The sequence below is a fragment of the Mastacembelus armatus genome, chromosome 17 (genome assembly GCF_900324485.2).
Source record: "Mastacembelus armatus chromosome 17, fMasArm1.2, whole genome shotgun sequence".
NCBI lineage: Eukaryota > Metazoa > Chordata > Actinopteri > Synbranchiformes > Mastacembelidae > Mastacembelus > Mastacembelus armatus.
This window is the reverse complement of record NC_046649.1, coordinates 834,086-976,749: the sequence shown is the minus strand read 5'-3', so window position 1 is coordinate 976,749 and position 142,664 is coordinate 834,086. Positions and strand designations below refer to the sequence as shown.

Sequence of the window (142,664 nt, the reverse complement as noted above, 5' to 3'; positions counted from 1 at the left end):
CTAGCTCTCCGCTCTCGCGGCAGAAGCAAGTGCTGCAAGCTAGCGCTGGCAATACGGGATGAGATTAAAGGAAATATAACGTTTCTTAATCGCCTAATGAAAATTCACAATACGCCAGTCAATGTGCTCCGATGTTCACGTCAAGTATCTGTGAACACACACACACACACACACACACACACACACACACACACACACACACACACACACACACACACACACACACACACACACGTCTCACGAACCAGACAGCTGCTACGGAGCTTTGTTTTGAGCTGTTACTATGGTGACCTAAGCCCAGAGTGGGAGGGGGACTGACGCAGCTGTTAGCACACGCTGAGTGAAGGAAAAGCTAACAAAACTTCACCTCACAAAACGGAGGACTACAGAAAAACTATAAGACCTATCGAAATAATTCTTTCACTAACAGAACCAGGAGGCTTCAACGAAGAGACTGATCCGCTTTTGTGAAGATATTCCAAAAAATGAAGGATTCGTAGCGAGTTAGAAACAGCCTTCATTTGTGTTTTCCCCCAAAACTCTAGACATGATTTACAATGGGAGTGAATGAGAGATTGAGCCGTCACTCTCTGTCTGTTTGGCCACGTTGCGGAAAAACCGTAGGTCCTATGAAAATAAGAAAAGCATTGCCTGAAAGAAGACAAAAATCTCTACTACTTTTGAGAAAATGGTGTATGAAGAGTCAAAATTGTGGCCGTGACGGCGAGTTAGAGAGAAAAATTTTCAATAAACTTAACAGCTTCTCCCGCTCTAGCGGTGACGTCACGCGCTCTAGCTCTCTCCCATACACACCAATGTAAAATTCAGAAAATTCCTAAAAAAACCATAAAACTTAAACTGCCATTAAAGAAAAACCATAACAGATATCAAAAAGCTGAATACAAGACTAATAGATTAATGCCTTCTGACCCGTTTAAAAGTCGAATGGTGTTTCTAGCTGAAAGTATGCTGAAGTAGTTAAAGCTGAAAGAGGACAAAGTTTTAGAGGATTCTATGGGACAAAAAAATTGAAAAAAGCTGAATATTTCAAAAAATATGAAAGATATCAAAAAGTTGAATACAAGCACACATGTCCTTAAAAAGCTGAACATTTTGATACCTGAACGGTCTTTCTAGCACAAAGTATGCGGAAGAAGTTAATCGCCGAAAAACGTACGGAAGAAGTCAGAATAATAACTAGACGATGCAATTTCTGAAGAAATTGCGTTGGGATTGCCGATCGCCGCGAAAAGCTCGAGGCAGACCGCGTCGCCGAAGCACGTTTTGAATCGACCGATTGCGATAATCGAGAAATACGGACTGTAGTGAGGGTGATTTTATTTTGAGAAAATGCTATAAAAAAGGCTTTTATTTTGAAAGGACATAGAGCTGCAGGAGACTCATGGGAACTCACAAAAGAATCTGGACTTTATTTTGAATATTCCTCATATTTTACAAAAATGTGATATCTTCCTATAAATAACTGTAGACGTTTATTGTGAAAGTCTCACCATGTCAGAAACCATGGCTGACAAAGAAAATGGCCTCACCTGGTGCCCGAAGCTGTATGCCAATAACCAACGTCCGTTTTAATATTGAGTTGCTGTTTCAGGGCTGTTTTATTGAGAAAATGCTATTTCGGGGCTTTTATTTTGAAAGGGCAAAATGCTGCAGGACACTCTTGGGACCTTATACAAGAATCTGGACTTTATTTTGAATATTCCTTACAATTTACAAAAATGTAATATCTTCCTATAAATAACTGTAGACTTTTATTGTGAAAGTCTCACCATGTCAAAAACCATGGCTGACAAAGAAAATGGCCTCACTTGGTACCTGAAGCTGTATGCCAATAACCAACGTCCGTTTTAATATTGAGTTGCTGTTTCAGGGCTTTTTTATTGAAAAAATGCTATTTCGGGGCTTTTATTTTGAAAGGACAAAGTGCTGCAGGAGACTCTTGGGACCTTGTACAAGAATCTGGACTTAATTTTGAATATTCCTTACTATTTACAAAAATGTAATAAATTACTATAAATAACTGTAGACTTTTATTGTGAAAGTCTCACCATGTCAGAAACCATTGCTGACATGGAAAATGGCCTCACTTGGTACCTGAAGCTGTATGCCAATAGGTAACGTCCATTTTAATATTGAGTTGCTGTTTCAGGGCTATTCTGTTGAGAAAATGCTATTTCGGGACTTTTATTTTGAAAGGACAAGGTGCTGCAGGAGACTCTTGGGACCTTGTACAAGAACCTAAACTTTATTTTGAATATTCCTTACAATTTACAAAAATGTAATATCTACATATTAATGTCTAAACTTGTATTGTAGACTTGAGCTGTTGCTATGGTGACCTAAACGCAGAGTGGGGGTGGCGGTGGGTACTGGGTGGTCACCAAGTGTAAAAGCAGTGGACATTTGGCAGCCTGTCATTCTTAATTACCAAACATAGACAGCTGATATGCTGCTATTGCCTTGTATGCTGTTGCTATGGTGACCTATGCCCAGAGTGGGGGTGAGGGTGGGGGGGGGTGGTACTCAGTGGTCATCAAGTGTAACAGCAGTGGACATTTGGCAGCCTGTCATTCTTAATTACCAAACATAGACAGCTGCTATGCTGCTATTGCGCAATGAGCTGCTTTGTGTTGAGTAGTTGCTATGGTGATCAAAGGCCAGAGTGAGAGGGGGAGTGACAGCACTTTACACACGCTGAGTGGAGAAACTGAGAAAACTTCACCTTACAAACTGGGGGATTACAGAAAAACTATAAGTGCTATCAATATAATTATTTCACTAACAGTGCCAGGAGGCTTCAACAAAGAGACTGATCCACTTTTTGTGAAGATATTCCAAAAACTGAAGGATTGGTGGCGAGTTAGAAACAGCCTTCATTTGTGTTTCTCTCCAAAAATTGTAGAGATCTTTAGAATGGGAGTGAATAAGAGATTGAGCAGTCACTCTCTGTCTGTTAGGCCACCTTGTGGAAAAACCGTAGGTCCTATGAAAATGAGAAAAGCCTTGCCTGAAAGAAGACAAAAATCTCTACTACTTTTGAGAAAATGGTGTATGAAGAGTCAAAATTGTGGCCATGACGGCGAGTTAGAGAGAAAAATTTTCCCTAAACTTAACAGCTTCTCCCACTCTAGCGATGACATCACGCACTCTAGCTCTCTCCCATACACACCAATGTAAAATTCAGAAATTTCCTAAAAAAACCATAAAACTTAAACTGCGATTAAAGAAAAACCGTAATAGATATCAAAAAGCTGTATACAAGACTTATAGATCAATGCCTTCTGACCCGTTTAAAGGTCGAATGGTGTTTCTAGCTGAAAGTATGCTGACACAGTTAAAGCTGAAAGAGGACAAAGTTGAAAGGGGATTTTAACGTACTCTCCATTCATTCCTATGAGAAAAAATTCCGACAAAACCTGGAATATTTCGGAAATTATGAAAGATATCGCTGAGAAAAGTAGAAGCACCCATCTCCTCATCGAGCTGAACGCGACGGTGTTTGAATGACGTTTCTACGTCGAACGGTGTAGGACTAGATAGCGACCGAAAAACGGCGGAATAAAAATAAAAAAAATAATAATAAAGAGAAAAAACGAAGAACATATCTTGGGATTGCTGCTTTGCACAGCAATCCCAACAATAATAAAGAGAAAAAACGAAGAACATATCTTGGGATTGCTGCTTTGCACAGCAATCCCAACAATAAAGACACAGGATAACAATAGTGTGAATGCTGAATCAGCATTCACACTAATAAAAAAAAGAATAATAAAGAGAAAAAAAACGAAGAACATATCTTGGGATTGCTGCTTTGCACAGCAATCCCAACAATAAACTGTTTTTCCAGGCTAGAAAAAATTCCTCTAAATTTGTGGAACGCCACTTCCTTTCCAGCCTTCGTGATGCCTGCTTTAAGGTACAAATATGTAAATTATACCATGGGGCTAATCTCCTCTGATTCACTAACTTGAGTATCAAGCGTTTCACGCAATGAGGCTACAGCACTGTCAACAATATGATCAATTTGATAGGGAGTGGGATTGAGGCTGTTGCCCTCCACTGTGTTGGCACATGGCAAAGATGTAAATACAGATGGAATAATTTTCTTAAATTTATTAACAGCATTGTCAGATAAGCATCTGCTGTAGTGGAATTTTTTCCAAATGCTGCATGATCCATCATCTGAAATTCAAAAGTTATTAAAGAATGATCATTTTGAGTGAAACCAATTGAATCTAATATTGAATTAAATGCAGTTCTGAGAATATTATTTTCAACATCTAAATAAATATTAAAATCTCCCACTATAATGACTTTATCTGAACTAAGCACTAAATCAGACAGGAAGTCTGGAAATTCAGTTAAAAACTCTGAGTAAGGGACAGGTGGATGGTACACAATGACAAGTAGAACTGTTTTTTGTGTTTTCCAGTTTGGATGTGAGAGACTAAGAGTGAGGCTCTCAAATGACTTATAACTGTTCTGAGGATGAAAGTTTAATAATAAGTTTGAGTGGAAGATTGCAGCTACTCCTCCACCTCGACCTGTGCTTCAAGGAACATGACAATTTTTATGACTGAGGGGGGTTGATTCATTTAGACTGACATATTCATCCTGCTGTAGCCAGGTTTCAGTAAGACAGAGTAAGTCAATTTGGTGATCAGTTATCAAATCATTTACTAACAGAGATTTAGATGAAAGAGACCTAATATTTAATAATCCTCATCTGAGTGTTCTGTTTTTCTGTTTGATAAGAGGAGTGGTCTTAATTTTTATTTGATTTGTATGAATAACTCCTCTTCTGTTAACTTCTGACTTATTTGATTTATGTGTTTGAGGGGCAGACACAATCTCTATGTGGTTTGAGGGGGGTGGCGGCTCTAAGGAAACTGCAGAGAGGCATTTTAGACTGAGTCTCTGCATCCCGGTCCCCACCCTGGATTGTCAGGCTTTAGGTTGGCTAATAAACTCGGCCAAATTTCTAGAGATGAGAGCTGCACCATTCAAAGTGGGATGGATGCTGTCTCTCGCTACCAGACCGGGTTTTCCCCAGAAAGTGGCCCAATTGTCTATGAAGCCCACATAGTTTGCTGGACACCACCTAGACAGCCAGCGACGGAACGACGACATGCGGCTAAACATGTCATCGCTGGTCAGATTGGGGAGGGGTCCAGAGAAAATTATGGAGTCCGACCTTAATCTGGCGAAGTTACATACCAACTCAACATTAATTTTAGTGACCTCCGATTGGCGTGATCGGGTGTCATTGTTGGCAACGTGAATAACAATTTTTCCATATTTACGATCAGCCTTACCCAGCAGCTTCAGATTTGAGTCGATGTCGCCCACTCTGGCCCCAGGAATGCATTTGACTATGGTCGCTGGTGTCTCTAGCTTCACATTTCTGACTATGGAATCGCCAATTATCAGAGTCGGTTTCTCAGCAGGTGTGTCGCTGAGCAGGGAAAATCTATTAGAAACGTGAACAGGCAGGTGATGAGCCGTGAGCTTCTGCTTAGAAGTATGTTTCCGTTGGACCATCACTCAGGATAATTCTCCGGGCTGCTCCGGAGCTGCAGACCCTGAGCCTGAGCTCGGTGGCGCCACACCTGCTAATGGGGCTAGGCTAGCTGGCTTTTGTTCAAAGCCACGCTTTTGTTCAAAGCCAAATCATTGATCCAGCTTGATTCTGTAGCCCCTCTGAAAAAGAAGTTAGTGATTCAGAGAAGACTAGCCCCATGGTATAATTTACATGTTCGTACCTTAAAGCAGGCATCACGAAGGCTGGAAAGGAAGTGGCGTTCCACAAACTTAGAGGAAATTTTTCTAGCCTGGAAAAACAGTCTACTAACATATAAAAAAGCTCTCCGTAAAGCCAGAACTGCATACTATTCATCACTAATCGAGGAAAATAAGAACAATCCCAGGTTTCTTTTCAGCACTGTAGCCAGGCTGACAAAAAGTCACAGCTCCGTTGAGCCCAGTGTTCCCTTAGCTCTCAGTAGTGATGAATTTATGAGTTTCTTTACAAATAAAATCACAACTATTAGAGATAAAATTCAGCAGATGCTTCCTATACCTGCAATAAATGAATCTTTTACTACAGTAGCTCTTGAATCATCTGTAGGACCTCAGTTATGTTTAGACTGCTTCTCTCCTATAGATCTCTCTGAATTTACATCAGTAGTTGCTTCATCGAAATCATCAACGTGTCTCTTGGACCCCATCCCGACTAGACTGCTTAAAGGCACCCTGCCATTAATGAACTCATCTTTATTGGACTTGGTAAATTTATCTCTAGTATCAGGCTACGTACCACAGGCCTTTAAGACTGCAGTAATCAAACCTTTACTCAAAAAGCCTAGTCTTGATCCAGGTGTCTTGGCTAATTATAGACCAATATCCAACCTGCCATTTATTTCTAAAATCCTAGAAAAAGCTGTTGCTAAGCAGCTATCAGACCACTTACACAGGAATGAACTATTTGAAGATTTTCAATCAGGATTTAGAGCACATCATAGTACAGAAACAGCACTGTTGAAAGTTACCAACGATCTTCTCTTAGCCTCAGATAATGGACTTGTTTCGATACTTGTCCTCCTAGACCTTAGTGCAGCATTCGACACCATTGACCACAACATCTTATTACAGAGACTGGAGCATGTGATTGGTATCAGAGGAACAGCGTTAAAGTGGTTCCAATCCTATTTATCGGACAGATTCCAGTTTGTTCATGTCCATGATGAACCTTCCACACGAACAAAAGTTAGTTATGGAGTTCCACAAGGTTCTGTGCTAGGACCGATTCTGTTCACCCTGTACATGCTTCCTTTAGGATATATCATTAGGAAGCACTCTATTAATTACCACTGCTATGCGGATGACACTCAGTTATATCAATCTATTAAACCTGTTAACACAAACCAGTTAACCAGACTTCAAGCCTGTCTAACTGACATAAAGGCTTGGATGACCAGTAACTTTTTACTTTTAAACTCGGAGAAAACAGAAGTCATTATATTTGGGCCTAAAAATCTCAGAAATAACTTTTCTAAAATTATAGCTACTCTAGATGGCATAGCCCTGGCCTCCAGCACTACTGTAAAAAACCTTGGAGTTATTTTTGACCAGGACATGTCCTTTAACTCACACATAAAACAAATTTCTAGAACTGCATTCTTTCACCTGCGCAACATTTCCAAAATTAGGAACACCCTGTCTCAAAATGATGCAGAAAAACTAGTCCATGCGTTTGTTTCCTCAAGGCTAGATTACTGTAACTCATTACTATCTGGATGTCCTAATATCTTAATAAAAAGCCTCCAATTAATCCAGAATGCCGCAGCCAGAGTCCTGACAGGAACTAGCAAGAGAGATCATATTTCTCCTATATTGGCTTCTCTTCATTGGCTCCCTGTAAAATATAGAATAGAATTTAAAATCCTTCTTCTCACATACAAATCCCTTCATAATCAAGCTCCTTCATACCTTAAAGACCTCATAGTACCATATTATCCCAATAGACCACTTCGCTCTCAGAGTGCAGGCCTACTTGTGGTTCCCAGAGTTCTCAAAAGCAGAATGGGAGGCAGAGCCTTTAGCTATCAAGCTCCTCTCCTGTGGAACCAGCTCTCAGCCTGGGTTCAGGAGGCAGACACTCTCTGTACTTTTAAGGCTAGACTTAAAACCTTCCTCTTTGACAAAGCATATAGTTAGGGCTGGCTTCAGGCAACCCTGAACCATCCCTTAGTTAGTTATGCTGCTATAGGCCTAGACTGCCCGAGGACCATTGGTGCACTGAGCTCCCCTACCCTACCCGCCCCCCCCCTCCCCCTTCTCTCCGACCTCATGTATATTCCACCATTGAATGTTACTAACCTTGTGCTCTCTCTCTCTCCCCTAGTTTGTGCTCTCTCCCTCCCTCTCTCTCTCTCTCTCTCTCTCTCTGTACCTTCTGCAGGTGTCCCTGGTCCTGGAGCTGTTTATCGCTGATGTGCAGTTACTGGCCCCACCAACTTGCAGTGTCTATTTGTTGTTTATTGTTGCTGTTCTTTTCTCTCTGCTCTATCCACTCACCCCAACCGGTCGAGGCAGATGGCCGCCCAAACTGAGCCCGGTTCTGCTGGAGGTTTTTTTCTTCCGTTAAAGGGAGTTTTTTCCTCTCCACTGTCGCCAAGTGCTTGCTCATAAGGGAATTGTTGGGTTTTTAGTTTTAGTTTTTGTAAAGTGCCTTGAGATGATTTGTATTGTGATTTGGCGCTATACAAATAAAATTGAATTGAATTGAATCCTCGCCTCCAAAGCTAGCAGAACCTTGCAGTTATTACAGGTAGGCTAACGAGCGCTGAGGCTGGGAATAGCAATAAATTCTGGTAAAAATAGAAAGGTACTTGACTAGTACCGGAATGTATCATTCTATGGGAAACGGAATTGTGGAGCAATACAACAGACTCACTGAAACATGATACGAGCATGACACAACAGGATTTGCAAGTTTCTTCCTCATGTTTGGAAGAATCCCACGCCTGCCTGTTGACATTACGTGTCGGCATGCCCTACCAAATACTGCTGTTGTGGACCATCACCAGTTTGTATCTCGTTTGAGAAATGGCTGGTCAGAGGCAGCCCACATTGCCCGTCAGAACATCACAGCACGTCAAGCCAGGAATTACAATCGCAAAGTAAAAGAGCCTTTTACTTTTGTGGTTACCCACTGGTTGTGGGTGACAGAATGTTGCTTGCAAATCGTGAAGAGAGAGGAAGGAGGAAAATCGCTGATAAATGGGAGTCCACAGTTTATGAGGTGACCTCTGTGAAACGTGGGATTAATGTGTACTGCATCAGAGATCCTGCCACCATGAAACAAAAAGTTGTTCGCAGAAACCTACTTCTTCCTGTGAGTTTTCTTCCAGTTGGAGATGTTGACCAAGTATCCGTCAGTTCTTCTGTGAATGGAAGTGAGCACTGTGAACCGGCTGTGCCTTTTGATATGGACAGTAACACAAAAACCTTTAACTGGCTCCTGCACATGGATAATGATGCTGAGGTCTTCGACCGGGTCTCCACATCCAATCAGTCCGTTTGGATGACCCTGACTTACATCCAGATGCACCCACACTGCCTCTATCTGAGAGTGGTATTTTCCCTAACAGTGCAGGTGTTAGACAGTTACCAACAGAGGACCGTGTCATCCTCACACAACCAGCCCCATTCAACACTAGGTCAGGTAGGACAGTTAACACGCTGCAAGGTTGATTTGTGAAATGAATGAACAGGGTGTTGATGACTCAGTTTCCATAGTTGATTCTTTGTTTACTTTTGTGAGAACTATGTTCTCTGGTTAGATTGCACCATGTTAGGAGACTTTTGCAAATGCTGTTTATTGTTTTTTCCTGTGATCTTTGGTGTAGAGCCATGTTTACAGTATGAGAGGTGTATATGGCATCTTTCACGTCTGAGTTGGTATAGGGCTTGGCTAACCTTTTACTGACATGCCTCTAAATGGGGAGTTTATAACTGACTATAAATAGCCTATGCTCTGACACTTTGAGATAAGTGACGTGTGATTTCTTTTTGTTTATGCCATAAAACTTCTGGGGCTGAGATTTTGCAGGATTTAGGGGGGTGTATGTAACATAGTTAAAAATGGTTAAATCCTGCTAAATGGGATAACCGCGCCATCTGTTGGTAAAAAGAGGCTACTGTTGAGTTCGCATTTAACTTACCCAGGTCCGTTTGATGAGGAAGTACACAAAGACGTCTGGAGTGGTTCAGCTGATCATAGGTTTTATTTAAAACTATACAGAGCGCTCTGGAGATCAACCCTCATGGGACACACGGAGAGATCTGAGCTATAGGGGGAAACTATAGAATAGATATAGCTGATGGCCACCACCCCAAATACCAGTACTTTTCCAGAAAAGGAATTTGGACTATTACCATATATGGAGTTGTCATTCCCTTTACCTTCCCTCATGGTAAAGACATAGTGAAGAGCGGTGACCCTGTCACGTGTCTAAAACATACAGGAGTACACTTTACACACTATGCTGCATACTAGTCACACAAAGTGTGTCTGCATTCCCACAATTCCCCCTTTTGGGCTCTCCTAAGAGCCCACCCCCACTATGTAAATGTCAAAATTTGATATCCCCCTTTTGATCTCCCCTAGGAGATCACACATCAATAGGCCTCAGTATGGCAACACCACTATTGAGATCATCAGGATCAGTAGCCAATAAAGGCATGAGGACCTTCAGGTCCTGCTTCTCTAATGCGGATGAAATTACCCGAAGCGCCAGGGATCTCATACAGGGAATGCAGCAACACCCACATGTGACCAGTATGCCTACAAATACAAAAATCGAAACTCATAGTGAACCAAACACAAAACAACAATCATTACAGTCAGGATCGTAAAGACCCCCAATACCTTCCCAAATCCAAACATCTCCTTTTATTTCCCCACTCGTTGACTAAATTATCTGGCAATAACTAAACATACACTATAAACTAAATAGATCTACAGCTGAAACCACCGCTCAAAATCACAACCAACAATCCCTCGACGCTGCCTCCCTCGGCGCTCTTATTCGTCGGCTGGAGGCTTGGCACGGCCCTTGTCGGAGAGGGGCGCTCTTTCTTACCCCCTTCCTTTTCGGACGGCTTCTTCTTTCTTCGGACTGAGGGTGGACTACCTCAATACCTGACTCACTCCCCGGGGATTATTCTGCCCCTTTCTGAGGAGGGTCCTTCTCTGCCTCAGCCGAGACAGAGGTATGTTGTTACAGGTCCTCCTGGACCTTAGTCAAGGATCTGGATGGCGGTTGACCTAGTACACACTGCGACCAGTGGTACCAGGTATCGCCTTTCCCTGCAGCCTCACTGCGTGAGATGTTCTCTCCGTGACCTTATAAGGTCCTGTCCAATGTGGTTCGGACCACGTCCTTTTGATGACCATCAGAAGCACCCAGTCGGCTTCTGGGACCGTCTGTTGTCCGGAGACCCCCTTGTTCGCCACCTGTTGAGGAAAAGCTGAAACGAGATCTTGCAAAAGGTTAAAATATGCTTTGGCTGACAGACCCTCATTCTCTACTGTGGTTATTGGGCTAATGGTATAGGACCCTGGAAAAGGTCTCCCTGTTTGGAGTTCGACAGGTGTAAACCCAGTGGATTGGTTAACAGAAGAGCAGATGGACATAAGTGCCAATGGCAATGCATCAATCCAATTCAATTTGGTCTGTGCACAGATTTTTGCCAATTTGATTTTTACAATTCGATTCATCCTTTCCACCTTTCCTTAAGACTGTGGATGATACACCGTTCCAAACCCATGTTTCAACCCCATCATGGCCTCCACTTTCTACAAATCCTAATTCTTAAAATGCGTCCCATTATCTGACCTAATTTTCTCTGGGAAGCCATGGTTGGGGATATAATAATTTATCAGGCATTTGATTACCGTATTACTGTCTTCCCTCTTGGTGGGCCACGCTTCTGGCCACCCTGAATACACCTCCACACACATCAGTACGTACCTGTACCCTCGAACGGTGGTTCCCATATCTGTGAAATCAATAACAATCTCTCATCCAGGCCTGGTGATAAGTGGATACCTACCGATCTCTGGTTTCACTGTTGGTCTGGTGTTGTACTTGGTGCAGATGTCACATTCCCTGACCAACTCTCTGGCCATATCTTTGGGATATGGATGCCACCATTGCTCTAAGTTCTTCCACATTTGGGCTGCCTTTTTTTTTTTCTGGTACAGGACGCCATTGGCCACGGCATCTGTGAAAGACACATCCAAAAAGAATGGGAGTGAATAGTCCGGAATGGCCAACTCAGCTGCTGTAGCCAGTTCTTGTTTAAGGCGGATGAAGTTTTGCTCTGCCTCCGTCGTCCAAACAAGGTGGGCGGAGAGGTTCCTCAGACCTTGGTCTTTCACCATCCATCGGAGGGGGCTCGTGAGGTTCGTGAAATCCGGGACGTAGGAGCAGCTGTACCCTGTAAGGCCAAGGAAGGAGAGCATGTCCTTTACCAGCAGGGGCTTGGGGTGGTGCAGTATGGTGGATCTGTGGGCAGGGGACAATCCTGCCCCCTTTTGAGAGATCTAACGCCCCAGAAAGGAGACTTGTCTTCTACAGGTTTGGAGTTTCTGTTTACTAACCTTGAAACCCCTCTCTGCCAGAAGCATCAAGACTATCTTAGTGGCCTGTATACAGGCAGTCGCAGATGGTGCCGGCAGTACATAAAAGTCTGTATAGTGGGAGCGTATGAGACCTGCGATATTGAGGTGGGCTTCCAGTCTGAGTGAGCCAATGCCCTCTTAACGATACCTCCCAATTCTTTGGCCTCACGACTCGGGTGTAGTGCGAGAGACACATGGGGTGTAGAATCCTCCTCCATTTGATACCACGGTTGTTGTTCCGGAAGCAGCTTCACCGCTGCCGCCACACCTTCTGGTGCCACATAAATATTTTCCGTATTGATGCTCCAAGAATCTCCTACGACCTGATCGAACTCTCCCCTGTACCAATCGGTTTGGAGCCTGTCATAGAAGAGGGTGACACGGAGAAAGTCCGGGGGAGGGACGTAGGGGTCAAGGAGCGAGATCCAGGGGCACCACCTTTGATATGCTGACCAGATGCCTCCCTGGTCTGGTGGTTCAGGGCAAAGTTTAGCCCAGTAAATATCTGCTCCCTCTTCCTCTGAGGGTCTAAGTAGGAACTGTGCACATTCCCCGGTAGAATACCGGGTACAAGGCAAGCATGTGCCATCTGGTAGTCACACTCAGTCCTTCAAGGGAGCAGAGAATAGTCGCCCCCAGTTTGATCAGTAAGTCCCTGCCCAGGAGGTTGACAGGAGTGCCCGGAGAGTAGATGTAAGTGTGGCGGACGCACTGGTGGCCCAATTGTGTGAGTAGTGGCAGTGTCACCGGCAGAGTCTGTTTCTTCCCCGAGAAGCCCATAACTGTGGTAGTCTGGGTCGACAGCGTAGATTCTGAGGTGGTGTTCAAAGTGGAGCATTTTGCCCCAGTGTCGACCAAAAACGACAACTTCATGTAATTGACCATCACGGGCAGCAGCGGATCCGCCGTAGTTTTACTGCTGTCCGGGCCTCTCGATGGGGTGTATCATTCTTGGTAGGGATCATCCCAGGTCACGGGAGATCCCCAGTCCATCACTGGCATGTTGTAGGATGGAGGGCCACCTCGTCCACGATACGAACCGGCAACCTGTCCCCCCCGGGCTCTTCCTCGGGCGAAGTAACCTCTGTGAGGACAGTGTTTTACCCAATGTTCTGTGTCCCCACATAGGAAGCATACATTTCGAGGTGGGCCCCCACGCCCCCCGCATCCTCTCCATCCATTTCCCCCCTCGGAGCTCCCCTGTACCCCCTTCTGTTCACCGGTAAACGGCGATTCGGCTCCCAGGGCGGTATGGGAAACAGGTCCGGGGATTCTGGAGCATCCATTCCCCATTGCCACATCAATTTCTTTGGTTCCTCGTTGTTCTCCTTCTTTTTTCTGAATTAACCCTTTCCCGGGCCTCTGACAGCTGTATTTTTTTAAAAGCTGAGTTTGGAGGCCCTTATTCTGCTCGTCTTCCTTTTGCAGTTGTTGCTGAACACGAGTCAGATGGTGCACCAGATGTCTCTCCCACACTACAGAGTCAGCCCCCTGTAAATCAGAATTGTCACACATAGCAGTTTTTACCTTCTCCGGTACTCCCTCCAACACCGCCTGTCTATACCACTCCCTCTGGGGCCCTGGTTTGCCAGGATGACACCCAGTATGACGCACCCACAGTTCCTTAGTCTGATCCAAGAAGATCCTTGGATTTTCTTTCGAATTCCATGCCAGTTTGGGCACGGCGGATGAAGTGGGTAATGGATATTTTTCTCTAATCACCCTGCTCAGGTCACCAGCCCATTGCGCAAACGGCTTCTCATCCTGCTGGCGCAAAGTCCCTGCTGCCCTCTCAAGGTCTCGTGCATCTATACTGGTCAGGCACCTCTGAATAACCGCCCTAAAGTCTCCCAATGCCAATCTCTGCTCTGCGATCAGCTTGTCCAATTTGCCAAGCCACAAACCTCCTCCCTCTGCCACTGGGGGAAGTTGATCCACCAACACCTGCACATCCCCGAGCCCATACGGCCGATACTTCACACTTCCTTCCGAAGCCAACAAGGGTGGTTTTAAAGAATGATGCTGATTTACCTCCCCGTCCTCCAGTCGGTCCTTTTCATCCTCGCTGCTCTCAATGGATTGGGTGGACTGATTGGGGAAAGGTGGGGGACCCTTGGGGGGTCCCCATGATCTGAGCTTTTGGCAATTAGTTCTCACTAGGACCTGGATCCTCTAGTTTACCAGTCACCTTTCCAGCTGAGCCGTTCATTTCTTCTTCCTCAGCCTCCTTCATCTCTGGACCTCATGTTCCTTCCGCCCAGAGGACTATCTGTCCTGTCTTTGGGTGTCTTTGTGGGGTGAACTTCAGCAAAACTTCCCGGTCTAATATCTGTGGGTCTGTCCACCTATCAGTACTTACCTTCGTCTCAGGAGGTGTTTGAATATGAACGTTCCTGGGGCCTCCCTCTCTATGTGGTCTGTCTGCAAAAGGAACAGGTTCTGCCGCGTGATCCGGGGAGCTTCATCCACTTCCAGAGGGAGTTAACTTCAAAGTTTCCCAATCGATGTACTCTTTATAGCCTGATTTCTGTGTGTGGACCTGTGGACTAGGCTGAGGCAGATCAGGGCAGCTCGATCCTGTGGGTTTCTTCCTTTTTCCTTAATCAAACCATTAACTTCTTCCTATATTGTTCTTCCATTTCTTCTTTTGTATTCTGCTGCCCCTGCTTCAGCCGACCTGCCGCCAGGGTTGATGGCACCTGAGTTTCCAGTTTCACCCATTTTTCAGGCGGGCCCCATTCCTCATCACTTACCTGTTGGTCCAGGTGTCTTTCCATTGTTATATTCAAGTCTGCCTTCCAAATTAATGCATGGTCTATCTTTATTTTGTATATTGTTGCTATTATTATTCTTTATTATTCTTCTTATATTTATTTATTATCATTTATTCTTGTATTATATATTTATTTTATTTTTATTTATTTGTTTATTATTATTGTTATTATTATTATTTATTTATTTTATTCTATCTTATTTTATTTATTTATTTATTTTATTTTATTTATTAATTTATCCCCTCCTCACCAGAGGGGGCTCTATCTATAGTTATTATCATCCCTAGTTGTTTCAGGAGAGGGAGCCAAATAAATTATAATACAATTCCCTCTTCCTCCAGTAGAGGGAACCAAATATAGGCGGAGCCTTACTTACCTTACCTTCTCTCACTTCCGCGTTTCTCTCTGTCTTCACAAACCCCGCGCCCCTACACTTCCTGTCTCTCTCTATCTCTGGCGCTTTCCACACACACACACTTACTGTCCTCACTCCCCACTCCTTAATTCACACTGACATAGATTCACTCAAACTTCCTCGAGATCCACACAAATGCACAATATTTAAAACCTAAAATTCTACACAACCTATCTAACACAGCGTCCTTTGTTTATGAGTCAATCCGACATGACTTATTATTTCGGGGTTCCCCAGTTCCCCGGGTCTTGCAACCCAGCTCTGCCAGTCCCCCGTCGGGAACTGGTGGGTCCGCCACAACCGGGAATAAAAGCTTAAAGCCCACCGATCCAACACGGTTTTTCTATTATTACCTATCCAACAAGGTTTATTTCTATTACCGATCCAACACGGTTTTATTTCTTTTTTTCGTCAATCGATCCAACACGAAATGACGACCTACCACTCCAAACCGTCCAAATTTATAACTATCCCGATTCACACATTGACAATTGTAATTTTAGAATATGCCAATTATGCAGAATTCATGAAAAGGTTTCTGCTAACCTGTCTGTGGCGCCAAGTATATTGTCAATGCGTTCCTCAGGCAGTCAGTCCAATTTTCCTCATCCCCGTACGGGCCACCAAATTGTTGAGTTCGCATTTAACTTACCCAGGTCCGTTTGATGAGGAAGTACACAAAGACGTCTGGAGTGGTTCAGCTGATCATAGGTTTTATTTAAAACTATACAGAGCGCTCTGGAGATCAACCCTCATGGGACACACGGAGAGATCTGAGCTATAGGGGGAAACTATAGATTAGATATAGCTGATGGCCACCGCCCCAAATACCAGTACTTTTCCAGAAAAGGAATTTGGACTATTACCATATATGGAGTTGTCATTCCCTTTACCTTCCCTCATGGTAAAGACATAGTGAAGAGCGGTGACCCTGTCACGTGTCTAAAACATACAGGAGTACACTTTACACACTATGCTGCATACTAGTCACACAAAGTGTGTCTGCATTCCCACACTACTCATAGCTGACGTCATAGAAGGTGGGGATCATGGGAATTCTCCAGAAAGTGGAGAATCTCCCGATGAGGTAAACGTACATAATCACGTCTTTGTGTATATAATATTAATTTACACAACGTCCTTAAAAGTTTAACCAAGTGTGTGGACACAGATTTGAATTTTGTTTACAATAACCTTGTTACGGTTTTGACAAGTTCTTGGTTGTTTTTTTTGCTAAATATGAAGGCTATGCATTAGCTTGTAGCTAATCGCAATGTTGCGATCTCTCCCCAGAATGTGCATGTGCTGTAACCCAGAGATGACGCATACATATGGTTTTCTTTGTCGATCATTCAGGTATGTTCAGCCGGTTATCCCATGTAGATAATTAGTGAGATAAAAATGTTCTTTATTTGTTCACTGTGAATTTTGCCAGCTAATGTATGTTAGCTAAAATTTAAAAAGGTTATCATCCAGTACAGAAAATATATATTTACAAGGAATTTTATTTAATTTAGGAATAATTGTCCTTTTTATTTTATTTCCTTGTTTACCACTATACGATCATCCTGAATATGATAAAATGCACTTAAATATACTGTTTGTGAACGAGGTAATGTACTCCAGAAAGTGGAGAATTTCCCGACGGGAATGTGCATGTGCTGTAGCCCAGAGATGACGCATACATATGGTTTTCTTTTTCGATCATACAGATCATCCAGACAGTGAAACGGCTGATACCATCACCCAGTCCAGTGTGGTAATTGAGAAAGAAGGCATCAAGTTAACACAGGTCACACTGCCAACTTCTGGACTCAAATCTGACATTAATATCTGTCATAATATCGATTCCATGTGTAATGTAAATCTTAATGAAACCTTAACCTAATGTAAACTAATACAATACAAAATTCTGCAAAGAACTTAACAGCACAAACAACAAAATCCTCCACAGAGCCCTAACTATTGCCAAGAAAGCTATCCACATGAACTGGAAATCAAAATAAATCCATAAATATCTGTCACAACTTGTTACTTGAATACATAACTCACACACACTCAATATGCTGAAATAGAAACCAGATCCTTACACTCATTACAGTTATTCTCTCCTCTCCTCTCTGATCTCACATTTGTATGCCACCATTGATTTTCACTAGCTTTGTGCCCATAGTTTGTGCTCTCTCTGTCCTGTCTCTCCCTCTATGCCTTCTGCAGGTTTTCCTGGTCATGAACCTGCAGAAGCTTCAAACCCTTTGTTCTTTTCTCTTTCTGCTATCCACTCACCTTAACTGATCGAGCCAGGTGGCCGTCCATGCTGCTCAACATTTCTTCCATCAGAGGGAGTTTTCTTCTCACACATAAAATGAATTGAGTGTAAATAGGTTTAAATTGTGCTAAATAAAACAATTTTTCACATTTCAGAATGCAAGACGAAGTATTTCTTGTATGTTGTATGCATAATTTGTTGATTATTGTGCTTTTGCAGGTTACGGCACATAATGATCATGACATAAATTAGGTGGGCAAGTACTTTAATAGCAGCAAAAACTGCATGTCATGTTTTTCAGTATTCATTTGTTTTTCACTTAATGCTGTGGCACCTGGAGTGTCACTACAAGGTGATGAATAAAGTGTAATAGAATCTACTCTAATCTTGAGGACATGGCAGTACTGTCGTCATCAACTTTTTCTACAGGCAAGATCACATTGAAAGTGCATCTCATCCTACTTTTTGCAGCCCAAGTTATATATACTACTGATACAGATATTTTGAAGCCTTTTAGTAGGGCGTTATGAAATTCTAAAACCAAGGCGGGAACCCATACAGGCACAGTTATCGTTACACGCTAAAGAGCAGAACAGAACATAGCAACCTTCTGATATTACTTGAACTAAAGTTGTAAAACATACTGATGCAACTGCATTTGGGTAATTAAAAACGCTATTACAAGGTAGCAGAATTGAGTTCAGTAAATCATACTCTGCAAATGAGATTATTGCATATCATCTGTCAAAGTTGACCTTTTGGCTTTAGTGGCAGTATGGAACTTGAGGCATATTGATGATATGATTGATTTCATTTTCATTTATAATATATTAAAAAAATCAATTTAACATACATCTAACTTTCTGACGTATTTTCAGTGCGAACTCAAAATGCATTATGGCTATGCATAATTCTAATTACACCTTCTTCATTCCTTATGTTCAAAAACTTTTCTGACTTCCTGATGTTTTTAAATATTCTAATCTTTCCACTACAGGCATTATTCACTCTATATTTTAAAACCTTTTGATGTTTTAGTCCACTTCCATCCTGCATGAACTTACTCCACCACTCCACTCTATGCAATTATGACAAACTTCAAGTCATGGAAAGAGTCAATAATTAATTTTATTACAGATTCACCAATAATGGAGATATAATAATCTCTTTACATTAAAACATAAGATCAGAAGAGCATGACAGATCACTTCAACAGAATCTCATAGTTAAAAAAAATCAATAAATAAACCAAATACATGTTTTCAACTTAAAGATAGTTTTATATACTAATATTGTGTCTGCATGCATCATAAAACACCTTCAACCATTCAACCATTTTCTCTACAAAAACATAAGGTATTGGTCGCAGGTATGATAGGACTTATAAAGAATGAATTTATGAGGCTACTAGACCACACTGACACAAAACAATGACCCAGGAAGCACTTTATAGATACCTGACACACACACACACACACACACACACACACACACACAGAGTACCATTTCTGGGAGACCCCGATTTGATTTTAGACAGCATTTTTTCCCATTGCTTCCTGAGAAAAATAAAGCAAACAGAAACAACTCAAGCACATCACGTTGGAGTTCCAGTGATTTTCAGCAGCGTTATGTCCAAAGTTGTTCTCTGTGAATGTCCAGCACTTTCAATGCCTGGAAGTTAATTTAGTTAAATCTGTATGTCCTCCAAAGCATCAAGTTTTTAATTGTAATTCTAATTGAATCATAAATCCTGTACAAATAATACATAAATTAATTATTCAATTCAGCACAGTGGGCAAGATGATTCTGGTTCAAACCCCTCGTTTGACATGGGGAATTTCTGTGAGGAGTTTGTGTGGTCTCCCCATGCCAACATGAATCTTCTCTAAATAATGGATGAATAAATGAATAAACAGGATTTTATTTCAGTATTGGCAGCCCTGGTACTTCAAATTTGTCACTTTTGACAGCAGAGAGTCCCTTTTTCAGGCACCCATTTTGTAGCTTTAACTAGAGAGCCAGCGGTTCTCTAACTAATGTAGGCCACATGTCTCAAAAAGAATTGCAATACTCAGGCTTACTGAACCTAAAATAAAGCACTCAGGATTCACTGCAAATCTTTACTGTTTACCCAATTCACATCATGTCATGTTTTTTCTGCTCTACTGTTCCTCTCAAACAGACCGAGAGTAGCTTACACATACACACACACATACACACACACACTACTAAAAAAGAAAACTATTCAGCATTTGTATGGCCCTTTCCTCTTGATAAGAATAGTTCATATTGTATATGGCTCACTGTCATTGTCACTGTCAAAATTTAAAAGACAGAGGAGATTCTGGACTAAATTACACTACCTCTTCTCACACAAACAAAACATAACTTTTTACAAAAGAAAAAAATAACTGAAATATTTTAGTAGTTCAGTAAACTGGATTATACACAAAATGAAGTCAGTCTAAAAAAAAATCATCATGGGCACAAAAATCTTCATTGCTGAAATCACGTCCAGCTGTGTAATATGAAACACAGATGGATTTGCAATGTGTTGTTATGGCACTTTTATTACTCTGATCAGTAAACAGAGGGCAGCTTCGCAGCAGCACTAACCAAGTGATTATTCATCTCTATAACTAAGTTCAGTTTGTTAGTCTGTTGACTAGGTGAAGTCTCCACACAGAAAGTGATGATTCCAAACTTAATAATAATGATCTTAGTGTGCTTTTTATTTACTTGATTTTTTTTCCTTTTTTCACATTAAAGCATTATTTCACAAGATTAATATTGCACTTGCATAATATTTGGGAACTCATTAGATATCATGTCCCAAGCTTCAAATATACTTGAGCTCTCTTCGTTCCTTTCTACTGGAAAAAAAACATTGTCTCAAAGGTTTATCACACAAACTCTCCAAACCACCCTAATGATGTCACCATGACATTAGGACTTTTTTCTTAAACTTCAGAAACAGCTTTAGAAGTAGCTGAGTGGCATTCAAAAAGATAGGTTAATGTAACAGATGGTTATTTATATATTTTTTTGATTTATACTAACAAGCCTAAATTTACTATGGTAATAAAACATTTATTTTGTCGCTTTAACTAAATAAAACAATAAAAACATTTTTTTAAATAAAAATGCATATAAGTTGGAGTACCACATCAAATACAGCTCTAAGATTGACACTCATTGCAAGAATATCAATACAACATACCATTATGTGTGGCATTTGCTAAGAAAACAATTTTAATTATTTAAAAAAATTAATACAATATTCAAAGTATTTAAAACGAATATATGGCTTTCAGACCCCTTTCAATGTTTTCAATTTTGTTATGTTGCAGTCTGACACAATTGTTTAAATCAAATATTCCTCATTAAGTTACACACAGTACCACATAGGTGAACTGAATTTTAATGTTTGCAAATCTATGAAAAAGGAAAAGCTCAACTAGTTACAGATTAAGTATTCAAACCCTTTGCAGCAACAAATGAAAATTTGTTTGACAGGCCTCCATAATAGTCACATGGATGGACCACAACCTCTTCCAAGAGCTAGTAGCACAACCAAACAAGCAACTGTAGGAGAAGGACCTTAGTAATAGGCAAGATCAAGAACCCAATAGTCACTTTGACTGAGGTCAGAGATACTGTGTGGAGTAGTGACAAATAGTGGATAGATGGAACCACTTTGAGTTGGAGGTCCCCAACCAACTTGACCAAGCTTGAGAGGATTTGCAAAGAATGGCAGATATCCCCCATTCCAGGTATGCAAAGCCTGTTGCATCATACACAAGTCGAGGCTGTAATTGCTGCTGACGGTGCTTAGTGTAGTTAGTACTTGTGTAAGTACTGAGTAATGAATCTTTTGTTCTTTTTATAAATTTAATAAAATTCTGTTTTCATTTCATTATGTGGTACTGAGTGTGTATTATTAATTGCATATCAGGCTGCAACATAAAATTGAAAAAGTGAAGGGGGTCTGACTACTTTCTGAATGCACTGTAGAGCTGTGCTATATGTGATTGAATAGGACTTTTCTGTAAATTGTGGAGATGAAAGGAAACTGCTGCTTTAAATGTGGATGGATGGATGGATGGATTTGTTCCTGTCATTGTGATCAATGTCCAGGACACTTATATATATTGGCAGTTTTGGTGATGTTTTTATTTCTTAACTCGCCAGAGTCACACAAACACTTTGATACATGAAAGCTACACCCTCACCCACTATGATGATCAACTACTACTTAATTCCAATTACAAACATCTTTATCTTCTTTTATATTCTACATAGAGTTCATTCTTGCTGAAAAGAATTCACAGAAAATAAAAGGACTAGACAAGTAGAAGAATAGACAGTTCCCCATGACTTCTATTTTTTAGTGTATAGTCTAAATATGTACAAAAACAGTAACAATAAACCAATAGCACATTTTCTATTGAATGGAGCTCAAACGGAAAGGAATTATGAGCTGCCAATGTACTTTTTCACTATTTTCACAATGTAAGCTTGTGAAATGTAATGTCACCTTGTCGAAGTTTCTCACAAGGTCCTCCCTACAGTAGTGTAGTTGTCTAACATTTGGAGATGCATTTATACTCAAATTGGCTCCTGAAGTTAAACCATTAGAGTAATATACTGCAAAAAGGTGATATTAGATAGAATCCTCTAAACCCACTAATGACCCTCAATTATATTTAATAAGATGCAAAGATGCAGTGTAGATTTAAATGCATTCGCTCACTAAAGCAATAGATTCAGTAGGATAATCTGTATTGCTAAAATGAAAATCAAAAATGTCATTTTGTTCATGGTGCTTCAGGTCTCTGTAACCTTTTATTTGGCATCCACTGAATTACTACAAATGTCAAGACTTATAGCCTATTGCATCCAAAATTCTTTCCACAAAACCATTATTTGTCTTCAGTACTTTGTATTAAAAAATCAGAAATACCAATTAGTGGTTTAATTGGACAACTGGGGTACAGACTCCATGAAATTATTGCTACACTGCATATTTGACTGTTACATTTCTCCTTATCGAGTACATGGTTTCCTGTTACATGGCAACGCTCCTGGATAAATATCAATCTCCGCTAAATATTGCTTAAGTAGAAATGTACCCTGTAAAGTCTCCCCTAAGTGAAACGAAGGTATGTGAAGACCAAACCCAAGTGGGAAAACGTGCTCTGTGTACAGAGTAAGAGGATTATAAGAAAGGTCTGTGTTTGGTCATTAAACAAAAAAGGATCAGATCATTTTAAGACAAATCTAATTTTCAGTTTGAATAAGTGTTTTATTTTCTGACCAAACCTGTAAGGCTGAAAACCAACTGCCACCACTCTGGAGCACAGCCCATACAAGATGTTTGGTGTAGCTACAATATTTTTTCTAAGTATGCTTCAACAGAACAAACTTGTAAAAGATGTCGTCTAACAGTCTGCTTGCAGTTTTCGTGACACCCAGCATTGGAGTAAATACAGCGCTACCACATGCAAGGTGGAATAGAAGCAGAATATAATATTACTGGGAAGATTAAGGTGTGTTCGAAGGAACCTGTGGCAAAGGTCCGCGATGCTATCACTTTCACAGACAAAGACCTAAAATATCTAAGCAATGCTTAGAACGAATACTTAGAGCCAATTAGACAACCCAATGTGTATTACCAATACGATTAATGTTTGCTTGGAAGATTGCTTTTGAAAAGGGAAGCCATAAATTGACGGGCGTGATCAACATTGTCTCTGGAGAGGTGCAGTTTTTGTTTGTACACCTCCTCTGAAGTGAACTCTCTCCCTGTACACCTCCTCTGAAGTGAACTCTCTCCCTGTATTACCATTTTGTCCTGCATGCGCAACATTGCTTAACATAATAAATGGAAAATTCACATTAAAAAAAAACCTTCCAGAAAGAGCGCGTTTATGCAAGAATTTTCATCTCAGTATTTCTACCCTGAAAAATCAGTTAAATGCAAAACATACAGCAGCTAGCTCGGTGGTCAGCACAGCACCTGCAAAACTGAATAGGTTTACAACAGAATAAGCAAATTGATCGCAAAGTGGATTGAAAAATCCACTGCAGGCCAACTTCAGTGAGGCTTACCGTAGTGTGACACAACCTATAAGCTGCCATCAAGAAACACAATCATGTCCAAAATACAGCAGCTGTAAGACACCAAAGAGAGAGGGAAAGCTGATGTACTGGAGGAGATTAAATATAATGCACTGACTGTGGACTATTGGATCACTGTGAGTAATCACAATTACCTCAACGTGACTGTGCACGTCATTGACAGTGGAAGCTTCAGTCATTTGCTTTAAGCATATTAAAATTGTAACCACGCTCGGATGATGCCTATACTGAATAGTTTATGCCTGTGACAGACGACTGAGGATTCCAACATAACCTCAATTGGAACAGATAGAACCTCTGGCCAGATAGAAGCACAATCTAGGGATATGGTTGTTCCATGTAACCCAACCCACACTTACACAGGGAGAAAGTTATTCTGTTCTTGTAATGTAACTCCTTTGATCCTTATTTTCTTTCAAAGCTTTTTGAATTTACAAGCAAAATATAACTAAAAACAGTGAATTCAAATACCATCAAAACTATATAACTATAGTTATATAGCAATACCTACATCAAAAGCTTACACAACACTCTTACATTCTTATGTAAGTACAGTAGTAAGAGCATGACAGTAACAGAATTGTAATGTATTCTAGATAATTTCTTTCAGTGAAAATGAATTACAATTGTTAATATTTTTTTCTGCACATGGTTTACTTACTAACGCTTTTGTTGTTTTAAATGTATTTATATCAGTTCAGTTTAGTAAACCGTGTATACACCTTTTATAATCCACTGTAGATGAGATGACTGAGTGGACGTGATCCAAGTTTGTTACTGTTAAATTGCATTTGATATTCTGGACTGGACAGATATACTGTGATGTACTGTTTACCTAGAATGCCTTTGTTATGCGAGAGTAGGAGGAATCCAATTGGACTGTTATGTTTTGGAGGTCTGTAGTAAAAAAAATCTGTAAAATGAATGTTATACACTTATGTGTATGTCATGCTGGCACGATTTACATGTTACTGACTCTGATGTGTAAATTGAAACTGCTGAGTTGATATAAAGGTTTGCTATTTCCTTTGTCCTGGGTCAATCAGTATTGACCCGTTCTATAGATCGTATGCTCTGCTGTCTTTGCTTATTAACCCTCAGGGGTCAATGAACGCGCCGGTGCGTTTTGTGGCAACTTTCCCCTGAACAAACTTAAATTACTCTGTCTGTTTTGATCGTACAGATTAGAGCAATATATCATTCGGATCTGTAAAGGGTCTAGTTTTATTTGTATACCCTCGTAATAACAACAAAACACTGTGCTTTTGTAAAGTAAAGAAAGCAGACAGGGTGCGCTCTCTGTCTTCTCTGTCTCTGTCACCTCTCTTCACAGACGTGTAAATAAAACGATCTGAATATCAGCGAATACTTGCCTCATAAAAATGAGAAACATATGGATAGAAAGTTTGAAATGTCTTCTTTTAAATGAAACAATGTATAAACATGCTGCTCACATATTATTGTAGCCCAGTTCGTGCTGATTACAGTGTTATCAGACTTTAGCCATTAACCCTCTGGGGTCTGAGGGGGTTTTCGGGGGCCTGGACAAATTTTGACATGTCCTGACATTTGTGCTTTTTTCAGTGTCTTTTAAACATATTAATGTCTAAAGTCCGATAACACTGTAATCAGCACAAAATTGGCTACAATAATATGTGAGCAGCAAGTTTATACATGATTGTGTTTTTGAGAAAAAAGTGTTTATGCATGGTTAGTGAAAAACTAAAATTTTTTACTCACTGAAATAAGACCATAAAACACAAACAGAACATTGGTTCACAAGACTTTGGAGACCTGCATGTTGTCACCTAAAGTGTTTACTTCAGAGTGCTGTGAATGTCATTTTGTTCACACATTCACAGTAAACAATACACTGATTTAAATTTTCTAAGACACTTTTTGTCCAGAAAGGCCATATGCAAGAGGGTGTGTCTGAGGATGAATAGTCATGTGATTTACCTGAGAACACAAAAGACGCACTGAACGACCAGACAAAGGCACGCATAATGAGCCTTTCAGTCAATGTAGATGGGACGGATTAGTGCAGCACAATACAACACAATGAGGAGCCAAACGATCCTTCATCACGTGCGTAATGCGCCATCATCCAAACGCGCCGAAAAAGTGAGTAAATTCTATGATGAAGTTTGATATTTTGGGGGTGTGCACATATTTACCTGGTTCACCTGAGATTATTTACATGTGATCAGTGAACAGTGTACAAGGCGGGACCGCATTACCTGTAATGAGGTGAGACAGGAAAAAACGGACATCTCCTTACGTTCATACGGATTAAATAAAAAGTGATGATTTGTTTTTCAAGCTTTCAAGCCATATAATTCTTATTTTTATGAGGCAAGTATTCGCTGAGATTCTGGTTGTTTTATTTACGCGTCTGTGAAGAGAAATGGCAGAGACAGACAAGGCCGAGAGAGCACCCTGTCGGCTTTCTTTATTTAAAAAAAGCACAACGTTTTGTTTTTATTATGATGGTATACAACTAAAACTAGACCCTTTACAGATTTGAATGATATACTTCTTTTATCTGTACGATCAGAATTGACGGAGTAATTTAAGTTTGTTTCGGCCTTATCAGGAAAAGATGCGTCAAAACGCGCCGGCGCGTTCGTCGACCCCAGAGGGTTAAGTTTCTTAGAAAAAAAACTGAAATCAGGATCATACAAGTTGCCTCAGTTTCATCACAGCAATTCATAATGTCTGTGAAGATTCTCAGTTGTCCAGGGGAGGTTATCTAGAGGTTGAGTCATGGCAACTGGACTTTCAGTTCTGTAAGGCTGAAACTTTTCGCCACCCATCCAAGTGGCTTCATCAGTCTGAGGAAGGCTGGACTGGAACCTACAAATTTATTTCCCAGGTTAGTTTCACTCTACCCTTAGTCCAATAGGCTCACTAAATGAGCTAAGTAAATAGCTCATGGTCCTGACAGTGACCCTTAGTCAGTATCAGTATTGGCTATGACATTGGAGTCTGTGTGGTCCTTTAACCCTCAGGGGTCTACGAACGTGCCGTTGCGTTTTGTGGCCTCTTCTGATAATGCCGAAATGAACTTAAATTACTCCGTCACTTTTGATCGTACAGATAAGAGCAATATATCATTTGTATATTGTTTAGTTTTATTACTTCACAGACACATAAATGAAACCTGAATCTCACTGAATACTTGCCTCAAAGACATGAGAAATATATCTATAGAAAGCTTGAAATGTCTTCATTTCAATGAAGCAATTCAAGTCCAAAACAAATCATCACATTTTATGTAATCCGTATGAAAGTAAGGAGCGGTACGGTTTCTCGTCTCACCTCATTACAGCTAATGTGATCCCACTTCGCACTGAGCACACTGTTCATATGGAAATAATCTGAGGTGAGCCAGGTAGTTCTGTACACATCCCTGAGAAATGGCATAAAACGTCAAACTTCATCATAGAATTTACTCACTTCTGCACATTTGATGATGGCACACTACTGGGTGAAGAAGTGCTTTGTATGGTTCCTTTCATATGTCTTTTCTACTAAAACAAATTGTCTTGTCAGCGTATTGTTTTCTGTGAATGAGTGAACAAGATTTTCACATCATTTTGAAGCAAACACTCTAGGCTAGAAGATGCAGTCTAAAAGTCTTGTGAACCATTGTTCGGTAAGTTTTATATGGACTTATTTTAGTAACTTAAAAATTGTAGGCTTTCACTAAGCATGCAAAAACGCTGTTTTCTCCAAAACAACCATGTATAAACATGCTGCTCACATATTTTTGTAGCCCTGTGCTGATTACAGTGTTATCAGACTTTAGCCATTAGTATGTTTAAAAGCAACTGAAAACAGCACAAATGTTGGGGCATGTCAAACCTTGTCCAGGGCCCCAAAACTCCCTTAGACCCCAGAGGGTTAAAGAAATGCCTCCCTAGACCAGCATCTCTAACTCACTACCAAACTGGTCGTCAGACATTACAGACAGCATACCATTCAACCATGGCATTCCTTCACGCCTATTACGTGTGCTTAGTATAAACCTGTGAAAAGAATACATTAGACCTGCCAATTCTAGTGTTTTCTGGTAAATGTCAATCAAGCTGCACAGTGGTGGGCTGTGAGAACAGGTTATGCCAGAGGATATCAGTCCCTCATACCACCCTCATGGAGCCTGTTTCTGACAGTTTGGTCAGAATCCTACACACCAGTAACCTGCTGAAGCTATTCGTTTTTTGAAGGTTGTCTTGATTTTGCTTCACCTTTGCACCGGTTGTCACTTTCATTTGCACTATATCACATACAATTTATTCAGTCAATTGTGCTAATTAAGTGGACAGATTGAAACCCTGTAAATTTAAGTTCCTAGTGTTCCCATAATTTTTGAGCCACTTGTTCTCATGCGCCCATGCCCAGACTTCTCATGAGAAAATTGCACTCTATCTGCAGTAAGCTGCTTGGACAGCAGGTCCTATTGCAAATGCAATGGTCCATTTCTCTGCACAACCTAATCTGCAAAAACACAGTCGAAGCCTCCAGGAAAACAGGACCAGTGCTACATATGCACTGGAAGGTATAGTGAATGCCCCTTATGAAGAGGATGAGAATAAGGACCATGATATTGCCTGGCCTGTCGCCCAGCCGGGCGATGGGGATGTGGGCCTGTCCTTCTGTGAGCCCACCACTCGCATACTGAGTACCCGGCCTTTTTGAAGTCCCTGGGATGGGTGCTGAAACTGGGGACTCCGTCATTCTGCTGGGGGACTTCAACGCTCATCTGGGCAGTGACAGTGAAATCTGGAGAGCTTCAACCAGATCCTTAGGGAGGTTGGGGACATAGAGTCCAAATGGACCATGTTTTCCACCTTCATTTTCGACACAGCGGCCTGGAGCTGTGGTTGCGAGAACTCTGGTGCCTGTCATGGTGGCAATCCCCAAACCTGGTGGTGGATACTGGGTAAGGGATGCTGTCAAACTGAAGAAGTAGTCCTATTGAATCTGGCTGGCCTGTGGGACTCCTGAGGCAGGTGACGGGTACCAGCAGGCCAAGTGTGCTGTGGCTCAGGCGGTGGCAGAGGAGAAAACTTGTGTCTGGGAGGAGTTTGTTGAGGCCATGGAAGAGGACTATCGGTCGGCCTCAAGGAAATTCTGGCAAACCGTATGGTGCATCAGTAGGAACGCAGTGCTCTACCAAGAGTGTTTATAGTGGATGTGGGGAGCTGCTGACCTCAACTGCAGATATTGACAGTGGACGGAATACTTCAAGGATCTCCTCAATCCTGTTCCTTCCATAGAGGAAGCCGAGGCTGAGGAGCAGGAGCCTGACACGTCCATCACCCAAGCTGAAGTCACTGAGGTAGTTTGGCAGGTCCTCGTGAGATCCCCGCCCAATGCTTTGCCACGGGGAACTGTCATAGCTGATTGGACTGGCCACCCCTGGATTGGCAGACTGGGGTGGTGATCCCTCTTTTTAAACTTCAGGGGTCGACGAACGCGACGGCGCGTTTTGTTGCATCTTCTCCTGATAACGCCGAAACAGTTTTGATCATACAGATAAGAGGAATATATCATTCAAATATGTAAAGGGTCTAGTTTTAGTTGTATACACTCATAACAACAAAACAATTCAATTCAATTCAATTCAATTTTATTTGTATAGCGCCAAATCACAATACAAATCATCTCAAGGCACTTTACAAAAACTAAAACTAAAAACCCAACAATTCCCTTATGAGCAAGCACTTGGCGACAGTGGAGAGGAAAAAACTCCCTTTAACGGAAGAAAAAAACCTCCAGCAGAACCGGGCTCAGTTTGGGCGGCCATCTGCCTCGACCGGTTGGGGTGAGTGGATAGAGCAGAGAGAAAAGAACAGCAACAATAAACAACAAATAGACACTGCAAGTTGGTGGGGCCAGTAACTGCACTTCAGCGATAAACAGCTCCAGGACCAGGGACACCTGCAGAAGGTACAGAGAGAGAGAGAGAGGGAGGGAGAGAGCACAAACTAGGGGAGAGAGAGAGCACAAGGTTAGTAACATTCAATGGTGGAATATACATGAGGTGGGAGGAGAGAAGAGAGAGGAGGGGAAGGGGGGGGGGTTAGGGTAGGGGAGCTCAGTGCACCGATGGTCCTCGGGCAGTCTAGGCCTATAGCAGCATAACTAACTAAGGGATGGTTCAGGGTTGCCTGAAGCCAGCCCTAACTATATGCTTTGTCAAAGAGGAAGGTTTTAAGTCTAGCCTTAGAAATACAGAGAGTGTCTGCCTCCTGAACCCAGGCTGAGAGCAGGAGAGGAGCTTGATAGCTAAAGGCTCTGCCTCCCATTCTGATTTTGAGAACTCTGGGAACCACAAGTAGGCCTGCACTCTGAGAGCGAAGTGGTCTATTGGGATAATATGGTACTATGAGGTCTTTAAGTTATGAAGGAGCTTGATTATGAAGGGATTTGTATGTGAGAAGAAGGATTTTAAATTCTATTCTATATTTTACAGGGAGCCAATGAAGAGAAGCCAATATAGGAGAAATATGATCTCTCTTGCTAGTTCCTGTCAGGACTCTGGCTGCGGCATTCTGGATTAATTGGAGGCTTTTTATTAAGATATTAGGACATCCAGATAGTAATGAGTTACAGTAATCTAGCCTTGAGGAAACAAATGCATGGACTAGTTTTTCTGCATCATTTTGAGACAGGATGTTCCTAATTTTGGAAATGTTGCGCAGGTGAAAGAATGCAGTTCTAGAAATTTGTTTTATGTGTGTTAAAACACTGTGCTTTTGTAAAATAAATAAAGCAGACAGTGTGCGCTCTCTGTCTTCTCTGTCTCTGTCATCTCTCTTCACAGACGTAAATAAAACAACCAGAATCTTAGCGAATTCTTGCCTTATAAAAATAAGAAATACATGGCTAGAAAGCATGACATGTCTTCTTTTAAATTAAACAATTCATGTTGAAAACAAATCATCACTTTATTTAATCCGTATGAGCATAAGGAGCGGTACGGTTTCTCCTGTCTCACCTCATTATAGCTAATTTGATCCTGCCTCACACTGAGCGCACTGTTCATATGGAAATAATCTGAGGTGAGCCAGGTAATTATGTGCACACCCCCAAGAAATGACATAAAATGTCAAACTTCATCATAGAATTTACTCATTGAATTTACTTTTTCTGTGCGTTTGGATGATGGCACGTTACATGGGTGAAGAAGTGCTTTGTATGTTCCAGACAGAGACAAATAGTTTACTTTCTCCTCAGAGTAAAAACATGACTCAAATGACAAACGTTTGGCTCTACATTGTATTGCACTAATTCCCTCTCAGCCACATTCCTGACTGAAAGGCTCATTCTTTCTCTGAATCACATCATCATGTGAATCACATGACTATTCATGATCAGACACACCTTCCTGCATATGTCTTTTCTAAACAAGAAGTGTCTTAGAAAATGTAAGTGAATTGTTTTCTGTGAATGAGTGAACAAGATGACTTTCACATCATTTTGAAGCAAACACTTTACAAGATGCAGTTCTTAAAAGTCTAGTGTATCAATGATCTGTTTGTTTTTATGGACTTATTTCAATGACTGAAAAATTGTAGTTTTTCACTAACCATGCATAAACGCTGTTTTCTCAAAAACACAATCATGTATAAACTTGCTGCTCACATACTATTGTAGCCCAGTTTGTGCTGATTACAGTGTTATCAGACTTTAGCAATTAATATGTTTAAAAGACACTGAAAAAGCACAAATGTCAGGGCATGTCAAAACTTGTCCAAGACCCCAAAACACCCTCAGACCCCAGAGGGTTAAGAACGCAGACCAGAGGGCATGTTCCAACTATAGAGGGATCACACTCCTCTGCCTCCCTGGGAAGGTCTATGCCAGGGTACTGGAGAGGAGAATCCGGCTGATGGTAGAACCTCGGATCCAGGAGGAACAATGCAGAAAATGGTGGATTGCCATCTCCAGGTCAGGGGGGAGACGCTGCCTCAGGTGGAGGACTTTAAGTATCTTGGGGTCTTGTTCACAAGTGAGGGAAGAATGCAACGAGCTTGACAGAGATCGGTGCATTGGCAGCAGCAATGTAGTCGATTTATCGGTCTGTTGTGGTGAAGAAGGTCGATTTACCGGTCAATGTACATTCCTACTCTCACCTATGGTCATGAGCTTTTGGTCAAAGGATAAAATCTTGGATACAACCGGCTGAAATGAGTTTCCTTCTCGGGTGGCCGGGGGCGCCCTTGGAGATAGGGTGAGGAGCTCGGTCACTCTGGAGGAGCTTGGATTAGAGCCGCTGCTCCCTCACATCGAGAGAAGCCAGCTGAGGTGGCTTGGGCATCTGTTCTGGATGCCTCCTGGGCACCTCCCTGGGGAGGTGGTTCCGGGCATGTCCCACCAGGATGAGGTCCTGGGGAAGACCCTGGACACACTGGCGGGACTATGTTTCTCGGCTGGCCTGGGAACGCCTCGGTGTCCCCCTGGAAGAGCTGGAGCAAGTGTTCAGGGAAAAGGAAGTCTGGGCATCCCTGCATAGACTGTTGCCCCTGCGACCCGCCCCCGTATAAGCGGAAGAAGATGGATGGATGAATGGATGGATGGTATAGTGAACAGTACGGTTCCCCGCTCTTTCTCGAAAATATGTCTTTTGTATGATTTTGAAGTCTGTACGTTGTCTGTAAACCAATACATTTATGACAATACACTGTTGTTTACATGAATAGTGCCAAACACAGACTTGAAAAAAGCTGAAACTCTGTGCCATTTCATACCACCTTCACTATATGAAGTGGTTGTCTGTCTTTTGGAAAATTTCAAAAATTGTAAACTGGCCTGCTTGATTGTCCATCAAAGAGGGGATTTTAGACTTTGTGTTCAGCATACTGGCACCATCATCCTAATAAATTATCACAATCTTTCAACTTTGATAAATCAGTAGGCTAGGTAAAAAAACAATCACCTCGAGGTCTGTTGAGTCTAGCTGTCACATACTCCTTCTCAGTTGATGAACAATTGCCTTTCAAGGACTTTTTGTTCTTAAAGGGCTCAGAAAAATGAAAAATTCAGGTGGATGAAACTAATTTAAGAATCTATGGAGAACCACTAGCAGCAGTTGTGTTTAACTGACCTCAATTATTGAATATTGGCTAGATGTAATTGAAGAAACTGGCTAACATTACAGGTATGCCGCGTGTGCCTAATTTATAGATTTACCTTGAAAATCTTGGTGTAGGAGGTTTGCACAGCTCTTACAGGTCATGGTCTACTGAAGCAAACACACAGATGAGTAGCCTTTGGAAATTCAAATAACCATGTAACAAGTTTACTTTACTGCCAATTAATGTGAAAACTGAAGAAAAGATCTCACTCTTTAGATGATACATCCATGTGTTTTTGAGATATGACACATTTGGGTACCTAGGAGCTGACAGCCATACATTTTCATGTTTGTGTGGTGTATGTTATGTCTGTCTCTGGTGTCCTCATAGCCTTGTCTGAGCCTCAGGGATGTATATCTCGATGCTGTCAGCGCTCTCTGTTGCCGAGTTTTGCCGTACGGATGCGGCTCTTTTGGCAGCCATCAGGCGCTTCCTGGCCTCCAGCCGCTGCTTCTCTGAGCTCTCCAGTGAGCGGTCTCTGGCCAGAGGGGGGTGGTGATGGGGGCTCTTGGGCGGCTTTTTTGGTACTGGAGGTGGGAGCCGCCTCTCCTAGTGGGAGATGATGGTAGGGTAAGGGCAGAACATTTCAGGAAAAAGACAGACATATTTTTTTGTGCGTGTGTATATATTATGTAGAAGGCTAGTTTTAAGTATGGCTGTGCATATGTGTATTAACATCACATTAAGAATTATTAAGAATAATTAGACATTCTGTCCTTATATTCTACATTTTTTACATACTCCAGCAGACAGTTTTTGTTACACTACAGTTACTTCACATGCCGTTTTCTAGATTCTTGTGTTAATTCACCAGTGTTGTAAATACATTAATTTAATGAATCTTAATACGTGAAATAGAAACATGCACACTAAATAAATATATCAATCTGGAATATTGTAATAATATTGACATTTACATATTTCAGATTTTATATTTTTAAGAGAAATCAGAAACACCTTTTTTATGCTATGGCCTCATATTGTCTTTGTGGCCACAAAAACAAGTGTCAAATGGGCATTAGCCAGTAAATAGCTGCCATTAACTGTTGATCAGTTAAGTTGTATTTCTGTTTGTCATTCTCCTCTTTGTAACTGCAGGTTGTTTAGCTATGGAGAGTAGAAGATTATGATTCAAACTGGACAGTAAAGCAATAATCTTTTAAAGTGTAGCTGATCTGAAATAAAATGTTGATCTGAGATAATCACATATATTTTAAGTAATTATATTAGAATTTCTGGTGAACAGATATGCTCAACCCATGGAACAAATATGTTTAGCCCAGCTTCATTTTGTTTACCAACAATGCTGCAATAGTTGACTGGTGTTTATACTGGATGCACTTGGAATTGTGGTCCTAAATCCATTGCATTTCTTTTCTGTGAATGCTGCTAGACATAGTGAACATTTTGAAGCATTTGGAGTCACCCCCTCATTCTGGCTCTCTTTGTTTCTCTTTTATATTTAAATTATGTAGTGGTACTACACTATTACATGCAAGTCTGTTGTATAGCAGGTTCTGTCACAAGCTGCCAGATCATAAGCCTACTTGTGTGTCATTATAATTATTTTTACAATTACCTAAGTTAAAACATTAACTTGAGTCAAATGTTTACATTTTAAAAAGCTTCCCTTCTGTTTATGTATTTCAGTTGTAAAGACGATGTACAGTTAAGATTGCATATTTGATTATATTGCAATTGACCTATGCAAATACAATCTATGCTTTTTCTGGTGTGTTACAATTGTAGTTTATGCAAGCCTTCTTCATTTTATCTCCTGTGAAATTAGGAGTGTGCTGTGCTTATTGATTTTAATTCCTTGAGGAGAGGAAATAGCCACACTCACTCATGCCTATAGTATCTATCTTGACACTAGCTGCTACAACACACAAAAAAGCCATATATGGTGGGGCAACTGCAGGCAGCAGAAGCAAGGAGGGCAGAGAAGGGAGAAAGGGCATCAGGAATCATGAGCAGATGGCTGGAAAGACAGACATTATGGACTATGGAGGCCCAGAGATGTCAAGGCCCTGTGGTGCTGTTGACATTGCAGTTATGCTGATTGATGCATTGCTGTTTGCAAGCGCCTTCACTGTCAACACAAAGAATCACAAGAAAGAAAAGAATAATGAAAGCAAACAAAAAAACCAGTGGAATCAGTATTCACAGTGACACAGATACTGCCGAAAGAGAGCAACAGGCCAGGGTGAAAACACCCAAAGTGTGTCCCAATTCGATCGTTGCATCCTTCAAAGGACACGGCTTACAAAGGTGCAGCCTTCGTAGACCGCATACGCCAAACAATGGGCCAAGCCAAAATGAGACTCGTTATTGATCGGTAATGATGGAGCCAGAAATGATGATTATATTTTTCTTAATGTTTATCATATTAGAGGAAAATGAGATGCTTCGCCACTGGCTGAGAGCGAACCATACCCAGGTAAAATATGTTATTTAAGTCATGTTATGTTACTTTTATGTTTTCATTTATGTTAACTGTAGTTTGACATTGACAATAAAACATACATAAAAAGTACATTTACTCACCTATTTAACAATAAATTTAAAATTATTTTTTTATTTATGCAACTTTAATCTTAGTGCAGTACAAAGGCAGCCGGGCTTAGGCTTGCCTTTAAAAGGTAGAACTGGTAGTGAACCTTTATTTTTCCCACACCTTAAGCTCTAGCTAGCTAATTTTTATTTATTTTGTTAAAGTTTTTCTTATTCTATCCCTAAAACCAGCACAGACCACTGTACTCCAGAATAAACCTCGGTGTCCCTGTGCTGTACAGGTTTTCTGACCAGAAGGACACAGTCTTTAAGCTGAGCAGGCAGATTCTGGCAATGATGCTGGACCTTCTGATCCAGGAATGGAGACACGGATAGGGATGCCACAATTGAGACCCTGGTTTCCCAATGGTTCTGGGTGGCAAGTGGGACATCAGGGTGGTGTCCAGAGTGTTTGACATCCCTCGTACCACTGTCCACCGTATAGTCCACAGAGTGACTGAGGAAGTGGTTGAAGTCATCCAGTTCTTCAAAACTGCGGAAGACCTGCATGCAGTATCCCATGTCTTTGCCAACCTGGCAAGACACAGCTTTTTTTTGAAAGCTGCTGGAGCAATTAATGGGTACTATGTCCCCATTAAGTAACCAAGCAGCCCAGATGGTCACTGCTACAAGAACAGGAAACGGTTTCCTTCCATCATGCTGTTTGTGACCATCAGGGCCGCTCATAGATGCCTGTGTATGGCCTGGGTCAGCTGTAAAGCGCTCTGCCACAGCCCGGTCTACAGGAGCTCGCTCATCCCTCCTCAGGGACTTGATCCTTGCTGACGGAGGCTATCCATGCCTACAACATCCACTCCCCCTCATCACTCCCTACACCAGTACAAGGTGTGGCAGCCCAGCACTTTTTAACGTCCATCATTCCAGGGCCCAGTGCATTATACAGCGTGCATTTCAAATGATGAAGACTAGATTCAGATCCATTTTTATGCAAGCCCTGGAGGTGCACAACACATTTGTACCACATGTAAGTATCACTCACTAATTTTACAATATTTAAGAAGAGTGAATGTAACAGGATGTCTGTGGAGATTCTCAGTGGTCCAAGTGAAGTTATCTAGAGGTTGAGTCATGGCAACTGGACTTCTAGTTTTTTTGGGTTGTTATGCATGCTGATCCAGAATTTGTCATAGATCCTGAGCTTGTTACTCGGACTTAGCCGTGGTTCCGTTGCAGCCCTCCCCTTTCCTTTACTGCCTGTGATTGTGTGCTGCTGCTGGCAGGTAAGATGCCAAAGTCTCATATGTTCCCATTGTATTGAGACCTGTGTATTTATTTAGGCGCGGGATCTATTCTGTGTGTATTCCAGTTGGCGGTCGTCACCTGTGCTTCCTGGAAAGACGCCGTTGTTTCGTCTGTTTTGTCTTCTGACTTTTTATTTTTACCATTTGAATATTGTCTTGTGCTTTCCCTGTGGACCAGGTGCATCGCTGCACTGCAGTGGGTGCACCTGATTTGTCCTGCTTATTAGTTTGGACTGATTTTTCCCATGCTTTGATGAATGAAATTCTCTTTCTTTTGTGTTTATAGTCTATTAGTTTTCAATGTATGTTTGCTGCATTGCATGTTAATTTGCAGTTTGCCTCTTTATATGGCTTTGTGTTATTGATTTGCTATTCTGCTTAATTTGCATGGCTTGCTATATTGTTTCATAACTTTTTCCTGTTGCCAATTGTTTATTCACTTGTTTAAGTTGTCTTATGTATCTCACTGGTGCAATTCTGTGGGTAAAATATTGTATTTAATGCATTTTAAAAAGATTTTAATTGCTATTTGTGGGCTTATGGCCTTTTAATTATTGTTAGTCAATAAAGGGTTCATTTGTAATTATTATTTTAAATCATGTTATCTGTCTTTTATGTCCAAACCTGATGAGGCCCCTTCTTTTCTAAATTTCGAATTTTTTCCTCCCTGTCCCCAGCTCGCGTTGTTGGTTAACTTAATAATCTGATGATCATTCACGACTTAAACTGACTTCATAAAAGCTGCTGAACTGCAGTAGCTAACTTTAGTTAAATTCATTGCAGCAACGCCTTGGATCATACCTTGGTTAGTATTTTAACAAAAACATGACATTATTAAAGCCCTTAGTTTTAACACATGCAGAGATAAACTTCCTTCATTCTACTTACATTTAAAAGTTAATTCAGGTTCAGCCAAATCAAACGTGTATCCACCATTTTTGTTTTTTCTCAACTTTCGCAAAGAAACTTGGGATATGTTGGGCCGCGAAATGCAGCCTTCCTTTCCCACAGAAGGCCACATTTGTTGGCTGCTTTTGAAGCAGTATTCGAAATGGGACAGCGTGTTGTGACACTGTGACACAGTTGGCCTTCAAATGCAGCCTTCAAAAGGATGCAGCCCCTGAATTGGAACACAGCTAGTAAGTTACACTCAAAGAAATATCACAGACTAAGTTAGACAACCATTCACTAACTGCACCAGTGAAAACATGGGTAATACTGCATTATATATACAGTATCTCACAGAAGTGAGTACACCCCTCAAATTTTTGTAAATAATTTATTATATCTTTTCATGTGACAACACTGAAGAAATGACACTTTGCTACAATGTAAAGTAGTGAGTGTACAGCTTGTATAACAGTATAAATTTGCTGTCCCCTCAAAATAACTGAATACACAGCCATTAACGTCTAAACCGCTGGCAACAAAAGTGAGTACACCCCTAAGTGAAAATGTCCAAATTGGGCCCTAAGTGTCAATATTTTGTGTGACCACCATTATTTTCCAGCACTGCCATAACCCTCTTGGGCATGGAGTTCACCAGAGCTTCACAGGTTGTCACTGGAATCCTCTTCCACTCCTCCATGATGACATCACAGAGCTGGTGGATGTTAGAGACCTTGCACTCCTCCACCTTCCGTTTGAGGATGCCCCACAGATGCTCAATAGGGTTTAGTTCTGGAGACATGCTTGGCCAGTCCATTACCTTTACCCTCAGCTTCTTTAGCAAGGCAGTGGTCATCTTGGAGGTGTGTTTTGGGTCGTTATCATGCTGGAATACTGCCCTGTGGCCCAGTCTCCGAAGGGAGGGCATCACAGTACATGTTGGCATTCATGGTTCCCTCAATGAACTGTAGCTCCCCAGCACCGGCAGCACTCATACAGCCCCAGACCATGACACTCCCACCACCATGCTTGACTGTAGGCAAGACACACTTTTCTTTGTACTCCTCACCTGGTTGCCTCCAGACACGCTTGACACCATCTGAACCAAATAAGTTTTTGTTGGTCTCATCAGACCACAGGACACAGTTCCAGTAATCCATATCCTTAGTCTGCTTGTCTTCAGCAAACTGTTTGCGGGCTTTCTTGTGCATCATCTTTAGAACAGGCTACCTTCTGGGACGACAGCCATGCAGACCAATTTGATGCAGTATGGTCTGAGCACTGACATGCTGACCCCCCACCCCTTGAATCTCTGCAGTAGTGCTGGCAGCACTCATATGTCTGTTTCCTAAAGACAACCTCTGGATATGACGCTGAGCACGTGCACTCAACTTCTTTGGTCGACCATGGTGAGGCCTGTTCTGAGTGAAACCTGTCCTGTTAAACTGCTGTATGGTCTTGGCCACCGTGCTGCAACTCAGTTTCTGGGTCTTGGCAATCTTCTTATAGCCTAGGCCATCTTTATGTAGAGCAACAATTCTTTTTTTCAGATCCTCTGAGAGTTCTTTGCCATGAGGTGCCATCTTGAACTTCCAGTGACCAGTATGAGAGACTGAGAGCAATAACACATCTGCTCCCCATTCACACCTTGTAACACTAACGAGTCACATGACACAGGGGAGGGAAAATGGCTAATTGGGCCCAATTTGGACATTTTCACTTAGGGGTGTACTCACTTTTGTTGCCAGCGGTTTAGACATTAATGGCTGTGTGTTGAGTTATTTTGAGGGGACAGTAAATTTATACTGTTATACAAGCTGTACACTCACTACTTTACATTGTAGCAAAGTGTCATTTCTTCAGTGTTGTCACATGAAAAGATATAATAAATTATTTACAAAAATGTGAGGGGTGTACTCACTTCTGTGAGATACTGTATATATTTTTTGTCTCTGTCAAATAAGGCCATTTATGAACTGGATTCTCATGGGCGAAAACTCAGGAAATTTACCGCACATATCTGTTACCATGATGAGCAGTCACAGAGGAAGTCTAAGCCACGGGTGTGGCCCAAGGGCTCCATAGCGTCCCTTTTATGTCAGTGAGTCTTGTGATTGTCAGTTTCAGCTCCACATACCAAACTTGGTAGGTGTATGGAACTCCCCTGTACAAACATTTTTTGCATATACATTGCTATAATGGGGCGAGATAGTTGGGATTTTGTATTTGGACATAGAGTGGAATTTAACATACTCCTCCTACACTATACATCAGAGATGTGTCAAATTTGGTATACATGAAGCCAAGGTGTTGCAGATGTCAAATTGTGAGTATTTTTTTGATATGTTGTAATATGATGGAATGACGCTACAATGACTTTTTAACATCTCACCAAATAAACAGGAAATGTGTCATAAATTCACAATGCATCTTTTGAAAAGCATCAAACTTCACTGGTTATTGAGAATAATGACTATGATATATATATATGTGCAACATAACAGACTGATATAGCGGCACCGTCTGTTAATAGAAAGAATGGCTTTTTAATCTGTCTTGACTATTCATTTTGATATGATCATCTTGTGGTTGGCACATAACTTCAGCCATACACACCCAACATGGTAAATCCCCAGGACCAACATTTTTTGTATATACATTGCTATAGCCATGCCCAACAGGAAGTGAGATATTTGGGATTTTGTGTGTTTTGACATACACTGGAATTTAACATACTCTTCCTACACCATACATCAGAGATGTGTCAAATTTGGTATACATGATGTCAAGATGTTGCAGATGTCAAATTGTGAGGACTTTTTTTTATATGTTGAACTGGGACAAAATGGCATTACAGTGAATTTACACATCTTGCCAAATAAACAGGGAATGCGTCAAACATTTAAATCCCTTAAACCAGTCAACATGTTGACTTACACATACATAAACAATATCATTCCAACGTATTTGCTATAATCTTATAATACAAGATTATAGCAAATACAATGCAATAGCAGTGACATGACATACCAAATGACATACCATCACACACCAAATTTAGATCACTGAGACTACTGGCAATGAGATAAATGAATCTGGACAAAACAGGGATATTTCACAGGGAAATTTATAAAAGCCAGTTGTAAATATTGCCTTTAAACTTTTAAAATAAGATAAGATAAAATAAGAAACTTTTGTAATTCCCAAGGGGTAATTCAGGCAATTGTATAATATTGATAGTATTGAATAATAATAATAATAATTTGTTATTTTTATTTTTTATATTTTCTTATTATGCTTTCTTAAGGGTCACACATTACTTCAGTTTTTCAATAAAGTCAGGGTGTCTTCATGTGTACTATAGGTTAGATATTTACTGCAACATAGTATTTATTATTACATAAACTATGCTTAAAGTTCACCTTATCTGGACGGACACCAAAGTTTTCTTTTAAAAAAGGCAAGACTGAGTTTTGATCAAAACAGATTCAGAAAAATCTACTCTATAAGATTGCAACAATGGATCAATGAAATATGCTATGTGTAGCATAGATAAAAGTGACTGGTTGCTAAATGAAAGCCCATGTAATCAAATCATGACAGCCAGAGAGTGAAAGAAGTGCAACAAAAATGAACCTGCCACTCAGGTGGTGTTATCCCTGGTCAACCAGTGAATCTAGTGGCACTCTATTGCCACTTTTCCATGGTACACTTTTAGAACTACTCAGCTTTACTCGACTTGACTCGGTTTTGACATTTTAGTATTGCTCGGCTCACTTGGAACTTCAACCGAGCAGGAACTATAAAAGTACCTGCTACCAGGTGCTATCCACTAATGGAAAACTCAAAAAACCGAGTTGAGTCGAGTAGTGTGAGTGGAAAAGCCCCATTTGTGTCTGTACCTTTCTCTCAGGGGGATCCAGAGGTCTCCAGTTGTTGGCTCTGAGCTGGTGTAGTTCATCAAACTTGAGACTTATGTTCTCGATTGACAACTGAAGCATATCCCAAAACCCAGCCAGGTCTGAAGCCACAGGACGAGGGTGAGCGTTGGGGTTCTATGTCATAAGATGTATTATATGTAAATCAAATCTTAGTTCCTTCCAAAAGTATATTACAGAGAAAATGAAAGATTTTAAATACTAACTGCATTGTCTATATTGGATGAGAGTGTTTCAGACTCACCAAGTTCTCCTCACATAGCTCCCTGAACTGTTGAAACTTCTGGGACATGAGAAGCTGAGCACTTCCTACTGCACTCCTCATCTTCCCAAGGACTATGAGTATAGACAGAGTTAGAAAGTCCATCCATCTGTGTCCGTATGGACACTATATTTTTAATTCATAACTACACCATTCATAGGGACCTCACATTTAGACATTTCTGATTGCATGTGTTATGTGTGTTAAAAAAAGTTGAAAAACACAGCTCTGTGTGATTATGTTCTTATCTTAAGACACATGGCATACCAATATGACTACTGATGTTGGATTTGATTGCAATTGAAGTGATAACTTTCATACATACTTGGAATCTTGACATGATGACAGACACACATAGACATACTATCTTCAGGCAGATCATTCTCCTGCTGGTCGAGCTCCATCTGTCGACACCAGCCCTCCATGCGGTCAGTCTCGGCCTGCAGCAGCTTCAGAAACCAGCGACCATCTCTGTGACACACTGACCGCTGCACCACCTGCCATTCAGATATTCACACTGTTACAACATGTAGAGATGTACCTGCACAGGCATGCAGTCTAACATTTCTGGATTTCTGTTTCTTTTACTCTATCCTTAAATCCTTTTCAAGAAACTTAGCAAAGTGCCAGGAAAAGGAAGGAAGATGGCTGACAGTTAAGAAACCTCAAAGTAAACAATTCAAATGTCAAAAAATGTTAATGACAAAGCAAATTAATTGATAATCATAACTATTTTATTATTATTAGTAATAATAATATTACTACCGATGCAGGTTAATCTATATTCTTACACCAAAAACTCAAACTTGGCAGATCCACCATTCTCTGCTTACTGAAGCTGGCTCAGCCGATACGTCTCAAACAGTGCACTACAGCTACCTGGATTCCAGCTGTGCGCTTTGCGTGGTGGTGGAATCTGCGTCTATGTAAACGAAAGTTGGTGTATAGATGTCACAGTATTGAAATACTCATGCAGTCCTCACTTGGAAACCCTGTTCATAAGCTGCAGACCATTTTATTCACCATGGGAGTTCACCTAGTTCATTCTGGCTGGAGTTCATTGTGGTGACGCTGTTTCCTGGCAAGAGAATTCATTTCCTGTTGCAAGCGTGTTGTGCTGTGTGTGCTGTTTAGCTCATCTACGGATTAGCAACAGACTAGCTTTAGTCTAACACTCCTAAAAACTAACTAAACACTCTCAACAAATCAATAACTGCTGCATATTCCTGTATTAGTTAAGTACAGGTTTGATTCCAGCCCTCCTCCCCCCACTTCACACATCTACAGTGCAGCGGATACACCCACCCCCACGCACTCACACCACTCCACACAAACCCCCTGCACCCCCCTCTCCTTAACTTCAGATCAGGTGAGGAGAGAACCGAGGTAGCTAAAGACCAGGAAAGCCGCAGGTCCAGACAGCATCAGCCCCGGACTGCTCAGGATCTGTGCTGACCAGCTCTGTGAGGTGGTCACTTACATTTTCAACCTGAGCCTGAGCCTGAGTCTGGAGATGGTCCCTGTCCTGTGGAAGACCTCCTGTGTAGTTCCGGTTCCTAAGACTACGCACGCTAAGGAGCCAAATCACTACAAACCAGTAGCCTTGACCTCCCAACTCATGAAGACCATGGAGAGGCTCATCCTCAGCCACCTTCGCTCTGTTGTCAGCAATGCGATGGACCCGCCGCAGTTTGCCTACAGGCCGAATATCGAGGTGGATGACGCTGTCATTTACCTGCTGCACCGGGCGCTGACTCACCTGCAGGAACCACTGTGAGGGTCATGTTTTTTGACTTCTCCAGCGCCTTCAATACCATTCGGCCGGCACTTCTCAGAGAGAAGCTGTAAGGGGCAGGAGTGGATGGACGACCCGCTGCACGGACAACTGATTACCTCACCAGCAGGCCACAGTACAAGAGTCTACGCAACTGTGTGTCTGAGGTGGTGGTTGCCAGCATGGGGGCCCCTCAGGGGATGGTGCTCTCACTGTTCCTTTTCACACTGTACACCTCGGACTTCACATACGACACCAGCAGTTGTCATCTCCAGAAGTTCTCCAATGACTCGGCCATTGTTGGCTGTGTGTCTGGGGGGAACGAGCTGGAGTACAGGTCAGTCATCATGGACTTTGTGGACTGGTGTGAGCGCAACCACTTGTGTTACATGTCATAAGTTGTTTTTGTGGTTTGTGTCCTTTTCTTTGTTCTGCCCCTAGGAGCGTGGCTGGTGTCCATGGGTTGGCTGAAGAGGATCCAGGTGGATACTAGTGGTTGGTGATTGTGACATGGTTAAGCCAATCATAGGAAAACACTCCCCTATAAGACAGTCAGGAAGTGGATTCTTTTTTGGGCCTTTTTCCTTGTCTGTAATTGATACAATCCTGCTCTCACGGTTTTGTGAAGTGGAGATCAAGGTAAGATAGGGTACCCTTTACACCAGGGGTATTCAACTAAAATTTAAAGAGGTCCAGTTAGAGAAAATTTCTTGAAGCAAGGGTCCGGAAGATCATAATGTCTAACTAGTGAGTGTGATATATATTTAAGTAGCCTAGTAGTTTTATCAACATCTGCATGTAATCAATACCTGACTGTCAAATCAAATGAATTCAGTACAATTCAAAAACTTTCTGACAATATTTATTGTCATGTAACATACAACTGAACATATATGTATGGCTGTAGATATGTATAATGTTCTCTCATTAACTAAGTTCTCTCTCTTTCTCCGTCTCACTTTACAGTTTCTCTCCCTTTGTTTTCTACATGTATCACTCTCTTTTTCTTTGTACTGTCTTTTCATGCAGTGTTGCCAACTCGTCAGTAAGGAAAGTAGCTATTGGCTGTCCTAAAAGTCGCTGAATGGCGTCATCGCGTAATTTGCATAATGTCCATGGCACATGCTGTAATTGTGATGGACGCTTTTGCCAACTTCAGAAATGGAAAGTAAGAGACAATTGTTATTCTTTATAAGAAATAAGGGACAGAATAAGGGACACTCAAAATATTTGTACTGTGCCATATAATGTAGCATGACGGCCTGCAGTTAATAAGTTCTCGGAACTAAATACATTTGCCTTGCTGTAAATGACTGAGGCTGTTTGAATCAAATGCAGTGATTTATGACGGCTGCAGCTGATTTGCCGTCTTACTGCGGCAAATTGAGAAGTGTAAGAATGGTGCAGTACAGACACATCAGAGTCTCCAAAAGTCTCAAGTAACACCAGAAAAAGTCGCCAGATTTGTCGCTAGTCGCTTTTTTAAAAAAAAGTGTCGCTAGAGGGGTCTGAATACTCGCTAAATATAGCGACAAAGTCGCTAAGTTGGCAACATTGTTTTCATGTGTAACTTGGCTCTAGCGCTGTTTACACTGTAGAGTCGTAATGTTTACCGCCTGGGATGCACAGACTTAATTGGCTGAGTGGTATCACGTGCGATGGCTCAACTCGCATGCAATTGGTCTGTGCGTTTCCACTACTGTAAAGTCTAAAAAAGCTGCGCCGGTGGAAATAGAAGCGCCCCGTCACAATCTTCTGTTTTGGCTGTACGTCCGGGTCCGTATGGGGCGGCTTCTGGGTCCGCACCCGGACCGCGGTCCCCCTGTTAGTGACCTATGCTTTACACTTTGCATACGAGTAGGAAGTTGCTTGTTAGACACACTAGGGTAGAGGGTGAGTGCCTTCTCTGTGTTTTGTATGAACCGCCATTTTGGTAGACAAGGTAGTCAGTTTTTGTTTTAGGATCTCTTTTGTTTTAGTGGTCTAGCCAAGTGACAGTTAGACCTGTGTTTTTTGTTTTGTTACTTTCATTTATTTGGCACCACCCCCATGGTCTCCTACTTCACTCACTAGTGTTTCTTGTTTTGTGGCAAGTCAGAATAAATCTATTCTGTTTTTATAAACATCTCAGCTGTTCTTGGATTCTATCCGGGTTGTTGACACGTATCAGTGGGGCCTCATCCAGGACCCACACATGTGCTATCCTGTACAACATGGCGGTCCCGCCTTGTACACTGTCCACTGTTCACATGTAAATAATCTCAGGTGAACCAGGTAAATATGTGCACGCCCCCGAGAAATGACACAAAATATCAAACTTCATCATAGAATTTACTCACTTTTTCGGCGCGTTTGGATGATGGCGCGTTACGCACGTGAAGCGGCGCTCCTTACATTCCACACAGAGACAAATAGTTTAGCTTGTCCTCAGAGTAAAAACACTGATTTTAACTCAAATGAGGATCGTTTGGCTCCTCATTGTTTTGTATTGTACTGCACTAATCCGTCCCATCTAAATTGACTGAAAGGCTCATTATGCGTGTCTTTGTCTGGTCGTTCAGTGCGTCTTTTGTGTTCTCAGGTAAATCACATGACTATTCATCCTGAGCCACACCCTCTTGCATATGGCCTTTCTGGACAAAAAGTGTCTTAGAAAATTTAAATCAGTGTATTGTTTACTGTGAATGTGTGAACAAGATGACATTCACAGCACTCTGAAGTAAACACTTTAGCCTACAACATGCTGGTCTCCAAAGTCTTGTGAACCAATGTTCTGTTTGTGTTTTATGGTCTTATTTCAGTGAGTAAAAAATTGTAGTTTTTCACTAACCATGCATAACCACTTTTTTCTCAAAAACACAATACTGTATAAACTTGCTGCTCACATATTATTGTAGCCAATTTTGTGCTGATTACAGTGTTATTAGACTTTAGACATTAATATGTTTAAAAAACACTGAAAAAAGTACAAATGTCAGGACATGTCAAAATTTGTCCAGGCCCCAAAAACCCCCTCAGACCCCAGAGGGTTAAACGGGGGATATTGGTACCAGCTGTAAGTGAACCCTCACCTTTAACTGTAGATCCTGGTATCAGTACTCCTCCAGTGGGGGATGGGAAGGTGGCAATGCCAATATAATCTGCCACACCTGTGTGTGATAGGTTTGAAACCGAGGTTGTTCCTGCAACCTTCCCACGATTGGAGCCACCTTCTGTGGATTCAAGTGGGTCCAATTTGGATTCTAAAGTCAGGCTTCGTATTGCTCAACTCCAAATTGAGGCCCAAGAAAAGATAAGGCTCGCAAGGCAGAGAATGATCTCCGGCTTCAAATCCGAAAATATGAAATTGAAGCTGAGAAGGAGGTGAAGTTGAAGGAGTTGGAGGTGGAGGCTATGAGTATTGCTGCCTGCCAAAAAACCCTCTGACTTTTGAAGAAGCAGGCAGGCAAACTCAAGTGCAATTTGACATTACAAAAAATATTGCTCTAGTCCACATGTTTCGTGAGTCACAATTTGACTCATATTTTTGTGTATTTGAGAAGATAGCGACTGCATTACATTGGCCAGCTGAAATGTGGACAATATTGCTACAATGTAAGTTAGTAGGTAAGGCACAGGAGGTTCTCTTTCTCTTGAGAGTATGAAATATGAAATTGTTAAGGAAACAATATTGCGTGCCTATGAGTTGGTACCAGAAGCATACTGACAGAAGTTCTGGGGGTATAAAAAATCCCCTAATCAAACATATGTGGAGTTTTCTCTGGAAAAAAGTACGCTCTTTGATAAGTGGTGTGCTGCTAGTGGGATTGCGAACAAGTTTGAATCCATACGTGAATTGATACTGTTGGAGGAGTTTAAGGATAATGTACCTGATAAATTGGTTATGTACCTCAACGAACAGCAAGTTGATTCTGTTACCAAAGCAGCCACTTTAGCGGATGAATTTGTATTAACCCACAAACAAGTGTTTGCTTCTTCTCATCCTCCTAAGAAAACCCTCTCACCTCAGTTAGGGAAGAGAGAGTTTTCCCAGCGCACAGCTGACAGACCAGGACGACAAAGCGTGGTTAATCCAAAATACTGACCTGACAGGAACTAGCAAGAAAGATCATATTTCTACTATATTAGCTTCTCTTCATTGGCTCCCTGTAAAATCCAGAATAGAATTTAAAATCCTTCTTCTCACACACAAATCCCTTCATGATCAAGCTTCTTCATACCTTAAAGACATCATAATATTATATTATCCCAATAGAGCACTTCGCTCTCAGAGTGCAGGTCTACTTGTGGTTCCCAGAGTTTCCAGAAGTAGAACGAGAGGCAGAACCTTAGGCTATCAAGCTCATCTGTGGAACCAGCTCCCAGGCTGGGTTCAGGAGGCAGACACTCTCTGTACTTTTAAGGTAAGACTTAAAACCTTCCTTTTTGACAAAGCGTATAGGGGCGTATTAGGCCTGGCTTTAGGTAACTCTGAACCATCCCTTAGTTAGCCTATGCTACTGTAGGCCTAGATTGCCTGGGGACGCTCCATCGGTGCACTTAGCTCCCCTACCCTCCGCTAACCTACCCTACCTGTTTTTTCTTTTTTGTAAAATGCCTTGAGATGATTGAATTGTGATTTGGCGCTGTACGAATAAAACTGAATTGAATTGAATTGAGTATTATTGTAGCCCAGTTTGTGCTGATTACAGTGTTATCACACTTTATCAGCCATTGTTTAAATTGTTTAAAATGCCATGTTTAAAAGCAACTGAAAAAAAAAACAAATGTCAGGGTATGTCAAAACTTGTCCAGGGCCCCAAAGACCCAGAGGGTTAATATACAGGTTACATGCAGAGCAAAGTGGTAACCATGTCCCTTATCCCCACCCCTCATTATGGCAGTACAGTATAGTATATCTGGCATAATAAGTGCATTTTTATGAAATTAATGCTGTTTTTGTTTTGTCGTAAATTTGTGATCTGTTATTATATCACAGAATAACGACCTACATACCTCCATTATAGAAGAGCTGTTGAAGTTGACATCAAGTGGGTCGTCTGTTACACTGTCAATCCATGGATCTGGAGGAGGGAGAATGGATGGATCAAAGCCCACAACCTCATAGTCATCAGAGGCACAGGCATGGTAGTGGTTCCCTGAGCCCTGGATGCTGACAGTAGAAGTAGCGGCATCCTGGGAATATTGTCGAGAAATGGCACCAGATGATAGGACTTCCATGTCAGTGTCTGGGGAGTCTAGAGGGGTGTCCAGCAAGTCAGGCATGTCCAGATCTGCCTGGATGTGAAAATTAATAAATCACAACAACTATCTGTATGAATAAATGGTTGTTTGAGTTGTTTGAGTAATACAGTTCTATCTCTATTTGACAACTAAAGGTCCATTTGTTTCAAAATTATATTCAGTCTAATTGGGTTTTATAGAACTTGACTTTTTTTCTATGGATTTCAAGTCTTCATGTCAGTACATTGAATAGGTGAAGAGGGTTGTTTTTCATCACAACCAAGAAATGTATCATCACAAACTGAATGTACCTCAGGGTTCTGTTCAAGGAACAACTATTCCATGCTGTGCTGAAAATATTGTGCCTGTACAGAGAAATGATCACACTGATAGTAGTGGTTTGGTGAATGCCTGGATGTAATGTTTGACCCTGCCCTTGATTTGCATGTTAGGGAGAATTAATTATGTATTATATAAGTGTTATGCACATAGGCCATCATAATGTTCTGAAAGGTGTGACTGACAACTGATTACGGATTCATATAAAAATATAAACAGTGGCAGACAATTATGGTGCATGTTTCCAGTTTTTTAAATTTAAAAGTACATAGTTGAAATGTTTTACAATGCTTCATTTTACAATGTTAATAAATCCTTTAAAAGAAAAATCATCTGCCTGGATCTGCAGGATCAATCTAACTACCTTTTGCTCGAGCTAACCCAATGACCTTTTGTCCACAGAATTTAATACAACTCAATTTTGACATAGTTTGTGTCACAATTACAAAACAACAGTGGAGGCATACCTGTACAGCTGCTGTTACACTGTTGGACCGCTGGAACCGCCTATACCTGACCACCAGAGGGAAACAAACATTAAAGAATAGACACCATTTCTTTCATCTTTGGCCCTTGTAGACAATTTCAAGACAATTTCATTCAAATATTCATTTGTTACATACTCACATGAGTTTTTATGATTGTTTCCACTGATCTTTATAACCACTGATATCACTACCACTGTGTTGTTTCACTTTTAGAATCATCAACTTGTTTATGGCAGCTGTGTTGTTGTGGAGATTAATTTTTGGTAATCCTTTTCCCAAGGCAAAGTTGAGCTACATGAGGGGGTCTGACTAAGAGCAATTCAGACACAAACCAAAATTAATTGGCTAGAGCACCTCAACCATAATGGGGAAACCATTCAAAAAAGCAACAGAATGTATGGTGGCCAGGCCTTGACCCATGGGCGCCATTGTCTGGGTGAGATTTGTCTTGCAGTCGAGAAGAATTGGTACACTGTAAATATTGTCTTGGCTTACAATATAGTTAATATAGTGTGTAGGTGTTACGGTTCTGCCAGGTTTTCCACCTGGCAATCACCTCAATTCATCTCACCTGTGCCCAAGTCCCTCACCTGCACCTCATCTGAACTCTCCCTCTGGTATATATACATTTCCCACACTCCAGTCTCGGTCCGATCTCGTAGCGAAGACACAGACCTTGACTCCCAAAGAACTCCTAAGTTTACCTGTGCCTGTTTCTGCTCTTGATTCCTGTTCTTACTCCGCAATAAACAACCTTGGTTATGTTCCTTACCCCTATGTCTGCCTGTGAGCGTTACAGAAGATCGGACCATAACTGTACGATAGGCATGGGATCGCTTGACGCCGCTTCCGGATTCGCAAACTCCGCGAGGGACGATGACCGTATTTCCCGGACACTGCCAATCCTGTCGGACGTGCTCCGGCGGACCCGATGCTACCAGGAAATCTTCGGCTGTATTACAGCATTTACCCAGATCCTTTTGGACCCCATCGGTGGCCTGTCTCGGATGGGGTCCGATCGGCTGATCAGCCACCTCCATTAGATCAGGTCGGTTTTCGAATACTGTCTGGATCTGTTTCTCCCCATCGATGAGGCTTGGGAAATGTGTGACTCCGCCGCCTTATTCCAACGGCCGGTTCCCTTACCATCCTCGTCCCTGCCCAACTCGCACTTTCCTACACCACCACCACAGTTTCTCTCACCTCTGCAGACTCCCACGCCATCTGACTCTTCTACGTCACCGCCACATAGCCTGCCGTCTCAACGACGGCGTCGCTGTCGAGAGGGACCAGCCCAGGATCATCCCAAGCTGCCGGATTCTCCTGAGCCTCCGGATCTTCCCCCGGCCTTCTATCCATCTCTGCCTCCAGGAGTCCCTCGTCAGTCCCCACTGATGTCTCTCCCAGCACCACCAGAGGCACCTGAGAGCCCGCTTCACCTGCTGTGGTCGTATCGCTTTCCTCTGTCCTGTCAACAGCGGTGTCCCCTACCGTCCCTGCGGCGGTTTCCTCGGCCGTTTCGGCAGCAGCAACCACGGTCCACAGCTCCCTCGGCGTCACCGCAATCTCCCTCGGCTCCTCCGCCGTCTCTCCTGACTCCACCACCGTCTCACCCTGCTCCACAGTTCCCTGGAGTTGCACAGCCGCTGTCCCCGGCGGAGGCACGCTCCATCTGGCAGGAGTTGAAGGCTCAGTCCTTGGCACCCTGGGACTAGCTTCCACGTCTTGCTGCCTAACCACCTGAGTCTTGTCCCCAGGTGACTCCATGCCGACGTCGCCATAAAACTAAAGGGCAGCAGCCAGAGCCTCCTCAGCAACCAGAGCCAGAGTCTCTCCAGCAGTCCGCACCAGAGTTTCTCCAGCAGTCCGCGCCAGAGTTTCTCCAGCAGCCAGAGCCAGAGCCCGAGTTTCTCCAGCAGCCAGAGCCAGAGTCCGAGTTTCTCCAGCAGCCAGAGCCAGAGTCCGAGTTTCTCCAGCAGCCAGAGCCAGAGTCCGAGTTTCTCCAGCAGCCAGAGCCAGAGCCCGAGTTTCTCCAGCAGTCCGCGCCAGAGCCAGAGCCCGAGTTTCTCCAGCAGCCAGAGCCTGAGTTTCTCCAGCAGCCAGTGCCAGAGCCCGAGTTTCTCCAGCAGCCAGAGTTTCCAGCGTCCCCTGAGTTTCCTGCGTCCCCTGGGTCTCCAGCGTCCCCTGAGTTTCCTGCGTCCCCTGGGTCTCTAGCGTCCCCTGAGTTTCCAGCGTCCTCTGGGGTTCCAGCATCCCCTGAGTTTCCTGCATCCCCTTGGTCTTCAGCGTCCCCTGGGTCTCCGGCGTCCCCTGGGTCTCCAGCGTCCCCTGAGCCCCCGGAACCGCCACCTCCGCAGCTGCAACCGCCGCTGCCGCGGTCCCCGGAACTGCCACTATATTATATTATATATATTATATAATATAAAATATATTGGGTTTAATTTAAGTGTAATTTAGTAAAACTATTGTAATATACAAAATATTCTAAATTTAAATTAAATGAAAAACAAGTTTCATTAAACATATATGGAATATGGCCTTTCCACAAAAGACCAAAAATGAGATATGCATCGTTTATAACCTGCATATGACATTCTTCATTCTTTAAAGCAAAAGAGCAACTCCAAAGTATTTAAAAGAAAAACTGTATTTAGCAGTAATGCCATTGCATCAAAGATGAAACTGACCCATATATCTTTCTCTTCTCTCTCTCTTCTCTCCCAGCTGTTGCCATTTCATTATAAGTCAGACAGAAACCCAGTGTAGGCTATGATGATGTCGTGTACTCGCGTATCCCGTGTCACTAGGTGGATCAGTTACTTTTCAAATGTGCATGTGTCTAAGATTAATTCTGATTGGATCTTTTCTAAAAACGTCCCTCACTCACATTTTCATCTCGTTTTTATTAGTTAACGAAAATGTCAATATATTTTTATTTAGTTTTCATCTCGTTTTCCTCAGTGGAAACTTGACAAAAATTCTAACGAAAATACTTCATCAACGAAATTAACACTGATGCCCACTTATTCCTAACCAGGGTCACAGGAATCTGCTAGAGCCTATCCCATCCCTATTCATTAAATAAGTTTTTGGTTGATCTGTATAGGTAGGGTCTGAAATATGTACAACAGCCTGGGTAGGACATAATTTTATGTTATGGGGTGAGAGGGAGGACCTGAATGCAGACAGAATGGAGAACAGGGAAACAAAGGATAGGCGTTAAAACCTCTTTTATTCCCCAGCGTGCACAACCAGGGGCAGTCGATCAGACTCAGCATTACAGTCACATACTCTGGGCAAAACAGGTGAGGAAACGAGTAGGGGAAAAAAAAAACTACATACAAATGTAACCTGGAAGTCACAGTCATAGAAGGGATCCAGTGACACGTTCTGTTGAGGTAGCCCACAGTGCAATCCAGCGTCAAGTAATTCAGAATGCCAGTGTTTATACCTCTGCCTGATTTCTCATGTGTATCAGGTGCGGCCGATTATCCAATTGTCCAGGGAGGCCACTCCCACACGCACACAGAGAGGGGGAGAGGGGAAGAGAGGAGAACACAGGCAAACCTAAAACTGATGATCCCAGGTGATACAAAAATTAATGCCCACATCAAAAGTCCACCCCCAGGCCGTCCCGAGCCTGGATCATAACAGTACACCTCCTAAAGGGCCGGATACTATAAAAGACTGTAAAAGTCCACCTTAAACACCACCAGTGCAGATGGAGTGGAGCTCTGGAGGAGGGTGTCCAAGGGGCGGGCGAGCAGGGCGAAGCAGTTCCGGAGGACGGCTCCTGAGGCCGAGTCGAATTCAAAGCAACTCCGAAGGGCAGCCCCTCAGGCTCATTTCCCCCAGGGACTTTAGGATATAATGTATTATAAAACACCTCAAAGGCAGGATCATAGATTTCATATAGTTTATTCTTCATCAATTTTGTTTTGGGATTGTTTTTGGAACTTAATTTTAGTGATCGTATTTTGAGCTATTCTCTTTTTCAGTCTCCATGGCAATATTTTCATGGGCTTGGAACCACTTTCATAGTATCTTTGTTTTAGAAACATTAGTTTTGTCTTAATTTCCAGAGTGGTCAGATCATTCATTTCATTTCTTATTTCTTGGGATGAGATCTCCTTATTATCATTAAATTCAATAAATTTTTTATTTCTTTTTAAATTTGTTCCTTGAAATGGTTGTCATTAAGTAAAGTTGAATTTAATTTCCATGTAGTGATTTTTGGGTGCACATTTAAATGTCAGAATTGTATCTTTGTCTATCATGTTATAAAATAGTTTATTCTTGTATATAGATAGTGTGGAGGTGAGTAGTAAGTATAATAAATTCTCTTAGGGAAGAAATCTCTCAATATATCAATCAGACCATCCTCTTCATAAAATGCTTGAACTTTTTTATGCAAAGATTTGATTCAGGTGTTTTCTTATTGGAACTATCAAGATCTGGTTGTAAATGAATGTTTAAATGTCCTCCACAAAAACCTTTTGTTTCTGTTATCATTATATTAATCATTTTCTGGAAGAAGTTTATATCACTTCCTTGAGGTGCATATATATTCATTTAAGTGACTAACTCCTCAATCTGGGGACTTTGTGGATTGATTAATAAACAGTGTGAAACAATACAGTAATACTGACAGAATATAGTGATGTTCCACATCAAATCAATGGCCTAAAAGACTATATAAACCTTCTTTACAAGCTCCAAACACAACAAAAATGACAAAAAAAATGAATTATTAAATATTAAAGTCCAGACACCATCACTGTGTCAACCCACTTAATCCCACAATTCTACTGCTACTGTACTTTATACAATACGCACAATATGCACCTCAAATGAAAGCGGAGACTCCACAGATTCTGAAGTAAAAACACAGTATGACAAAGCATTCGAAAGATAGTGTCATGATTCCCCTTTGGGACTTCCTGCCGGGGGACCCTTATTTTCTAGAGACTTCCTATTCCCTTACACTGGTCCCCGGCAGCTTCACTCTAGTTATTGAGTTCATTGGTTTCACCTGTGTCTCATCTCCTTTTCCGTTCTCCCTACATATACCTCCCTCTTTCCTTTGTTCTCTGCTGAAGCATTAGTTAGTTGTCTGTTTCATAAGCCCATAATGATGACCGTCTCATCCAGTCTTTCCTGAGTTCACTGTCTCATTCAGTTTTTCTGTTTTTTTCCCCATCTCATCCGGTGGATTTTAGTTTTCCTGTTGCCTCTCTGTTTTTTGTGTTTTGTGTTTTTCCCTCTCCTGGTGATCCCAGGAGAGTAATGAAGTTCCCATCTTTGTGTCCTGCATTTGGGTCCTACCGCCTCTCCTTCCAACCAGATAGAAGCCAAAACACAGCAACAGCAGAAATCTTCCCTGGTTGTATAAGAAATAGCAAAAAACAAACTCACTTAGTCAACTTCCTGACTGACCAAGACTATAGAATAACTGTAAACAAATAGATAACACAATTGTGATTCCAAGGTCATCCTCTCTGTGGGCTGAGGGCCCCTATGGGAGCTCTCTATTGCCTGTGTCCATTACTGTGAAACTTTCCTGTTTGTCTCTCTTATGTATATATTCTCATTTAAGTAGGAATGAGGAGGTGATAGTGTTGTAAATCAGTCCCTGTTCATCTTACTCCAAATTTAGATGTTATTCTTAATATATCTGATTAATCCAGGAATCTCATGCCTCTTATGTAGTGGGAGAGGCATGTCTCCTAATGGTCTGGAGCTTTTCTCTGATGGATTTTTCATGATTCATAATTTCCTGTCCCTTGCTGCTGTTGCACTCCCACCACCTTCCAGGCAGATCAGAATAGCTCTACCGCAATGCTCTCCATCGGTGCTATCACGGTGACTGTTCATGTCTCTGCAGTTTGGTACAGCCTGGTCCCATTCTCATAAACACCTTGCAATTTCGCAGGAAACAGAGTGTGGAATCTCTTCTCTCTTACCTGAACTAAGGGTCAGGTGCTATCACGGTGACTGTTCATGTCTCTGCAGTTTGGTACAGCCTGGTCCCATTCTCATAGACAACTTGCAATTTCGCAGGAAACAGAGTGTGGAATCTCTTCTCTCTTACCTGAACTAAGGGTCAGGATTTATAGTGAGATGAGGAACTGTGTGGTACTTTGTCTGATGGAAATCTGCCGAATAACAACATGCTGGACTTGGCCTTCCAGGTGAAGTCCTAGAACTCTACCGGGCGGACCGAAACCATCTGTCAGGCAAAACTCTCAGGGGCGGACTATGTACGTACATAAACAAAGGTTGGTGTACTAACTGCATACTGGTGAATAGCCACTGCTTAGAGGCAGCAGAACATATGACAATCAAATGTTGGCCACACTGCCTCGTGAGATCATGGCAGTGTTTGTCATTGTTGTTTACATCCCACCAGATGCTAATGCTAGCGACGTGCTAATGGAGTTGCACAACTTTAGCTCACTTCAAAACAAGCAGCCGGAGGCCTTTTACATGGTTGTAGGAGACTTTAACCACATTAATTTGACAGACATTGTGCCTAGGTCAGTTTACCAACAAGAGGGAAAAAACATGCTAGACCGTGTTTACATAAACAGACACGGTACGTACAGAGCTATCCCCCGCCCCCACCTCTGCCTCTCTCACATCTCCATAATATTGTCTCCTGCCTACCGTCCCCCGAAACAGGGCAAACTGTAACAGAGAACCACCACCGTGTGGTCAAGTGACCTACCACTGTTTTGCGTGACCATCTACCCAAACCAAAAACCTTGGTTGAATGCAGAGGTCAAATCTCTGCTAAAAGACATGGATGCTGCATTTAGGACAGATGATTCAACAGCTTTCAAAGCGACAAGGAGACAGCTGACTGTAGGCATCAAGAGGGCCAAGAACACATACAGTGGGTACGGAAAGTATTCAGACCCCTTTAAATTTTTCAATTTTTGAGTCTCTGCAGCTATTTGCCAAAATCAAAAAAGTTCATTTTATTTCTCATTAATGTACACTCAGCACCCCATCTTGACAGAAAAAAACAGAAATGTAGAAATTTTTGCAAATTTATTAAAAAAGAAAAACTGAAATATCACATGGTCATAAGTATTCAGACCCTTTGCAGTGACACTCATATTTAACTCACATGCTGTCCATTTCTTCTGATCCTCCTTGAGATGGTTCTGCTCCTTCACTGGAGTCCAGCTGTGTTTAATTAAACTGATTGGACTTGATTAGGAAAGGCACACACCTGTCTATATAAGACCTTACAGCTCACAGTGCATGCCAGAGCAAATGAGAATCATGAGGTTCAAATGGAAAAAGTTTGGGATGACCAGAACTCTTCCTAGACCTGGCCGTCCAGCCAAACAGCAATTGTGGGAGAAGAGCCTTGGTGAGAGAGGTAAAGAAGAACACAAACATCACTGTGGCTGAGCTCCAGAGATGCAGTAGGGAGATGGGAGAAAGTTCCACAAAGTCAACTATCACTGCAGCCCTCCACCAGTCGGGGCTTTATGGCAGAGTGGCTGACGGAAGCCTCTCTTCAGTGCAAGACACATGAAAGCCAGCATAGAGGTGGCCAAAAAACACATGAAGGACTCCGAGACTATGAGAAATAAGATTCTCTTGTCTGATGAGACCAAGATTGAACTTTTTGGCTTTAATTGTAAGCGGTATGTGTGGAGAAAACCAGGCACTGCTCATCGCCTGCCCAATACAATCCCTACAGTGAAACATGGTGGTGGGAGCATCATGTTGTGGGGGTGTTTTTCAGCTGCAGGGACAGGACGACTGGTTGCACTTCAAGGAAAGATGAATGTGGCCAAGTACAGAGATATCTTGGAAGAAAACCTCTTCCAGAGTGCTCAGGACCTCAGACTGGGCCGAAGGTTCACCTTTCAACAGGACAATGACCCTAAGCACACAGCTAAAATAACAAAGGAGTAGCTTCGGAACAACTCTGTGACCGTTCTTGACTGGCCCAGCCAGAGCCCTGACCTAAACCCAATTGAGCATCTCTGGAGAGACCTGAAAATGGCTGTCCACCAACGTTCACCATCCAACCTGACAGAACTGGAGAGGATCTGCAAGAAAGAATGGCAGAGGATCCCCAAATCCAGGTGTGAGACACACTTGTTGCATCATTCCCAAGAAGACTCATGGCTGTACTAGTTCAAAAGGGTGCTTCTACTCAATACTGAGCACAGGGTCTGAATACTTATAACCATGTGATATTTCAGTTTTTCTTTTTTAATAAATTTGCAAAAATTTCTACATTTCTGTTTTTTTCTGTCAAGATGGGGTGCTGAGTGTACATTAATGAGAAATAAAATGAACTTTTTTGATTTTGGCAAATGGCTGCAATGACACAAAGAGTGAAAAATTTAAAGGGGTCTGAATACTTTCCGTACCCACTGTATGCTCAGAGAATTCAGGGGTATTTGCCCCTCAGCGTGACCATGGCAGAGGTGAGGAGATCCTGCCCGCAAAGCTGCCGGTCCTGACAACATTCCTAGGTGGGTACTGAAGGACTGTGCTTCTCAGCTGTCAGGGGTGTTAATGAACATCTACAACACATCCCTCTCCAAGGCAGTTGTTCCATTCGGTATGAAAACTTCAACCATCATACCAATCGCCAAAAGCTCCACTGTGACAGGCCTGAATGATTATCGGCCTATGGCCCTCACCCTGATAGTCACCAAGTGCCTTAAAGGGTTAATTATGGCACATGACCATCCACACACCCCTCACCCAGAGTTTTTCTGAAGAAGAAAGACTTACGTGCGCCCACTCTTCATAGACGTCACATCCACATTTAACACAATCATCCCACACACCCTGGTGAGGAAACTTAACACACTTGGGCTGAGTACCGCTCCTTTGCACCTGGGTGCTGGACTTTTCAACCAACAGACCACAGACTGTCAGAATCTGCAACATCTCCTCCTCCCCCATCACCCTCAGCACTGGCTCTCCCCAGGTTCTGTGTGCTAAGCCCCTCCTGTTCATCTTGCTGACGTATGACTGCTCGGCAAAAACTCCGAGCTGTTATATAGTAAAGTTTGACACAGCAATTGTGGGATGCATCAGCAACAACGATGAGTCTGAATACAGGAAAGAAGTAGAACATCTGAAGGGTTGGTGTAGAAAAAACAATCTTCACATTAATGTGAAAAAGACCAAGGAAATGACAGTGGACGTCAGGAGGGGCAGACATCACCCCCCTCGTCTACACATCGGAGGAGCAGCTGTGGAAATGGTTTCCAGTTTCAGGTATCTGGGCATTCACCTCAGTAAAGACCTCACCTGGAGAAACAACACCTCCTGCTTGGTAAGAAAGGCTCACCAGCACCTATACTTCCTCAGGAGACTGAAGAAGGTTGGATTGACACGGCAGCTGCTCTGATGCAGAGAGGAAGGCTCTGCACAGAGTGGTGAAAACTGCACAGAGGATTGTTGGGAGCAGAGGAAGAGGCTGTGGAGCATTCACAGCAGGACTACCAGACTGAAAAACTGTTTTCAGAGACTGATTAACACTGGTGGTGTGCTGTAGGCTGCTTCTAAACTGCACCTTTTGTACATAACTAAATGTTTACATGAGCCTTGCACTGTTTACACAAACCTGTTTACATGAGCCATATTAGCACAATACGGAAGCTATTGTCTAATGCAACCACAGGGGGGCGCAATACAGTGTCTTCATGTGCCGGTCCCAAGTCTGGGTAAATGCAGAGGGTTGTGTCCAGGAAGGGCATCCCATGTAAAATTTAAGCTAAATCAAACATGCGCATACCGGATCGGTCGCGGCCTGGGTTAACAAGAGCCGCCACTGGTGCTGTTGACCTATGGGGTGCCAGTGGAAATTGGACTACCGTTGGTCGAAGAAGGAGAGGAGGAAGGCATGTTCGTAGGCAAAGAGAGAAGAGGAAGGGGAGGAGTGTAGGACTTAGAGTGGGGACTTTGAATGTAGGAACTTTGTCAGGGAAAACTAGAGGTAGAGAGTTGGCTGATATGATGGAGATAAGAAAGGTGGATATCTTGTGTGTTCAGGAGACCAGGTGGAAAGGTAGCAAGGCTTATAGATTAGAAGCATGGTTCAAGCTGTTTCATCATGGTGTGGATGGAAAGAAGAATGCAGTAGGAGTTATCCTGAAGGAGGATTTTGCTAGGAATGTTCTGGAGGTGAAGCGAGTGTCAGATAGGGTGATGAGTCTGAAGCTGGAAGTTGTGATGTTGAATGTTGTCAATGGTTATGCCCCACAGGTAGGATGTGAGTTAGAAGAGCAGGAGAAATTCTGGACGGAGATGGATGAGGTTATCCAGGGTATCCCTAGTGGTGAGAGAGTGGTGATTGGGGCAGACTTCAACGGACATGTTGGTGAGGGAAGCAGACGTGACAAGGAAGTGATGGGTAAGTTTGGTATGCAGGACAGGAATGCAGAAGGACAGATGGTGGTAGACTTCGCAAAAGGATGGAAATGCTTTAGTGAACACATTTTTTCAGAAAAGGGAGGAGCATAGGGTGACATATAAGAGTGGAGGCAGGAGCACACAAGTTGATTACATCTTGTGCAGACGTTCCAACCTGAAAGAGATCAGTGACTGCAAAGTAGTGGCTGGGGAGAGTGTAGCCAGAGAGCATAGGATGGTGGTGTGTAGGATGACTCTGGTGGTGAGGAAGATGAAGAGGACAAGGGCAGAGCAGAGGACCAAGTGGTGGAAGTTGAAAAAGGAAGAGTGTTGTGTGGCTTTCAGGAGGAGCTGAAACAAGCTCTGGGAGGTCAGGAGGTTCTTCCAGATGACTGGACAGCAACAGCTAAAGTGATCAGGGAAACAGGTAGGAGGGTACTTGGTGTGTCATCTGGAAAGAGGAAAGCAGATAAGGAAACTTGGTGGTGGAATGAGGAAGTTCAGGAGTGTGTTAAGAGGAAAAGGTTAGCTAAGAAGAAGTGGGACACTGAGAGGACAGAAGAGAGCAGACAGGAGTACAGGGAGATGCAGCATAAAGTGAGGTGGCAAAGGCCAAACAAAGGGCATATTGGCACTGGTGCCAATCTTTAAGAACAAGGGAGACGTGCAGAGTTGTGGAAACTACAGAGGAATAAAGCTGATGAGTCACACAATGAAGTTATGGGAAAGAGTAGTGGAGGCTAGGCTGAGGTCAGAAGTGAGCATTTGTGAGCAGCAGTATGGTTTCATGCCAAGAAAGAGCACCACAGATGCAATATTTGCTTTGAGAATGCTGATGGAGAAGTACAGTGAAGGCCAGAAGGAGCTGCATTGTGTCTTTGTAGATTTGGAAAAAGCGTATGACAGGGTGCCGAGAGAAGAGCTGTGATTTTGTATGAGGAAGTCTGGAGTGTCAGAGAAGTATGTTCAAGTGGTGCAGGACATGTATGAGAGCTGTAAGACAGTGGTGAGGTGTGCTGTAGGGGTAACAGAGGAGTTCAAGGTGGAGGTGGGACTGCACTAAGGATCAGCTTTGAGCCCCTTCTTGTTTGCTGTGGTGATGGACAGGCTGACAGATGAGGTTAAACAGGAATCTCCGTGGACCATGATGTTTGCAGATGACATTGTCATCCTTAGTGAGAGCAGGGAGCAGGTGGAGGAAAATCTAGAGAGGTGGAGGTTTGCTCTGGAAAGGAGAGGAATGAAGCTGAGGCACAGTAAAACAGAGTACATGTGTGTAAATAAGAGGGAATCAAGTAGAACGGTGAGGTTATAAGGAGTAGAGGTGAAGAAAGTGGAGAATTTTAAGTACCTAGGGTCAACAGTCCACAGCAACGGAGAGTATGGAAAAGAAGTCAAGAGACGTGGGCAAGCAGGTTGGAACGGGTGGAGGAAAGTGTCAGGTGTGATGTGGGACAAAAGAGTGTCAGCAAGAATGAAAGGAAAGGTGTACAAGACAGTGGTGAGACCAGCAATGTTGTATGGTTTAGAGACAGTGGAACTGAGAAAAAGACAGGAGGCAGAGCTGGAGGTAGCAGAGCTGAAGTTGAAGTTCTCAGTGGGAGTGACGAGGATGGATAAGATCAGGAATGAGGACATCAGAGGGACAGCTCATGTTAGATGTTTTGGAGAAAAAGCCAGGGAAGCCAGATTGAGATGGTTTGGACATGTTCAGAGGAGGGACAGTGAATACATTGGTAAAAGGATGCTGAGGTTAGAGCTGCCAGGAAGAAGGCCTAGAGGAAGACCAAAGAGGAGGTTCTTGGATGTAGTGAAGGAGGACATGAGGATAGTTGGTGTGGATGTGAAGGATATAGAGGATAGGGTAAAATGGAGGCAGATGATTCACTGTGGCGATCCCTGAAGGGAGCAGACGAAAGGAGAAGAAGAAGAAGGAAGCTATTGTCTGTTCTATCTTATGCTCAGTACCACCGGTGCAATATTTGTCCTAGATTTGTCTAATCTTGTATATAGTAGTTTATCTTCATTTATTATTTATATCTTACCTTTTATTTTAAATCTTCGTATTTTGTGTTACTTTTTTTATTTTTATTGCAGATGCTTTTTACTGGGACCTCAGCAACCAATTTTGTTCTATTCTTGTATGCAAGAATAGACCCCATCCCGACTAGACTGCTTAAAGACACCCTGCCATTAATCAACTCATCTTTATTGGACTTGGTAAATTTATCTCTAGTATCAGGCTACGTACCACAGGCCTTTAAGACTGCAGTAATCAAACCTTTACTCAAAAAGCCTAGTCTTGATCCAGGAGTCTTGGCTAATTATAGACCAATATCCAACCTGCCATTTATTTCTAAAATCCTAGAAAAAGCTGTTGCTAAGGAGCTATCAGACCACTTACACAGGAATGAACTATTTGAAGATTTTCAATCAGGATTTAGAGCACATCATAGTACAGAAACAGCACTGTTGAAAGTTACCAACGATCTTCTCTTAGCCTCAGATAATGGACTTGTTTCAATACTTGTCCTCCTAGACCTTAGTGCAGCATTCGACACCATTGACCACAACATCTTATTACAGAGACTGGAGCATGTGATTGGTATCAGAGGAACAGCGTTAAAGTGGTTCCAATCCTATTTATCGGACAGATTCCAGTTTGTTCATGTCCATGATGAACCTTCCACACGAACAAAAGTTAGTTATGGAGTTCCACAAGGCTCCGTGCTAGGACCGATTCTGTTCACCCTGTACATGCTTCCTTTAGGATATGTCATTAGGAAGCACTCTATTAATTACCACTGCTATGCAGATGACACTCAGTTATATCTATCTATTAAACCTGTTAACACAAACCAGTTAACCAGACTTCAAGCCTGTCTAACTGACATAAAGGCCTGGATGACCAGTAACGTTTTACTTTTAAACTCGGAGAAAACAGAAGTCATTATATTTGGGCCTAAAAATCTCAGAAATAATTTTCTCAAATAATAGCTACTCTAGGATACATAACCCTGGCCTCTAGCACTACTGTAAAAAACCTTGGAGTTATTTTTGACCAGGACATGTCCTTTAACTCACACATAAAACAAATCTCTAGAACTGCATTCTTTCACCTGCGCAACATTTCCAAAATTAGGAACATCCTGTCTCAAAATGATGCAGAAAAACTAGTCCATGCATTTGTTACCTCAAGGCTAGATTACTGTAACTCATTACTATCTGGATGTCCCAATATCTCCATAAAAAGCCTCCAATTAATCCAGAATGCCGCAGCCAGAGTCCTGACAGGAACTAGCAGGAGAGATCATATTTCTCCTATATTGGCTTCTCTTCATTGGCTCCCTATAAAATATAGAATAGAATTTAAAATCCTTCTTCTCACATACAAATCCCTTCATAATCAAGCTCCTTCATACCTTAAAGACCTCATAGTACCATATTATCCCAATCGACCACTTCGCTCTCAGAGTGCAGGTCTACTTGTGGTTCCCAGAGTTTCCAAAAGCAGAATGGGAGGCAGAGCCTTTAGTTATCAAGCTCCTCTCCTATGGAACCAGCTCCCAGCCTGGGTTCAGGAGGCAGACACTCTCTATACTTTTAAGGCTAGACTTAAAACCTTCCTCTTTGACAAAGCATATAGTTAGGGCTGGCTTCAGGCAACCCTGAACCATCCCTTAGTTATGCTGCTATAGGCCTAGACTGCCCGAGGACCATCGGTGCACTGAGCTCCCCTACCCTAACCCCCCCCTTTCCCTTCCCCTCCCCTCTCTTCTCTCCTCCCACCTCATGTATATTCCACCATTGAATCTTACTAACCTTGTGTTCTCTCTCTCCCCTAGTTTGTGCTCTCTCCCTCTTTCTCTATTCTCTCTGTACCTTCTGCAGGTGTCCCTGGTCCTGGAGCTGTATATTGCTGATGTGCAGTTACTGGTCCCACCAACCTGCAGTGTCTATTTGTTGTTTATTGTTGCTGTTCTTTTCTCTCTGCTCTATCCACTCACCCCAACCGGTCGAGGCAGATGGCCGCCCAAACTGAGCCCGGTTCTGCTGGAGGTTTTTTCTTCCATTAAAGGGAGTTTTTTCCTCTCCACTGTCGCCAAGTGCTTGCTCATAAGGGAATTGTTGGGTTTTTAGTTTTAGTTTTTGTAAAGTGCCTTGAAATGATTTGTATTGTGATTTGGCGCTATACAAATAAAATTGAATTGAATTGAAATATTGACTGGAATGACAATAAACTCCTTTAAATCCTTTCAACCTTATCAATTCGAGTCTGCGCTTCGGTTATTTTTTGGTCAGTGGATAGCTTCGATTTCATGTTGTTTAGTTGCTGTTTCATGTCTTTGCCAAAATCTTCTAGCACCACTGCTAAACGTGCAGCATCATTTGAGATAACATTGACATTAGTTTCATCCTCAAACTCCTGTGTTGGTGAGCTGTTTGCAGCATTTTCTTCATTTGTTTTCCCTTGTTATATTTGCATGCCTTCTTAGGCCAGGGAATGTTAAATTCTGTTCACATCTACTAAAATGGTCAAGTAAATACTAAGAAAAAAAGGAAACGGGACATAAAAATGACTCACCCTCTGTCATCCTCCACTTGTACCCCAACAGAAGTGAACTTGGATGGGTCCTCTGGATCAGGAATCTCCTCTGGTCCATCCACCTTTAGGAGACAAACAGGACAAATTCCTAATAATGACGATTAATAATAAAATGAAAGCATGGTATATCATAAAACTTTTTAAAACTATTTTTTGTTTGTCCTCTTTTAGTACAGGAACAACTGAAAAATATACTGGCTTTATATCATATGTAAGTAAGCCCATCATTTCCTCCTGTGTCTCAACACATCTATTGCTGCTTTATAAATACCTGGATACCTATGGAGAGACATTTGCCCTTCCTGAGTACTTCTTTCCTGTATTCATCGCGGTGGTTTTCAACAGGTGGCCCTCTGCACAGAACTGAGGGTGTGGGGGCATTGGCTGTCATTGTGCTATTACTGACATGCTGACTAGCTGGACCATGGACCTACACACCAACAATGAGAGCAGACATTAAGTGAAAAAGGTATTAGTTTAAAAAATGACAACCTGTTTACTGCACAAAACAAATATTAATTTACACTAGTAAAAAACAACACAAAGACATTAACCTGTGCATTAGCAGCTTCTATGGCAGCTGTCAAGGCCTTCATGCTGTCAATGCTTTCTGTTGAGTTACTGAGGCCTGACTGGATCGTCATGTCACCTCTGGCTCCCTCTTCTTCCATGTATGCATCCTAGTTGTTTTTACAAAACATGGAACACTGATTTCAGGATGAAGTGTTAATATCTCCTTTGACATTTCATAATATCACTTAATTTTTTTTTTAATTTTGGGTGAAACAAAGTTAAATGTTGCATACATATGATTGATGCAGGTCCCCTCATCCAGAAAAAGCTGTCTCTGTTCTGTGTGTTGTATTGTTGTACTACTTCAAGTGTAACAAAAGTGTGTGTTTGTGTGTCTTCCTCAATCTCGGGTCCTCTACCAGAGGCCTGGGAGTTTGAGGGTCCTACGCAGTATCTTAGCTGTTCCTAGCACTGCGCTCTTCTGAACTGAGAGCTCTGAAGCTGTTCTTGGGATCTATTGGAGCCACTCTCCCAGTTTGGGGTCACAGCCCTGAGGGTGCCGATTACCACAGGGACCACTGTTGCCTTCACGTTCCACATCTTTTCTAGTTCTTCTTTCAGCCCTTGGTATTTCTCAAGCTTCTCATGTTCCTTCTTTCTACATGTTCCTTCTTCTTTCCTTCTTTCTATGGCTACATCTACCACTACAGCCTTCTTCTTCTGATTGTCCATGCCTACTATGTCCAGTTGGTTAGCCATCACCTGTTTGTCGGTCCGTATCTGGAAGTCCCACAGGATCTTAGCTTGGTCATTCTCCACCACCTTTGTAGGTGTATCCCATTTTGACCTTGGGACCTCTAGCCCATACTCGCCACAGATGTTCCTGTACACTATGACAGCCACTTGGTTATGGCGTTCCATGTATGCCCTGCCTGCTAGCATCTTACAACCTGCTGTTATGTGCTGGATTGTCTCAGGGGCATCTTTGCACAGCCTGCACCTGGGGTGCAGGTCCTGCCTGCCAGCCTCTATTGATCTTGTGCTCAGGGCATGTTCTTGTGCTGCTACGATTAATGCCTCTGTGCAGTGAGCTTTTTCCGGCCACTGGTAGGACTTTCTGATATCAGCCACTTCTTCTATCTGTCGGTCATACATACCGTGCAGAGGTTTGTCCTGCCATGCAGGTTTTTGCTCCTTTTCCTCTGTATGGAGCTGCTGTTGATATTCAGTATTCCATCACTCGGGGCCATCTTCCTGATGTACTCATGGATCTTTGCTGTTTTTTTCATGTCGGATGGTGGCTCTGACGGTCACCAGTCCTCGGCTTCCTTCCTTCCTCTTAGTGAAGGTGCTGGATTTGGGGTGAAACCCTCCATGCATTGTCAGGAGCTTCCTTGTCTTGACATCAGTGGCTTCTATGTCCTCTTTTGGCCAGCTTATTATGCCAGCAGGGTATCTGATGACCGGCAGGGCGTAGGTGTTGATGGCTTGGACCTTGTTCTTCCCATTTAGCCTGACTTCTTAGGATGTCTCTTACTCTCTGTAGGTATTTGGTTGTGGCAGCTTTCCTTGTGATTCCAAGGTACTTGTAGCTTTCCTCAACATACGCTATGCTGCCTTCTGGCAGTTCAATTCCTTCAGTCCTGACAACCTTCCTTCTCTTTGTTATCATTTGACCACACTTATCCAGTCCGAATGACATTCCAATGTCATTGCTGTAGATCCTGGTGGTGTGGATCAGTGAGTCGATGTCTCGCTCACTCCTGGCATACAGCTTGATGTCATCCATGTACAGGAGGTGGATGATGGTTGCTCCATTTCGTAGTTAGTATCCAAAGCCAGTCTTAGAGATGATCTGGCTGAGGGAGTTTAGGCCTATACAGAACAGCAGCAAGGACAGAGCATCTCCTTGGTAGACGCTGCACTTGATGGCTTGAGGTTGGCCACTATGGTTGTTTTCTACAGTCCCAGTGAGTTCCTTACGATGTACATCACCCTTCTTACTGTACTGATGCTCCTTGAGGAAAAGCAAGCACTGTAACCAGCGGTTTAGGTCTTTCCTTGAGTTTCTTAGAGTCTTATTGATGTTGTATAGCTCCAAGCATTCCAGGATCCATGTGTGAGGCATTGAGTGGTAGGCATTCTTGTAGTCAGTCCAGGACCCTTTGATCCCCGCACCAAAGTCAGTGGCCTTAACCACTGAGCTATCCAGCTGCTACCTAGTCTCCCTCATTACAAATGAATGATAGAAATCCATATATATACATAATGATCAAGTAATGATTCTATATGTAGCAGAAAAATAGAAGGCCGCATTTCTCTGTTGCAAAAGGAGGAGCTTTTAGAAATGTTGTTGTCTGTCTTTTGTATGATAATACATTTTAACATAAAAGCTTTTGCAACATAAAATACTTGTAGGGTACATAGTGAATATTAACTTTACTTTTCTTCAGAGTTGAAAACTGCTCTACATCCAGAATGTGCCTCAAACATTGCTGACATTTGGCATGGTGAATTTAAAGTGTGACAATGTAATCATAGTGCAACAGGAGTTAGTAAACTAACTCAGTAATATCAGTATCACAACAATATCTAAAACTTTTACTAACATTAGTATACCAAATGCTAATGGTCACAGCAGAAGTAAGGCCTATCAGTGTTCTTTGCTGTTACAGACATTATGAGGAAGTAAAATCTGTCTTATACTAATAAAACCTTGTGTTTGGTGTAGTTTCTTTGTGCTAGTAAAAAGGTTTCTTGGAAAGTTCAACTAGTATTTTGGTGCCTTTATATGTATCTCCAAAGTTGAACTGATGTTCTTCCTTCCTGCCTAAACAACTAAAGAAAAACTCACCAGTACACACAATATAGGCTCCCAGGGTAGTTTCTGCCATATCAATACATTACATTAAATTCATTAAATTGGACATTAAATTTTACAGTTCTGTTGTGCTTGAGAGGGAAATTAATATTATGCTGTACCTGTGCAGACTCTGTGCTGCTCTGGGCTGTAATTGAGATGTAAGGCTTGGAGGCTGTGGAGCAGGTGGAGTTTCGGGGTGGCACTGGTGGAGGGGTTTTCTTATAGGTGGTGATGCAAGATGAAACTACAAATAATAAACACAGCATGGGGAGGGGGGTTAGAAAGAGGGTAATAAGAAAAACGAGATATGTTACAGTTGTATATTGTATAATTTGAACAAACATCTTCAGCATTAGTTGCTGACAACCAAAAAAGATCTAAAAGATCAGAATTTTGATAAAATAATTTTAGTTAGGTTAGATTGACCTTTCTATACAGAATCTGAATCCCGCCAAACTGTAATTTAATTTCTTTGTCCTGTCTTTGTTTCAGTCTTAATATCCATAGTATTTAATAGAAAAGGAAGGCTGAAATCCTCTAATCTTATGGGATACATATCCACGTATCTCATATATGTATACTGACATAAGACAAACCTGGGGCAAATCACATGGATTCATGCCATACACACCAAATACATCAGAAACATCATTTAAAACTACGTATTCCCAAAACGTACAAATTTTGCAGACAATATTTATGTTCAGGCCCTTGGAAATTATTCTTGATTCTTTGTTTTACTTGTCTGGGGACAAAAACCTAAATTAATACTGATCTTTGTACAAATACGTCCATTACATGAATTGGGGGGGGGGAGACAAAGTCAGTCTACATTCCACACCTCATGGTTATGGTTTAGGTAGGACTGAATGCAAAATACAAATGACTAAAATTAGTTTGAGGGTGGCTGTGCCAAGCCTAGGGTGTGTATATCTGGAGAGAGCATGGAAGACATTTGCTGGTGTTTCATGTCAAAACGAGTGAATACCTCTTCTATCTCTTCAGGATACCATCTGGGCACTTTCTAATGGAGATCTTATGGGTAGGTTGAGATTCTGGGGCAGATCCAGAAAATGCTAGAGAGACAGTATATTTCCTCTGGCCTAGGAATGCCACTGTGTACTCCAAGAATTGAATTGAATTGACTTGAGTGAAAAAGTTGCTAGGAAGAGAGATGTCTGGAATGATTTGCTTAATCAAAATCTTGTTCCAATACAACTGAATCCATATAAGTGCCAGAGCTAGCTGCTGATACATGAAAATACCAACAGAAAGAAAAAAATAAACACCACCACATATACCAACAAAGGTCCGTTTCAAATATAAATGAGCACCACTGAAAAGGCCTAAGGTTAAAATTCACTAACCTACAAGTAGGGATGGGAATCGAGAACCGGTTCCAAGTTTAGAACCAGTTTCAAATTTTCGGATCACTCAGAATTATATGCCTCCTTGCTTATCAATTCCTTTTATCATATTATTTTTTTGACAGTTCTGCATCAGTCAGGACCTTAAACGTTGTAGCTCTGTCAGTGGAGTCAAGAAGGGAGTCATAGCAGAGTGGGAGAAGTGGTACAAAGCCTGGCTTCATTTCATGAATAAATATGACAGCAGCGCTACTTAATGTAAAATAATCAAAGCACCTGCAACATATTGAAGATCTTTTGATGCAACAAATGCATGAATGCCACTGCTTCCCAACCAAACAGCATGTCTGTTATGGAGGGTAAATGTCCTGTGTTATACAGCATAGCAGGCTTAGCAGATATCTGTTTGACTAAAAAAATCAAATATTACACAAATATTATCTCATTTCACCTTTCACCAGCTTTGATGCTGTCATTGCTGTCATCATTGCTGTGTGCAGCGTTTAGTGTCATGTGGCAGACTCACGCTATCTATTGTTGTGGAAAAAATACTTTCAAATCTCAGGTCAAAGGATGGCAAATTTAATAGGCAAGGCAACAGGCAAAGCAACAGTCACAACAGAGCATACATTCTGCAGAACGGGTCAATACCGATTGACCACGAGCACAGAAAATGATCAGCTTTTGTATCAGTTGAACAGCATTAATTTACACATCAGTCACTCACATGTAAATCATGCCAGCAGGATTGCATACATAATATAATTAGCGTCTCCCTGGCTTTACGTCTGCTTCCTTGTGGCATGATTGAGTGGCAGAGACACAGACAGACCAGTAACGTTACGGTAAGGAAAAGCGCTGACTCACTACGTGGTTGAGTAGTTGACGAGACGTCGTCTTAGTAGAACCGCTGTGTTATCAAATACTGTTGTATGCTGTACAAGTAAAGGACTGGGTTCGCGGTTGTCTTAAGTAGAGACCGTTATGTAATTAATGACTGTTGTAGACTGTTACGAGTCAAGAGGGACTGGGTCCCGCGGTTGTCTTAATAGAGACCATTTTGTAATTAATTACTATAGTAGGCAACACAGTAAGGGACTGGGTCCCAGGAGGAAAGATAACAAGGGAGAACGGCTACTAGAGTAATGGGTTTAGTACTGGGTACTAAGAAAGAAGCTAATGCCTGGCCAGGGTCTGGTCTACCAACTTATTTGTCACTGTTAAATGAAGAAAAAAGTACAACACAAGTTGTAAGCAACTGGTGGGAGCTAGGGTTTCCTGTGGAGTTTAGTCTGAGTAGTCGACAGTTAGCCTTGTTTAAAAGATAAACTTAAAAAAAAAGAAGAAAAGGAAAGAGAGAGTGCAGGGCAACACAAGTCTTTGTCCAAGAAAGAGAGAAAGAAAAACACATAGGTCACATATGAGGGAAAAGTAAGATGAAGAGAAGGCAGTATGAAGATAGAGACAAAAGGTCTAAACAGAATCAAACAGAACCAGAACATATAGTATATAGACCAAAAGATTGTTCTGACACTAAATCTCTGTATCCTGTTCTCTCTGAGTTACACAAGGTGGATCCAGGCCTGGACTCTGCTCCCCCACCTCCTCCTTATCACAAACAAAGACAATACACAGGAAGAGAGATTCCAGCCAGCGTACCAGAAAACGACACATCTGAAACACCTCCACCAGAGACTGACTCTGAAAGTGTGAAGGGACACACCATGCTGACCAGATCCAAAGGGCAGAGCCACTCGTTTGGTGAAGAAGAGGAAACAAAAGATGACTGGGGACACGTGGACAATACCCTATACAGAGAGGCCGTCGTTCAATTGGTACAGGGGGTGCAAGAAAAATTCCCACCCAAACAAGATATGGGTATGATCAGCACAATGCATCATAAGTTGGAGGAATCTGTGGGAGCCTTTCTTTCCCATCTTACTGAAGCTTATGACATCCACAGCGGTCATGTCCCACCTGAAGATGGGTTGGGAGGCAACCCAATGACATCACTGTCAAAAGGTGTAACGTGCTAAACCCTGCAACTCCTCTTCCCACAGAAAATGATGGAGAGGCACATAACTGCACTGAGTGTTGGAAACCATCTGAACTCCCAGACCTGATGTTGCAGACACACCAATCTTGAATGCAGAGATGGAGTTATTTGTTGATGGCTCTGCCTCCCGTGATGTCAAAACAGACAAAAATCAAGTAGGGTTTACAGTTGTCACAATACATAGTGTGATCCCTAATGGCAAATTGCCTCATCTGTCTGCACAGGCTGCCGAACTAATTGCTCTCACTGAAGCCTGTAAATTGGAGGAGGGACGTACTTCGTAAGTAAGAGGATTCCAACACCAGACAACGACCCCCACCCAGATGCACCCCGACTGGACAAGGAAACAGCTGCCGCAGAAGACGATCAACAAAGCACAGAGAGTCAAATTTGTCACCTGAAATGTTCACCTCGGTGAGGGGGGAGAAGTGCTGATTGGGCAGGGCCCACACTTCGAGCTCCAATGAACGTAAAGACAGGTGAATAGAGGAAGGTGACAAAGGCGATATCTGGTGCCCAACAATGGAGAATCATGCAGAACAAGTGCATCCTCTCTCTTCACTGATTTTAACAATCACGTGAATGAGTTACAAATTATGGCAAGATCAACAGATCACACCGAAGTTCACCACCAATACGGGACTGACAAGGAATTTGACTGAACCTGGACATTTGCTCAACAGGAGCTGAGAAGACATTCTGACTACATTGACACCAGTACTTGAGGCTGGCTTGATGCTGTGGTTGGAAAATGAAAAGCTTTTCTTGTTTCTTCACACAGTTTGGGCTCTCTCTCTCTCTCTCTCTGTTCTCTCTCTCTCTGTACCTTCTGCAGGTGTCCCTGGTCCTGGAGCTGTATATTCCTGATGTGCAGTTACTGGCCCCACCGACTTGTAGTGTCTATTTGTTGTTTATTGTTGCTGTTCTTTTCTCTCTCCTCTATCCACTCACCCCAACCGGTCGAGGCAGATGGCCACCCAAACTTCTGCTGGAGGTTTTTCCGTTAAAGGGAGTTTTCCTCTCCACTGTCGCCAAGCGCTTGCTCATAAGGGATTTGTTGTGTTCTTGTTTGGTTCTTGTAAAGTGCCTTGACATGATTGCATTGCAATTTGGCATGATACAAACATTACTCAATGACAATGCCTCCCCTGTATGTCTTTACACCTCTGATTGGGAAGTTCCGTTTCATGAAGACATCAGTGTCTAGCCCTGAGCATTATTCCTGGAAAAATAAGTGACAAAATGCTATGAAAGTCTTTGTGAATTAACATTCCTGAGAAAACATGCTGATTTTTGCTCTGCCTTAAGAAATCCTGACCATTTTTTTACCTTTTTAGCTGTGGTTATCATAGAATCATAAAAGGAGGGATATGTGAGGGAAATTTATACCTTGACAGACAAATGTCTACCACCTCCCTTTTGTGTCCTATGTTAATTCAACAAAGGCTTTTAACACTGCTTTGTAGTCACAAGGAAGCAGATGGAAAGTCAGGGAGATGTATGCCATCCTGCCGGCATGATTTACATGTGAGTGACTGATGTGTAAATTAATGCTGTTCAACTGATACAAAAGCTGATCATTTTCTGTGCTTGTGGTCCACCGGTATTGACCCGTTCTGCAGAACATATGCTCTGTTGTGACTCTGTTGCTTTGCCCGTTGCCTATTAAATTTGCCATTCTTTGACCTGAGATTTGCCTCCAAGTATTTTTTCCATGATATCTATGACGGTGTTCATTTGGACACTTTAAGCGCTTTGTTTAGAATATTTTACTGGTACTGTGGGTAGCTGTCTTCCATTTCCGATTTAGGTCACTTGCTCTTTTTTTTTTTTACTATTGCATCTACCCCATACAAAGGTAGTTTAAAGAAGCATTCCCCTGCTATCTCTCTTTTTTTAAATTTTGCCTTTGTAGTGATTTTGAATTTATCACTTCTCTTAATCATTTTCTGAAAATTATCAATTAATTACCTTGGAGCACCAAGTCGTTTTCGGGGACTAGCCATTCAACTGATATGAATGCGATTATCAATTTGGAAATCTGAAGGATTAGTTCGATACCCAACGGTGACCTTATAGTTTCACAACCAACAGGAACCAGAAGAGAAGGACTGAGGTTTCTGCCATGTATTAAAACACATAAGTGATAAAATCGTAATCATAACATGAATAACTAATTAACTAATCTACCTCCAGGTGATTTTGATTATTAATAGTCAAAGTGGCATTGCAGTCTGTAAATGTCTTCACTGCCTGGCGATCTTGGCTGCTGGAACTCAGGTTGCTGTCGTGTCTCTTCAATTAATGATTTGGAAAACGCAAAACTTTGCTATGTAACTTGTCACTGGTAACTTGAGAATTAAAGAAAAAAAGTATTTTAAAGATTGCGTGTTATTAAACAACTAAAGAGAAAAAGAACTTAAAAAAATCAATTCAAAGAAGCAAAAGTAGGTGGGGCAAAAATGTCAAAAACAGGCAAAATAGGGGAGTGCAGGAATAAGAGCAAGAAAAGTGAAGAAGAAGGGACGAACAAAGGATGGTCTCAACTTTATGTACTCTCGCTGAGGCAGGGGACTTCAAGGCCATAAAAGTAGTTCGGAGGTAGCACTACAGAGGGAAAATATTAATCCTTTGTTCAAAATTGTAGATTTCAGAGGATCTCATTAAATGGCGTGGTTACTTCACTGCCACCTTAACTATTGTGGTACTTTCCTATTATTCATGACTAAGATAACCAGTGGTTATTTAGAATTTAGCAAATATTCATAACAGCAGTTTCATCATAATACTGATTCAATGACAGTTGTAACTTGATCACCTGGTGATTATTTACTACACAAGACTTGAATGGCTTGAATGGCAAAACACTCATAATTCAGGTATTCTGATACAACTACAATATTGAAATACATTGGTTAACACAGATAATTACTATCTCCAACTGCTTTACATAGAGATAATTCCTCCGGTAGGGGTTGTTGTGGCTCCATCAGTCCTTTAAGTTGAATCCTGTAACAAAACTATTGAATTATGACCGATGTCTGGCTTAGCTCTGAGGTCCGTTAAGATTCACAGGTCAGAGGACCTGCCCATTTATCGCTTGTTCGTGGATGTTGGCTCCTTAGTTATAGCTTGGATAGAGTGTCCTGTTTAGGGTTAGCTGGGGTCCAAAGATAAGATGTTTGTTTTAAGGCAATTTCTTGAACATTACTCAGTTCTTTGATGTGTTTATGGTAAGGAATATGGGTTCTGGAATGTTGAACCCCACCTCTTGGAATGTTTGAGGAAGAAATCAAAGTGCTTCTTTCCTTTTGCTACACCTTTATTCGATAGAGGAAGGTAGAGAGAGACAGGAAATGTGGGAAGGAGAGCAAGGAGAGACATGCAGTACATCAGGACTGGTCCAGGAGTTCAGCCAGTGTCCTGAGATCTTTATGATCAGACACGCCAACCGCTACACCACACATGCCCGCCCCCCAACCATACTAACTCTTAAAACAAGGTTTTGCTCTTGTAATGTAAGAGGCTTAAGAGGAAGAGTGAACCAGAGAAAGACTAACGATTTGCTTAAAAGGGAGAGAGTAGATATGGCTTTATTACAAGAATCTCATCTATGGCACTTATTATGCTATACTATGCTGTACTGCCATAATGAGGGGTGGGGACATAAGGGACATGGTTACCACTTTGCTCTGCATGTAACCTGTATATTAACCCTGGTGTCATAAGGTTTTGGGGTTCTGGACAAGTTTTGACATGTCTTGATGTTTGTGCTCTTTTCAGTTGCTTTTAAACATATTAATGGCTAAAGTCTATACTTTACACTGTAATCAGCAGGCTACAATAATACGTGAGCAGCATGTTTATACATGAATGTGTTTTTGAGAAAACAGCATTTATGCATGGTTGGTGAAAAACTACAATTTCTAAGTCACTGAAATAAGGCCATAAAACACATACAGAACATTGGTTCACAAGACTTTAAAGAAATGCAAAGAAATGCAAATGCATGCATCATCTTAGTCGCATTTTTCCTCTGAGGAGAAAGTAAACTCTTTGTCGCTGTCTGGAACATATGAAGAGCTTCTTCACCCGCATAGTATGCCATCATTGAAACACGCAGAAAAAGTGAGTAGATTCTATGATGAAGGTTGACGTTTTATGCCATTTCTCAGGGGCGTGCACAGAACTACCTGGGACACCTCAGATTATTTCAATATGAACAGTGCGATCAGTGTGAGGCGGGATCACAATAGCTATAATGAGGTGACAGGAGAAACTGTACTTACTTTCATATGGATTATATGTAAAGAGATTATTTGTTTTCGACTTGAATTGTTTCATTTAAAAGAAGACGTTGCAAGCTTTCTAGGTATACATTCCTTATGTTTTTGAGGCAAGTAATCGCAGAGATTCTGATTGTTTTATTTACATGTCTGTGAAGAGGGATGACAGAAGACAGACAGGGCACCCTGTCTATTTTTTTTATTTTACAAAAGCACCGCGTTTTGTTATTATAAGTGTATACAAATAAAATTAGACCTTTTACAGATTAAAATGATATATTGCTCTTATCTGTACGATCAAAACTGACGGAGTAATTTAAGTTTGTTTCTGTGTTATCAGGAGAAGATGCCACAAAACGCGTTGGCGTGTTCGTCAACCTCCGAGGGTTAAACATAGTTGGGTGGGTCAAGTATATTTTTCCCTCTTTCACAAGGAGTAGAGGGATAGTATATTATTAGCAGACCTAATGTATGTTCACAATCCAGGACTGAGAAAGGAGTTTTACCCTTAAGGAATTTATTACTAAGGCAATTTGACTTACTAAGGCAAACAGCAGGAACTGGCAAAGCCCACTACCAAATACTGCACTGTCAACACTCCATTTGACCAAGAGAAGAACACCAGCTCTTAGAGAACCTTCTTAACAAACAGACTCCGCCTGTTCACACCCAGCCAATAAATACCTTAAAACTATTCCTAGTTCTCTTCCAGAAAAGACCTGAAACCTACATAATGACATAAATTGTTCTTGTTTTACTTCGGCTTTGATTGCTAAATATGTAACATGTGACCAGACCTATGTACAGCATCGCTGTCAGACTATGTTGTGAGATGGAAACTGTGCTATAGTCTGTCATTCATGCTTGTGATTAATCCATATACTTATATGAAGTTTTAGTGACTTTCATTTATGTTGTTGCTGAACTATTGAATTTGGTTAGTTAAGTGTGTCATGTGTTTGAAACTTGTGGGTGTAAATTTTTTTTTCCCCATTTCAGAAAACATTTTTAAAAATTTACTTAAGGGAAAACATAGTCTTTCATATCACAGTGCTTAGACCAGTGAGACTGCACCATCACAGTCAGGGATTGTGAACCAATCACCAGCAAGGATGAAGCACCTCCTGGACCAACCAAATTGTGTCAAGCACCATGACGGACCAACCAAATGTATTCTCCGTCCACTGCGGTAAGAAACAAAAAGACAGTACACCAACCGACATACAGAGATTTCCAGATTTCTCAGCCTATTCAGGCCAGGTGTGAAATGAAACCAACTCAGGAGTGTGGGTCTAACGACTCTCACCCAATTTACATAACTCACCTAATGAGCCAATTTGTGCTAGGGGTGGAGTGAAACCAACTTGAAAGATTGGAGTTTCCATACAAGCTTTCTCTTAGACTGATGAAGCTACTTGGATGAGTAGTGAAACATTTTGACCTAAAACTAGAAGTCCAGTTGCCAGCATTCAAGCTCTAGATAACTTCACCTGGACGACTGAGAATCTCCACAGACAAGATTCCCTGGAGTCTCAGAGACTCTCAAAACCCTCAGAAAGAGAGCACTGGCAGAAAAATTATGAGGTAGAGACTGCTTTTATTGCCCACGTAGAGGAGAGACGCAAAGACAACCTCCCCATGAGTGGCTGTCCTGTAGCAAACAGCTCACCTCAACGAATGTCTCACCTCAACGAATGTCTCACATCAACGAAAGTCCATACATATAGTGGCCAGGCAGAGATTGATGAAAGGTGACAAATGGACTCCAGGCCCGAGGAATTTAGCGAATGTCTACATCTCTCCTGTAAACCCATGGGCAGACTGCAGTCCGACCAGCCTGCAGCAGAATGGACAAAGCCTCAGTAAACTCGGCATCAGACAAGTAACTCATAGCTGTGTTGTTTATCTCACGCTGATCCCATTTGGTCTCCACAGTTACTGAGAGCTTCCTCCTAAACTGCTGTTTAGAGCTCAGACTCAAACACAGAACCTAAATTGATCTCAAATTTCTTTTCCACCACTGCAAACCACCTACTTTTCTACTGTTATGATGTTTTATTCATTAATTCATCTAGTTTCTGTGGGAATGCAGACACACTTACTGAGACTAGTATTGCAGTATAGTGTGTAAAGTGTAATCCTATATGTTTAGACACGTGACAGGGTCACTGCTCTTCACTATGAGGGGAGGCAAAAGGGAATAACAACTCCATATATGGTAATAGTCTGAATTCCTTTTGTGGAAAAGTACTGGCATGTAGGGCGGTGGCTAAGCTATATACATTCTATAGAATTCCACATATAGTTCAGATCTCTCCGTGTGTCCCATGAGGGATGATCTTCAGAGCGCTCTGTATAGTTTAAATAAAACCTGTAATCAGCTGAACCACTCCAGCCGCCTCTGTGTACTTCCTCATCAACGGACCTGGGTAAGTCACGGGTGTATTTAGCAATTTGGTGGCCCGTACAGGGATGAGGAAAATTGGATTGACTGCCTGAAGAACGCATTGACAATATACTTGGCGCCACACAAAGGTGAGCAGAAACCTTTTCCTGAATTCTGCACAATTGGTATATTCTAAAATTACAATCGTCAATGTGTGAATCGGGATAGTTATAAATTTGGACGGTTTGGGGTGGTAGGTCGTCATTTCGTGTTGGATCGTTTGACGAAAAATAAAACAAAACCGTGTTGGATCGGTAATAATAATAAATGTCGTGTTGGATCGACAAATAAACAGAAAAACCGTGTTGGATCGGTGGACTTTAAGTTTTTTTTTATTTCTGGTCGTGGTTCATGTTGGATCAGCAAATAAAAGAATGTCATGTTGGATTGACAAATAATTAACCCTCTGGGGTCGACAAATGCGCCGGCGTGTTTTGACACATCTTTTTCTGATAAGGCAGAAACAAACTTAAATTACTCCGTCAATTCTGATCGTACAGATAAAAGAAGTATATCATTCAAATCTGTAAAGGGTCTAGTTTTAGTGGTATACCATCATAATAACAACAAAACGTGCTTTTTTTAAATAAAGAAAGCCGACAGGGTGCGCTCTCGGACTTTTCTGTCTCTGCCATTTCTCTTCACAGACGCGTAATAAAACAACCAGAATCTCAGCGAATACTTGCCTCATAAAAATAAGAATTATATGGCTAGAAAGCTTTAAATGTTTTCTTTTGAGTGAAACAATTCAAGTCAAAAACAAATCATCACTTTTTATTTAATCCGTATGAATGTAAGGAGAAGTCCGTTTTTTCCTGTCTCACCTCATTACAGGTAATGCGGTCCCGCCTTGTACACTGTTCACTGTTCACATGTAAATAATCTCAGGTGAACCAGGTAAATATGTGCACACCCCTGAGAAATGAAAAATATCAAACTTCATCATAGAATTTACTCACTTTTTCTGCGCGTTTGGATGATGGTGTGTTACGCACGTGAAGCGGCGCTCCTTACATTCCACACAGAGACAAATAGTTTAGCTTGTCCTCAGAGTAAAAACACTGATTTTAACTCAAATGAGGATCGTTTGGCTCCTCATTGTGTTGTATTGTACTGCACTAATCCATCCCATCAACACTGACTGAAAGGCTCATTATGCACGTCTTTGTCTGGTCGTTCAGTGCGTCTTTTGTGTTCTCAGGTAAATCACATGACTATTCATCCTCAGACACACCCTCTTGCATATGGCCTTTCTGGACAAAAAGTGTCTTAGAAAATTTAAATCAGTGTATTGTTTACTGTGAATGTGTGAACAAGATGACATTCACAGCACTCTGAAGTAAACACTTTAGCCTACAACATGCTGGTCTCCAAAGTCTTGTGAACCAATGTTCTGTTTGTGTTTTATGGTCTTATTTCAGTGAGTAAAATATTGTAGTTTTTCACTAACCATGCATAAACACTTTTTCTCAAAAACACAATCATGTATAGACTTGCTGCTCACATATTATTGTAGCCAATTTTGTGCTGATTACAGTGTTATCACACTTTAGACATTATGTTTAAAAGACACTGAAAAAAGCACAAATGTCAGGACATGTCAAAATTTGTCCAGGCCCCAAAAACCCCCTCAGACCCCAGAGGGTTAAGGAAATCAGTTCCTTTGATTGATGTGTTAGTCATGTAATGTCATTCTGCAGCAGGAGAGAAGACTGTCTCCATACTACATTAGCAGATACTAGCATAGCAAACCCAAATCTATGACTGAACTGTCTGTGTTGCATTGTGGGTAATGTAGTTGCCAGCTTTTGACGAAGAATGAATAAAAAACAATATGTCTGTTTCAGCTGCACTGTCCATTTACTAATCAAACATAAACTGCATATTTTAGACTGATGAACACAACCTTTTCATGAATAGGTACATATTCATGAAATTATAGCATTAAACACCACTAGAACTGTGTAATTCTACCTATTCCACTTTGTTTATGGGAAAGTCTCCTTTTATACAAATATGAGAGTGAAAAGAATTTTACAGTGTGAAGCTTGATATCTGCTGTCAGAAATTAGAATGAACAAGTGAACCTCAAGTGAACAATATTAATAAAGAACCAAAAACATAATGATATATCATCAGAGTGCTGTACTGTGACAAAAATAAAGAGATAAAAAAAGAAAAAGAAAATTAAGATAAAATTTGACCAGTAGGATGCAGGGTGTCAGAGAAATAACCAGGGCTTCTGAACTAAACAAGGACAAATATTGAAAAAGACTGAACAAACACCTAACATTATGTGTGGAGTACCTTTCCTGTATAAAACCAGTTTTATTGTTAACATTAGCAAGACAGAGGCCACGACCTTCAAGGCCACGTATCTTCAAGTCAAGATTTCAAACGTATATAGGCCAATAAGAAGAACAGTTTTCATGAGGTTTTCCCTTTTTCAAAACTAGTGAGATATTGGCTTCCATTAATAATGCTTTATTTCTTTATTAATTACTATCAATTTATATAATTTAAATAATATTAAATTGAATAACTTTAAATGAGAATAACTGCTGTAACAATTTAATTTCCCCTTGGGGATTAATAAAGTACTTCTTCTTCTTCTTCTAATAGAGGGAGAGCCCCAGCCACAAATGTGAGGATTCAACCATTCCAGATAATGGTGAGACCAGAATGATACTGAACTTTTCATAAACATCGTAACTGGAGCTGTCTGGGCCAGTAGCTTTGTGGTTTGGCAGCAGCTGAATGCATTTCAGGGTTTCCCATTGGGGTATTGGTTTACGTAAATCATCCCTCTGGATTAGTAATTTTGGGTAGGTCCAGCCCTGAAAAGAAATTATACATATCTTGCTCATGGAGTGGATCAAATTGACAAGTATTTAAGTGCGTGTTGTTTTAAAAGTGTTAACATAGTTAAGTAGGCCTGATGAACCTCTAATTGGGTCCTACAGCCTTTCCTTTCATCCAGCACCTCAGCAGCTCATGACATATATTGAGGGAAATTTATCCATTATTGAAGAAAAACAGCAGTTAAAATCTCCACCTATCACTGAATAGTTTGAACCCATTCAGAAAAAGAAGAAAATATGAGTAATGAAATCAATTGACTGTACTGGTGAAAAAAAATATTCAGAAATGAGGTGGCCTATGTTATTATGTATCTACCAGATTTATAATTAATAGATTGGATTTCCATCAGAGGATAGGGTTGAATAGAGGCGGATGATTCGCTGTGGCGAACCCTGAAGGGAGCAGCTGAAAGGAAAAGAAGATTGGATTTCCATCAGAGGCAAGTGCTTATCTACTAAGATGGCAACAACTTGGCTCTTACTCATAAACACCTGCCTGACCAAGTCACATTTTAACTTTAGGTGCTCCTTAGTGGGTAGGTGTATATAAATGGGCAATATGCACATTTTCATGTTCTAGAAAACCTTTTTTTTATTTGACAGTATTGTGTATACCTCCCACATTCCAGCTACCAACAAATTGTTGGTGTCAACTTGACCTAGGAGTGAGAACTAGATGGTGTGGTCGTTCGGAGAAGGGGGAACAAAGTGGAGCCTTTTCTGAGTACTAGGCACTTAAATATAAGAATAAATGCTAATTTCAAAGGGTTTTTCTATAAAATAAAAACTGAAATGTACTCCACCATTGGCGTCATGTTTTGCTTCTGCCCCCCAAACCTAGGTGCATCAATGGCACAGCGTCCCCGCTGAGGTTCTTCTCCAATTCCCCGCGCTTCAGTGCGCCAATGGCCACGTTCCTGCTGAGGTTCTTCTCCAATTCCCCGCGCTTCAGTGCACCAACGGCCACGTCCCCGCTGAGGTTTCCCTACAACTCCCAAGGCCTCAGTGCGCCAACGGCTGCATCCCTGCTGAGGTTCCTCTCCAGTTCCACGGGCCTCAATGCACCGACGGCCATGTCCCCGCTGAGGCTCCTCTCCAACTCCCCTGGGTCCTAGTGTGCTGATGGTGCTGGAGAACTTCCCATCGTGCACCAAGATCATCTCCACTTTCCTCTCTCCCCTCCTCTATTCTCCCTTCACATTCTTATAACCCTTTAAAAACAGACGGCAGCACCCTCGCTCCAATTTGCATATCTACTTTTTGTAATGATTGATTTTGCATATAAAACCGGATGACTTACACTGTCCCAGAGCGTAATGGGTTGATGTGAGCATGAACACCAGAGCAGTAGATCATGTGGTCACTACCTACGGTAAAAGGAAGTGATATCTTTTCCGGGGAATTGTAGTTTTTCCACGGTACACACACACACTTCTCTTGCACGCACTTGCACTCACGCGGTCGCTCTGTATTTTGCTATTTCACAAAAATACTTAAACACACACGGCCCACACACACCAGACATGTTTTTTTTTGCAAATTATACCTTTGTTTTATTTTCATTTTTATGACAGTTTATAGAAAAAAAAAACTAAGCTATGGACACAAAATAAATGGTGGTGGTAATGGTGTGAAATTACTGTGTACAACTTTTTTATATTTACAGATTTGAGGGATACAGCTATGACATTTCTTTATTTAGAAAAATATGTGTAAAAAACTATTTTCATTTTTTGGTGTTTTATTGCACTTTTTTAGCAATTTATTTAATAATAATAATAAAAAATTTAAAACCTACCACAAAACAAGTCCGCAAGAGCAGATCTTTACATTTTTACATGCTGTTGTGCCATTTTTTTGGAGCATATTCATTTGCCATACATCAATGCAACCTTGATATCCCAAATTTTAATAATATGCCTGTAATAAGTCCATACTAACATTACCATTAATGTTATTAAATAAATTATTATTAAACGGTTGAAAGAGCTTGCATGGTGGAAAACTTTTCGGAGTAGGGAGGGGGACTTTGCAGTTGGTCTTATTTGAGTTGCACTCATATTTGTTACTGACTACTTTTACCACACATTACTTATGAACCTTGACTACAAAACTACCTGAATTTAAAATTATTTATCTCATCTTATCACCTACCCAGTGCAAACTTGCTACAACACCACAAATAAAAGGCAGCTGTTTAGCTCGTCTACAGATTACCAACAAAGTAGCTTTAGTCTCACACACCTAAAAACTAGCTAAACTCTCTGAACAAATCAATAACCGCTACATATTTCTGTACTAGTCAAGTACCTTTCTATTTTGACCGGTATTTCTTGCTATTTCCAGACTTAGTGCTTGTTAGCCTACCAGTTAGCTTAGCTAGCTAGTAGCATGGTTTCTCCCTCTCCCTCTCTCTCCTGCTCAGTGTGCCAAATGTTTAGTTATTCCTCGGCCTCCTTTAGTGATAATGATACTTGTAATAAGTGCAAGGTTCTGAATTGGAAGCGCGGCTCCACATCTTTGAACAAAAGCCAGCTAGCTTTAAGGCTACACTTAAAACCTTCCTCTTTGACAAAGCGTAGAGTTAGGGCTGGCTTCAGCCCCCCCCCCCCCCTTCCCTTCCCTTCCCTTCCCTTCCCCTCTCTTCCTCTCCTTCCACCTCACATGTATATTCCACCATTGAATGTCACTAACTTTGCGCTCTCTCTCTCCCCTAGTTTGTGCTCTCTCCTTCTCTCTCTGTTCTCTCTCTCTGTACCTTCTGCAGGTGTCCCTGGTCCTGGAGCTGTATATTGCTGATGTGCAGTTACTGCCCCCAACAACCTGCAGTGTCTATTTGTTGTTTATTGTTGCTGTTCTTTTCTCTCTCCTCTATCCACTCACCCCAACTGGGTCGAGGAAGATGGTGGCCCAAACTGAGCCTGGTTCTGCTGGAGGTTCTTTCTTCTGTTAAAGGGAGTTTTTCCTCACCACTGTCGCCAAGTGCTTGCTCATAAGGTATTTGTTGGGTTTTTAGTTTTAGTTTTTGTAAAGTGCCTTGAGATAATTTGTATTGTGATTTGGTGCTATACAAATAAAACTGAATAGAACTGAATTGAATATAAAAAAAATCCTAAGAAATCCCACGATCCCAGTATTCTTCCCATACATAGTCACTGTTGTTTGAATGATGGTGATGCAGACCTCTCCCTAACACATCACAGCACAATTTTCTATTTTTCAAATGCTTCAAAGCATTCAGCGATTCCTATAACCAGCAATGGCTGTACTATGACTGTGAAAGATAACTCACGTCATGATAGAGTTGCAGAATGTAAAATTATTAATAAAATTAATGATTTTGTGCACATTTGTCACTAATATTGTACTGCTTAACCATGTTTATAGTACAAAGTCTAGTGCCCTACCTGTGCTGCTCTGGATTGTCCTGACAGTAGTGGCAGAGGTACGTGGTGGGGAGGATGGCAGCAGGAGCAATGGCCTCCCTCCTTCTCCTTCCTCATCCCCAGCACAGCCCTGGTCAATTGCCCTCACATAGCTGTGGCTTCTCATCCGGAAGCATCCCGGCATAGGCAGGGTGTCCATAGTGTCCATGCTGTCCATGGCAGCCTCCATGGCCTGGGACTGCATCTCACTGTAGACCTGCTCACACACCTGCTCAATCTGCCCGTTCACCTCTACCTCACTTAGCTGGAGTAGGAGAGGACATCAGCAGTGAGAAAGAGCAAAGAGAAGATAACAGTACATAAGGAAACTTTCAGACTTAAACAAGAGACACTATCATTAGGCTGCAAGAGATACAGTACTTTGGGTACACATCATAAATGTGGACTTATGAAATGTGAGGTGGGTGTGAGTGCATAAGAGAGAACATGATAATGTTAATAATAATAATAATAGTAATACTGTAACATAACAGTGGAAGTGTAACAAATTAGTAATAAGTTGGCCACAAAGATCACAAAGTATACATATCCATACATCCATCCATCCATTTAATCATCCATTATCTATACACGCTTATTCATAATTGGAGTCACAGGGATCTGCTGGAGCCTGTCCCTGCTCTCTTTGGGTAAAAGGCAGGGGTACACCCTGGACAGGTCACCAATCCATCACAGGGCCTAAAATATACATAATGAAGTATATATATGATATATATTAGGGTTGTCAAAATTAACGCGTTAATAACGTGTTAACACAAATTCATTTCAACGGCACTAATTTAATGCAGCGTGCATTTCCTGTTTGAGTAGAGCAGCAGCAAACAGAAATGGAGAAAGAAAAGGTCTTCTGAATGGTAAATTCATTTACAAAATGATGTCTGCGGATACTTAGCAACACCTGCCACATCCATACCTTGTGAAAGATTGTTTTCACTGTCAGGGCATGTTGTTCAGAAAAGGCGAGCTGCCCTGTCATCTGAAAATGTAAACAGGCTCTGTCTATTTGAGCAACTGGCTCAGTGCAAAGAAAGAAATAATGCGACCTTGTGTTTTTTCTATGTTGTGTGTAATAGACATGAACAAGTTCTTTGAAAAACATATCTATTGTCTTTGAAACATGTCTGTTCTTTATGCTGTATGTTTAGAAGAAGTACTTTATTAATTCCTACAGGGAAATTCAATTGTTACAGCAGTTATTAAAAGTTATTAAATTTGAGATTATTTAAATTATATTAATTAATAAAGTAAAGTAAATAAAGTAAATAAAGTAATTAATAAAGTAATAAAGTAATTAACTTGAATGTAGAAAAATAATAAAGTAACTTATTTTTTTATTTATTTTGGGGGAGTTGTGTGTATGTGGTGTGTGTGTGTGTTATTGTTTATATTGTGGAATTATAGAGTCTTATGGCCATGGATACAAAAGACTTCCTGAATCTCTCAGTCTTGGCTTTAGGAGGAATTACTCTGTGGCTGAATGCACTTCCCATTCGCCACAGTTCCTCATGAAGTGGGTGGGCAGGATTGTCCAGTATGGAGTTGATTTTGTCCACCATCCTCTCTGCCACAGCCTCCAGATTGTCCAGTTCCAGTCCAACAACAGATTTTGCCTTCCTGATCAACTTGTTTAGTCTGTTGGCCTCACCAGCCTTGATGCCACCTCCCCAGCACACAACTGCAAATAACAGGACACTCGTGATAATTCTAGTGATAGAACGTCTTCAGTAGCTTGTTGCACACACCAAAGGAGCAGAGTCTCCTGAGGAAGAACAGTCTTCTCTGTCCTTTCTTGAAGAGTGCATCTGTATTGTTTGACCAGTCCAGTTTGTTGTTAATGTGGACTCCAAGGTATTTGTAGGAGTCCACAATCTCTACTTTGTCTCCAAGGATGGAGACAGGGACTAGGGTCTTCCTGCTCCTCCCAAAGTCCACCACCAGTTCTCCGGTTTTCTTGATATTGAGCTTTAGACAGTTGTTGTTACACCAATCAACAAAGCTTTTTATCATGTGTCTGTATTCCTCATCCCATCTATACAAGGGAGCAACTGTTAGCTCTCAAGGGAACAAGTCTGCTTCTTGGTATAAGACCTGAAATCCCCCAAGACCTGAGGAGGCGCAGGAGGGGCTGTAGAGCAGGAGTGAAGCATCGAGAAAAACGTAGGAGATTTAAACCATTTCTCCCAAAAATTATTATGGGGAATGTGAGGTCACTCTGCAACAAAGTAGATTAACTTACAGCTTTAGCTAGCAGCCAGCGAGAGACCAGAGAGTGTAGCTTGCTTTGCCTTACCGAGACCTGGCTGAATAAAAATATACCGGACAGCTCACTTGAACTGCCTGGGTTCTCACTAGTGCGACTGGACAGAGGCAAACAGAGCGGCAAGAAAACAGGAGGTGGTCTTGCTGTTTTTGCAAGACAGGGAAGGTTTCCCCTTTAGCATCTTTCAGCACTCTGCTAAGAGACTCCAAAAAGGCCGGGTACTCTGAGACCAGTCGCCATCTGTCTCATTGTCCTCAGACCTGTCCTCATCATAAGGTGTGGTTGAACCACTCTTGGTCTGATCCGTCACTTAGGACCTGTTTGACTTGGGAGACCCTGCCAGGGGCATATAGCCCTGGACAACATAGCTCCTAGGATCATTCGGGCATTCAAACCCCTCCACCACGATAAGGTGGTGGTTCAAGGAGGGATCTTTTTCAGTTATTATTCTAAATATCTTCATGTATGTGTGTCTAATCTAGTGTGCTGCATTAAAAACCACTTCCACTGAGTGTGGTGCATTAAAACAAAAACAGGGAACATGTTTTGTATATGTAGCTTAGATTTGCATTATGATCACTGTCCAATTACTTTTATTTATTATTCTTATTATTTATATATTACCACCACTCTCACCAAATAATCCATCCATCCATCCATCCATCTTCTATACCCGCTTTTCCTGTTCAGGGTCACGGGGATCCGCTGGAGCCTATCCCAGCTCTCTCTCGGGTGGAAGGCAGGGGTACACCCTAGACAGGTCACCAGTCTGTCGCAGGGCCACATATAGACACACAAAGACAGACAACCTCACACACTCACACTCACCTCACCAAATAATAATAATAAAAATAATAATCACAGTGCATGTGTAGATGGGTTGCCTCATAAGCCAACGGTTCTGGTGGCCAGCCCTGCACTTGGAAAGTTTTAAGTTGAGCCCTCGCTACATCGGCCCATTTGAGGTGGAACAGGTAACCAACCCCCAAGCTGTCAGACTCCGCCTGCCCTCATCCCTCAAAATCCCTCATCCCCCTGCGGAGTCCCCTGCACCACCCCAAATCATTGACGACCAGCTGACTTCACAGTCAACCGCCTGCTGGATGTCCATAGCAGAGGGGGAGGATTCCAGTACCTTGTTGATAACTAATAGGGACCCTATTAGTTACTTTAACACCCCCCGTGTCAGTTCTGTTTCCCTGGGGTCTGAGCAAGTTGTGACAATGGGAGTGTGATTGTATGTGTTTCTTTCATTGAGTATGGAAACACAATTTATTTTTGGTGTGGGTGGTTGGAAGTCAGACAAAAAAGTTTAAAAAATATATATGATGATAATCATAATGGTAGATGGTAAATTTCTAAAAGCTCAGTGAAAGCTAATTGGGATGATTGGTGTTTTGATGTATCAATGTGGGTATATGAAGAGTATTCCAGGCATATGAATTTCGTATGACTCCCATTTCAGACAGCCTTTTCCCAGTTGGTTACCTATGAGCTGCAGATCTTCCATGGCATTTTTTGTCATGGAATAAATATTTTTACAGCTTTGGGTACAGAGGTGGATATAAGGAGCAATAGAGAGGTCTTGTTCCTGTTTGGTTGTTGGTAAAGCTATGGTTTTATTTGATTTTCATAATATTTTGTATATTTTAGAAAGTAGTTTTAATTTGCTTTTCTGCCTTTTCTGAGTGGATTTTTCTCCATCTTTTCCCTTCAGCTGCTCCCTTGAGGGGTCGCCACAGCGAATCATCTGCCTCCATTCAACCCTATCCTCTGTATCCTCCTCACCCACACCAGCTATACTCACCAACACCAACTATCCTCATGTCCTCCTTCACTACATCCAAAAACCTCCTTTTTGGTCTTCCTCTAGGCCTTCTTCCTGGTAGCTCTAACCTCAGCATCCTTTTACCAATGTATTCACTGTCCCTCCTCTGAACATGTCCAAACCATCTCAATCTGGCTTCCCTGGCTTTTTCTCCAAAACATCTAACATGAGCTGTCCCTCTGATGTACTCATTCCGGATCCTATCCATCCTCGTCACTCCCAGAGAGAACCTCAACATCTTCAGCTCTGCTACCTCCAGCTCTGCCTCCTGTCTTTTTTTCTCAATTCCACTGTCTCTAAACCATACAACATTGCTGGTCTCACCACTGTCTTATACACCTTTCCTTTCATTCTTGCTGACACTCTTTTGTCACACATCACACCTGACACTTCCCTCCACCTGTTCCAACCTGCTTGCCCATGTCTCTTCACTTCTTTTCCACACTCTCCATTGCTCTGGACTATTGACCTTAGGTACTTAATAATAATGATTATTATAATTATAATTATTAATAATAATACTAATAATAATAGTACTTAACTACTGTAACATTTGAATTTCCCCTTGGGGATTAATAAAGTTCTTCTTCTTGTTCTTCTTCTTAAAATCCTCCACCTTCTTTACCTCTGCTCCCTGTAACCTCACTGCAAACAAGAAGGGGTTCAAAGCCAATCCTTGGTGCAGTCCCACCTCCACCTTGAATTCCTCTGTCACCCCTACAGCACACCTCACCACTGTCTTACAGCTCTCATACATGTCCTGCACCACTCGAACATACTTCTCTGACACTCCAGACTTCCTCATACAAAACCACAGCTCCTCTCTCGGCATCCTGTCATATGCTTTATCGAAATCTGCAAAGACACAATGCAGCTCCTTCTGGCCTTTTCTGTACTTCTCCATCAACATTCTCAAAGCAAATATTGCATCTGTGGTACTCTTTCTTGGCATGAAACCATACTGCTGCTCACAAATGCTCACCTCTGACCTCAGCCTAGCCTCCACTACTCTTTCACACAACTTCATTGTGTGACTCACCAGCTTTATTCCTCTGTAGTTTCCACAGCTCTGCACATCTCCCTTCTTCTGAAAAATGGGCACCAGTACACTTTTCCTCCATTCTTTGAGCATCCTCTCACTCTCCAAGATCTTGGACTTCAAGCCTGTCTAACTGACATAAAGGCCTGGATGACCAGTAACTTTTTACTTTTAAACTCGGAGAAAACAGAAGTCATTATATTTGGGCCTAAAAATCTCAGAAATAACTTTTCTAAAATTATAGCTACTCTAGATGGCATAGCCCTGGCCTCCAGCACTACTGTAAAAAACCTTGGAGTTATTTTTGACCAGGACATGTCCTTTAACTCACACATTAAACAAATTTCTAGAACTGCATTCTTTCACCTGCGCAACATTTCCAAAATTAGGAACATCCTGTCTCAAAATGATGCAGAAAAACTAGTCCATGCATTTGTTTCCTCAAGGCTAGATTACTGTAACTCATTACTATCTGGATGTCCTAATATCTTAATAAAAAGCCTCCAATTAATCCAGAATGCCGCAGCCAGAGTCCTGACAGGAACTAGCAAGAGAGATCATATTTCTCCTATATTGGCTTCTCTTCATTGGCTCCCTGTAAAATATAGAATAGAATTTAAAATCCTTCTTCTCACATACAAATCCCTTCATAATCAAGCTCCTTCATAACTTAAAGACCTCATAGTACCATATTATCCCAATAGACCACTTCGCTCTCAGAGTGCAGGCCTACTTGTGGTTCCCAGAGTTCTCAAAAGCAGAATGGGAGGCAGAGCCTTTAGCTATCAAGCTCCTCTCCTGTGGAACCAGCTCTCAGCCTGGGTTCAGGAGGCAGACACTCTCTGTATTTCTAAGGCTAGACTTAAAACCTTCCTCTTTGACAAAGCATATAGTTAGGGCTGGCTTCAGGCAACCCTGAACCATCCCTTAGTTAGTTATGCTGCTATAGGCCTAGACTGCCCGAGGACCATCGGTGCACTGAGCTCCCCTACCCTAACCCCCCCCCCCCCCTTCCCCTCCTCTCTCTTCTCTCCTCCCACCTCATGTATATTCCACCATTGAATGTTACTAACCTTGTGCTCTCTCTCTCCCCTAGTTTGTGCTCTCTCCCTCTCTCTCTGCTCTCTCTGTACCTTCTGCAGGTGTCCCTGGTCCTGGAGCTGTTTATCGCTGATGTGCAGTTACTGGCCCCACCACCTTGCAGTGTCTATTTGTTGTTTATTGTTGCTGTTCTTTTCTCTCTGCTCTATCCACTCACCCCAACCGGTCGAGGCAGATGGCCGCCCAAACTGAGCCTGGTTCTGCTGGAGGTTTTTTTCTTCCGTTAAAGGGAGTTTTTTCCTCTCCACTGTCGCCAAGTGCTTGCTCATAAGGGAATTGTTGGGTTTTTAGTTTTAGTTTTTGTAAAGTGCCTTGAGATGATTTGTATTGTGATTTGGCGCTATACAAATAAAATTGAATTGAATTGAATTGAATTGAATTGTTAAATAGCCTAGACAAAAACTCCACTGTCACCTCTTCTAAACATTCCCATACCTCCACAGGTATGTCATCAGGACCAACTGCCTTCCACTCTTCATCCTCTTCAATGCGTTCCTCACTTCATCCTTACTGATCTTTGCTACTTCCTGCTCCACAAAAGTCACCTCTTCTACTCTCTGCTCTCTAACATTTTCATCAACACATTCATCAACTCTTCAAAGTATTCCTTCCATCTTTCCATCACACATTTCCATCCCTGTCCTTGAACACCCTAACCTGCTGCGCATCCTTTCCATCTCTGTCTCTCTGTCTCGCCAACCTGTACAAATCCTCTCTCCCACTTACTGTCCAACCTATCATACAAATCCTCATATGCCCTTTGTTTGGCCTTGGCCACCTCTAGAATTAGCCTGGGTGACCGACGGAAACCTACACCTAAAGCAAAAGCCCACGGCTCATCACCTGACTGTGCACGTTTCCAATAGATATTCCCTGCTCAGCGACACACCCGCTGACAAACCGACTCTGATAATTGGCGATTCCATAGTCAGAAACGTGAAAATAGAGACGCCAGCGACTATAGTCAAATGTATTCCTGGGGCCAGAGCAGGTGACATTGAGTCAAATCTGAAGCTGCTGGATAAGGCTAGTCGGAAATATGGAAAAAATTGTTATTCACGTCGGCAGCAATGACACCCGATTACGCCAATCGGAGGTCACTAAAATTATGTTGAGTCGTTGTGTAACTTTGCTAAATTAATGTCGGACTCCATAGTTTTCTCTGGACCCCTCCCCAATCTGACCAGCGATGACATGTTTAGCTGCATGTCGTCGTTCCATCCCTGGCTGTCTAGGTGGTGTCCAGCAAACTATGTGGGCTTCATAGACAATTGGGCCACTTTCTGGGGAAAACCCGGTCTGGTAGTAAGAGACGGCATCCATCCCATTTTGAATGGTGCAGCTCGAGAAATTTGGCCGAGTGTATTAGCCAACCTAAAGTTTCACAATCCAGAGTGGGGACAGGGGCGCAGACACTCAGTCTAAAACGCCTCTCTGTACTTTCCTTAGAGCCGTCACCCCCCTCAAACCACATAGAGATTTGATGATCAACATATAAATCAAATAAATCTGATGTTAACAGAAGAGAAGTTATTCATAAAAACTCCTCATATCGTCACTCCTCATATTGAACAGAAAAACAGAACAGTCAGATGTGGATTACAGTCAGTAATCCAGTCAGATCTTTCGTCTAAATCTCTGTTAGTAAATGATTTGATAACTGATCACCTGACTTACTGTCTTATTGAAACCTGGCTACAGCAGGATGAATATGTCAGTCTGAATGAATCAACCCCCCTCAGTCATAAAAATTATCATGTTCCTTGAAGCACAGGTCGAGGTGGAGGAGTAGCTGCAATCTTCCACTCAAAATTATTATTAAACTTTCATCCTCAGAACAATTATAACTCATTTGAGAGCCTCACTCTTAGTCTCTCACATCCAAACTGGAAAACACAAAAACCAGTTCTACTTGTCATTGTGTACCGTCCACCTGTCCCTTACTCAAGAATTTAACTGAATTTCCAGACTTCCTGTCTGATTTAGTGCTTACTTCAGATAAAGTCATTATAGTAGGAAATTTTAACCCTCTGAGGTCTGAGGGGGTTTTGGGAGCCTGGACAAATTTTGACATGTCCTGACATTTGTGCTTTTTTCAGTGTCTTTTAAACATATTGTCTAAAGTCTGATAACATAATAATATAAGATAACATAATGAGGTGAGACAGGAAAAAACAGGTGTGGTGGGTTTCTTAACATTTTGAGTGAAACCAATTGAATCTAATATAGAATTAAATGCAGTGCTGAGACTGTTATTTTCAACATGTACATGAATGTTAAAGACACCCTGTCATTAATCAACTCATCTTTATCAAACTTAAATTTAAATTTATCTCTAGTATCAGGCTACGTACCACAGGCCTTTAAGACTGCAGTAATCAAACCCTTACTCAAAAAGCCTAGTCTTGATCCAGGAGTCTTGGCTAATTATAGACCAATATCCAACCTACCATTTATTTCTAAAATCCTAGAAAAAGCTGTTGTTATGTCTGTCTGAGTCCTCCACCCCTATTGAGAGAAGGTTTCTCCACTTAGACATAGATAGCTTCTCTGACTCCTCTTTCAAACCATCTATTATCTCTGTCCAAAATGTGTACCTCACTGTCTTCAAAAGAGTGTCCTGTTTCCTCTAAATGGAGGTGCACAGTTGACCTGCAGTCCTGAGGAGCTGCTCCTCCTGTGCTGGGCCATCCTCCTGTTGAGTGGTTGTTTGGTTTCTCCAATGTAGAGTTCTGAACATTCTTCCCACACAAACAGACCAATACCTTCTTTTTGACTCCCATCACCCACTGCAACACAAACTGGGAGTCATCAGGACTTTACGCCACAGAGCAAATAACATCCCTACCTCTAGGGAGGCCAAGAGAAAGGAGGACACTCACTTGACTTGAGACAGCCCTCAAAACCTGTGGCTACCCCAAGTGGGCTTTCAACAAGGTAACATCCACATCAGGCAGAAAAACAAGAGACAACTGAGCCTCAAGATCCACAGAGGAAGAACCTGGTCATTCCCTATGTAGCAGGGGTTTCTGAGAGGCTTAAATAAATTTTTGGGAAACATCAGATACCAGTCCACTTCAAACCCACCAACATACTGAGACAGAGACTGGTTCGCCCTAAAAACCAGACACCGAAACAAAAGAGGAGCAATGTGATGTATGCTGTGCAGTGTAAGGCAGAATGCTCAGTAGAAGATAGTGGGTAGTGGGTAGTGCAGGGATAGTTGGAAAACAAACAAACAGGCAGTGGCCATCAAGTAAAATGGATTGCCCACCCCTGGGCCACAAACACACGCACGCACACACACACACGCACACACACACACACACACACACACACACACACACACACACACACACACACACACACACACGCACACAGTTTTTCTGTTGATTGTATTGTAAAGAAGTTGAAAACAGTTTTGAAATAAATGCAGTGCCTTGCAAATCATGTATTTTCCCTCTATTTATGAATACAATTGCTTCAGTCAATTTTGACCTGGGTGGACTGACTATCCCGGCTAATGTTTGCGATATAACAGTCAGTGGTTATCCAAACTAACTAATAATTTCTGCTTATTTTATTCAAAAATATGATATAATTGAAATTGACGTTTATTGTTCATAAATTAAGCATAATAAAAAGAAATATACCCGCAAGCAGTGATGAACGGCCCATGTGGCGAGCGAAACGCGTCCCCCAGTGAACCGCCTCCCTGAACAAACCGCTTCCCCAAGCGCCCCCCAGTGAGATTTTACATTACATTGTTAGTGGCTAGGACTGCCAGCACAGTGGGTGAGGCTTGCTGATACAATGGTTTAAGACTAGGGCTCATATAGGGGGCAGGGTTGTGGCCATCATCTCTGCAGCCTTTGTCACTGCATTGATGAACCTTTGGGAAGCACCACAAACCAGTTCACTTCAGACCCACCAACATGCTGAGACGGAGACTCAGAAAGACTGGATACCAAAACAAAAGATGAGCAATGCAGTGTATGTGTAGAGAACAATGCTCAGAAGTTTAGACTGGACCAAAAAACATTTAACCCTCTGGGGTCTGAGGGGGTTTTTGGGGCCTGGACAAATTTTGACATGTCCTGACATTTGTGCTTTTTTCAGTGTTTTTTAAACATATTAATGTCTAAAGTCTAATAACACTGTAATCAGCACAAAATTGGCTACAATAATATGTGAGCAGCAAGTTTATACATTATTGTGTTTTTGAGAAAAAAGTGGCTAGTGAAAAACTACAATTTTTTACTCACTGAAATAAGACCATAAAACACAAACAGAACATTGGTTCACAAGACTTTGGAGACCAGCATGTTGTAGGCTAAAGAGTTTTTACTTCAGAGTGCTGTGAATGTCATCTTGTTCACACATTCACAGTAAACAATACACTGATTTAAATTTTCTAAGACACTTTTTGTCCAGAAAGGCCATATGCAAGAGGGTGTGTCTGAGGATGAATAGTCATGTGATTTACCTGAGAACACAAAAGACGCACTGAACGTCCAGACAAAGGCGCGCATAATGAGCCTTTCAGTCAATGTAGATGGGACGGATTAGTGCTGTACAATACAACACAATGAGGAGCCAAATGATCCTCATTTGAGTTAAAATCTGTGTTTTTACTCTGAGGACAAGCTAAACTATTTGTCTCTGTGAGGAATGTAAGGAGCGCCGCTTCACGTGCGTAACGCGCCATCATCCAAACGCGCCGAAAAAGTGAGTAAATTCTATGATGAAGTTTGATATTTTGTGTCATTTCTCGGGGGCGTGCACATATTTACCTGGTTCACCTGAGATTATTTACATGTGAACAGTGGACAGTGTACAAGGCGGGACCGCATTACCTGTAATGAGGTGAGACAGGAAAAAACGGACTTCTCCTTACGTTCATACGGATTAAATAAAAAGTGATGATTTGTTTTTGACTTGAATTGTTTCACTCAAAAGAAAACATTTCAAGCTTTCTAGCCATATAATTCTTATTTTTATGAGGCAAGTATTCGCTGAGATTCTGGTTGTTTTATTTACGCGTCAGTGAAGAGAAATGGCAGAGACAGAAAAGTCTGAGAGCGCACCCTGTCGGCTTTCTTTATTTAAAAAAAGCACAAAGTTTTGTTGTTATTATGATGGTATACCACTAAAACTAGACCCTTTATAGATTTGAATGATATACTTCTTTTATCTGTACGATCAGAAGTGACGGAGCAATTTAAGTTTGTTTCGGCCTTATCAGGAAATGATGCGTCAAAACGCGCCGGCGCGTGCGTCGACCCCAGAGGGTTAATAGAAGAACAGCCCAGCATAGGTGGAGCAACTCCTCAGGGCCTGAATATAAGGACAGAGAAGATAGATGGTCCCATCCTTGAACCATTGTGGTGGAGGAGCTTGAGTGCCCGGATGGTCAAGGAGCTATGATGTCGGGGACAACATGCCCCTAGTAGGGTCTCCCAAGACAAACAGGTCCTAGGTGACAGGTCAGACTAAGAGTGGTTCAAAAAACCTCTTATGGACAAACATAGACCAAAGGCCGTGACATCGCCCAGCATGGCAGAGCCAGGGCCCCACCCTGGAGCCTCGCATGGGGTTGGGGTTCGCAGGAAAGTGCCTAGGGTATCCTGGTGCACCAGGACACCCTAGGCCGGAGGTCGATGATCAACTTTGTGGTCGTGTCATCTCATCGTCAGCCATATGTCTTGGACACAGGCGAAGGGAAGGGCTGAGCTGTCAACTGATCACCACCTGGTGGTGAATTGGATCCGCTGGCAGAGGAGGAAGCTAGACAGACTCAGCAGAGCTAAATGAATTGTGTTGGTCTGCTGGGAACATCTGGCTGAACCCTCTGTTAGAGAGGTCTTCAACTCCCACCCCCATGAGACCAGATCCCAAGGGACATTAGGGACATTGAGTCGGTGTGGACCATGGTCTCCACCTCCATTGTCACCACGGCTGTTCAGAGCTATGGTCAAAAAGTCTCTGGTGCCTGTCGTGGCGGCAATCCCCAAACCCAGTGGTGGGCACTGGAAGTAAGGGATGCCATCAAGCTGAAGAAAGAGTCCTATTGAGCCTGGTTGGCTTGTGGGACTACTGAGGAAGTGGAGGTGGGGGAGTTGTTCACCTCAACTGGGGACACTGTCTGGATAAGATTCGCCCTGAGTACCTCACTTTGGCTGACACAACTCTGGAGCATTGTGGGGTCATCGGGGACAGTACCACTGGACTGGTAGACCAGGGTGGTGTGGGACCAGAGAATGTGTTCCAACCACAAGGGGATCACATTCCACAGCCTTCCTGGGAAAGTCTATGCCGGGATACTGGAGAGGAGAATGCAGCCGATAGTAGAGCCTCAGATTCAGGCGGAACAATGCGTCGTGGAACACTGGACCAGCTCTATTCCCTCTCCAGAGTGCTCGAGGGTTCATGGTAGTTTGCCCAACCAGTCTACATCTGCTTTGTGGACTTGGAGAAGGCATTCGACCGTGTCCCTTGTGGCATCCTGTGGGAGGTGCTCTGGGAGTATGGGATCTGGGGGCCTTTGCTATGAGCTGTCTGGTCTCCATACGAACAGAGCAGGAGTCTGGTTCGCATTGCTAGCATTAAGACGGACCTGTTCCCAGTGCATGTTGGACTCTGGCAGGGCTGCTCTTTGTCACCGTCTCTGTTCATTATTTTTAATGAATTTCTAGGCACAGCCAGGGGCTGGAGGGAGTCCAGGTCGGGAACCACAGGATTGCATCTCTGGAGGTGGAGGAGTTTAAGTATCTTGGGGTCTTGTTCACGAATGAGGGAAGAATGGAACGTGAGATTGACAGACGGATTGGTGCAGTCACAGCAGCAATGTGGTCAATGTACTGGTCTGTTGTGGTAAAGAAGGAGTTGAGTCGAAAAGGGATGCTCTCGATTTACCAGTCAATCTATGTTCCTACCCTCACCTGTGGTCATGAGCTCTAAAAATAAAGTTAATTCCAGAGTAAGTCAAAACTGTATATAAAACCAAATGGTGCCGGTCTCATCCTGGCTCCCCAGCTCCCTTGCCATGGGGGCCAGAATAAAAATCAGCATAGGGCAGCGTGCTCTGCAGCTGGAGGTGGTGGGCTGTGGAATCTGGGGAGGCAAAGAGTTGTAAGGGCCCAGAATCAAATCGATTCTGGAGCTGAAAATCTGAGGAAGTTGCAAAATGTCTTGGTGAGTCATTATAAAGAAAAGGAGAGCAGCCGAGTGTTGACAACAGACAAAGGTTGTTTAGGATAAGATAATAAAGTTCCGACAGAGCCTTAGGCCTAGCACCAAGGTGGGCCCAGGTACTGTCCATGACAGATGACAAAGGCAAAGAAGAATCAGCCACACAACAAAGAATTATGGCCTCAAATTCGTGAGCCATGGGTATGTCAATTTTCACAGGAATCAGAACAATAGTATCCAAAAAACTTTCTGCCTCCTGGATCTGCGAACAGGGTACAATGATCTCTTCCAAAACCAAGATTTTCATGGGCCCACCTAGTACAGCCAGGAGGAGAGGTTAGGGGCGCCATGTTTTTAGGCATATTTGAGTAGAGGCCAGGTTAGGTTTTAAAATGATCAATTGTATCTGTCAAGCCGGAAGCTAGGGGAGCACTGCCAGGCCCATGGTGCATGGACTGCCATAATCACCATACTCTCCTCACAAACAATTGATCATGGTAGTTCTTCATTTAAGCCTAGTGGGAAGCAGCTGGTTGCCAATTTTTTCATCTAGGATTTCCAGCAGTAGGATTTCTCTTTTGCTATCAGTTTTGTAACTATGTATTAAAGCTATTTTGGATCTTGTCTTTACCTGCCATCTGTCGGATTCTGTCCTTGGCTTTCCAGACATAGTGGCCTGCTCTGGACCCATTCTCCTGGATCTTTTTCTGGGCACTGCTGCTTGATGTAAGTCACTCACCCAATTTTCAAACTTACGCCTGTGCTTGACGTTGCTTCACAAACCCTGAAGTCTTGCCCTGCCTAACCCCAGGTGGCATCCGCTCCTCTGGATCCATCTTAACCCAGGCCTGTGCCCTGGTGGCTTACCCTCCAGTCTTCACTAGCAGCTGTCTGCAGCCATTTGACCCCAGTACATCCAGCGTCCTGCATACTTTTGCTTTAATGATAGCGCTGCCATTCAGGAATTATTGCCTACATGTAATTATTTTATTTTATTATTATTATTATACAATCAGCTGTCTAGTTATACAAATATTAAAAGAGGGATAAAATAAAAAAGTACACCTTGTTGTCATTGTTTTGGTGTCATTCTCAATTTGTCCTATTGTATGCAAATCTAAAAAAACCAAACCACATATTAGTTTGTCTCTCAGATTTGTTAGTCTTACACATTTCCCTACCCCCTCTATGTCTCTTAGTCCCAATCCCATTGGTTCCTACTGTAGCTATATTTAACGAGATCAGTGTATGATATATGGTAAATCCCCCTGCCCAAAGCTACATGCCATATACTTGTGTATACACCCCCTACAGTTCTGGATATCACAGATATACCCTCATTGTGGATGAGGACCAAGTAACGATAAAAAGCTTAAGAAACTGAAATATATCATTAAGTGAAAGCCAATATTTGTTTTCAGTCTAGTGTAGATCCCTTGCCAGCAATTTAATTTCCAGCAGTTTGCATGAACATGATTTAAAACATTTCCATCCAAGTCTTTGTGTATCAGCGGTGAAATGATTGAGTAGAACAAGCAAAGGCAGCACGGTTGGCAACCAACCTGACTGATGGTGCTCATGGCCCTCATGTAGCTTTCATTGCGCGAGCGATATTGGGGTGAGGACAGCAGCGATTTGGGGTCGAGGAGGGTTTTGGGGTCCAGGGTATCCAGGCTTCTATTGATTGAAACCTCACTCACCGCACGCAGGTAACTGTGGCTCCTGATCTGCAGTTTGGGAGAGTGCTCTGTTGAAATCCTGTCCAAGAGACAACAGAAATATAAAGTTACACAAATGATAGTACATTACATTATCAATACATTACATCATTACAGACATTTTTAGGAGATCAAAAGCACCATGCCAGTCAGTCTGTATTGATGGACAGGAGATAGAGACTGTGCAGAACATCAAGTACCTGGGCATGGTACTGGGCAAAAAACTGGAGTGGTCTGCCAATATGGATGCAGTGTACATAAAAGGGCAGAGAGCCCTTTTCTTCTTGAGACGGCTCGGTTCGTACGTCTGCAGTGACATGCTGTGCATGTTCTACCACACTGTCATGGCAAGTACACTGTTCTATGCTGCTGTCTGTTGGGGGAGTGGCATTACCAACAGAAGCTGTAGGCGCCTGGACAAACTGGTGAAAAAGGCCAGTTCTGTGCTAGATAGGACTGGACCCTGAAGCTGCTTGCTATATTGAATAATAATAGACACCCCCTACACCCCTTAAACAGAGTAGCAGCTGCAGTGGGAGGCTCTCACTGTGCTGCAGAACTGAGAGTTTGAGGAGATCTGTCACATGCTAGATGGACCTTAATTTATATCTCTTTAGGGGGAAGGTTTTTTCTTTTATATTTTTTTGATTGTGTTTGGATTGTTTTCAGATTGCATGGTATAATTGTGTTGTGATTTTTATTTTTCTATTGCATGCTTTATTTTGTATATGTGTGGTTTTGCGTGAACTTCCGGCCTTGTACTCTGATTGAGAATTGAATGCACCTGTGACTGATGGGGAGCGTGGTGGATTAACATTCGGCTCAGACAGACATATTGGAACAGTGGAGCACACGGGGAGAGAGACGCGGTGAGAGGCCCACAGGTAGTCGGTCGTCGGAGGTTTCGGGAGTTAGGACGAGTATCGCTGGACCTGTAAGAAACGGGAATTTGGGGACTCGTCTGAGGGTAATACGGAGGAGTTAACGTGACCGATACCGGACCAGACGCCGTGACACGGAGGGACCCGTGTGTCAAACGGAGCGACGCCCGATGAAGATGCCGTATCGAGCACAACGCCAGATTGGGTCAGCAGGGCAGAGACTATACTCTGCCCGCAAATGTGTGAGTATTGCTGACCGATCGTAGTGCTCTGGGATCGTAAGAGTGTGGAGCCAAGTCTGAAGTGTTAAAGGACAGTGATTCTGCCTTTTGTGTCTGTGTGCCGAGGTCGCCGTGGATCTTGAAGAAAGGCTGCATGCGGAACTGAGCAGACCTGAGAAGACGAAGACATCGCCCGTCTGATTTGTTAGCGGCTGTGATTGGTCCAGTACTTTGGGGGGTTTTATTGTCCGGATATGTTTTTATGTTATTTGAATTTTTAATATTTTTGGCCAAGTTGATATAATAAATTAGATTAGTGTTACTTCGGCTGTTTCTTGAATGACTGCTGCTCCCACTTGGGTTACTTGAAAGGAAATTCGAATAGTCAGGTGGGGAACTTATACCCACTTTAAAAGGGCCCCTTTTTCGGGGTGGTTGGTCTCTGTCCTCCTCGTTGACAGATCCTTTTGTCCTCACAGCCATTAGACTTTTTAATAGTAATTGTTGATGTGTTATTTATGTTATATGTTATTGAGTGGGTGCCTTTATCTTAGTATATTTCATAGTGAAATTTCTATGTTAAAGTAAATATAAGAGCTGCAGGACAATCTGAATTCCCCCCATGGAGGATGAATAAAGTATCTATCTATCTATTAATGGTTAAGTTACATGGTTAAGTATTAAACAGGAGAGAGTGGGCAAAAATGTTATAATAGTCAGAGAGAGGAATACAGACAGTTTTAAAATTTATAGATACCTTATTTTCCGGACTATAAGTCACTTTTTTTACTGGCATGTAGTGCAACTTATATAGTAAAGTGACCTATGTATGTATATTTACAGTAATTTTGTCAAGTATTCACTAGCATTAGAATGCACTTTTTTGCACTCTTGACTTAATTGAAGATATTATACTGCTGAAAAAATAAAAACACCTATGTTCATGTTAAACTACAACTCCTAGTGTAACACAAGTGAAAATGCTGCCCAAAAGAAAAAGATAAACTGCAGGTAATAAAGTATGCAGCTGAAACAAAGTTTAGACTGAGCGTCTGTATTCAGGCAACCCGAGAGGACACAGCGCTTCATCTCCACCCTGCATCCTGATGTTGGCGTTGTTTAATGTTACTTGACACGGATGAATGCTATAATGCACTTCTGCTTGTTATTAGGTTTTTCATAGGCTAATTTAGACCATAATTGATATAATTATTAATGTGCCTCAAGTGACTTATATGTTTTTTTTCTGTTGAACAAGGCTGTTTTTCCTAAGAGCAGCTAATATTCTGGTGTAATTTATAGTCCAGAAAATACTATATGCTTCTTCTGGACCATAAACTGCAGCAGACACAGAAATGTTTTGTAAAGCCCAGGAAAACCTGTTATGTAAATATTATCTACTGTGTAAAATGGATTTTTTTGTGAAGGCACAAAAATAATATTTAAGTGGAAGAGAAAATGATATGCAGGCAAAGAGCATGGAAAAGTGCCATTACATTCCAATATTCCACAGTGCAAGTGTGCAAAAGCAGATATCTTCACATGTGTGCATTCAGCACAGGTACATTTTGGACTCCACATATAGTAGTTGGTCCACAGAGACCCTCATTGCCTGTATACGGTCTGGTCTTGAAACCAAGCAGAGCAGCACCACCTGATAGTTTAGGTCTGTTTGACCGGTGTTGCTATGGACTATGTCGAACAGATGATATCACTGTCATTAGGACCAATGGAACAAAGAGGTAACCATTATTTCAGCGTTCATGTGATAGCTTTGCTATTACTCAATGGAGTTTCTGCATGGTGTCATTATTCATTATATGCAACAGAGTCATTGCTTTAAGTTTTTATGTTTGCTGCTTTAACTATGCATAGGTTGTCTGGGCACTAAAGGGTGGTAGCTTTACACCTGTTCCAGACCTCTGTACCCCATCCATTCAGTTTACCAGTACTTACAGTGGGTACAGAAAGTATTCAGACCCCTTTAAATTTTTCACTCTTTGTGTCATTGCAGCCATTTGCCAAAATCAAAAAAGTTCATTTTATTTCTCATTAATGTACACTCAGCACCCCATCTTGACAGAAAAAAACAGAAATGTAGAAATTTTTGCAAATTTATTAAAAAAGAAAAACTGAAATATCACATGGTCATAAGTATTCAGACCCTTTGCAGTGACACTCATATTTAACTCACATGCTGTCCATTTCTTCTGATCCTCCTTGAGATGGTTCTGCTCCTTCACTGGAGTCCAGCTGTGTTTAATTAAACTGACTGGACTTGATTAGGAAAGGCACACACCTGTCTATATAAGACCTTACAGCTCACAGTGTATGTCAGAGCAAATGAGAATCATGAGGTCGAAGGAACTGCCCAAGGAGCTCAGAGACAGAATTGTGGCAAGGCACAGATCTGGCCAAGGTTACAAAATAATTTCTGCAGCACTCAAGGTTCCTAAGAGCACAGTGGCCTCCATAATCCTCAAATGGAAAAAGTTTGGGACAACCAGAACTCTTCCTAGACCTGGCCGTCCAGCCAAACTGAGAGATGGGAGAAAGTTCCACAAAGTCAGCTATCACTGCAGGCCTCCACCAGTCGGGGCTTTATGGCAGAGTGGCCCAACGGAAGCCTCTCCTCAGTGCAAGACACATGAAAGCCTGCATAGAGTTTGCCAAAAAACACACGGACTCCCAGACTATGAGAAATAAGATTCTCTGGTCTGATGAGACCAAGATTGAACTTTTTGGCGTTAATTCTAAGCGGTATGTGTGGAGAAAACCAGGCACTGCTCATCACCTGCCCAATACAATCCCTACAGTGAAACATGGTGGTGGGAGCATCATGTTGTAGGGGTGTTTTTCAGCTGCAGGGACAGGACGATTGGTTGCAATTGAAGGAAAGATGAATGCGGCCAAGTACAGCGATATCCTGGAAGAAAACCTCTTCCAGAGTGCTCAGGACCTCAGACTGGGCCGAAGGTTCACCTTTCAACAGGACAATGACCCTAAGCACACAGCTAAAATAACAAAGGAGTAGCTTCGGAACAACTCTGTGACCGTTCTTGAGTGGTCCAGCCAGAGCCCTGACCTAAACCCAATTGAGCGGGGATCAAGAGGATCCCCAAATCCAGGTGTGAAACACTTGTTGCATCATTCCCAAGAAGTCTCATGGCTGTACTAGCTCAAAAGGGTGCTTCTACTCAATACTGAGCACAGGGTCTGAATACTTATGACCATGTGATATTTCAGTTTTTCTTTCTTAATAAATTTGCAAAAATTTCTACATTTCTGTTTTTTTCTGTCAAGATGGGGTGCTGAGTGTACATTAATGAGAAATAAAATGAACTTTTTTGATTTTGGCAAATGGCTGCAATGACACAAAAAGTGAAAAATTTAAAGGGGTCTGAATAATTTCCGTACCCACTGTAGGTAAGGGGGCTCTGGATAGAGATAGCACTGTTGATGTCTATCAGGTGCATTCTACTTGGAAGAGTGGACAGGCTTCACTGGTTCTCATCCAACCTGATGGCTCCAAGCGCCACACCCCGGTACACCACTTCAGCTGGTGTGTTGGCTAAACCATGTTTTACACTGCACCACTGGGTGGATGAGTGCATTGTGCAGCCAATGGCCAAAGTGGAGGAGATCCATGCTGGGTCCAGCAGTTGAGCGTAGAGGAGTAAGCCTTACAAGTCAGGAGCAGGGCCCCAAAGGCAGACCAGGTATGTAATCCATCATCGCTCCAGCAACCCCTGCAGCCAAACTCATACTACACACATTGCTCTGCTTTCCTTTAGACTACATCAGTGAGGCTGAGAGGGAGGGACCATCCAATGGTGGCCTCAAAGAAGACATCTACACATTCCACATTCTTCTGGCAAGGAAAAGAACCTGAAGAACACAGATTGCACGGTGTTGGCTTTACAGTAAAAACTTCTTTACTGAACTTCATTGAACCTTCCTCTAAAGGTACAGTTAGAATCCTCTCTCTCAACCTCTTCTGGACCAGCAAACATCCTGAGCATCTGTGCTCCCACACTCAGTTCTTCAGCCGAGGAAAGTATCAGTTTTACGAGGAGCTGACTGCAGTCAAGGAGATTCCTGCCACAGAACATTTATACAGGCCTGGGGAATTCAACATCCCTGTGTTGGAGTTGAACATGACTCCTGGCCCTGCAACATTGGACACTTTGGTGTTGGCAAGATGAACCAGAATGGGCAGACATTCTTCACTATCAACAAATTCTTCTCAACCAAGCCTCAGCACAGAGAATCCTGACGGCATCCCCGATCCCATCACTGGCACCAGCTGGATCTCGTCATCACTCGTAGATCCTCGCTGAACTGTGTCCTCATTATTTGCAGCTACCACAGCATCTGTGCAGTGTATGAAAGTATAAAGAAAGCCTTCAGCCCAAGCACCACCAAGAGCACGATGTTCCACCCTCTCTAGTAGATCTCAGCAAAGCTATTGGCACCCTAGCGTGCAGGAAATGGTGGCATACCTCCAGAAGTTGTCAAGAACAGTGGTCTCCTCAACCACCTCCACGAATTCCTGCTGCAGTGCAGACGAGTAACCTGCTGCAGTGCAGGCCAGTAACATCAACCCAGCAGGCTTGGAAGTTGCAGCTGCAGATCATGATAAATGGAGACTCACCATCAGGTTGGGCATCAAAACTAGCGAAAAGAGGAGAGAGCACCAGTAGGAAGAGAGGGGAGTGCAAAGACGACAGAGGGCAGACTTAATACCTACAGAGGCAGGCATTGTGTATGCTTGCAGAAACTGCAACAGAACCTGTTGCTCAAGGATCAGGCTCTACAACCACAGCAGGTGCTGCAAACCAACTGACTAGAAACCCCAAGACGCAGATCCATTGCCTCCCAAGACAGAAGGATGCCAACTTAGGCAAATATTTCATCCAAAATGGTGGCAATTATAGAAACTATGGTTTTTTGTTATAGTGGAATATTTCTTGGATGTAAAATAAGCTCCCCCAACAGTTGGCATTAATACATTTACATGCTAGTTGCATGCATGACATGCATGTTAGAGGTTGTGTTATTAGCCACAGGGACTCAAGAATTTCACAGATTTCCATGAAATTTCACATAGTATTATTCCTTTAACAATGAAATAAGTGTAAGAATAAACACAAAATGAAAAGGTCTGTAAAAATATAATTTTAAGAAAAATTAAATCTTACTGGAGAGTTGTCATCTCAGTCAGTGATGGCTGTGTAGCTTTCAGGTAGCTGGCTCGGCGTGCCTGAATCTTGGGAGAGGGTTTGGGACTTCCATCAGAGTCTCCACTGTCGTCCTCAGCCATGGCTTTGACATAGCTGCCACTCCTCATTCTCCGACAGGGGATGTCGTCCTCCTTCCCCAGAGGAGAGAAACCACCCCACTCATCCTGAGGCACCTGGTGACCAAATGGACAAAACAGAGAAACACTGTCAGGAGGATCTGCTCTTGCGCTGTCTGAGTCCCAGCCACCAATTGGCTAACTAAACTGTCATGCTCTTGAATCAGACCTAAGATGCAGTGCAATGAGATATACACCACAGAACAAGATGTAGCTTCTTGACATTTTTCAGTCTTTCACATACATGCATCCATACACAGCGCCCACACTGCAGCAGACACAGTGTGTTGGCTAATTAGAGTGGAACAGTATGTGTATCGGCCGCCTAGGCTTGGGCAGCTTTGTCAGTGTGTTTATGTATCTTCACTGACCTTCCACAAGATCTGTGTGTTTATTGAGAAAACAAGCACGAAGACAAATCACTAAGTTCAACAAAACTTCATATTCAGACAAAAACCGAGGGACACTAATGGAAAACGTGTCACAAGGGGAAGACTAATTGTCAGTTTTGATATTCAGGTTTGTGACAGAATATATGTCACAAATACATACAAAAATATACATATATACAAATATATATGTATATTCTAAGCTAACATATATGGTTATATATTCTAAGTTAACATATATGGTGCATATAAGATTAAAAAAGTCTGAAATAGGCTCATATCAAAGTGTTTCATTATGGGTTTCAAGGTTCAAAATGAACTGTGCTGTTATGAGCTTTCATTTTGTCAGCCAGGAGACTCAACTCCTGTCAGGCCAGGTAGGTACTGTTCTTTACCAGGTTCTAAAACCTGGATACCGCCCAGTTTCTAAAAATAATAAACTACTGTGCATTTTGTAGCTACAAGCCTGTTTGTGTATTTAAGAAGCACAATGAGAATGTTAACAGAGAATGATTTTATGTTGTCACAAACAATGTATGCTATTCTTCTTATTATTTTTCTTTTTCTTCTCAGGGTTGATATTTCCTCTCACCCTTCTTGCTCTCAGCATTTGGATCAACATTTCCTCTCTGATTTAGTGCTTAGTTCAGATAAAGTCATTATAGTGGGAGATTTTAACATTCATGTAGATGTTGAAAATAATAGTCTCAGCACTGAATTTAACTCAATATTAGATTCAGTTGGTTTCACTCAAAATGTGAGTAAAACCACCCACTGTTTCAATCACACCCTTGATCTTGTTCTGACCTATGGCATCATAAATTGAACATTTAATAGTTTTTCCCCAAAATCCTGTTTTGTCAGATCATTCTTTAATAACTTTTCAATTTAGCATTTAGCATTTGGAAGAAAATTCCACTACAGCAGATGTTTATCTGACAATGCCGTTAATAAATTTAAGGTTGTTAAATTTAAGATGATTCCATCTTTATTTACATCTATGCCAAGTAAGAACACAGTGGAGGGCAGCTGCATCAATCCCACACCCTACAAATTGATCATGTTGTTGCCAGTGCTGTAGCCTCACTGAGTGAAACACTTGATACTGTGGCCCCTCTGAAAAAGAAGTTAGTGAATCAGAGGATATTAGCTCCATGGTACAGTTCGTACCTTAAAGCAGGCATCACGAAAGCTGGAATGGAAGTGGCATTCCACAAATTTAGAGGAATATCTAAATATCTTATCTAGCCTGGAAAAACAGTCTATTAACATATAAAAAAGCTCTCTGTAAAGGCAGAACAGCAGACTATTCATCATTAATAGAGGTAAATAAAAACAATCCCAGGTTTCGTTTCAGCACTGTAGCCAGGCTGACAAAAAGTCACAGTTCTGTTGAGCCCAGTGTTCCCTTAGCTCTCAACAGTGATGACTTTATGAGTTTCTTTACAAATAACATCATAACTATTAGAGATAAAATTCATCAGATGCTTCCTATACCTGCCATAAATGAATCTTCTACTACAGTAGCTCTTGAATCATTTGTAAGACCTCAGTTAGGTTCTGCTGGAGGTTTTTAATTCTGTTAAAGGGAGTTTTTCCTCTACATTGCCGCCTTGTGCTTGCTGATAAGGGATTTGGTTTTTTTTTATTATTGTTTTTTGTAAAGTGCCTTGAGATGCTTGTATTGTGATTTGGTGCTATATAAATAAATTGAATTGAATTGAATTGGGCAGCCAAGAATAAGAAACAATGGGCACAGGAGAGAACTCGAGCTGTGGTGTCAGGACAATGAGTGGAGAACAGGGCAGGTGTCCTGGTGAGTTAGGCTATAGCGGATATTGTTTGGTCCTGTCCAACAAGTAATTCAGTTTGGAAAAGATCAAGGCATCCCACGAATAATGGTATTAAGTATAACAGAAAAATGACAAAAAAAGACCAAAAAAAATTCTAAATAGTAAAAAACTATACAACAACCAGTACCAGTATCACGTGATGCAGTTTTAGGAAAGACTGCCACTCTTTATCATTTTTGTCAATTTGTCAATTTGATTTCTTCTTTACATGGTAAAGAAATTATTGGGAACCAGCCCTGAGGTTGGACTTCCACTAATAATGAGAAGAAGAAGAAGAAGAAGAAGAACTTTATTAATCCCCAAGGGGAAATTAAATTGTTACAGCAGTTATTCTCATTTAAAGTTATTAAATTTAATATTATTTAAATTATATAAATTGATAGTAATTAATAAAGTAATAAAGTAATTAACTTGAATGTAGAAAAGTAATAACGTAATTATTTGTTTTTGGGGGTTTGTGTGCCTGCATGCATGCGTGTGTATGTGGTGTGTGTGTGTGTGTTATTGTTTATATTATGGAATTATAGAGTCTTATGGCTGTGAACACAAAAGACTTCCTGAATCTCAGTCTTGGTCTTAGGAAGAATTAGTCTTTGGCTGAATGAACTTCCCATTCGCCACAGTTCCTCTTGAAGTGGGTGGCAGGATTGTCCAGTATGGAGTTGATTTTGTCCACCATCCTCCTCTCTGCCACAGCCTCCAGACTGTCCAGTTCCAGTCCAACAACATATTTTGCCTTCCTGATCAACTTGTTTAGTCTGTTGGCCTCATCAGCCTTGATGCCACCTCCCCAGCACACAACTGCAAAGAACAGTGTACTCGCTACTACAGATAGATAGAACGTCTTCAGTAGCTTGTTGCACACGCCAAAGGAACAGAGTCTCCTGAGGAAGAACAGTCTGCTCTGTTCTTTCTTGAAGAGTGCATCTGTATTGTTTGACCAGTGTTTGACCAGTCCAGTTTGTTGTTAATGTGGACTCCAAGGTATTTGTAGGAGTCCACAATCTCTACTTCGTCTCCAAGGATGGAGACAGGGACTGGGGTCTTCCTGCTCCTCCTAAAGTCCACCACTAGTTCTCTGGTTTTCTTGATATTGAGCTTTAGACAGTTGATGTTACACCAATCAACAAAGCTTTTTATCAAGTGTCTGTATTCCTCATCGTTATTATTGTTGATGCATCCAATGATTGAAGAGTCATCAGAGAACTTCTGGAGGTGACAGGTTCCTGAGTTGTAGCGGAAGTCTGAGGTGTAGAGTGTAAACAGGAATAGTGCCAGGACAGTTCCTTGGGGTGCACTGATACTGCTCATCACCACATCAGATATGCAGCTATCTAAGCGAACAAACTGTGGCTGCCCATTGAGGTAGTCTTTGATCCACTCCACCATGTCTGCGGGAACTTCCATATCCTGCATCTTTGCACTTAGCAGGTGGGGCTGAATAGTGTTGAAAGCACTTGAAAAGTCAAAGAACATGACTCTCACCGTGTTCCCCTGCCTCTCCAGATGGTAGTATGCTCTGTGCGTTAAGAAGATGATGGCATCTTCAACTCCGATGTGTTCCTGATATGCAAACCGCAGGGGGTCCAGAATTCAGATACTTGAGGCCTCAGGTGTTGCAGGACCAGTCTCTCAAACGCTTTCATGACATGTGATGTTAGCGCTACTGGTCTGAAGTCACTAAGGGTACTGGGATGGCCTCTTTTTGGTAATGGGACAATACAGGAAGTTTTCCATAATTGAGGCACCTTTTTGAGCCTCAGAGAGAGGTTGAAGAGTCTCTGAAAAACCTCTGCAAGCTGTCCAGCACACACCTTAAGTACTCTGGGACTGATCTAATCTGGCCCTTTTGCTTTTTTGGTCTTTAGTTAACAGCATTGTGTTGATGAGGAGTCAGATGATGAGGGCAGGGGAGGAGGTATTGGAGGTGTGGTATACTTCAATGTTGTATGGCTGCTGATAGAGGAGATGGCATCAGTGGGCAATGGGGAGGCAGCATTGGCAGAGATGTTGGGTGGAGGGATGTGAAGAGACCCCAAGGCATCAGCTAAGGTGGTGGAGGGAGGAGGGATGGTGTGTGAGGACACTGGGTCACAGTAAGAAGCAGAGGTGGTGTCAAATTTATTAAAGAACAGGTTAGGTTCATTAGCAAACTTTGAGTCTCCTTCCACAGCAGTGTGTGACTTCTTATAGCCAGTCATTATTTTCATCCCATTCCACACCTCTTTGATATTATTCTGTCTCAACTTGTGCTCTACTCTGTCTCTATAGAGCTGCTTTGCCTCCCTCAGCTTCCTCTTGAGTTCTTTCTGCACAGCCCGGAGTTCCTCCTTGTCTCTTGCCATGTCTGGAATGCAGATGCAGTCTTTCACTATTACATGTCCAGGGTTGCACCATTTGGAGTTAACAAAAACAGAGAGACCACCTCCTCTTTTCTTGCCGCTCTGTTTGCCTCTGTCCACTCACATTAGTGAGAACCCAGGCAGTTCAAGCAAGCTGTCCGGTATATTTTCATGCAGCCAGGTCTCAGTGAAGCAAAGCAAGCTACACTCTCTGTATATCCACTTTGTTGCAGAGTGATCTCACATTTCCCATAATAATTTTTGGGAGAAATGGTTTAAACCTCCTACGTTTTTCTCAATGCTTCACTCCTGCTCTGCAGCCTCCTCAGGTCTTGGGGGATTTCAGGTTTTATACCAAGAAACAGACTTGTTCCCTTGAGAGCTTACAGTTGCTCCCTTGTGTAGATGCCGTTGCCATAGAAACATATATTTTCTGATGCAGTTTCCATAATCTCTATATATCTCTTCACTGGAATTAGAAGATCCCAACTCATCCACTTTCATCCGTTATCAGAGAGAAAGCATAGATCTTGACTTGACTTGGATTAACAGATGATAATTCAGTAAAAAATTTGCAAAAAACAAAAAACAAAAGGTGAAGCTCTCAATTTACCGGTCAATCTACATTACCTACTGTCACCAATGTTGTTAAATTTATTAAAAAGGACAGGAGTGTTGACAGGCACAGAGCTGGGGCACATAGCTGGGGTAGGCTACAAAAAAGCTGCTCCACTGAAGGTTCCCAGGAGCACAGTGGCCTCCATTATACTCAAATGTAAGTCTGGCACAACCAGGGCCTTAGTTAGAAAAGGGACCAAGAACACAATTATCACTCTGACTGAGCTCCAGAGATCCTGTGGAGATGGGACAAAGTTCCAGGACAATCATCACTTTATGGCAGAGTGGCTAGACGGAAGCCTCTCGTCAGCAAAATACATGAAAGCCAACTTGGAGTTTGCAAAAAACCTTGAAATCTTCAAGGACTCTCACACTGTGAGGAACAAAATTCTCTGGTCAGATTAATCCAAGATTGAACTTCTATAAGTTATGTCTGGAGGAAACCTGGCACCTCTCATTAGTTGCCCAATACCATCTCAACAGTGGGTATCCTTGCAGTAGTCTAAGCAGGGATACCCAGACTTCCTTTTCCCTGGACACTTCCTCCAGCTCTTCCGGGGGAACACCGAGGAGTTCCCAGGCCAGTCGGGAGACATAGTCCCTCCAGTGTGTCCTGGCCTCTTCCCGGTGGGACATGCCCAGAACACTTCCCCAGGGGGCACCCAGGAGGCATCCGGAACAGATGCCTGAGCCACCTCAGCTGACTCCTCTCAATGTGGAGGAGTAGCGGCTCTACTCCGAGCTCCTCCCGGGTGACCAAGCTCCTCACCCTATCTCTACCGGAGCACCTGGCCACCTTGCGGAGGAAGCTCATTTCAGCCGCTTGTATCCGAGATCTTGTCCTCTCACCTACGGTCATGACCCAGAGCTCATGACCGTAGGTGAGAGTAGGAACGTAGACTGACCGGTAAATCGACAGCTTTGCCTTTCGGCTCAGCTCCTCCTTCACCACAACAGACCAGTACACCGACCGCATTACTGCTGCCGATGCCGTATGTCAATCTCACGTTAGTGAGTTAGTTAAGTATCTTGGGGTGTAGATTAATAAAAAAGGAATTTAAACAACTCAGGCTGCAACTTAAAATTTTAAAAGGTTAAGGGGGTCTAAATACTTTTTCAATTTACTGTATATAGAAATTTAGAGTCACCAATCAACCTGATATACATGTTTTTGGGTTGTGGGAGGAAACCGGAATACCTGAAGAAAAGCCATGCAAACACAGGAAGAACATGAAAACTCTGCACAGAAAGGCCCATGACAAGTTTCGAAACAGGAGCCTTTTTGCTGTGAGACAACAGTGCTAACCACCAAGCCACCATGCTGATCAACAGTGAAATCCCCTATTTTTATATTATTTTTTATATAATTATTTATAATGATTTCGAATTAATAAAAATGAATGTATTAAAATTGTACAGAAATTGGTAAACATATTATTAATTAATTAAAGTAATTATTATGTTAATAGAATGCAATGAATTATTAAATAATTAATTAATTATTAATGTTATTGTAATTTTGAGGTAAGGACATTTTGTAGGAATTTTGATACAAATCTAGGCAGTAGGCTATCTCTTGTCTGTTTTATTTGCTTAAAGACTTATTATGTGCAGAGTCACACCGCAAAATGTAAATGTAACTCTTATCTGTGTAGGAGTTACTTTGTGTCGAGTGTAGAGTTCTGCCAATCCTTCCATATCAGACCTTGGTGTTACTGTAGGAAATTGTAGAATGTCATTCATTCAAAAAGTATGTTCCTTACAAGAAATATCTGTTTCCAGTTTAGTTGCACAGAAATGATTTTAATTAAAAGAGGGTTAGTTGATTGTCCTCATGAAAATTTCTAAAATATTAAAGTAACACAAGATCTACACATAACTGTGATTAGAGGGCTTTTTCTTTACTTCTAAGTATGCATTCGTTATAATATGGGCTACAGTTTGGTCTATGCATGTATAGTGCTGTACATGTGAGTGTCAACTGAATGCCACCAACAGGCATTTTAATGTAATACATGCCATCCCGCGGTACACATGATGAACTGAAATGATGCCATAGTAAGTTTCCACTTACCACAGCATCAACACAGAGTGTGACACCGCTACTACTGTAGTAACATTCACAATTCAAAGATGTTTTTTGTTTTGTTTTTTTTGCTTGCTTGGTAGAGTCAAAAGTGACCACAGGTAAATGTGCATTAAATGTAGTGTGACAATTTGACAGACAATAACAGACAGCAGGAGAATAACACTGTTACTCTGACTAATTATATATGAATCACCAAGGGAAAGAAGCTGAACAGATTTTTCCGTGTTCTATCAATCTATGTGTGACGTCAAAGAGACACAAATGAGCAGTTTGGATATAAAAAGAGAATGTGGGGAAAGGACCAGCTGCAGTAGCATCAGCAGTGCTTTTCTCGCCCACGCACAACCCTCAATTTCATTGCAACTCAACACATTCTGCTGAAATGACTGAGGAACTCTGAAACACTTCTTTTTATGATTTACACTGTCATTACTGCAGTTACTGTTTGTTGGAGATGTGATACAGTTCTGAGAAACAATACAATCGATGTTCTCTCTGTGTCTCAGTATAAGTAACTACTCTATGTCCACAGAATCTATTCTGGATATTACTGCCAGTACATTGTTTCCTTGGCAACACTTGCCTGTTTTGATGGCTTAAGGCAGCAGCATTAAAAATAACAGGTACAGTATGCAATCAGCAGCGATACTGTTGAAAAGAAAATAATTTGCAGACAGAACGTATTTAGCAAAGAGGAATGGGGATAGTTTTAATGTGTTCTCTTGATACAACTGATACAGCAGTTCTGATGTGCTGCTTATAGCTGTTATCTGGCACAATTAAAGAAGATGCCATCATTTTCATGCTTAGCTTCTACAGTGGATTTAGAAAGTAATAATAATAATAATAATGGTAAAGTGAAAACAGAATTTTAGGAATGTTTGTAAATTTATTAAAAAGAAAAAAACAAAGGGCCCAGACTATGTCTGTATAACAGTGTCTACAAAAGTTAATGAAATCTGTGAACCAGCCAACTTGTCTGTCAATGTTCATGTTGTTCCCTTCTGCTCCTAGCAATATGTTCCAGTCTTTTCAAAGCAGGCTCTTAAGATATTTAATTGCCTCAGGTGTCCATTTCCTGACGATGATGGTGGTTGCAGGTTGCTGCAGTACAAAGGGCTTATAACAGATCTGCAATAAGACCAGCTGTGATCTGACCTGCAGAGTGGTAGCAAGGGAGGTACAGGATTCCTTGACATTTGCATACAACAGATCAAGTATTTTACCTTCTCTGGTCCAGTCAGGTGTGAAGTGAGAGTCACATGGGTAAAATCTCATGATATTATAATGGGGGCCTCAGAATTTTGAGTTTGTATCTGGTCACCAGTCTCATGGATGACTTTACATGGAACATTAGCATTTGTTCTTGGTTTAATGTAAACAAGTATGGCGATGATATGACTGAAATCCATGGGAACATAATAAGGTCTGAGACCAACTGCCAAAAGCTCAATGTGCTCATATCCTTTTCTTGATAGTGATATGATCAGGTTAATTGATTAAGTGACCAGACTAAATTAATTAATTAATTAATTAAATAATTAATTAAGAGCTGGGGGACCTCGACGACCCAATCTCTGGAGACTGAAACTGGCTCTAGGGACATGGAATGTCACCTCGCTGGGGGGAGGGAGCCTGAGCTTGTGCGGGAGGTTGAGTGGTACCGACTAGAAATATTCGGGCTCACCTCCACGCACAGCTTATTATTATTTATTATTATTTATTGCTTTATTTGATTGATTGATTGATTGATTGAATAATGTATGGGGGAGTGACCAGCAAAAACAAATATGCTTCCCTAATAATAAAGTCAAAAATCATAGCATGTGATCATGTATAACAAGAAGTGAAGCTATACACTTCTACCACACTATGGCTCACTTTTCTCTCAACTTCAAGCTAGTTTTGTCTGATTTGCCTTTTTGAGTAATTTTGTCCTTTGAGCAATAGAAGGCTGTATTACATCTGTATTGAGGTTTCTGTCAGCTGATCAAAAAAGCAGCGAAGTAGACCTAATAAAATTGAGAGCATCATAATGATGAATATGACATAACATGCAGTGATTAAACCTTTTACTGGATTTATCAGGAAAACAGGTAACCATGGAAGAAGTGATGACTGTGCATTGACTGCAAATAACATTAAAATAGGAATAGAACTGATAGTCTGTTTCCAATGCAATTGTGGTACACACCAAGGCCTGCTTGTCTTTGCATGTGAAGTAAATAAAAGCTACAGTCAGTATTTCATAATTTAAAACAAACCTGATCATTTAAATATTGACTTTCATGTCCTTTTGTATGTCATAAAAACCACAAATGTACACATTTCTACCATACACACATTCAAACACACGATTATCCCTCACACCATAGTGTGGAAGAAATGCCAGCACTAGGTGTTGGGGAGGCCATCTAACCTTTACAGCATTTATCACACACTGGAACATGCTGAACTACAAGTAATACAAACTTTGTTTTCAGCTGCATACTTTACTTCACTCACTACTTTACATTGTAGCAAAATGTCATTTCTTCAGTGTTATCACATGAAAAGATATAATAAACTATTTACAAAAATGTGAGTGGTGTACTCACTTCTGTGAGATACTGTAAATCCAACTGTGAATCGTCACTGAATTTTTAAGGAAGCATTTGGCAGTGTGTTTTTCTTAGAGTAGTCTGTGGCCACCCTAAACAACCACCATCATTTTGATTTTACATTAAAATTAAAACAACCACATATATAAACAAATTTATATATGTGAATATGTGTTTTGGTTGATGAAATTTTATAGCCCGGCCATCCAGACTCACTCCTTTCTTAGCGAATGTGGGTGTGGAACCCCTGCTATAGAGTCTTTTCCTCCAGTCTCAAATAAGCTGGGCCAATCGCATTTATCTGCAATGGGGTGGGCTTTATGCTCTAGTTGTCCAGTCAGACTTAAACAAGCCTTGCACACACGCATTGACTCATTTGTGTAACATCTCTTGATGCCAGTTCCAAGTCCGCAAATCTTTCTACAACTGGGTTTTGCTGTTTAATCCGTTAAAAAAAAAACTGGTGACAACACCACATATTATCTTTTTTTTTTTTTTTAACAACAAAAATGACAACTAGCGTGTGGGTAACGTCTCTACACTACCACACGCCCTCTGCTGGTCTCACTGTTGTTTTACTTGCATCATATCATTCATCTTCTTATTATTCTGTATCCATTGGCCCACCCCCTGGAAAACGGTGTCAGCTGAAGAGATTTCAAACTAATTCTTTGTATAGAATAGGAAAAGAGTTAGTCTGGCTTCCCAGGCAATAAATTTTAAGATGGGTTTATCGTCATTTAGAACCTTTAAAATATTAGGTTACAATGGTAAAATATGGCTGTCATTAACAAAAGCTATAAGCAGATAGTAACTGTATGGCTTGAAAATGCAAAACCACTTGTATGGTCAATGAACTTGAACCTCAACTTATCACTGAGTTAAACAATCACTGGGTAACCTCCAAATATATTCAAACTCTTCTACCTCCTATATGTAAATGCCTCCCCAACACATAGCTCAACACAGTACTGCAGAGAACACCACAACATAACAACAAACTGTCTAGATAAAAATCGTGAGAAAAGGCAACACAACTGGTAGGCAGGAAGGGAAGGACCACTAAAAAAAAGAGTTCCTCAGGATAAGCTCTTTATGAGTTCATGTAATTACCTAGCATTCAGAGAGTAAGGCTGCTACTGGCTCTGCACTTACTTCTCTCTTCAACTCAAAAGGAGGAAAGAGGAGGAAGAGGAGAAGGAAGAGGGAGGCTGTCCAAACCGAGAGGAAGTAAAGGAGGTGGGTTAGTGGGTTGGGTGAATAAAAGTGGGGGTGAGTTGGGTGAGTGAAGGAAAGGCAGGGGAGGAGAGGAAGTGGAGAAAATGTGGCAGTGGGGTTCTAGGGGGATCAGAAAATTAGACTAGTGATAGGGGGCAATGTTGCCTCTAAGGCTGTGGACACAGTAGAGCATTTTTATGTGGCCTGACTCTAAGTACATACTTCACAGTGAATCTTGATACTATGGTGGAGCACAAATTAGCCATAGGGGGAGGGGAAATTTGGGATGAAAATTTTGTTGATTGCATTATTAGCCTGTGCTTTAAGTCCTGTTATAAATCCTGTAACTCAACAATATTACATTTTAATGCAAAAATATACCATATATATATATATATATATATATGGTATATGTTATGTATATACACATATATATATACATATATAACATATATCATAATAGATTTTATCCATAGGATTTACCTGTAGTTCTAGTTGATAGGAGTATGGTAGACACTTCAGGGTTGCTTCAGTACCTGTTTTTCATCATAACATGTTGAACTTCACTAAAATTTTCAGTCTGCTGTTTGGTTTGGTTTACATTTCTATAATATTTTACTTTATACTTACTTTACTTTGAATAAATGTTGATATCTTAATAAAATTACAAGACACTAAATAAGGAAGACAGCAGCAAGTATTTGCATTTACAGTTTAAAATCTATATAGTTTTGCGAGTCTTCAGTGATGATTGCTGTTGACAGACAGGATACTTACTGCAGTTTGAAGTCTGCAGTTTAGCTCTTTCTTTTTGGGTGGCATTTTCACTAGTTTTACACTAGGAGTTATAGTTTAGGGTGAACATAAGCATTTTTCGGTAGTAGAGTATTATCTTCAGTTCAGTCAAGAGTGCCAACTAACTCTGGAAAATGCAGTTATTAAAAGATTTCTATTTTCTTAAATGTATTTCCTTTGCATTATGTATTTGTAATACACTTTATATTCAGATATTTCTCTTAAGATATCTTTCTTGTAAAGACCTGTGAATTCTCTGTGTAAGCGATGTGCTTACAGATAAATTTGCCTTGCCTTGTGTTGCCTTACCATGCCTTTCTTATTTTGGAAGATATTATCAAAATGCTTTAAAGCTGTACGTTTGCGGATGTGATTTTGACTGAATCATGCTCTCATAGGTCTCATATTACCAGCTCTAGTGTGTCCCCAGCCTTAGTCAGTGATGTCCACTCTTGGTTTCCAGTCAGAAATCTGCAGTTGTCATTCCAACCAAACACTAGAGAAATGCAGGGACTGAGTTAGACTGGACTTTGACCCAAAAATGTCCACCAGACTGAGTTACATAGCTATTCATTTTACTAAAATTTAAAAAAGCATGAAAGAATTGTTAGAGTTCTTTCCAATGTTTTCCTGGCAATTTAGCTTTCTGGAGTTTTCTAGGAACTTTCTCTCCCCATCTAGTCTCCAGTTGTCTCTGAACTTTTCCTGTGTTTCTGTCCTATAGACTAGTATAGTATAGTATAGTATAGTATAGTATAGTATAGTATAGTATAGTATAGTGCTACCCTGTTGCTACTATCTATGTGTCAGTATTCTAGCCAATCAATACCCTTTCACTATAACCATGTTTAACATGGAATGTCCTTCCAAATATGTAATTACTGTTAAGATAGGACTGGCAAATGAGGATCAAGGCACAAGAGACAATCAGTTCAGCTTACTTGAAATTATTATTAAACTCAGACTGCTTTGCATTTCTCCCTGACTCTTGCCTTTGAATCTCAGTGCTGGATTTTGTGAAGTAAGCCTTACATTTCCCCTCTATGTAAAATTTAGCTGCTTGCTTGCCTAGTGTGCTCTGTTTTTGAATCAACCATTTTTCTGCTGGAAATACTGACAAGAACAGGCATGGCCCTATCCTAAGCAGCCTTGACTAGAGCCCCCACTCAACTTTTTTGTTGTTCTTTAATTGAATTATATATTAATATGCTCACATCAGTATGTTTATATCTATGTTTTAATTGGAATATTGTGAAGCACATGTACCCCTGGTTTTGTACTGTGCCATTGGCAGCTATACAGTTAGCGGCCTAGAAAAGTCCAAGAATGCTTATATAATTGAACATTCGTACATACTCCACTTGCAAGAGGCTGTTTTATCTTTATCTAGGCAGACTAAATAGAGCTTTGTCTAAAGCAATAACATTTAAGGCTGTACTTCAAATCACTCTACTTCAGTAGGTAATGTGTCATAATAGGAAGGTACGTTTCTGCCACCCTGCATAAAATATTATGAATGTGTAAATATTGTAAATAAATGGCCATATATCTGAGAAAATGAAACTTTAGAATGTCCATGTCAGTAATTATTTTCTGTCACTGGTTTGTCAAGTAAAGTCAGAGAGAGTAGTGGTTGGTAGGACTGAAAATCTGAAGTTTCACAGGACTGAACACCACTGACCTAGAGGAAACATTGATGAGGAAAATACTACAAGTTGTGGAGACAAGGGAGTCAACAGAGGGAAGAAGGGTGAATCAACAGGAGTTGGGGAGGAATTATTTACCTGTAAGAAATGGCAAGAGTGCTCCTGTTGCTGACTGCTCTTAGATTTGACTAGAGCTCTATCTAGGTTTAGGTTACCGGTTCCTGCGTTGTCTTGTAGCTGGTTATGGCTGTTGTTGATGTAGACCTCTCGGGCCCTGCTCACCGTTAGACTTGATGACCATGCCCCTTTCTTCATAAGGGGTCCTTCCACAAGACCCAGTGACAGCAAGGGGCCACTTCCTCCACCGATAGCACCACCGCTGTTATTGCAGCTACCACTAACTGGCACACATGCTGATGACGCAGCAAACTTCATGTCGTTGTTGCTCCGGGAAGTTTTGAGTGCAGAATGGTGAGGCGTGTAGCCACGGTGTGCATGGCTGTGTGTGTGCTTGTTGAGTGTGCTGTAAGGGTCCATCATGAAGTACTGCTGGGACTGTGAGGAGGAGAGACTGGGGTGGGGAGTCTGGGGGTACTTGTCAGGGTTGTTGCAGGGGTACCGACCCATTGTCATGGCAATGGGCGAGGGGGACATGGACGGTGAGGGTGAAGGTGGAGGTTGGTGGTGGTGAGGGTGGTAGAGACATAGCTCCCGTTCCAGGTTGTCATCTGAGCTCCAATATCCAGAGCCCGGAGCAGATGCTGAGCCATGGAGCTGCTGGTGGTGGTGGTGGTGGCTTCGATGTTTGGGCTCTGCTGATCGACAGCGCTCACGACTCTTGCTGCGCTTCCGTTGGCGCACTCCCACTGGTGGAGTTTCACCTTCTGGGCTTGCCCTTGAACCACCACCACCACCACCACCACCACCACCACCACCATTAACGCTCCCATTACTAGCACCTTTGGAGGAATGTGTGTGATGTGGGCCCTCCAGTGAATGTGATTTGGTGAACAGTTTCTGGACTGAGTGGACCAGGTGGCGAATTCTCCCTGGACTGTCGTTGTTGTTGTTGGCCCCCATCCCCCCACTGTGGGCAAGCACTCCTCGTTTGTACTGCAGTGTATGGTAGCCATCTCTGGAAAATGACGGCTGGCGCTCAAACGGGTCAGCAAAGTTTGCTGGTACCCGGGTGGGCGTTTTACCTCCATAGCCTCCTCCACCTCCACCTCCGCCTCCTCCTCCCCCTCCTCCTCCTACATATGGTACCATGGCCATACACTCATCCTTTACCTCAGGATGGTGAGATGAGGAGGTGGAGTGGCACCTCCTTGGGAAGGTTCCATATGGGACGATGCTGTTGCTGTCAGAGGGGTATGAGGTACGCTGAGCATTGTAGTAGGGCAGCTCAGCTGGATGTGGCATGGGAATGGGCACAGGCATGTCCATGTGACTAATCAAATATGGCTTGTGGTCAACATGGTGACCCAATGCGTCATATGATGGTTCATAGGAGACCACGTGATGGTGACCCCGACTACTGGAGAGGCCTTTCATGACAGGGGGAATGATGGGTGGATGGATAGAGAAATGATATGGATGAGAAATGCCAGGCAGGCCTGTGATCAGTGAAGGGCTGCAGAAGACTGTCCCTGAGAGGAGAGTTGCAGGAGTTGCAGACTCTGGAAGAAAGGAAGAGAGAGGAGCAACAAGACAAACAGTTAATGCAAAGCATAAAGCCCAACATACATCTAGGGATGGCCAAGACACAACCTACTGTATTCAAAGTATGTTAGTGTTGTAGATGCCAAGACCTTTCAACTTTTGATCTTTTGACCTTTAAATATAGTATCCTCACCTTTTCTTCAGTTATGTGTTAGTACGACCAATGTCTTGTCTCATATCTTACTTCAGACTTTAGCGATCCTCTTTGTTTCCATAATGAAATGCACGCAAAAATCACAGTCCACTAAAATGGCACAAAGCATTTGGAAACTGGGACACTTCAACTGCACATATAACGTTAGTTCAACTTTTCATAAACAGTGTGTCACATTGAAAGCACTCCAAACATAGCTAATTACACTGTTAACATTTACTGTATGTTAAAAATTACAACAATCCAAGACATCTTGAATTACATCTAATTTAAAAGCAACACGCACACAGGTTTTAAAATCTCTCAGAGGAATTAGTTTCTCCAACTTCACATTGTTCTGAAGTTTATTCCAATAATTAGGTGAAGAGTACCCAAAAACAGGCTTCCGAGTTTCCTGTGACCTACCTACCTACCCAAGCAAGTGTTAATTAACCAAGAAGTTTTGATAGCAGGGCCTTTTTATGGAGGACACAGGTATTATGATGCTTTCTAGATGCCAGAGATGATCATCTGACTGTTTCACATACAGTATCTCACAGTGGTGAGTATGATACCTGTTTTGTGTAATAAAACTAATTGTGCTGTGGGGAAACAGCATCCAGTGATAGGAAGTATCTCCATAATGCAATGTAGACAGAACAGTGGATTGTATGTTTTTTCTGTTTTTATTCAGACCAACAAGTTTTTTTCTGTATAAAACCCTAAGTTGAGTTTTAGATTTCTGAACAAGATGTTCAATATGAATTTTATAGAAAGATTAATTATCTAGCCAAATTCCTAAATAACTGCAGTGCTGTATCAAATAAAACTCAATTTAAAGTGTAGTATGTACTCTTAGAAAGGCATGGATTTCAGTGGAACCAAAGGCATAAATGATGGTGTCATCAGCATAAAAATGTGTGTCACAATACTGATATGGAAAACAAATATTATTTATATTTATATTTTAAATATAAATATGTTTTTTATTTATATATTAACCATCTGGACATTTGGTTTGAAGCCATCCACAACAGTGATTTGAGTAAAGATAATTAAGTAACCAGTCTTGACTTATTTGATAAACTTTAACTTAGCACTTTAATTTTAATTTCAGTTTCATTCACACACTTATCAGTGCATCTACCCATGTAGCCATTTTTGCTGTACTGGACTGTAAAGCCTATTCCAGATTACACTGGTTGAGAGGTTGCTAGTCTATCTCACATAACATATTCACACTTACATTCACACCTGCTGGCTTTGTAAAGTTTCCAGTTCACCTTGCCTGCATGTTTTTGGGCTGGAAACCAGATCACGCAGAGTAAACCCAAGAAGACCCATGAAGAACATATAAAATGCACATGGAGAACCTTAGGAATTCAAACAGAATTTGCTTTCTGTGACAGTGTCAGTTTTTTGTGCTACAGTACATGAAGCAAAATACTGTATATATGTGGCAAAAGCTGGCAGGGTGTTTTTTTTTTTCTTCAGAAAATAGGAAAGTTTGAAACATCGTGTTCTGTGAACCAGGCTGATGTTTGACAAATGCTGATGAGCAGCTAACATTTCAAATGTTTCAAATTTCAGAGTGCTTGCTATCTACACCTTTCTTCACCATCTCATTCAAACTTGGATGTTTTTTTTTTCAAGGTATTTTTTTTTACTGAACACAACAATGAAGAAACATACACAAAAGTAGAAAAATCCAAAGATACACATAAAAGAAAGAAAAGAGAAAAAAATTCCCACACATAACTCACAAAAACAAACATGAAACATGAACAACCAGACCAGCCACAAATCATAGACATAAACAATCTAGTCTAATTTTCCAACTTCCATATTAAATTAAAAATTAAAAATGGTTGCCAGGCAGCAATAAATCTCACAGCTGACCACTCAGTGGCGTAACAGATCTTCTCTAGTTGTCCAGAATACATAACACCCTTAATCCAGTGTCCATATGTTGTAGGGGAGGAGTCTTTCCATTTACAAGAATGAGCTTTCTGGCAAGAGGTGTACAGAAAGCAATAACATCATATTGAGGTCTACTTATACTTATTATAGCTACTCTAGATGGCATAACCCTGGCCTCCAGCACTACTGTAAAAAACCTTGGAGTTATTTTTGACCATGACATGTCCTTTAACTCACACATAAAACAAATCTCTAGAACTGCATTCTTTCACCTGCGCAACATTTCCAAAATTAGGAACATCCTGTCTCAAAATTATGCAGAAAAACTAGTCCATGCATTTGTTACCTCAAGGCTAGATTACTGTAACTCATTACTATCTGGATGTCCTAATATCTTAATAAAAAGCCTCCAATTAATCCAGAATGCCGCAGCCAGAGTCCTGACAGGAACTAGCAAGAGAGATCATATTTCTCCTATATTGGCTTCTCTTCATTGGCTCCCTGTAAAATATAGAATAGAATTTAAAATCCTTCTTCTCACATACAAATCCCTTCATAATCAAGCTCCTTCATAACTTAAAGACCTCATAGTACCATATTATCCCAATAGAACACTTCTCTCTCAGAGTGCAGGCCTACTTGTGGTTCTCAGAGTTTCCAAAAGCAGAATGGGAGGCAGAGCCTTTAGTTATCAAGCTCCTCTCCTGTGGAACCAGCTCCCAGCCTGGGTTCAGGAGGCAGACACTCTCTATACTTTTAAGGCTAGACTTAAAACCTTCCTCTTTGACAAAGCATATAGTTAGGGCTGGCTTCAGGCAACCCTGAACCATCCCTTAGTTATGCTGCTATAGGCCTAGACCGCCTGAGGACCATCGGTGCACTGAGCTCCCCTACCCTAACCCCCTCCTCCCCCTTTCTCATCTCTTCCTCTCCTCCCACCACACATGTATATTCCACCATTGAATGTCACTAACCTTGTGCTCTCTCTCTCCCCTAGTTTGTGCTCTCTCCCTCTCTCTCTATTCTCTCTGTACCTTCTGCAGGTGTCCCTGGTCCTGGAGCTGTATATCACTGATGTGCAGTTACTGGCCCCACCAACCTGCAGTGTCTATTTGTTGTTTATTGTTGCTCTTCTTTTCTCTCTGCTCTATCCACTCACCCCAACCGGTCGAGGCAGATGGCCGCCCAAACTGAGCCCGGTTCTGCTGGAGGTTTTTTCTTCCGTTAAAGGGAGTTTTTCCTCTCCACTGTCGCCAAGTGCTTGCTCATAAGGGAATTGTTGGGTTTTTAGTTTTAGTTTTTGTAAAGTGCCTTGAGATGATTTGTATTGTGATTTGGCGCCATACAAATAAAATTGAATTGAATTGAATTGATCATTGTCTGACTACAGAACCCAAGTTTGCTTCAGCTTGAGGGCACGAACAGATGGCCGGTCATTCTCCTTCAGGATTTTTTGGTAGACACCAGAATTCAAGATTCCATTTATCACAGCAAGTCTTCCAGGTCCTGAAGCAGCAAAACAGCCCCAGACCATCACACTACCACCACCATATTTTACTGTTGGTATGATGTTCTTTTTCTCAAATGTGGTGTTACTTTTACGCCAGACATAATGGGACAGACACCTTCCAAAAAGTTCAACTTTTGTCTCATCAGTCCACAGAGTATTTTCCCAAAGGTCTTGGGTATCATCAAGATGTTTTCTGGCAAAACTGAGCCTTTATGTTCTTTTTGCTCAGCAGCAATTTTCATCTTGGAACTCTTCCATGCAGACCATTTTTGCCCAGTCTCTTTCTTATGGTGGTGTCACGAACAGTGACTTTAACTGAGGCAAGTGAGGCCTGCAGTTCTTTGTTGATGTTGTTGTGGGGTCTTTTGTGACCTCTTGGACGAGTCATCACTGCGCTCTTGGGGTAACCTTCCCACTCCTGGGAAGGTTCTCCATGTGAGGGAAATTTATACCTTGACAGACAAATGTCTGCTACCTCCCTTTTGTGTCCTATGCTAATTCAACAAAGACTTTTAACACGGCTTTGTAGTCACAAGGGAGACGCTAATTATATTATGTATGCCATCCTGCTGGCATGATTTACATGTGAGTGACTGATGTGTAAATTAATGCTGTTCAAGTGATACAAAAGCTGATCATTTTCTGTGCTCGTAGTCAATCAGTATTGACCCGTTCTGCAGAAAGTATGCTCTGTTGTGACTCTGTTGCTTTGCCCGTTGCCTTGCCTATTAAATTTGCCATTCTTTGACCTGAGATTTGCCTCCAAGTATTTTTTCCATGACAGATTGTTTTCAGGAGTGGGATGAATGCACGGTCTGGACTCTGAAGGATGAAAAGTAACAGTGCACACTAAATAGCAATTCCTCCCTGCGGGTGGAGAAGCTTTCATCCTAAGGAGCCCGGTCCGCCGATCCAACCCAAGAAACAAAGGTACGGACCAGCGCCGGAGCGGCAGAGACACAGACAGACCAGTAACGTTACGGTAAGGAAAAGCGCTGACTCACTACATGGTTGAGTGGTTGATGAGACGTCATCATAGTAGAACCGTTGTGTTATCAAATAATGTTGTATGCTGTACAAGTAAAGGACTGGGTCTGCAGTTGTCTTAAGTAGAGACCGTTATGTAATTAATTACTGTTGTAGACTGTACGAGTCAAAAGGGACTGGGTCCCGCGGTTGTCTTAAGTAGAGACGGTTTTGTAAGTAATTACTGTAGTAGGCAACACAGTAAGGGAGGAAAGATAACAAGGGAGAACAGCTACTAGAGTAATGGGTTCAGTACTGGGTACTAAGAAAGAAGCTAATGCCTGGCCAGGGTCTGGTCTACCAACTGCATTGTCACTGTTAAATGAAGAAATTACAACAGTAATTACAAAAGTACAACGTAAGTTGTAAGCAACTGGTGGGAGCTGGGGTTTCCTGTGGAGTTTAGTCTGAGTAGTCGACAGTTAGCCTTGTTTAAAAGATAAACTTAAAAAGAAGAAAAGGAAAGAGAGAGTGCAGGGCAACACAAGTCTTTGTCCAAGAAAGAGAGAAAGAAAAACAAGATCAAGTGAGGGAAAGTAAGATGAAGAGAAGGCATTAAGAAGATAGAGACAAAAGGTCTAAACAGAAACAAACAGAACCAGAACATATAGTACATAGACCAAAAGATTGTTCTAAGACACTAAATCTCTGTATCCTGTTCTGTCTGAGTTACACAAGGTGGATCCAGGCCTGGACTCTGCTCCCCCACCTCTTCCTTATCAAAAACAAAGACAATACACAGGAAGAGAGACTCCAGCCAGTGTCCCCCCACTGGAGTATGGAGCAAAATTCCCACCCAAACAAGATATGGGTATGATCAGCACAATGCATCAGAAGTCGGAGGAATCTGTGGGAGCCTTTCTTTCCCGGCTTACTGAAGCTTATGACATCCACAGCGGTCATGTCTCACCTGAAGATGGGCTGGGAGGCAACCCAATGAGTACCTATGAAGTCCACCGGAAGGATGTCTTTTTACACAGGCTGAAACCTGAGGTCACAAGAAACTGCTCTGTGAATAAACAGAGAGCGGACTGACTTGGAGAGGGGGTGGAGCAGATGCCAGGTCAGGTGACACCTACACAGGAACAAACGCCAGACCAGGTAACGCCAATCCACACATCTACACATAGGAAGATAGAGCCAAAGTATAAATTGCTAAATTTTTCCATGTACTGTAATACTGACAAATATAAGATATTCCCAGAACTTTGTCTGTCTATTGATAAACATGAAGTGACATTTCTGGTAGATTCAGGAGCTACAAGCTCTGTACTCAAAACTGATTCACTACCATACACTCCTAAAATGAGTGGTAGGGTCTTGTCTCACAGTAGGTGCTAGTGAAAAAACCTGTTTTGGAAAGCTGCTCTGTTCCTATCAAATGCACTTTGGGGAAACAGACCACCAAACACTCATTCATTATGTCACAAAATTGTCCAGTAAATTTATTAGGTAGAGATTTGATGTGTCAATTTGGTATAGTGTTACACTCAACACCTAATGGAATAAAGGTCCTGAAACAGGGAGATGAGGATTATCCAACACAACTCACTCAGATGGTTAACGTCCTTTCACAATTTGCATATAAATGGAAGGTTGTAGATGAGACTCCTGTTACACAACAACTCATAGACTTTGCACACTCACACTGTACACAACATAAATCACTACAATGCACAGCACATGTAGATGTAGGACCAGAAATTGAATATGAAAGACTGTGGAAGATAGAAAATAAGGAAGTGGAAGTGATAGATTTGACACATCTATTGGACAAGGACTGCTGCTGTTGCCTCTGTTCTGCTCTCCCCTACCCAGAAGGAACTTTTTACAGGAAACACTCCACAGATCCCACTGCCAAAACCTGTTGACCGGAGTTGGAAAAGACCTAAACTGCTGGTTGCAGAGCTTGCTGTTCCTCGAGGAGTTTCAACCAACAGCATCAGATCCTAGGACAGAGTACAGTAAGAAGGGTGAGTTACATCGTACAATTTACATCAGTTGTACAAGTATGTAGAACAGTTGAGCTCATTAATAGCCAGAACACCGCTAATGCTGCAGCCTTTACCATCACAGAAACTAGTTTACTACCAGAGCTTGAGCAAATTCCAAGATCTCTCTGGGCAGCCCATAATTATGATGTAGACCTTGTAAAAATGCAGAGCCTCTGATAGTACATCCAAAATCAGAGTATAGGCCTTGTAAAAAGCAGTACCCTTTAAGAGGAAGCCATCGATGGTATAAAGCCTGTGTTCAATTCTCTGTTAAAAGCAGTAGTAGATTTGGCCAATGCTTTCTTTTCTGTCCTGGTTTGTCTTTTCATTTGAAGGAAAGATTTACACCTGGACCAGATGTCCTCAAGGTTACTCTGAAAGTCCGAGTTACTTTCATCGGACTCTCAGTAGAAGTCTTCAAGGCCTTTATTTACCTGCCGGCTCAGCATTACTACAGTATGTAGATGATTTGCTGATTTGTAGTCCATCTGAAGAAGCATGCGAAATAGATACAGTGCACCTGCTAAAACATCTTGCAGAAAATGGCCATAAAGTCAGTCTTTCCAAACTGCAGTTTATACAACAAAAGGTGACATATCTGGGTCACATCATCACCCCAGAAGGAAAGATACTGTCACAAAAAAGAATTGCTGCAATTCAAAATGTTCCTAAGCCAAGTACAAAAAAAACAAATGATGAGTTTTCTTGGCATGACATCATTTTGCAGGCAGTGTATCCTGAACTATTCGTTGCGTGAAGCTCCCGTGTCTGCTATGGTGCATGGTACAACAACAACTCTGCACATGACAAAATCATGTGGACTCCTGAAGGAGAAAAGACCTTTCTGGATTTAAAGGCAGCAGTCACCGTAGCTCCCACACTGGGTCTGCCTAATCCTAACTCAACCTTCACTTCACTCAGTTTGTCGACCAGAAGGACAGTTACATGTGCGTTACATGTGTTATGCCAACCTCACAGCGGCAAACTCCAACCTTTTGCTTATTTCTCATCAAAGCTGGATCCAGTAGCAACAGGGCTTCCTCTCTGTCTGAGAGCCGTCGCTGCAGCAGAGAAAGCTGTTCTAGCATCATGTGATTTTGTTGGCTATTCTGATCTAACATTGATGGTTCTGTTAGGATCCTGCCATGGACTTCCTATGTTGGACCTTTAGTTTGAAGGATCAGACAGGATCCACTCTTTCTGTTCGTTTCACCTTGTTTTAATTTTGATGTGTTTCACCTGTGCCTCGTTGTCTTCCCCTTGTTTATATACCCCTCCTGTTCCCTCAGTTCTTTGCTAGGTTGTCTGTGTTGCTTGTCTCTGTTGGTTGTCATCCTAGCATTATTTGAGCATTAGAATTTCCCAGCCTTTTTGTTCCAGCCCTGCCTGTGTTTTTCCCCTGTCTGGATCTCGTCTGCGGTTCCCTGGTTTGCTAACTAACCTTGTTCTTGTCTTTTTGAGTTTTCCCTCTCCATGTCTTGTGTCTGAGCTCTGTCTGTGTCGGTGTGAGCCTGATATGTCCCTGTTGTGTGCATGACCCAGGCTGTTGTTCCGAGTCGTGTGTGTTAGCATCCCCTGTTGTGTCCCCTGTTGCGTGCGTGACCAGACCCTCTTCTGTGTTCCCCGTTTTCTGTGTCCTGTGAGTGAGTCTGTGTCCCCGTGAGTGTGTGTGACCAGACCCTCTTCTGTGTTCCCCGTTTCTGAGTCCTGTGAGTGAGTCTGTGTCCCCGTGAGTGTGTGTGACCAGACCCTCTTCTGCGTTCCCCGTTTCTGAGTCCTGTGAGTGAGTCTGTGTCCCCGTGAGTGTGTGTGACCAGACCCTCTTCTGCGTTCCCCGTTTCTGAGTCCTGTGAGTGAGTCTGTGTCCCCGTGAGTGTGTGTGACCAGACCCTCTTCTGCGTTCCCCGTTTCCTGTGTCCTGTGAGTGAGTCTGTGTCCCCGTAAGTGTGAGTGACCAGACCGAGTTCTTAGTTTCCCTGTGTACTGTGTTTCTCTTAGTTCTGTGTTCATGTATCAGTTGTATCCCATGTTCCGTGTTTGTCTTGTCTGGTGTTAACCCCTTGTTTCTCCTCTGATCCGAGCCTTTGTTCCTGTGCTTTTCTGATTTCTGTAAATAAAGTCCTGTCTGTACGGAGAACCAGCCTGTGAGCGTTTTTTGGTCCTTTTAAAAGAAACAAGAACCTCAGGCTCTGACAGGTTCTGCATGCTGTTGCACACATACTGCACACACAGAAAACTGCACACTTGTCAACACAGCGCTGGTTAAGATATCACACTATTTTGCATAACATCACTGTCAAAAGGTGTAACGTGCTAAACCCTGCAACTCTTCTTCCCACAGAAAATGATGGAGAGGTTCACATCAGCTGGAGCACCCATTGCACATCATGCTCTTGTTTCAGCTTCTTAGATGTCATCCTGTTGTCTAAACAAATATCAGTTATGAAAATGTGAAGCTCACACCAACAAAAAAGATCCCATTTCTACAGGAAACTCAGCAGCAGACGCCGCTGCAAAAGTTGCAGCCACAATGGGCCAGATGTTTCACCTCACTCAACTTTCTCTTTCACAGGAACTCAACCTACAGGCTGACTTGTCAACCATGCAGTCAATAGCAAGTATATCATAAAAAAAATTTGTGGAAAAACTCTGGCGCAAAATTACAAAAAGGGATATGGCTTGGCCTAGACAACGAACCTTGTTTACCTAAAGCTTATTTCCATCTCTATGCAAAGCGTGCTCATGGTAAGGTCGTGCATCAAAAGGAGGGATGTGTACGTATGTTAATACCCATTGGTACACCAGGGGTTTTTCAACATATGCAGCTGAGTACTGTAGAAGATGTATAATCTGTGCAGCACATAATGCCTCTGGTGCCATTGCAAATCCCCCCACCTGATGTCTTTTCAACATTGGATGTTTGATTTTATTGAACTCTCAACATGCCAGAATAAGAAATACTGCTTGACTATGTTCTGTATGTTCAGCAAGTGGGTAGAGGTTTGTCCTTCTTCCAAACAGGATGCAGCCACAGTGTCAAAAGCCCTGATCAGAGACATTATTGTACGGTGGGGTATTCCAAAAAATTGTCAGCAGTAACAATGGTCCTGGGTTCGCCAGCAAAGTGTTAAAAGATCTGTTTGACTACTTTGGGTTTGATTTCAAATACCATTGCTCTTATCATCCACAGAGTGCAGGTGCGATAGAATGACAGAATGGCATACTCAAGAGCAAACTAACAAAATGCTGTGAAGAAACAGCCCTTTGTTCACAGGTGAAAGCTGTGAAATGTTCACCTCGGTGAGGGGAGAGAATGCCGATTGGGCAGGGCCCACACTTCGAGCTCCAATAAATGTCAAGACAGGTGAATACAGGAAGGTGACAAAGGCAATATCTGGTGCCCAATGATGGAGCCCACCAATTCTCTCACTTCCGGTGAGATTCTCTCACTCTCTCACTTCCGGTGTGACTGAGTGTGAGTGGACGGAGTGGTGCGAGCGTGTGCGGAACCTTTGTGAGTGTATTCACTTTTTTTCCCCATTCTTTTCTTATTTCTCTTTTTGTTATTGTTACTAGGGATTGATTTAGTTGTTCAGCTGGGCCACGTGCTACTGGCTTTCTGCGGGCAGCATGACGGCCCCATGTTCAAACGTTTTAAGCAAACTCACGCGGCGCCATGGCATGAAGTTGGCGTCCACAATAAGTGTGGAGGTTTGTTGCTTAGCTGCAGGGGAGGTTGTAGGACATGAACATATCATGTCAGCCTCTAGGATGAACAGTGCAATTGTGTTGTTTCTTAGTTCTGTAGTTGGTTGAAAAGGGTATAGTGGTGGATGAACTCTTTACTCCTGTTCTTCCACTGTCCATGCCTTCTAAAAAAGTATTGCTGTCTAACGTTCCACCTTTCATCACGGATGAAACATTGTTGACAATCATGTCTTGATACGGTAAGGTTGTGTCTCTCATTAAAATGATAACAATCGGGTGTGACTCACCGCTTTTAAAACACGTCGTTTCTTTCAGACGGTTCGTGTATATGATCTTGAAAGATGATGAGGAGCTTGAATTGTCCTTGCACATCAAAGTTGATGATTTTGATTATGTTATCTACATTACAACGGAGAAAATGAAATGTTTTAACTGTGGGCAACTTGGACATTTAGTTCGTGCTTGTCCTGATAAGAACACGGTCAATGATCCTCGGCCCGAGAATATCGATAATGGCGGGCCGAGTGAGGCCGCACTGTCAAACGCGGCTGAGGAAGTTCCATCAAAAAGGGAACAACCCGGCGAATTTCAAACTGCCAGGGCAAAAAAACTAGATGTAAACGATGTTTTCGGTGAAGATGACATGGACAGTGATAGTGCGTCTTCTGACTCCAGCATTGGTTTGTCTCAGGTTGATCTCTCGTCTTCTAATTATGGAGTAGACGAGATTAAACTCTTTCTTAGAGCTACAATAAACAAGAGGGGGGTGCGCATAAATTAGTTTTTTCCTGCCACAAAACAATTTGTTTCCAAAACCAGATTTTTCATGTCAGAAGGTTCATTTACCAACAGGGAAGTTTATCGGTTAAAGAAGACAGTGCGGAAACTTACTTCTGACAATACCAAGGAAGACAGTGAGAATGCCTAGTGTTTTGGTCATTGGTGTGGTTTGGTGAGAAATGGTTATGTGGTTGTCAGTTTATTCTATTTTTTTATTTATGAGTGAAGTGTGTATTGCAACAATGAATGTTAATGCTGCATGTGAAATGAGAAAAAGAGCTAGAATATTTGAAGTTGTCAAGCACCACAAATTAGATATAGTGATGATGTAAGAGACAGTGACGTGAAGAACGCTGCTGACTGGGCAGAGGAGTGGGGTGGGATCTCTGTTTTGAGTCACAACACATCTCTTAGTGGAGGGGTGGCAATTCTGTTTGCTAGGAGTTTTAGTCCTCACTCTTATCAGGTGGAAGAGATAGTTAAAGGTAGGCTTTTGACAGTGAGGGCGATTTTTGATAAATTCACGTTTGTCTTTATTTGTGTGTATGCTCCAACTCTGGCAGTGGAGAGATTACCGTTTTTGAAAACATTATGTTCTGCTTTGCAGGCAGTTGCATGATACACAAAGACAATATACATGGACTCATGTTCGTGAAAGTCTGATCTCTCTGGCCAGGTGTTACGCCCGGCCTAGGGGTTACCGGTACGTAACACGATGTGGAGTTTTCCTCCAAAACTATCCCACTCTCAACAAATTCACGAAATACACTAATTACACTTAACGAAAATCTTTTATTCTAAATTCTTATCTTGAACAACAGAAAACAACTCAAGAAGTCCAAAACAAATAACAAACAAAAACGCTAGCTTAGCCCTACTTTTTTTAACAAAAGAAATCAACAAAAAATACAGGTCTCTTCCCTGATCTTCTAAAACAAAACAGGAGAAAACGTAAAACAAAAATAATCTAGGCTTCTTTACAATGTTTAGTCAATTGGTGCTCAGTATATACAGTGCAAAATCATTCCTACTTAAAGTAACGAAAAACTACAACTAACACAAATATTCTCAATTCGAAACAACACGACTTCTAACTAACTAATATGGAGTTCCTATATCGAATGCTGGTTTGGGAGTGGCAGAGATGGGAGAATCGCTCTCTTGAACAGCAGTCTGTGGGCCTCTTATTGTCCTTCCGGAAGGGCTGGACCAATCCCGGAACACCAATCGGATTTGAATGGACCAATCCACGGGTTTCTAGAGTTCACACCCACTCCTTCCTTTGTCTCACACACACACACACTGGGGTCATAACACCAGGCTCGATCGGATTTATGTATTCAAACATCATTTCAGCACTCTACAAAGATGTTTAATCACTCCTTTGGTTTTTTCCGATCATTTCCGATCACATGCTCTGTATTGATAAACTCTATTAAAGTAAAGAGTGCATACTGGCAGTTTAATACAACTCTGTTAGGTGACAAGTGTTTTAAAGATGTGTTTAAATGTTTCTCTTTTGGGAGGAGTTCAAAACCACGAAGGGTTCATTAAAGTCTTTACGCCAATGGTGGGAGTTTTGGAAAGCCCAAATAAAACAATTTTGTATGCAATATACTCGAAACATAACTAAAAAGAATGATTTGGATATGAACATCTTGGAGGCTGAGATTTTAAAACTTCAAGAATTGACCGAGTTAACTGGCGAAAAAGGTTATGAGGATTTACTCTTATATAAAAAGACACAATTAGCTGATTTACTGAGTGTTAGAACACCGGGGGCTCTGGTCAGGTCGCGATTCAGGAATGTGGATCAAATGGATGTGCCATCTAAGTTCTTTTTCGGTTTGGAGAAAAAGAATGGTCAGAGGAGGGCCATTCATGCCCTGCGTTCAGACTCTGGGATCTTACTAACAGAACCTGCTGACATCTGAAGGAGAGCGGTCGCTTTTTATAAGAACTTATACAAGAGTGAACTTGGAAGAGAACACAGGGATGATGGTGAGTTTCTCACTGGTTTGCCTCAGGTATCCGAGGAGGCCAATACCGAGATCTCTGGCAACTTGACAATGGGAGAACTCTATAAAGCTCTACATGGGATGGAATCTGGAAAGGCACCGGGCATTAATGGTCTGTCAGTTGACTTTTATAAGTCTTTCTGGTCAGAACTGGGAGAAGATCTGCTGGAGGTATTAAATGAAAGTCTGGCTGAAGGCCAGCTGCCTCTGAGCTGCCGTAGAGCATTGCTACCACTCTTGCCCAAGAAAGGTGACCTAACAGATATTAAATGCTGGCGGCCAGTCTCTTTGCTGTGTAGCGACTATAAAATGCTCTCCAAAGCCTTGGCTAATAGGCTAGCAGGGTGTTGGATGGCGTTATCCATCCTGAGCAGACCTACTGTGTTCCCGGTAGATCAATATTCGACAATATTTCTTTAGTTCGTGATGGATGTCTCATCTTGGATGTCTCCAAGATGATGGACATAGAATGTGGGTTAGTATCCTTGGACCAGGAAAAGGCTTTTGACCGCATTGAACATTGTTACTTGTGGAAGGTTCTAGAGGCTTTTGGTTTTTGCAGGAGTTTTATTAATCATGTAAAAGTTCTTTATAGTGGTGTTGAGAGTATTCTTAAAGTCAATGGTGGTTTATGTGCTCCTTTTTAGAGGTATTAGGCAGGGGTGCTCACTATCTGGTATGCTTTACTCCTTGGCAATAGAACCACTTTTACAACAAATAAGGGCTAAACTCCACGGTATAAGTTTACCAAATTGCACAGATAATTTTATACTGTCAGCGTATGCGAGTAATAATTGGTCGACAGAGTGACGTAACAATTTTGATGAGGTTACTCAAATCTTTTAGAGATCTGTCATCTGCAAGTGTGAATTGGAGCAATTGGGGTGTTCTTGCTGTTAAACAAGTAGAAAAGTCTAAATCTCTCTATTGGCTCTTGGAAGAGCCACTCATTCACGGAGCACGCTTGGATTTGTCTGTCGGTGGACTGTTTCCAGGACTGAAAAAGACACTTATGGACAGTAAAGTCATAACTTTGGGTCAGTTACTGGAGACAACAGGAGTGGACTTCAAGAAACAGGAAGAGTTGGGACAGCGTTTGAGAATTAGATCGACTCGTCTAATAGTGCAACTTTTAACAAAATGGGAAGCAGCTCTCACGACAGCAGATAGAGATTTGTTGTCTGGCTTCTGTGAGGGTCTCTTCTGAGGACTCCTTTCCCAGTTTGTTTTATTCATTGAATCTTGAAGGGTTTTCTGGAGTTTTTCTAGAACCTGTAAAATCGTTGAGTTTGGATTTTTTTTCAAGCGCTGGCAAGACTCTGTATAAACATTGTGTAATCAGTTTTAATACGAAAGGGTTGAATAACAAAGTTGATACTCTGTGGCGTAATTTTTTTAAACTGGGTGAAGAAAAAAAACCTGAGTGGAGGGCACTTTATAAACTACCATTGGCTAAGAAAACTGGTGATTTGCAGTGGAGAATACTCCATGGTGTTGTAGCTGTCAATGCATTCATTTCAGTGGTGAACCCTGGGACGTTTGCTGATTGCTGTTTTTGCTCTGTGAGAGAAACTGTTTCATCCGTTTGTGAGTTGTACCAGGCTAGAACCATTGTTTTTGGTGGAAAATGTTTTTCAGAGGTGTGATGAAATTTTTTCTAAGGAGGTCTTTATTTTGGGGTTTAAATATATGTTGAAAAAAAGCTTTGTATGTCAAGTATTAAACTTCGTTTTAGGTCAGGCAAAAATGGCTATTTATCTAAGTAGGAAAAAAAAGGTGGAGCTAAATGTGGATCAAGACATAGTGGTTCTGTTTTCAAATATGATTCAATTGAGAATACTGATTGACTTTAATTATTATAAATGACCTCGCTTCCTTCGAAGACATTTGGTGTTATGGGGCTTTGTGTTATGTATTTGAAGGTGGTTTGATTTTTACGTCTATATTGTGAGCACTATTGTAGGGGGTATTGTAACTTGATTGTACCTGGTTGTGAGTTATAATAAAGGTGTGTTAAAATTCAGATTCTCTCTCTCTCTCTCTCCATTTCATGAAGAAGACATAAGTGTCTAATCCCTGAGCATTATTCCTGGGAAAATAAGTGACAAAATGCTATGAAAATCTTTGTGAATTAACATTCCTGAGAAAACATCCTGAATTTTGCTCTGCCTTAAGAAATCCTGACCTTTTTTTTTTTTACCTTTTTAAGCTGTGGTTATCATAGAATGATAAAAGGAGGGATATGTGAGGGAAATGTATACCTTGACAGACAAATGTCTGCTACCTCCCTTTTGTGTCCTATGTTAATTCAACAAAGACTTTTAACACGACTTTGTAGTCACAAGGAAGCAGATGGAAAGTCAGGGAGATGCTAATTATATTATGTATGCAATCCTGCCGGCATGATTTACATGTGAGTGACTGATGTGTAAATTAATGCTGTTCAACTGATACAAAAGCTGATCATTTTCTGTGCTCATGGTCAGTCGGTATTGACTCGTTCCGCAGAACGTATGCTCTGTTGTGACTCTGTTGCTTTGCCCGTTGCCTTGCATATTAAATTTGCCATCCTTTGACCTGAGATTTCCCTCCAAGTATTTTTTCCACGACACTCCACTGTTCCATGTTTTCGCCATTTGTAGATAATGGCTCTCACTGTGGTTCACTGCAGTCCCAAAGCTTTAGAAATAACTTTTTCCAGACTGATAGATGTCATGTCCTGCACTTTGTGACTTCCTGTTTCTTTTATTTTGAAAGGATCATGACAGGATCTGGTTTTGTTTCGTTCTGTTTCGCTTTACGTTGACCTGATATGTTTCAGCTGTTCCTTGTTTGGGCTTTCTGTTCATATACCTTTGTTCAGTCACTGTTTCCTTGCCAGTGTAACCGGGTCATATATTCCCTTAGTTATAATTACACAAAATCTGTTTTTATTCCCAAATATTTCTATATCTGACTGTCAGGGCCTCCTAACCTGTTGTTTTTGTTGATAAAGTTTGAGTTCAAAGCCCCTCCTCATTCATTTCTGCTTCTGTGGTACCCCTCCTATAAATTCTGGGCGCTCACTTCCCCTCACTTCCCCTCACTTCTCTCTCACTTCCCCTGTCCCCTTTTGTACAATTCTCCTGTGGGAGAGGTGGGTGCCATTTTCTCAGTTCAATTAACATCGTAATGCATCCTGTTGTTTCTTATTGTTTTGCATTTATTTTAGATCATCCTCACCATCATTATGGTTGTTACTAGCTGTTGATATGAATGTGTTGGCACATGAGCGCTTATAAAGCTACTTTTAATAGACGGGTGTTGCTAGCTTAAAAGCTATGGTGCTAACTCCCGTCATGTCTGTTTATATTTATTTGTGTAGGAGCTGGAGCGGGAAGAATAGTTATTTGGAGGTTTTTCTTTTTTTTCTTTCTATTGTCAGGTATGTCCAAATGTACATTAAGTGTATTTCATGTTAAATGTGTCAGCCCCATTGGTACAATTCACCTGTGGGAGAGGAGCTGCAGCGGGCAGAATGGTTACTTGGAGGTTTTTCTTTTTTTCTTTTTATTGTCAGGAAATAAATGGAGATCGTCTCCAAACGTGATCCTAGTGTCACCATCCTCACTTCAACACAGCGCAGAAACCCACCGGTCACACTTGGTGCCGTTCGACCCGTTGCTTTGCTGATCAGCGATCCCCTGCTCCACCTGGTTGCTGCGACCGCTTCGTCTTCTCCTCCCTGGTGCTCCGCGCTGAGTCGTTCCCGATACCCCCCCGGTGCGCCCTGCGTGCCCTGCGTCTTGACTCGCAGGTGTTTTTGTAGTGGCTTAAATTAAAGAGCCAGTACACTTTTAAGTGCCACTTTGGTATTTGATTTTTGATGTGTTTTTGGTACATTGGTGAACTTGGGAGTTTTACTGAACTACTAATTTCTTGTGATATCTGTTTCATCTTGTACGAGACAAATTGAAATTGGTAAGCTTCTTGGGTGTTTTAATCACTTTCATACACTTGTTGTTTTTCCCACATTTTGTATATTTTATTAGGTTTTGTTTGATACCTTGTGGTGTGTGTTTTACACTGTTTACGGCGCCGCTTCATTTGCTATGTCTGGGGAAAACGTTGTTGGCAATACTATGTCTGAGAAAAGGTTTTTGGGGCATAATGTCTCCTTTGGGTTGGGGAGAGGTCAGCAGGTTCCTTCACTGTGTTTTGGTAGGGGAAGGCCAGTGGTTCCTGGAAATATTGAATGCACAGTAGACCAGTCAATGATGCACCCACCACTAGTCCCTACAGCTAGCTCCACACCAGTCACTCAAAATCACTACACACCCATGCAAACTGTCACTACTGAGATGTTGGGTGGTTTACTTACTGATTTTGCAAAACAAATTGGGGAGAGTACCACATCCACTCTTAGCTCCATGCACCAGCCAAGCCCCGTCCAGCTGCAGTCCCCTCAGAGCCAGCCTTCCACCTGCAGTGACCAATCCCAGCTGAAAGTTGTTGTTCAGTCGTACACCAAAGCTCCACCATACTTCAAGGGTGATAGCACAGATGTGTTCCCCATCCAAGAATGGGAAGATATGATGAGATGCTATCTGTCAAGAATGAACTGTGGAACATATGGTGAAATGTTTGACTTGTTGATGTCTAGACTGACTGGCAAAGCCAGAGATGTGGTCAAGGTGTCTCTTCGCTGCCACCCTGAGTGGAAATGAGCTGCTTACTGCTGTTTTTGATATACTGAAGCGCAAGTTCAGCGAACTGACGTATTCAAGTCTACCCATGAGAGACTTTTACAGCACTGTGCCACATCCTAGTGAGAATGCCATGGATTACTGGATCCGCTTGAACAAGTCTATTGATGCTGCTGATGAGTGCCTCCGCAGGAGAGGCAAGCTGGTGGAAGACCCAGGCATGGAAGTTGTCATGTTTATTAATCATTGTCCTGATCCTGGTCTGGCCATTTCATCTGAAGGCTCCTGAAGAGTGGACTGCAGCTGAGGTTCAGGACCGCCTAGACAGTTATATGGGAAAAATGAAAAGAACTACAGTTCCTTCTCGGAACACTGTCTGTCTGCCCCATTTCAGAGTCCTGTCACTGTAGCCTGCCAGTCTCACCCCAGTGTTCCGCCAGCCGTTTCACTGATATGTGAACAGGCCTCTTGCTCAATGTCCTCTGCCTCATCCACTGTAGCCGCTGGTCAACCTCAACAATCCAGCAGAACAGTGAGTCCAAAACAGTCCCTTGCTTCATGTTCCTTGCCTACTGCACATGTCACACTCCCCTCTCCATCAGTTTCTAGCCCTCCTGCAGCTGAGCCTGATGCTCAACAGATGATAGCCATGTTTGAGTTCTGTCCCTGTGCACTGCTTCCCTTGCCACTGGTCATAGACGTCCCCAGCAGCCTAGCCGTCCCCGTGGCATTCAGAGTGCCCAGCGTGCATCATGCAGAGTTTGTGGCTTGGCAGAACACACAACCCATGCACACTGTAGGCTGTACAGACTATGCCTCAACTGCTTTAGCCCTGGACATATGAGACAGGAATGCCCACAGACATCCCAGAGTCCAACCATGTCAGTGCCTCCTTCTTCCAATGCTGTTTTAAATTAGCCAGCCCATGTGATGAGAGGGACAGCATGGGCAGTGTTGAAGATTCCCTCTCCAGTGCGTCAGACCCACACGTTGTATATGTCAACTGCTGCAGTAGCTTCTCTAAAGAAAAGACAGTGATTGTGGGGTCGCAGAGAGTTGAAGGAGCAAGTGAGTTGTTTTATGCTTCACTGTCAGTCAGTGGCCAGTCTACTCTTAGGGGGATGCTTGATTCGGGAAGCATGTCGTGCACACTGAGTGAAGAGGCTGAAAGCAAGCTGAAAGCTGCTGGTATTGTCCTGACTCCTCAGCATGTTCCAGAGAGTGTGGTGCTCATTGGCTGTGGTGGCCTTCTCACACAACCTAAATGCATATATGACTTGGACATTGAAATTTATGGCTTAAGATTTATTGTACCCATGTTTGTGGTTCCTGGGCAGAGAGATGACCTCATTGTTGGGAGCAATGTGCTCCGGCCCATCATTCAGAAAATGAAGTCCAACACTAAATACTGGGAGCTAGTTACCTCCGGGTATGCTGACCCAGAATGTGAACAGTTTCTCCGGCTGCTGAGCTGCGTCTCCCGGTGGTCAGGTCCTGAAATGCCGGACAAAATTGGCACAGTGAGGTTGCGACAGGCTGTCACCTTATTGCCGCAACGAGAATATGTGGTATGGGGAATGCTTCCGCCATCTGGGCTGGTGTCACCAGGGAGCACTGTCATTGTGGAGCCTACTTCAGCCCGTTCCACTCCAAAGAACATCATGGTGGGGCGTGTCATCACACCCATGTGAGGAGATCGTTGGGTCCCTATGAAGGTTCTTAACCCCACACTAAACGCTGTGACACTGCGGCGCAATGCCAAGATTGGCGATGTCTTTCCTTGTGTTGCTGTAGAGGATCTGTCCATTGCTCAAGGTTTCTGCAAAACTCAGAAAGTTCAGCCTACTGGTTTTGCTCCCTCACCAGACCCTGTACTTGACCCCATGCAGTTGCTCAGAGACCATGGATTGGCTGACATTGATGTTGAGGGCTGTGAAGTGTCTGATGAGTGGAAGAGGAAATTAGCTGAGCTTGTGTTGGCCTACCAGAATGTGTTCTCTAGAGACAAGCTGGACTGTGGTGAGGCAAAGAAGTTAGTCCATCGTATTCACCTCACTGACGATCGTCCCTTCCGTCTACCCTATCGCAGAGTTCCCCCAGCTCACTATCATAAGCTGAGGGAAGTGCTGTCTGACATGGAGATGAAGGGCATCATCAGTAAATCTATCAGTGAATATGCCTCCCCACTAGTGATGGTCTGGAAAAAGTCAGATGACTTGAGGATATGCTCAGACTTCCGAGGGCTTAATGCCAAGACTGTAAAGGATGCCCACCCGCTGCCACATCAGGCCGACTGTCTTGCTGCCCTTGGTGGGAATGCATTCTTCAATACTATGGATATGACATCAGGATTTTACAACATTCCCCTCCATGAATCGGACAAGCGTTACACAGCGTTTACCACACCTCTTGGCCTCTATGAGTACAACAGACTTCCCCAAGGCCTTTGCAACAGTCCAGCATCGTTTATGCGGATGATGCTCAGCATCTTCGGTGATTTGAACTTTTCCAGTCTTCTCTGCTACCTTGATGACCTCCTGGTGTTTGCACCTTCGGAGGAGGAAGCCCTTAAACGACTTGAGGTTGTTTTCTCCCGCCTGAGGACCAACAATATGAAGCTTGCACAGAAGAAATGTCATTTTCTCAGGCGGTCTGTGAGGTTCCTGGGTCATGTTGTGGATGTAGGTGGCATCTCAGTTGACCAGGAAAAGGTGAGGGTCATCTCCAGCTTCCAGAAAGGAGAGCTCATGAATGCTGATGGTTGCACCCCATCCCAGAGGAAAGTGAGGTCCTTCCTTGGCATGGTACTGTTTTACCAACATTTTATTCCAGGATGCTCTCGTATTGCAAAGCCACTCTTTGCCTTGACTGCAGGTCAGAAGTGGAGGTTTAAGGGCTGTTATGAACGCGGGAAAGCGTGAACCTTTCGTGAGTTGACTCCTCAGGACTGGACTCCTGCTTGTGAGACAGCATTCGAGGAACTCAGATGTGCTCTCCTCAACTCTGTGGTGCTAGCACACCCTGATTTTGAGAGGCCATTCATCCTTTCCACTGATGCTTCCACTGATGGGCTAGGCGCAGTCTTATCCCAGGTTCCAGCTCGGGAGGAGAAAGCAAGACCAATAGCTTTTGCAAGCAAGTCTCTCACCCGTAGCCAGGCCAAATATCCAGCACATAGGCTTGAATTTTTGGCTCTGAAATGGGCTGTGTGTGATAAGTTCAGTCATTGGCTTAAAGGTCACCAGTTCACTGTCTGGATTGATAACAATCCACTCACATACATCCTGACTAAGCCGAAGTTGGATGCCTGCGAGCAACGCTGGATCTCCAAGCTTGCTCCTTATTCCTTTGAGATCAAGTATGTTCCTGGCAAACTGAATCTTGTGGCAGACGCTCTTAGTAGAGACCCATTTGTGAAGCCATTGGCCCAGCGCCTTCTATCAGAGCCCTACCTTGGACTGTTAAGGCAGGTTTGTGATGTGAATGATGCCAGTG

General features: G+C 42.1%; 1 protein-coding gene across 1 annotated transcript; it reads right to left on the bottom strand.

The window, feature by feature from the left end:
* Positions 1–33,280: 33,280 nt before the first annotated feature.
* On the bottom strand, positions 33,281–121,227 carry LOC113134095 (disks large-associated protein 1-like). Its single transcript, XM_026313325.1, has 16 exons — positions 120,471–121,227; positions 120,104–120,434; positions 119,812–120,064; positions 105,966–106,180; positions 99,507–99,702; positions 84,487–84,769; positions 68,183–68,307; positions 65,242–65,367; positions 64,959–65,117; positions 64,667–64,749; positions 49,663–49,708; positions 48,659–48,910; positions 42,224–42,356; positions 41,842–41,933; positions 41,562–41,714; positions 33,281–33,505 (listed from the first exon to the last, which is right to left on the bottom strand). The coding sequence occupies exons 1-16, from the start codon at positions 121,225–121,227 to the stop codon at positions 33,281–33,283; spliced, it is 3,429 nt and encodes a 1,142-aa protein (XP_026169110.1).
* Between the last annotated feature and the right edge of the window lie 21,437 nt (positions 121,228–142,664).

What these genes read in the sequence shown, in the direction of transcription:
- LOC113134095 (XM_026313325.1), bottom strand. Translation starts at nt 121,227, where the DNA reads ATGAAAGGCCTCTCCAGTAGTCGGGGTCACCATCACGTGGTCTCCTAT. An exon ending in GACAATCCAGAGCAGCACAG is followed by an intron (nt 68,308 to 84,486) that starts GTAGGGCACTAG and finishes TATTATTTGTAG; the next exon opens with TTTCATCTTGCATCACCACC. An exon ending in GCAGCACAGAGTCTGCACAG is followed by an intron (nt 65,368 to 68,182) that starts GTACAGCATAAT and finishes AAAAACAACTAG; the next exon opens with GATGCATACATGGAAGAAGA.